General features: G+C 41.1%; 1 protein-coding gene and 1 long non-coding RNA gene across 13 annotated transcripts; both read left to right on the forward strand.

Annotated features, from left to right (window-relative positions):
• The first annotated feature begins 664 nt into the window (after window positions 1–664).
• Window positions 665–95,289, forward strand: ZDHHC20 (zinc finger DHHC-type palmitoyltransferase 20). Of its 12 annotated transcripts, none has more exons than XR_004433829.1 (13): window positions 1,013–1,616; window positions 35,323–35,349; window positions 41,549–41,652; window positions 49,881–50,001; window positions 64,488–64,557; window positions 65,675–65,707; window positions 66,864–66,984; window positions 76,134–76,266; window positions 80,660–80,786; window positions 85,595–85,684; window positions 86,653–86,697; window positions 87,049–87,164; window positions 91,211–95,283. XR_004433829.1 is itself a non-coding variant. In XM_033197067.1 (13 exons), the coding sequence occupies exons 1-12, from the start codon at window positions 1,295–1,297 to the stop codon at window positions 89,627–89,629; spliced, it is 1,299 nt and encodes a 432-aa protein (XP_033052958.1). In that variant the 5' UTR covers window positions 1,013–1,294; the 3' UTR covers window positions 89,630–89,670; window positions 91,211–95,289. The 12 variants fall into 12 exon arrangements, 9 of the variants coding, with proteins under 9 accessions (XP_033052910.1, XP_033052902.1, XP_033052936.1 ...); XM_033197067.1 differs by lacking the exon at window positions 86,653–86,697 and adding an exon at window positions 89,592–89,670 and having other exon boundaries at window positions 87,052–87,164; window positions 91,211–95,289; XM_033197057.1 differs by lacking the exon at window positions 86,653–86,697 and adding an exon at window positions 89,592–89,670.
• A 710-nt stretch (window positions 95,290–95,999) lies between these two features.
• On the forward strand, window positions 96,000–102,116 carry LOC117075137. Its single transcript, XR_004433860.1, has 4 exons — window positions 96,000–96,334; window positions 100,551–100,596; window positions 100,802–101,030; window positions 101,789–102,116. It is a non-coding gene; the product is annotated as an uncharacterized LOC117075137 (long non-coding RNA).
• The last annotated feature ends 21,335 nt before the right edge of the window (window positions 102,117–123,451 follow it).

Here is a 123,451-nt window from a genome sequence, read left to right on the forward strand (position 1 = left end):
GGCGTGGTGGTGGGCCTGTAGTCCCCGGCTACTCTGGAGGCTGAAGCAGGATGACTGCTTTAGCCAGGAGGTCGAGGCTTCAGTGAGCCCAGATGGCGCCACTGCACTCCAGCTTGGGCGACAGAGCAAGAAGACCCTGTTTCAAAAAACAAACACAACAACTCATTCTAACCCAAACTGAAAGCTAGTAGCAGGAACTGGTATTAAGACTGCGATGTGGAATCCCTTCTAATGCGTCCGACCTTGCATTATGAGGACTTCACAGTGATGCTTCTGGGTTCCACATGATTATCGTCATTGCTTAGCAATCTCGAGTTGTAAATACATTCTTTTTTTTTTTTTTTTTTTTTTTTTGAGACGGAGTCTCGCTCTGTCGCCCAGGCTGGAGTGCAGTGACCGGATCTCAGCTCACTGCAAGCTCCGCCTCCCGAGTTTACGCCATTCTCCTGCCTCAGCCTCCCGAGTAGCTGGGACTATAGGCGCCCGCCACCTCGCCCGGCTAATTTTTTTGTATTTTTTAGTAGAGACGGGGTTTCACCAGGTTAGCCAGGATGGTCTCGATCTCCTGACCTTGTGATCCGCCCGTCTCGGCCTCACAAAGTGCTGGGATTACAGGCTTGAGCCACCGCGCCCGGCCGTAAATACATTCTTTAAGTTTCCGTAGCCGTTTGCGGGACAAGGACGGGGCCATTTACATGCTCTTTCCCTCTTGCTACTCAATCTTAAATCCGGGTTACGAAACAAAGTGATGGGCCCTACGCGGCTTCCACCCGAAGTTACAGGTATCGACCATTCCGTCTTCAAGAAACGGAGGGGTTCCGCCAAGACGGACATAAAAATCACAGGAGAAGCCTTCTGACAACGTGCGCTCTTCGCATACTGAGTGGGGAATGGCTTTGTCATGTTTGAAACGGTGCCTCGACTACTCAATGTCCCAGGAACACCCGTGGAGCAAGTTCTGTACAGAGAGGCCCAAGATCCACAAATCAGCTATCAAATCATTTCCATAGTCTCCCTCCCTCCATGAGTCTCGATCCACGAAGGCCATGCCCTGTCCCTCTCATCCGTCAAGGACGTGTTTTCCACCTCTCCTTCCCCGACCTCCCGCGTCCGCCCAGCCGGTCCACATCCAGCCCCGCCACGCCCCGTGGGCGGTCCCGAGCCGCGGCCCCGCCCCCTCCCGGCCTCCCCGGCCGCGGAAGCCCCGCCCCCAACAGCGCGGAGACCCGGGGCGGCCCGCGGCCCGCGGCGGGCAGGCGGGCGGGGACGGACGCGGGGGGAGGGGGGCGACGGGATGTGGGGTGGGGGCGGGACCTGGCCGGGCGCCGGGACGGGAGGAGTCCCGGCGGCGCCTCGGACTTTTGCTCCCACAAGCCCTGCCTCGGAGGCAGGGGAGCTGGACCAGGAGCCGCCCGGAGCGTCCGAGTCGCCGCCGCCGCCGGGGCTCCCGCGCTCCCCAGAACGGTGGGACGCGGGGCTCGGCAGCCGCCCGCGGAACATGGCGCCTTGGACGCTGTGGCGCTGCTGCCAGCGCGTCGTGGGCTGGGTGCCGGTGCTCTTCATCACCTTCGTGGTCGTCTGGTCCTACTACGCGTACGTGGTGGAGCTCTGCGTGTGTGAGTACCGTCCCCGGGGGCTGCGGCGGGGCGCGGGCCGCGGCTCGGGCGCGAGACAGGCCTCTGCGCCCCGTGCCCGCCGCCTCTCTGGAGCCAGCGCCGGACGCCGAGCGTCCGGCCCCGAACGCGCTCGGAAGCGCCGAGGCCGCTGCACCCGCCCTTTGTTCAAGCCTGCGGCGCGGCCTTCGGGCGACCTGGGGCTCCTGAAGCCTTGCGGCGGCTTCCCGGGTGCGGGTCTGGCCCAGGGAGGCCCCGAGAGCTTCCTGGTTCCCGCCGACCCGGGGGGTCCACATCCTTCTGGGAGGGAATGTGCAGAACGGGAGTAGTCCAGCTTCTTAGGAGGTTTAGGTTGTGTTTGTGGCCTTTTTGGCTTTTGTTCATTTTTTTTAAAAAACCAAATCTGTTCCTCCTGGATTGTTTTTGTTCAAACAGCGCGAGAAGAAACGCCTGTTAACCTGTAGAGCCGGCTGCGGCGGGTTGGGGGAAGGGAGGTGTGTCTTTTGGTGGCCTCGGGCTGGAGGCGGGTCAGACCTGGAGGACGATTAAGCTCCCGCTTTTGATTTTTGGTGGTATTTGACTCATTGTAAAGTTCATTTATTTTTACTCTGAATCCAGCCGACTTTTGCAAAAGGTTAAGACAGAAAGGATGGGTGGGAGGAGACATAACCTGATTGTCTTGACTGATTATTAAGGAGGCTTGTATTTCTTATACTCGTGTTTTGGCGTCTTGTTTTCGTTACTTCCATTTCCCTGATTAGTTCTTAGCACAAAATTCTCACCTGAAAAAAGGAGTAGCATTGCAGTATACTTCAGGGATTTAACCTACTGGCTTGAATTGGTTGTCATTAATCAAAACACCGTTTAGGGGTGACTGCTATATTTGTGATATTGGGCAATTTCTCCAAGATTGTTTTGTCTTAAGTCAGTTGTTCTTAGACTTTGAGTATGTGGATATTTTACACTTAAACGAGCCTCACCTAGGTTGTTCTGTGTACATCTGCTGCCTATATCAGTTTTTTATGAAAATCTAGGACCAAATGGTAAGTGATGTTTGTAAACGTAATCGCTTGTTATTCCAGAATGATCTGCTCTTAGTCCTTAGACTGAATCTACCATTTTATGAAGGACTGTTAATAGTGTTCTTTGAATAAAGAACCACATGAGCTAGAAACTAATGTTATGAATGAGAAGAATTTGTACCACCCACTCTTGAAAGTGGCAGAATCAAGACTTCAATTATGTTTGGATTTGTACAGCTTTCAACCAAGTATTTGGTTAAAACCTTAGTTCTATACATGGAAGAGAATGCTTTGGTTCAGAAAATTTAAGGGTAAGTTTTAAAATTAAAACATCCACTCTTAAAATTACTTTGTACCTATAGAACGTTTAATTTTGAAACGACTATCCCTGCAGGTAGGCCCAGAATAAATTAGTTGTGGAATGCATTTCCAAATAATATTAATCTTTTCAATATCATTATTTAGTCTCATCCTTTTGGATACCAGAATGTTTACTAAAAATGATGTTTGAGTCTATTAAAATTACTAGATTTAAATATTTCTGGGAGCTACTTCCAGAAAGTGATAGTGATCATAGGATTCTCATCAACTTATGATGATACCTCCTTTAATCTTATTTACTGTGAAGTGAGCGTTTATTCCAAAAGTTATATCATTCCTATTCCGTCAGAAGATTATTCCTACTCTATTTTAATTCCCATAGTGGTTTTGAAGTAAAGCTGAAGGAGCACTAAAAATGTGCTTTTATGTTGAGATTCCACAGCTTAACCTGTAGATGGTTTTTGTCAAAAATATTAAAAAATGAGATCAAGCGGTGCTGTGGAAAGTCTTAAATTGCTTCTGATTTCTTTCACCACTTCAAATAAAGAAAGAGAAAGGAACATGAATTGAGAAGTGCCATGTGCTAATGGGATAGAGGGGACATTCATTCACCCTCTCCTTTAATTCTTTCAGTAAGTGAGAGCACAGGTGTCTCTACAGGTGGCGGAAGTGAGACTCTGAGGAACAGGTCCTTTTGGTTAGGTCACACAATTGTTGGTTATGGGAATGTGACCCACATCTTTCCGTTCTTTCATATGACTTGAGTGAGCTATGAGGATCACTGGAACCGTAATTTTTTGGGCCATAATGGTGTGGGGGGATAAAGGGGTCGGCATATTTTTGGAGATGACTTAGTTAGGCTTGAGACCCATACTGGAGAGATTATACCCTACAGTTTCATTAAGGTAAAACATTCAACTATGGCCTGATGCTTGGCAGAATCTTAAAATATTTGGTGGTGAAAGGTCTTATGTAGAGGCTGTATTAAGTTCTGAGTTATCTGACTTTAACTAGAGACAATTTGGGAGGTCTGCAGTGTCACTGGAGTATAAAATAGTTGAGCATAAAAGTGTATTTACTCATATTAAAACTATCCTTTAAACTACTTGTATGTATTTGTTTTCATAAGGACTGACCCTCCCACTGAAATATGTATAGATATATTTATAGGAGGACTTAAATGGAGGGAAGTGTGAGTTTTACTTAAAAGTGCTGTTTTAGTAATTTTTATAGGATATTCTATTTATATATATTTTTTTGAGTCGGAGTTTCACTCTTCTTGCCCAGGCTGGAGTGAAGTGGTGTGTCGGATCTTGGCTCACTGCAACCTCTGCCTCCCAGGTCAAGTGATTCTCCTGCTTCAGCCTCCCAAGTAGCTGTGATTACAGACGCCGACCACCACGCCCAGCTAATTTTTTTTGTATTTTTGGTAGAGATGGGGTTTCACCGTGTTGGTCAGGCTGGTCTCGAACTTCTGATCTCAGGCAATCCACACGCCTTGGCCTCTCCAAGTGCTGGGATTACAGGCGTGAGCCACTGCGCTCGGCCTATAGGATGTTCTTAGATTCTGGTATTCTCGATCAAACTAGGAGGAGAAGATCATAATTATATCTTTACATGTATGTATTCATTTAATCTTAATAATGATCCCCATGAGGTTAATTTGTCTACGGTTATAGAGCCAGTAAGTAGTATGGTAAGAATTGGAATTCAAGGGTTTTGGCTCCAAAGCCCATGCTGTTAACCACTATACAATGAATAACTAATCTATTTGGTGTCCAGATGTGGACACTCAGGGCAGATTTCAGTCCTGTATATAGTATATTTATATAAAGTACTTTTCTCCTAAAAGGCAGCAGCAGAAGGTTCCTAAATATCTCAGACAATAAAAATACCTGGCCCACAGTAGGCTGTAAGTTGAACAAATTGTTGATTACCAAGAGGCCCTCATTCCATCTCACCTTCTGTAACTTCCTAATTTTGTAATTAGACACACACACACACCCCCCACTTCACCAGAAGTAATACTGAGGACAAAATTGAGGAAGAGGGTAATGAATGTAAGATGGCCATCTCACAGGAGTGATAAGCTGAGAAGCAAAGATTAATTAGTAATATTGGTGCTTGATTTTATTTTATTTTATTTTTTTTTTTGAGGCGGAGTCTCGCTCTGTCGCCCGGACTGGAGTGCAGTGGCCAGATCTCAGCTCACTGCAAGCTCCGCCTCCTGGGTTTCCGCCATTCTCCTGCCTCAGCCTCCCGAGTAGCTGGGACTACAGGCGCCCGCCACCTCGCCCGGCTAGTTTTTGTATTTTTAGTAGAGACGGGGTTTCACCGTACTAGCCAGGATGGTCTCGATCTCCTGACCTCGTGATCCGCCCGTCTCGGCCTCCCAAAGTGCTGGGATTACAGGCTTGAGCCACCGCGCCCGGCCATTGATTTTAAATTAGGCAGAAATTCTACGATTTTTTTCCCCAGGGTTGATATTTAAAGTATGAGTGGATTGAATAACTTCTTCTCTTTGGTCAGGATGGTTATTTTTGAGGAAAGTGCTATGGTTCCCAACGTTTTATCAGAATATCTTGTTCAGGTCATCTTGAGCTGTTAGTAGATGTGTATCTCTTCTTTGCATGTAGAGAATCTTAGAACTTAGAGAGATTTTAAAGATAATCTCATTCAGTCCCTTTACTTCTGAGGAAAGTATCGTTCAAAAGAGCTGTGTTTGTCCAAGGACAGGTATACCTTTTATATTTTTTCAGACAAATTTGTGGAGCAGACTGTAACCTTTGAATCTGTACCAAATACTTCCTTGTGTCTCCTGCATAACTTCTTCAAATTTAGAGATAGATTAAGATAAATAACTTAAGCACTGTCATTGTACACACTAGCTTGACACAGTTGATTCTGAAGTATTTTATTAATCTTGAAAGAACCCGTTTTCTATTTCATTGATTTTTCTCTTTTCTGTTTTGTTGTTTTCCTGTGTGATCTTTACTGTTTCCTTTCTTTTGCCTTGTGTTTAATATGCTCTTTTTTTCTAGATTAATATGGAAACCAAGGTCATTGATTTGAGCCCTTTTTTAGTTAGTTAGTCCTATAAATTTACCTCCAAATATTGCTTTAGTTTTATTCTATCAATTTTAGTATGTTGTGTTGTCGTCATTCAATTCAAATTATTTTCTTGGGCTGGGCACAGTGGCTCACGTCTGTACTACCAGCACTTTGGGAGGCTTGATGAAACCTTATCTCTCTTTTTGTTTTCTTTTTTTTTTTTGAGACGGAGTCTCATTTTGTTGCCCAAGCTGGAGTGCAGTGTGGTGATCTTGGATCACTGCAACCTCCTCCTCCTGGGTTCAAGCAATTCTCCTGCCTCAGCCTCTTGAGTAGCTGGGATTATAGGCATGTGCCACCATGCCTGGCTAATTTTTGTATTGTTAGTAGAGATGAGGTTTTGCCATGTTGGCCAGGCTGGTCTTGAACTCCTGATCTCAAGTGATCCACCCATCTCGGCCTCCCAAAGTGCTGGGATTACGGTTGTGAGCCACCATGCGTGCAAGAACTCCGTCTCTACAAAAATACAAAAAATTAGTGGGCATGGTGGCTTGTGGCTGAAGTCCAACCTACTCAGGAGGCTGAGATGGGAGGATCCCATGAGCCCAGGAGTTCAAGGCTGCATTGAGCCATGATTGTGCCATTGCACTCCAGCCTGGGTTACAGAGCAAGACCCTTTCCCAAAGAACAAACAGATCCTTTTATTTTGTTTTAAGACAGTTTTGCTCTTTGCCCAGGCTGGAGTGCAATGGCACAATCTTGGCTCACTGCAGCTTCCACCCTTCAGAATTCAAATTATTTTCTAATTTCACTTTTGATTTCCTCTTTGACCCCATGGATTTAGTTCCATTTATTTGGGGGTTTTCCAGATGATCTTTCTGTTGTTGATTTCAAATTTCCTTGTGGTCAGAGAACATACTTTGTATGACTTAAATCCTTTAAAATGTATTCAGGCTTGTTTTATAGCCTAGAATGTGGTCTGTCTGAGTAGTGTTCCATGTGTGCTTACAAAAAATATGTCTGTACTCAGCGATGTATTGTGCTCTTTGTTGCTGGATGGAGTATTCTGTTATGTCATAATGTTCCATAAATGTCAATTAAGGCAAGTTGGTAGTGTTGTTCAAGTCCTCTATGTTCTTGCTTCTCTGTTTGTTCTCCCAGTTATTAAGAGAGGTATAACTATAATTGTGATTTATTTCTCCTTGTAGTTATATCAGTCTTTGCCTCATGTATTTTGCATCTCTGTAATTAGATGCATAAAACATTTAGGATTGTGATGTCCTGTTGACCAATTGGCTCATTGAACATTATGAAATGACTTTTTTATCCCTGGTGATATTGTTTGCTCTAAAATCTGCTTTGGCAGATATTAACATGGGCACTAATCTTTCTTTTGATTATTGTTAGCATGGTGTATCTTTCTCTGTCCTCTTAATGTGTATATGTCTTATATTTAAATTGTGATTCTCGTAAAGAGCATATATTTGGGTCTTTTTAAATCCAACCTGAAAATCTCTGCCTTTTAATGGGGGGTTTTGACCATTTACATTTAATGTGATTATTGATATGGTTAGGCTTAAGTCTATCATTTGCTATTTGTTTTATTTTCTGTCCTCTTCTTTGTTCCATTTTCCTCCTTTGACCTTCTGAATTAATTGATCTTTATAATTTTTTTAATTTTGATTTTTAAAATTGATTCTATTTTATCTCCTTTATTGGCTTATTACTAGTAATTATTTTTGTTATTTTATTGATTGCTTTAGGGCTTATAACATGCATCTTTGAGTTACCACAGTCCACCTTCAAGTTATGTACTGTTTCATATATAATACCTTATAAGAGTGTACTTCTATTCTTCCATCTCAGCCTGTATGCTATTGTTGTGCTTTTTTTTTTTTTTTGAGACAGAGTCTCCCTCTGTTGCCCAGGCTGGAGTGCAGTGGCCGGATCTCAGCTCACTGCAGGCTCCGCCTCCCGGGTTCCCGCCATTCTCCTGCCTCAGCCTCCCGAGTAGCTGGGACTACAGGCGCTGCCACCACACCCGGCTAGTTTTTTGTATTTTTTAGTGGAGACGGGGTTTCACCGTATTAGCCAGGATGGTCTCGATCTCCTGACCTCGTGATCCACCCGTCTCAGCCTCCCAAAGTGCTGGGATTACAGGCATGAGCCACCGCGCCCGGCCTGTTGTGCATTTTATGTTGTAAACCTCACTCTATATTGCTACTGTGTTTAAACAGTTGATTATATTAATAGCTTTTAAAGATTTAGTTTTTAAAAACCCAGAATATATACATTTATTCCTATAGTTACCATTTCTAGTTCTCTTCATTTCTTTTTATAAATCCATCCAGTGTCATTTCCTTCTGCCTGAAGGGCCTCTTTTAACATTTATTGTAATGCAGCTCAGCTTGACTGAATCATTTCAGTTTTTGTATGTCTGTAAGAGTTTTAATTTTGCCTTTGGTTTTTAAAAGACAACTTTATCGAGACCTAGTTTGCATATCATAAAATTCACTAATTTAAGATGTACAATGCAGTTATTTTTAGTAAATTTGCCAAGTTTTGCAGTAATCACAACCATCCATTTTTAGAACATTTCTATCACCACATGAAGATCCCTCATGCCCATTTACAGTTAATGCTTCTTCTCACTCCCAGCCCAAGGCAACCACTAATCCATGCTGTCTCCAATGCCTTTTCTGAATATCTCATACAACTGGAATATAAATTAAAAGTATGCACTTTCTTATATTTCTTTATGTACCTGAATAATCCTGCTTACAAGACTTATAGTATAATTGGGTCGTGTTTGTTCTTGTATCCATTAGAGCCTAGTGTTAGTAGACTTTAAATTAGTATAACTTGAATTGAATTGAATCATAGTCTTGTAAACTCACTTGAATCATGTTTGAATGTTGGGACACACAAACATCCAGAATAATAATACTAATTATAGTTACAAAACATGTGTTTCACAATCTTTAGTGGTAAAGGCTACATGAAATGGTTTATTGGTGCTACATACAGTCTTTGTTTTGGGTTATGACACAGTGATTCTTTGAAATTATGCCAACATGGTTTTAAAAAAACGTGTTTCCGTAAATCTCATTCTCAATGGTTGACATACTTATAGGAAAAGTTAAATGTGAATTAAAAACAAAAAACTTTTGGCCAGGCATGGTGATTCATGCCTATAATTTCAGTACTTTGGGAAGCCCAAGTAGGAGGATCGCTTGAATCCAGGAATTCAAGGGCAGTTTGGGCAACATAGCAATAGCCTTTACAAAAACAAAGTAAAAAATTAGCCAGGCATGGTGGTACCCACCTCTAGTCCCAGCTACTTGGGAGGCTGAAGCAGGAGGATTACTTGAGCCCAGGAGTTCGAGGCTGCTGTGAGCTATGATCACACCACTGCCCTCCAGCCTGAGTGACAGAGTGAGACCCTGTCTCCGAAACAAACACACAAACAAAAAAAACCTTTTTATTAATTTTATCTTTTCACATCTATTTTCGGATGTGAGAGTAGTAATTTTCTAGATAACTTGCCTTTGAAAGGTAGTGGCCAGAAGACCTATTTATTTGAATTCTGCAGTGACCTTAGCCTTCTCTTTTACTTTTATTTTTTTTTTGAAGAAAAAGTTTTTTTTTTCTCGTGACTACTAGTGAGTTAATCTGTCCTGGTATTATTTTCTGTGTTACCAGATAGCAAACTGGTCTGAAAGAGCTCTGTAAATATATATTTTTAAAAACCCTCCTAAACTCAAATGAAAAAAAAGATCTGTTTTATTTCCCCACATAAACTAAACCTTCTTTGGGGCTTCCCTGCTTTCTTGAAAGACAAGAAATGTGGAAGAAAAAGATGATGGACAACCTAGAAACCAAGTCAGACTGTTGAGAAGAACCTTATGCCCTAGTCATGCAAATAAAAGCCTGGCTGCTTCTCTGCCCACTCCCACCTCCCAGCAGAGACGTAGCAGTATGCTGAACTCCAAACTCTAATCTGTTTACTTGACATCTCTGCTTGGAGATCTAATAGTCATTGTAGACAAAACTCTTGATTTTCTTTTTTTTTTTTTCTCACCTGAACCTGCTGCGCCTAATAGCTCAGTAAATGACAGCTGTATCCTTCTACTTCTTGGATTGAAAAGTCGTTCCACATTTGGTTAATTAGCATGTCCTGTCATTAAATGTATAAAATCTAGCTGCTTCTCACCACTACTACTGCAACTGTTATACTCCTTTAAACACCATGATCTACCTCTGCTTAGTGTAAAAAGATTGAAAAAGATGACTATAATAATTTGCACCGGCTGGGTGCAGTGGCTCACGCCTGTAATCCTAGTACTTTGGGAGGCCAAGGTGGGCAGATCACCTGAGGTCAGTGTCACGCACGTCCGTGTGAAGAGACCACCAAACAGGCTTTGTGTGAGCAACACGGCTGTTTATTTCACCTGGGAGCAGGTGGGCTGAGTCCAAAAAGAGTCAGTGAAGGGAGATAAGGGTGGGGCTGCTTTATAGAATTTGGGTAGGTAAAGGAAAATTACAGTCAAACGGGGGTTGTTCTCTGGCGGGCAGGAGTGGGGGTCACAAGGTGCTCAGTGGGGGAGCTTTTTGAGCCAGGATGAGCCAGGAAAAGGAATTTCACAAGATACTATCATCGCTTAAGGCAAGGACTGGCTATTTTCGCTTCTTTTGTGGTGGAATGTCATCAGTTAAGGCGGGGCAGGGCATTTGCAGTTCTTTTGTGATTCTTCAGTTACTTCAGGCCATCTGGGCGTATACGTGCAAGTCACAGGGGATGCGATGGCTTGGCTTGGGCTCAGAGGCTTGACAGTCAGGAGTTCGAGACCAGCTTCACCAACATGGCAAAACCCCATCTCTACTAAAAATACAAAAATTAGCTGGGAGTGGTGGCACACACCTGTAATCCCAGGTACTCAGGAAGCTGAGGCAGGAGAATCGCTTGAACCCGGGAGGCAGAGGTTGTAGTGAGCTGGGATCGTGTCACTGCACTCCAGCCTGGGTGACAGAGTGAGACTCTGTCTCAAAACTAATAATAATAATAATAATAATTTGTACCATCTCCCATCAGGAAATAGTCTGTTTACCACCCATTGAATCTGGGCTGGCCTTGTGCTTGCTTTGGCTGTAGAATGTGGTAGATGTGTGCGTGTGCCCTCTGTACAAGAGTGTGCCCTCTGTACAAAAGTAAGTACTTCCTCTTTTACTGTCTCCTCACCCTGCGTTTTCCCCCTCATAGCACCTATTATTACTTGACATACAGTTATTTTTGTTTCTCTCCAGAGTCTTATATTCATTGCTGTCTTTCCAGAACCTAATTCTTCTGGAACCCAGGCCTCAAGACAGCATACATCTTCTGCCTTAGCTCTTTTGGGACATTCTGGTCATCGTGTAAGGGAGTCCAGTCTAGGCTGCTGAGTGAGAGACCACATGGAGAAGAGGCCCAGCCAAGAGAAGTCAAAACCCCTAATGTGTGAAAAAGACCATTTTAGATTCCCACCCCATTCGAGCTGCCTGATGGCTGCTGTTAGAAAAACATTCCAGCTGATCACAGCCCAAACTGCTGACCCACACAATTGCGAAATAATGAACAGCGGTTGTTTAAAGTAACTAAAGTTTTAGGGTGGTTTGTTAATGCCACATTATCACCTGTATTGTTGTAGTATCCTTGTAAACCTCTCTTCCTCTACTCCAGCCCCACCTTTATTCCATGTGTTCTCCAGGAAGCAGTCAGAATGATCTTTTTCAAATTAATATCAGTTTGTTACTTCTATTTTCAGGACCTTGACTGGCTTCCTCTCTTGTTCAGCAAGATATCTAAAAGCCTTACCATGGCCTTTCAGGCATTATGTACTCATTACTTCATTACTTCTCTGACATAATTTCCTTTCCACTCTTCCTCTAATTTTATCTCTGACTTAAGAAATCTATTTTCTATAGACAGAAGTTTGGGAGGGTGTGTTGTCTGAGGGAGGGAGCTCTCCACATCATCACCATGTGGGATTTTAAGATTAATACCTGACACGATTCCTGTAAGCATATAAGCAACACATTTAGATACTGCTTAGATATGTAGAACATATACTTGAACAGATGGGCATTACACTTAAATAAGTGATATAATAAAAAATAAAGGTGACTCGTTTTATGGAGAATAGATTCCCTTAAATAGAGATGCATAGGTCTTTAAAATAAAAATTTTTTAAAAAGTTTGGTTTTATTATTATTATTATTTTTGAGACGGAGTCTTGCTCTGTCACCCAGGTTGGAGTGCTGTGGCCGGATCTCAGCTCACTGCAAGCTCCGCCTCCCGGGTTCACGCCATTCTCCTGCCTCAGCCTCCCGGGTAGCTGGGACTACAGGCGCCACCACCTCGCCTGGCTAGTTTTTTTTTTTTGTAGTTTTTAGTAGAGACGGGGTTTCACCGTGTTAGCCAGGATGGTCTCGTTCTCCTGAACTCGTGATCCGCCCGTCTCGGCCTCCCAAAGTGCTGGAATTACAGGCTTGAGCCACCGTGCCCGGCAAAAGTTTGGTTTTAAAATATCTCTATTTTGGCTTTCCCAGTGCTTCATTTTACTGACTATTGTGAACTTTGAACCACTCATTGGAATCATAGGAAGAGTTAATTTTTATGGACGTACTAATTGAACAGTATATAAAAACAAACACAAACTTATTAAATGTGAAATCTTCTGGGAAGCTTTTAAAACTAATTGCATGAAGAGGATATCCTCAGCGTCTGAAGGAAATAATACCAAATACACCAAAATATTAACAGTGTATGTTGCTGGGTGTGGGATTATACTGATTTTTTCCTTATGCAATGCATAGGCTCTTAATAGACTTTCATATTTTCTCCTTAGAGGATATTCTTTCCTTATCCCCCAGAGAGCTAATGAATCTGCTAAAAAAAAAAACAAGTCATGATTATTACTCCTCTGCTCAGCACCCTCCGATGGCTTTCCACTTTGCTTAAAATGAAATTCAAAGTTGAAAATACATAAGGCTCTAGATGCTCTGGCCTGTCACTGCTTCTGACCTAATTTCTTCCTTTGCTCATTCTGCTTCAGCCAACAGGCCACCTTTCTTTTCATCTGCCAGGCCACCGGAGGACCCTTGAGCTTCCTGTTCCTTCTGCCTGGAATGCTTTCCTCCCCGATTTCCACATGGCTAGCTCTCACTTTATCTAGATCGCTGTTCAGAGTCACCTATCAGAGAGGCATTCCTGACTACCCTCTGTCAAAGAAGTACTTCGTCTTTTACTGTCTGCTCACCCTGAACTCTCCCCCCCATAGTGCCCATTATTACTTGACATACAGTTATCTTTGTTTCTCTCCAGAGTTGTATATTCACTGCTGTCTTTCCAGAACCTAAAACGGGGTCTGGTATAATATGTTCTCAATAGATATTTGCTGAGTGAGTGAATTGATTGTGTAGCTGCCAGTTCCCATGCTCGTAGAAGAGGGAGAATTGGAATGTTTTCATATAGTAGACAACTTGCAATTATTGATAATTAGTATTATTGGTAATCTTAAAGTTGCCTCTGGATTTCAGGCAGCCTGTTCATTAGGCAGGTGAGGAAACTGTCTTGAATTGTCAGGAGGAAATGTTAATTCTAATAGCTATTATTATTTACTGTATGCCCACTGTGTGTCTGACATGTAGTCTAAGGCACTTCACTTATGTTAGGTCTTTTTAAATTCTAACTCTATGGGAGAGAGATTACTAGCATTGTTTTATGGATTAAAAACAAAGACTCATAGGTTAAAGGTCTCTTTTGAGGCCATACAATTGATACATAAAACCAAAGCTCAAATCCACGTCTGTGTAACTCTATAAGTTTTGTCCTTTTCATTATATATTTGTCCATTAAAATATTTAATAATTTATAAGCTCTATTTGCAGGCCTTTAATTATATTTGTTATAACTAGTCAAATCTTGTGTTTGGGGCATGTAATGCAAATAAAACAAAACCTCTCCCATATATATAAAAATATATAAAACATATATGTAAAACGTGTGTGTGTGTGTGTGTGTGTGTGTATGTATGTGTTTTAAGACAGCGTCTCACTCTGTTGCCCAGGCTGGAGTGCATTTAGCATGACCACGGCTCACTGCAGCCTCAAACTCCCAGACTCAAGCAATCCTCCCACCTTAGCCTCCTGAGTAGCTGGGACTACAGGCACATAACACCATGGCTGCCCAATTCTTGTATTTTTTATAGAGATGATGTCTTGCTGTGTTCCCAGGGCTGGTCTTAAACTCCTAATCTCAAGCAATCCTCCCACCTCAGCCTCCCAGAGTGCTGGGATTGAAGACATGAGCCACTGTGCCCAGCCCTATATTTTTATGCAGATGACGTTTGGCATAACAGTACCTATCAAGAGCAGTTTGGAGGAAAAAGATCATAAAGAGGCAGGGGATGGATATACCTACTAACTTTCACGTGAGGAAGGCTGATTTCCTGGCTCTTTGAATTTATAACTGTTTCAGATCTATCCTTATTTCTTGGGTTTATGGCCCAATACAAATAATTTAATTTAGTAGAACAACAGAAATTTACTAGGTTTATCATATATAATGTATTTTTTGAAAGTACCCTTTATTACTATCATTTTATAAAAGCATATTCTAATATCAAAGTATGGGGCATAATCTGAATGAAGGCTTCAGTGCTTTGAAATTGTTGCAGTTCAGGAAGAATTCTCGCCCTTTTGCTGGGGCATAATCTGAATGAAGGCTTCAGTGCTTTGAAATTGTTGCAGTTTAGGAAGAATTCTCGCCCTTTTGCTCACGTTTCTTGTTTTACTGTGGCCTGGGTCATAGACTTGGGTTTGGGAATCATTTTCTTAGCACACCAGTTTATCTCTCCAACTAGTTTCTACCTTGATCTACATAATAAACAACCCTCCTTGACTTCCAGACAGTCTGTTTAGAGCCTGAAGCCTTAACCTGAAACCAGGGAGGTGAGGTAGTCCTGGTTCTAACAACAAAATTTTACTTATTTATTATTCTTTTGAGAAAGAGTCTCACTCTGTTGCCCAGGCTGGAGTGCAGTGGCGTAATCTCAGCTCCCTGAAACCCCCGCCTCCCAGGTTCAAGCAGTTCTGCCTCAGCCTCCCGAGTAGCTGGGACTACAGGCACACGCACCACACCTGGCTACTTTTTGTGTTTTTAGTAGAGATGGGGTCTCACCAAGTTGGCCAGGCCGACTCCTGACCTCAAGTGGTTCTCCTGCCTTGGCCTCCCAGAGTGCAGAAATTACAGATGTGAGCCACTGCACACAGCCAAAATTATAGAACACAGACTAATCGTAAGATGATGTTATCTGTAACTATATGTGGAAGTTCTAGAAAAATGAGAGTTGGCAGATATTATTTTAAATCCTTCTGAACAATATTGAAGGACCCCAGGAAATAGTAATAATTATCCTTACTGTTCGTGCATTTAATGCGCTAAGTAATTAAGTCGTCTGATATCTTTTGATCTTTACAATAACTCTACAAAGGAGATGCATATTTTTCTTCAATTTATAACTTGAGAAGTTGACTTAGTTCCTCAATTCAGACCTTTTCACATATTCTTCTAAAACCCATACAGATTAGTAAGAGCAAGTAAAATCAACTGTATAACCTGGGCCTATGGCATAACTAGGACATAGAGAATTTTTTAAACTGCAGTTTATATGTGAGTGGGGAAATAGTCATCTAAGAATAGCTAGATGAACTCTGGTGACTGTATCAGAACTAAGAGTCAGGGACTCTGCAGAGGATACCAGGCTCTTTGTTCATCCTCAGATGAGAACCCTATCCCGAGTGGGAAATACTGAAAACAGGTTTGAAATCTGGTAGATCAGAGCATGGCAACTGAGAATGCAAAAGAAAAGGCACTTGGAAAAGTGTTTATGACTTGAAATGACAGCCTTAAAAAAAAAAACACCACTTCTAGGGGAGAAGCTAGCACCTTGGAAGTTGAAAGTGTGCCATGAAGTATTAATGTTTAATAGTAAAGAGAAAGAAGGAAATAGCTGGAAGGACACAGCTGAAACAAGAGTATCAAAGCAGTAGAGGATAAATAAATGCACTATCCATCTAGCAAGTAAACTGTACTTCACTGAAGCAGCAGAAGAAGGCACTAGTAGAAATAAGAAATTAAGCAAGCCCTTTTGCCCCAGAGGGTTTCTTGCTGTGGATGGTCCATAAAAATCAGCGTAACTCAGCATGAACGACGATTAAAAAACAGCATCCATGTAGATTTCTCTGATTCAAAAAATGAGAATCAGTGCTTTTCAGTAGGTGAAAATACATTAAAAGGCAACAAAGAAGAGAACTAATTCAGCATCCAGACATAAATTAAATATAAATAAATATCTGCTGACTAAAAGAAACTCCAAAAGTTTTTTTTTTTTGAGATGGAGTCTTGCTCTGTTGCCTAGGCTGGAGTCCAGTGGTGTGATCTCGGCTCACTGTAACTTTGGCCTCCCAGGTTCAAGCAATTCTTGTGCCTCAGCTTCCCGAGTAACTGGGATTACAAGCTCATACCACCACAGCCAGCTAATTTTGGTATTTTTAGTAGAGACAGGGTTTCACCATGTTGGCCGGGCTGGTCTTGAACTCCTGACCCTAAGTGACCACCTGCCTTGGCCTCCCAAAGTGCTGGGATTACAGGCGACGTCAAAAGCTTTTTTTTTTTTTTTTTTTTTTTTTTTGAGATGGAGTCTGGCTCTGCCGCCCAGGCTGGAGTGCAGTGGCCAGATCTCAGCTCACTGCAAGCTCCACCTCCCGGGTTTACGCCATTCTCCTGCCTCAGCCTCCCGAGTAGCTGGGACTACAGGCGCCGCCACCTCACCCGGCTAGTTTTTTTGTACTTTTTATTTTATTTAATTTATTTATTTATTTATTTTTTGAGACAGAGTCTCGCTCTGTCGCCCAGGCTGGAGTGCAGTGGCCGGATCTCAGCTCACTGCAAGCTCCGCCTCCTGGGTTCACGCCATTCTCCTGCCTCAGCCTCCTGAGTAGCTGGGACTACAGGCACCCGCCACCGCGCCCGGCTAATTTTTTGTATTTTTAGTAGAGACGGGGTTTCACTGTGGTCTTGATCTCCTGACCTTGTGATCCACCCGCCTCGGCCTCCCAAAGTGCTGGGATTACAGGCGTGAGCCAACGCGCCCGTCCTTTTGTATTTTTTAGTAGAGACGGGGTTTCACCATATTAGCCAGGATGGTCTCGATCATCAGACCTCGTGATCCGCCCGTCTCGGCCTCCCAAAGTGCTGGGATTACAGGCTTGAGCCACCGCGCCCGGCAAAAGTTTTTAAAACTCAAATGAGAACAGTCAAAGAGCAGGAAGATTTGAAATAAGAGCTGTTCAAGCTCAGGAAAGAAATGGAAAACAAGGCAATATCAGAAATGAAGATTAAACTACAAGATGCCCAAAGGTGAACAGATATGACTGAAGATACAGTGAAGGTATAAAGGATAGAAATGGAGGCCAGGCGCGGTGGCTCACGCCTGTAATCCCAGCACTTTGGGAGGCCGAGGCGGGCGGATCACAAGGTCAGGAGATCGAGACCACGGTGAAACCTCGTCTCTACTAAAAATACAAAAAAAAATTAGCTGGGCACGGTGGCGGCGCCTGTAGTCCCAGCTACTCAGGAGGCTGAGGCAGGAGAATGGCGGGAACCCGGGAGGCGGAGCTTGCAGTGAGCCGAGATTGTGCCACTGCACTCCAGCCTGGGCGACAGAGTGAGACTCCGTCTCAAAAAAAAAAAAACAAAAAACACTAGAAATGGAAAAAGCTAAGAACCTATACTCAAGATAAAGGGAAAGGTAAAAGGATTGGAGGGAAAAATGATGGATATACAAGATAGGCTAAGATTCATTATAATCCACCATATTAATACATCTTGTAAGAAAAATCATTATTTCCATATATAGCAAAAAGGTATTTGAAAAGTCCAACATATGCATTCTTGATTGATAAACAATAAAATAGGGGTACGTAGCATAAACAACATAAACAAAATTCATGTACACACAAAATGCCTGATAAAATTACACTCTAAAACCAGAAATAATGATGCCTATTATGTCTACTACTTGGTAACATTGTATTGACGGAATTAATTACCACTTTCATTCAAGAGAAAATACTCAGGAGCCTGAGACTTTGGAAAAGGGAAAACTATTTCTGTGCGCAGTTTATCTGATGGTGTATGTTGAAAAGCCAAGAGAATAACAACAGAAAATCTAGACAAAAAGAACTGAGTAAAACGGCAGAATAAGGGCCGGGCGCGGTGGCTCACGCCTGTAATCTCAGTACTTTGGGAGGCCAAGGTGGGCAGATCATGAGGTCAGGAGTTCAAGACCAGCCTGGCCAACATGGTAAAATCCCATCTCTACTACAAATACATAAATTAGCCGAGCATGGTGGCACATGCCTGTAGTCCCAGCTACTTGGGAGGCTGAGAGGCAGGAGAATTGCTTGAACCCAGGAGGCGGAGGTTGCAGTGAGCGAAGACCGCGCCACTGCACTCCAGCCTGGGCAACAGTGAGACTCCATCTCAAAAAAAAAAAAAAAAAAATGGCAGAATAAAAAATTAGCAAACAAGGCCGGGCGCGGTGGCTCAAGCCTGTAATCCCAGCACTTTGGGAGGCCGAGACGGGCGGATCACGAGGTCAGGAGATCGAGACCATCCTGGCTAACACGGTGAAACCCCGTCTCTACTAAAAATACAAAAAACTAGCCGGGCGAGGTGGCGGGCGCCTGTAGTCCCAGCTACTCGGGACGCTGAGGCAGGAGAATGGTGTAAACCCGGGAGGCGGAGCTTGCCGTGAGCTGAAATCTGGCCACTGCACTCCAGCCTGGGCGACAGAGCGAGACTCCGTCTCAAAAAAAAAAAAGAAAAGAAAAGAAGATACAGTGGAAGAGAACTGTCCATATCTGGTAACATTAAAAAGAGAAAATACCTTAGAAAAAAACAAGAAAAATCTCAAACTCACAAGAGGAAAACATTCTTAAAAGACCCAAAATGTGACTTGAACAAATGAAAAGACATTTCATACTTTATAGAACAATTAGACAGAATAATTCAACATTACAAAGATGCCAGTTCTCCCCCAATTAATGTATAAATGAATTCTAATCCCAGTAAACTGTTTTTTTTTTTTTTTTTCCCCTGGTGCTAGACAAATTGACACCAGAGGTCTTGTGGAAAAATAAGAAAGAATAAGCAACCAGGAAATCTCTGAAAAACAAGAGCAATAAGGAGGGGAATCCCCCAGACTGTAAACCAGAAAGCCTTATAATTAAAACTGGGGGGGCAGGAAGTATATGAGAACTTTCTACTTTCTGCCCAATTTTGCTGTGAACTTAAAACTACTCTAAAAAATAGTGTCTCTCTCTCTCTTTTTTTTTTTTTAAACTGTGTGATATGGTGCATGGACAGACGTGTTGACTAATGAAACAGTATATAATGTCCAGAAATAGACTAATAAAGAAATTTAGAATATTGTAAAAATAGCACATCAAATTACAGAAGAAAAGATGGGACAACTGGATACATATTTTGTAAGAGTAAAATTACGTCCATACCTCATGCTGTGTTTTAGTGTAAACTACAAATGGATAAAATCTTTCTTTTGTCATATACATGGGCGCGCACACACACTTTTTGTTTGTTTTTGAGACAGAGTTTTTTTTTTTTTTTGAGGCGGAGTCTTGCTCTGTCGCCCAGGCTGGAGTGCAGTGGCCGGATCTCAGCTCACTGCAAGCTCCGCCTCCCGGATTCCCGCCATTCTCCTGCCTCAGCCTCCCAAGTAGCTGGGACTACAGGCTCCCGCCACCTCGCCCGGCTAGTTTTTTGTATTTTTAGTAGAGACGGGGTTTCACTGTGTTCGCAAGGATGGTCTCCATCTCCTGACCTTGTGATCCGCCCATTGAGACAGAGTTTTGCTCTTGTCACCCAGGCTGGAGTGCAATGGTGTGATCTCAGCTCACTGCAACCTCAGCCTCCTGGATTGAAGTGATCCTCCTGCCTCAGCCTCCTGAGTAGCTGGGACTACAGGTGTGTGCCCCCATACCTGGCGAATTTTTGTAGTTTTAGCAGAGACAGGGTTTCACCAAGTTGGCCAAGCTGGTCTCAAACTCCTGACCTCAGGTGATCCACCCACCTCGGCCTCTCAAAGTGCTGGGATTACAGGCATGAGCCACTGTGCCCGGCGGATCTTATATTTTTAACTTTTTATTTTAAAATAATTTGATTTGTGCCGGGCGCGGTGGCTCAAGCCTGTAATCCCAGCACTGTGGGAGGCCGAGACGGGCGGATCACAAGGTCAGGAGATCGAGACCATCCTGGCTAATACGGTGAAACCCCGTCTCTACTTAAAAATACAAAAAACTAGCCGGGCGACGAGGCGGGCACCTGTAGTCCCAGCTACTCGGGAGGCTGAGGCAGGAGAATGGCGTGAACCCGGGAGGCGGAGCTTGCAGTGAGCTGAGATCCGGCCACTGCACTCCAGCCTGGGTGGAAGAGCGAGACTCCGTCTCAAAAAAAAAAATAAAATAAAATAAAATAAAATAAAATAAAATAATTTGATTTGTGAAAAACAGTACAAACAGTTGTCATATAACCTTCACCCACATTTTCTAAGTGTTGCTATTTGTCATATGTGCTGTCATTCTTTCATTCTCTCTCTGAAATGTATGAGAGTAAGTTGTAGAACTAATGCCCCTTTACCTGTGTTTACCTTTATTTCCTAAGAACAAGAACATTGTCTTTTTTTTTTTTCCTGAGAAACAGTCTTACTCTGTCGCCCAGGCTGGAGTGCTGTAGTGCGTTCTTGGCTCACTAAAACCTCCGCCTCCTGGCTTTGAGCAATTCTCGTGCCTCAGCCTCTGGAGTAGCTGGGATTACAGGCGCATGCCACCACACCTGGATAATTTTTGTATTTTTAGTAGAGATGGGGTTTCGCCATGTTGGCCAGGCTGGTCTTGAACTTGTGACCCCAGGTGATCCACCCACCTCAGCCTCCCATATTGCTGGTATTACAGGCGTGAGCCACTGTGCCTGGGAATTAGAATATTATATAACCAGAGATTTGTTAAAATCAATAAATTAGTATTGATTAAATACTACTCTTTAATCTATTCAAGCTTCATTTGTCCACTCAGTTCCTTGTTCTGCTCCACAGTTCAGTGTAGGATCACACATTGCAGGTGTCATGTCTCTTTAGTGTCCTTATGTTTGGAAGAGTTATTCAGTCTTTGTTTCATAATCATGATTTTTTAAGAGTACAGGTTTGTTTTACTTTGTTCTGTTTTGAGACAGGTCTCACTCTGTTGCAGGGCAGAGTGCAGGCTGGAGTGCGGTGGTGTGATCACGGCTCACTGCAGCCTGGACCTCCTGGGCTCAGGCAGTCCTCCTGCCTCGGCCTCGTTAGTAGCTGAGACCACAGGCATATGCCACCATGCCTGGCTAATATTTGAAATTTTTGTAGAAGCAGGGTCCCACTATGTTGCCCAAACTGGTCTCAAGTTCCTGGGCTCAAGCGATCCTCTTGCCTCAGCCTCCTTACATGTTGGGATTACAGGTGTGAGCCACTGCACTCGGCCAAGGTTTATTTTGTAAATGTTCCTCAGTTTAGCTTTATCTGATCTTTCCTCATGATTAGATTCAGAGAATTGCAGGCATGCCTTGGTGGAAAAATTGCGGGTTTGATGTCATATCACCACAATAAAGCAAATATCAAAACAAAGCAAGTCACACAAGTTTTTGGTTTCCTACTGCATATAAAAGTTATGTTCACCCTGTACTGTAGTCTGTTAAGTGTGCAATAGCATTATGTCTTTAAAAAATACTTTTTGCTCAAAAATGCTAGCAATTAGCAGTCACCTAAGCCTTCAGCAAGTCTTGATCTTTTTGCTGGTGAAAGGTCTTGCCTCGATGATGATGGCTGCTGACTGATCAGGGAGGTCGTTGCTGAAGGCTGGGGTAGCTGTGACAATTTCTTTCTTTCTTTTTTTTTTTTTTTTTTGAGACGGAGTCTCGCTCTGTCACCCAGGCTGGAGTGCTGTGGCCGGATCTCAGCTCACTGCAAGCTCCGCCTCCCGGTTTACGCCATTCTCCTGCCTCAGCCTCCCGAGTAGCTGGGACTACAGGCGCCGCCACCTCGCCCGGCTAGTTTTTTGTAGTTTTTTTTTTTTTTAGTAGAGACGGGGTTTCACCGTGTTAGCCAGGATGGTCTCGATCTCCTGACCTCGTGATCCGCCCGTCTCGGCCTCCCAAAGTACTGGGATTACAGGCTTGAGCCACCGCGCCCGGCCGACAATTTCTTAAAACAAGACGAGATTAAAGTTTGCCACATCTGTTGACTCTCCTTTCACAATATTTTTCTGTAGCATGTGATGCTGTTTGATAGCATTTTACTCATAGTAGAACTTCTTTCAGAAATTGGAGTCAGTCCTCTCAAACCCTGCTGATACTTTATCAACTAAGTTTATGTAATATTCTAAATCGTTTTTGTCATTTCATCAGTGTTCACAGTATCTTCACCAGGTGTAGATGCCATGTCAAAAAAAAAGTTTTCTCTTCCATAAAAAGCAACTCCTCATCTGTTCAAGTTTTATCAGGAGGTTGCAGCAATTCCATCACATCTTCAGGCTCTGTTTCTTATTCTGCTTCTCTTGCTGTTTCCACCACATCTGCAGTCCCTTCCTCCACTGAGGTCTTGCGCTGTTCAGTGTCATCCATGATCTTGGACTGGAATCAGCTTCTTCTATACTCCTGTTGATGTTGATATTTTGACCTCCTCCCGTGAAAAACGAGTGTTCTTAATGGCATCTAGAAATGATGAATGCTTTCCGGAAGGTGATCAATGTACTTTGCCTAGATCCATCAGAAGAATCACTGTGGCATCAATAGCCTTATGAAATGTATTTCTTTTTTTTTTTTGAGATGGAGTCTCACTCTGTTGCCCAGGCTGGAGTGCAGTGGTACGATATCGGCTCACTGCAAGCTCCACCTTCTGGGTTCACACCATTCTCCTGCCTCAGCCTCTCGAGTAGCTGGGACTGCAGGTGCCCACCACCATGCCCGGCTAATTTTTTTTGCATTTTTAGTAGAGACGGGGTTTCACCATGTTAGCCAGGATGGTCTCGATCTCCTGACCTCGTGATCTGCCCGCCTTGGCCTCCCAAAGTGCTGGGATTACAGGCTTGAGCCACCGCGCCCGGCCCACTTCAACTTTCAAGTCTTGTTATTTATTTAAGAAATACATTTCGGGGCAGGGCGCGGTGGCTCAAGCCTGTAATCCCAGCACTTTGGGAGGCCGAGACGGGCGGATCACGAGGTCAGAAGGTCGAGACCATCCTGGCTAACACAGTGAAACCCCGTCTCTACTAAAAAATACAAAAAACTAGCCGGGCGAGGTGGCGGGCGCCTGTAGTCCCAGCTACTTGGGAGGCTGAGGCAGGAGAATGGCGTGAACCCGGGAGGCAGAGCTTGCAGTGAGCTGAGATCCGGCCACTGCACTCCAGCGTGGGCGGCAGAGCAAGACTCCGTCTCAAAAAAAAAAAAAAAGAAAGTTGAAGTGACTCCTTGATCCGTGAGCTGCAGAATAGATGTGTTAGCAGGCATGAAAACAACATGAATCTCCTTGTACATCTCCATTAGAGCCCTTGGGTGACAAGGTGCATTTTCAATGAACAGTAATATTTTGAAAGGAATCTTTTTTTCTGAGCAGTAGGTCTCAACAGTGGGCTTAAAATATTCAATAAAGCGGCTGGGTGCGGTCTGTGGCTGGTTTGATCCTCTGTCTAGAACACTCAAACTTTTTTCGTATCAGCGTTGTTGCACTTTTGTATTCATCTATTCACTGGAGTAGTACTTCTAATTTTCTTCAAGGATTTTTCCTTGGCATTCACAGCTTGGCTAACTTTGTCCCAAAAGGCCTAGCGTTTCACCTGTCTCGGTTTTTAGCATGTCTTTCTCACTCAGCTTAGTCATTTCAGCTGTTGATCTAAAGTGACAGGTGTGTGACTCTTCCTTTCACTTGAACACTTACAGGCCATTGTAGGATTATTAATTGGCTTGATTACAGTATTGTTGAATAGAGAGGCCCAAGGAGAGGGGGAGAGATAGAGGAATGTCTGGTCAATGGAGTGGTAGAAAAACCACTTTTAAGTTTTCCATCTTACATGGATGCAGTTGGTGGTACTCCAAAACAGTTACAATAGTAACCTCACAGATCACTGATCACAGAACACCAGAGCAGATATTATGATAATGAAAAAGGTTGAAATACTGTGAGAATTAACCAAAATGTGACACGGAGACACAAAGTGAGCAGAAAGTGTTGGAAAAATAGCAGAGATAGACTTGCTTAATGCAGGGTTGCCACAACCTTAAATTTGTAAAAAAACACAATGTCGGCAAAGCACAATAAATCAAAGCACCTTATCAGGTGAGATGTGCCTATGTGTTTTCAGCAAGAATATCACAGAAGTAATGCATGTCATTGTAACATTTTGGAGACCGTTAATGTTGATCAACACCTAAGGTTGTGTGTGTTATGTTTCTGCATTCTGTAAAGGTACAGTTTTTCTTTGTAGTTAGTATTCTGTTAGACCACCACATCACACGGATTCCTTTTTGAGGAAGGCCTTGTTGCGTAGTTTTGGTCAGTGCAGTCAGCAGATAGCTTCTAGCACTTTCAGCGTGACTCATATCATCCAAGGTCACACCCTTCCTGGTGCAGCTTGCACACAATGCCTGAGTGAGGTGGGGTGGGACCGCCCACTTCAGAGCTCCCTGCCAGTTGCTGAGGCTGGGCCTACATTGCAGTGAGATTGTTCCCTTAGCCTTATTATACCTCTTCCCCCTTCCTTTCACATATGCTGGTCCCTAGTAAATACATTGCACCCCAAACTCGGTCTCAGCATCTGATTCCAGAGAACCCAACCTGAGTCATTTCTTATTGGGAGATATTTTGAAACCCTGTGAATAATCTGTTTGTCATTACTTTCACTTACTTCTTTTAGCATCTATTGAGACTTCTTGCTTGAAACAGTTATTACTGTGCTGGTTGCCAAACCCTGTTTTTCTAATTCCATGATTTCTTGTACATTTGCTAGTTAGAATTCTACTGTATGGAAGATATTATCCTCCTCCCATTTACTTATGTATTGATTCACTCACACATATCAGCATGCACCAGCACATTCTATTTTGTGAATTATAATCTGACGTTTGTTGTATTTTTCAGTTTGTCCCAGATTTGGCCAGCAGGAGCCCCTTCCATCATGTTTCTGTGTGCTTTCGTGTGTCCTCATTGTATTTTTTAGTACTTCCTTTCTTTCTGGCAATGTATTTCAGCGTTGCTTCTTACTTTTCCAGTCCCTGAAATTGGTCATTTCAACAGGGACCAAGAATGAATGTAAAAAATGGAAACATTCAAGCATTAGAAGAACATATGGGTGGATGATCTTTTTTTTTTTTTTTTTTGAGACGGAGTCTCGCTCTGTGGCCCAGGCTGGAGTGCAGTGGCCGGATCTCAGCTCACTGCAAGCTCCGCCTCCCAGGTTTACGCCATTCTCCTGCCTCAGCCTCCCGAGTAGCTGGGACTACAGGCACCGCCACCTCGCCCAGCTAATTTTTTTTTTGTATTTTTAGTAGAGATGGGGTTTCACCATGTTAGCCAGGATGGTCTCGATCTCCTGACCTCGTGATCCGCCCGTCTCGGCCTCCCAAAGTGCTGGGATTACAGGCTTGAGCCACCGCGCCCGGCCTGGGTGGATGATCTTAAGGCAATGGGAAAGCCTCTAACAATATCTCAGAATCACCAAGCCCAATAGAAAAGACAAACAAACAAACAAAGAAAACAAATAAGCAGATGTTTCACAGGGGAAAAAAATAAAAATGACACATAAAGATACTGACCCTCACTTATAAATGAAAATTACCCTGCCATACCAAAAGTTTGAAAACTTCATTGAGTAGACTGTAGAGAAACAGTCAGTCTCATTCCTTGCTGGTAGAAGTATAAAATGAGACAACCCCATAAAAGTGTTTTTGCAAAAAGCTAAACACATGGTGGAAAGATTTACTTTTGGTTCAGTAATCCCACTATTAGGAATCTACACTGAAGATAAACTTCCACAAATAAACAGCACATGCACAAGGTTATTTATTGCAACATTGTAGTAGCAAAGGATTGGAGACAACACAGATGCCCATCAATAGAAGGCTGATTGTATAACTGGAATATCCACACAATGGAACATTGTGCAATGCTTTAAAAAAGAAAGGAATGTCTCTGTGTGCTAATGGATAGTGATTTCTAGAATTTGTAGGACATTTCACAAGACATCTGGCCTGATCTTTTCAAAAAGTCATCATCATATGGATTTAGGGAAGATGATGAATAATAGTGCATTATTTTTGAGTCACCCCAAATCACTGCATAAAAACAGAACTTGAACAGTATCTGTAGCAAAACTAGTTTGCTAGAGATTGAGAGTGAGGTTCAGACAACCAAATTGACTGCAGAGATACAAATTAAACTCTAATATGAGCATTAAATATTTATTACATTTATTTTCTTGTAGACCCAAGACTAAGACTAAATGAGGAATAATGTTTGTGATGGATACTGTATGCTTTCACAGAGTAGATACAGCACAGCTGCTAGAGAATGGAGAAAGAATATGTGAAAACATTATTCAAACTTTGAAGTAATCATATTACTGGCAGTGTTATTGGTATCATTATCTTGAGATTGTTGGGTAAGCAATATGGGATATTACAGTTCTTCATCCCTTGTGTCCTTGAGAACCAGAATTCTCAATGTAAAAAGGAGATACAAATGTGAGATAGAAGATGTTAAGTAAAAACCCTGTAGACTTTGACTTTAATTGGAAATATCAGTATAAACTTACCAGGTATTTAATCTTCCTTTTAAAATGGCATGCACACACACACAGACACACACACACACTGACACACACACAGACACACACAGACACACAGACAGACACACAGACACACACAGACACACACACACAGACACACACACACAGACACACACACACACACACAAAGGAAAGGAAAACAGACCCTGTTGATTACTAGTCATTTATGTAGAAAATCCCAAAGAATCTGCAAACAAGCTACTAGAACCAAAAAGTGAATGTAGCCAGCATACAAGGTCAATAAACAAAACTAAAACATTTCTAAATAGTATTCTATAGCAATGAGTAATTAAAATTGGAATTTTTAGAAATGCTGTTTATAATAGCATCAAAAACATGAAATATTTTAGGGATAAATCTAACAAAATATGTGCAAGGTTCTATATGTTAGAGAAAATCTAAAATGAAGAGCTACGCCATGGTCATGGGCTGTAAGACAATATTCCAAAGACATTAGTTCTCCCCAAATTGATCTGTAAGTTCAGCCAGTGAAAATCTAGGCATTGGCCAGGCGCCGTGGCTCACGCCTGTAATCCCAGCACTTTGGGAGGCCGAGGCGGGTGGATCACAAGGTCAGGAGATCGAGACCATCTTGGCTAACATGGTGAAACCCCATTTCTACTAAAAAATACAAAAAAATTAGCCAGGCATGGTGGCGGGCGCCTGTAGTCCCAGCTACTCAGGAGGCTAGGCAGGAGAATGGCATGAACCCGGGAGGCAGAGCTTCGCCTCCCGGTAGTGAGGCAGAGGTAGTGAGCCGAGATCGCACCACTGCACACCAGGCTGGGCTACAGAGCGAGACTCCGTCTAAAAAAAAAAAAAAAAAATTGTGGTGTGTGCCTGTAGTCCCAGCTACTTGGGAGGCTGAGGCAGGAAAATGGCATGAACCTGGAAGGTGGAGGTTTTAGTGAACTGAGATCGTGCCACTGCACTCCAGCCTGGGTGACAGAGCAAGACTCTCTCTCAAAAATAAGAAAATAAAATATGAAATAAAATGAGAGCAAGACTGTCTCAAAAATAATAAAAACATGAAATGAAATAAAATGAAAAATATATTACCTAAATATAAAACCTATAAAACTGGCCGGGCGCAGTGGCTCAAGCCTGTAATCCCAGCACTTTGGGAGGCCGAGACGGGCGGATCACAAGGTCAGGAGATCAAGACCATCCTGGCTAACCCGGTGAAACCCCGTCTCTACTAAAAAAAAAAAATAAAAAACTAGCCGGGTGTGGTGGCGGGCGCCTGTAGTCCCAGCTACTCGGGAGGCTGAGGCAGGAGAATGGCGTAAACCCGGCAGGCGGAGCTTGCAGTGAGCTGAGATCCGGCCACTGCACTCCAGCCTGGGCAACAGAGCGAGACTCCGTCTCAAAAAAAAAAAAAAAAAAACCTATAAAACTTCTAGAAGAAAACATATAAGTAACTATGACTTTCATAGGCTGGCAAACATTTCCCAGGCATGAATGATAAAAGAAAAAAATTGATAAATTAAGACTTCATCAAAATTAAGAGTTTGTGCTCTTCAAAAGACACTGTTAAAAATATAAAGAGGCAAGTTATGGACTAGGAGAAAATATGGGCACATACATATCAAGATTTATATCCAGAATATATGAAGAACTCATGACTCAATAAGCAATATACAGTTGAAAGAGGGGCACCATTGAACATATAACTTCACAAAGAAGGGATAGTGATTGTTAATAAACACGTGAAAAGATGCTGTACATCATTAGTTGTTAGGAAAACACAAAAGTACAATGAAGATACCACTGCATATTTTTTGGAACAGCTAAATTTTAAGAACTGTCAGTTCTTTTTTTTTTTTTTTGAGATGGAGTCTTGCTCTGCCGCCCAGGCTGGAGTGCAGTGGCCGGCTCTCAGCTCACTGCAAGCTCCGCCTCCCGGGTTCACGCCATTCTCCTGTCTCAGCCTCCCGAGTAGCTGGGACTACAGGCGCCCGCCTCGTCGCCCGGCTAGTTTTTTGTATTTTTTAGTAGAGATGGGGTTTCACCGTATTAGCCAGGATGGTCTCGATCTCCTGACCTCGTGATCCGCCCGTCTCGGCCTCCCAAAGTGCTGGGATTACAGGCTTGAGCCACCGCGTCCGGCCAAGAACTGTCAGTTCTAAGCATTGGTGAGGACGTGGAGCAGCTGTAACTCTGATCCATTGTAAGTGGAAGTACCAAACATTTTGTGCCAAATACAGCCACTTTGAAAACAGTTTGGGTGTTCCTGGTGAAGTTCAGCACATGTTTTAACATCAGACCCAGCGATCCCATTGTTAGATGTTTACTTAAGTAATAAATATTGATATTGTTTGGCTGTGTTCCCACCCACATCTCATCTTGAATTGTATTCCCATAATTCCCATTGTGTGGGAGGGACGCAGTGGGAGATCATTTGAATCATGGGGCTGGTTTCCTCCGCACTGTTCTCGTGGTAGTGAATGAGTTTCAAAAGATCTGATGGTTTTATCAGGGGCTTCTGCTTTTGCATCCTCATTTTCTCTTGCCTCCACTGTGTAAGAAGTGCCTTTTGCCTCCAGCCATGATTCTGAGACCTCCCCAGCCATGTGGAACTGTGAAGTCCAATGAAACCTTTTTTCTTCCCAGTCTCGGGTATGTCTTTATCAGCAGCGTGAAAATGGACAAATACAAAAATATTATGTCCACCCAAAGATTTGGTGAATACACGAGTAATCATAAAAGACAAAAAGGTGAAATCACTCACGTGTCTATGAACTGATTAATGGATAAAGAAGTTGTCGCACCGCCTTATAACAGAATGCTATTGGGCAGTAGGGCAACAAGCAGGGACTTCCAGTTCTGAGACAAGATGAAATAGAGACTCTTCCTCCTTTTCTTAGTAAGTACGGCTAAAATCCCTGGAAAATGTACAGAAAACAAACCTGAGAAGACTCTGAAAGGTAGCAAGAAGAAGCCAGATCAGCCAGGGACCTTGCGACCTGAGGAATAACGTGGGGTTATGTTCCCTAGATTTATTTTTTCTTCATATATGTGCTAGAGAAGCTGTCAACCTGGAAGCACCAATTAATACAGCCCAAAACAAACCCTAGAAAACCATTTTCATTAGTCAAGCCAGGAAAGGGACAACCTAGTAAGACAGAAAACTTGTAGACAATAACTGCCCTACTCTAGCCAAAAACAAAGACAAACTGTGCTCCATCCCCCACTCTCACCAACAAAGACTGAGTATTGAGCTTAAGACTTCCCCCCCTTGCCACGCTGTAACAAGACACCCGTCCTGTGTCTCTTCCCCAACATTCCTGCTGGGATAGTATCAGAAAAGGTGAGGCGCTGGTCAGGAGCCTAGATTTTCGTTCCCACTGGGCAGTAATGATGTGTGCCTTCCATCCCCCCACCCCAAACAGTAACAAGTTCCCTCTCATGGTGTCCATGGAGGCTATGTGGGAAGCACTAAGGAGGCACCTCTACCCTTCCCAGCCAAGATAAGTCTGCAGAAGCCTAGCGGGGAGCTGGGACTTGTACTCCCACCTGATGGCAACAAGGTGGTGCTCCCACATCTCCCATTGCGTGGAGTCAGAGGAGGCCTGCAAAAACAAATCTAAATAAGATCTAGAGTCTCAAAACATTCAGGGTGCAATTGAAAACCATCCATCCTACCAAGAACCAGGAAAACTAAATGAGAAAAGACAATAGATGCTAAAACCAAAAACACACAGATGTCGGAATTACCTGACAAGGACTTTAATGCAGCTATCTTTAAAATGATTCAATTTGCAATTGAATCATGAAAACATATATTTCTCGACAAAGAAATAGAAGACATAAAGAACCAGATGGAGATTTTTAAACTGAAAATACAATAGCCAAAATTTTGAAAAGTCAACAGCAGAGGCCGGGCGCGGTGGCTCAAGCCTGTAATCCCAGCACTTTGGGAGGCCGAGACGGGGGGATCACGAGGTCAGGAGATCGAGACCATCCTGGCTAACACGGTGAAACCCCGTCTCTAATAAAAAATACAAAAAACTAGCCGGGTGTGGTGGCGGGCGCCTGTAGTCCCAGCTACTCGGGAGGCTGAGACAGGAGAATGGTGGGAACCCGGGAGGCGGAGCTTACAGTGAGCTGAGATCTGGCCACTGCACTCCAGCCTGGGCAAACAGAGCAAGACTCTGTCTCAAAAAAAAAAAAAAAAAAAAAAAGTCAACAGCAGAATGGAGAGGGCAGAGGAAAAAAATGAATGAACTTGAAGATAAAACATTAGAAATTACCCAGTCTGAACAAAAGAGAGAAAATATACTGAAAAATAAAAATGAACAAATCATCAGGGACTTGTGGGACTATTTTTAGAAGGTCTAATATTTGTACCATCAGAGTCCCAGGGGAGAAGAAAGACAATATGGTTGAAAAGATATTCAAAGAAATGATAGCTTAAAATTTTGAACTTGACAAAGGACATACTCAAGAAGAACTCAAGAAGTTCAGCAGACTCTGAACAGGAAAATCCCAAAGAAATCCACTCCAACATACATTATAACCAAATACCTGACAACTAAATATAAAATCTTGAAAACAGTGAGGACACTTTACCTATAGGGGAAAAACAGAGTAACAGCAGATTTGTCATCAGAAACCATGGAATTTAGAAGGAAGTAGTACATATTTAAAGTACTGAGTGGAAAGAACTGTCAACCCAGAATTCTATATCCAGCATGTAACTGGCCATCAAGGTTGAAAGTTCACAGTTGTACTTTCAGACAGCACATCCTCACATTACAAGAATTCAAAGCTAAAACAGGATAAAGGAAATAATAGAGCTTCTTTGTCACATGCTTCTCACTTGTTAAGGAGGCAAAACAAATTTTTCCCAGTGACAGTTTTTCCCTCCCTCAAGATGTACCCATTTGCAAGAACTGGATCCCATAGCCATAGTAGATACATGTATACTGATAAAGTGAGTATCTGACATTTTCAGGCTCAATAAGTGGGAGATAGGCAAGAAGGCAATGAAGTGAAGAACATAGCCAGCCCTCGTGTTCACAAAGAACCATAAATTAATATTGTCTCTAAATGAGAGTGTCATTGACAAGATTGAAATACGACATTTCTTACATTTTAAAAATCATGTATAAACATTAGTATGCCTAATAGGTTTTTGTTGTTGTTGTTGTTGTTTGAGACAGAGTCTAGCTCTTTCACCCAGGCTGGAGTGCATTGGCACGATCTTGGCTCACTGTAACCTCCGCCTCCCAGGTTCAAGCGATTCTCCTGCCTCAGCCTCCCGAGTAGCTGGGACTATAGGCGCATGCCGCTGCACCCAGGTAATTTTTTGTATTTTTAGTAGAGATGGGGTTTCACCATCTAGGCCAGGCTGGTCTTGAATTCCTGACCTCGTGATCTACCCACCTCAGCTTCCCAGTGCTGAGATTACAGGCATGAGCCACCATGCCCAGCCCTAATAGTTTTTGTAAGCTTGGTTTTGTCATCAAAAGAATTTTTATAAAACATATTTTGGGGCTGGGCATGATGGCTCACGCCTGTAATCCCAACACTTCGGGAGTCCAAGGCGGGTGGATCACGAGGTCAGGAGATCAAGACCATTCTGGCCAACATGGCAGAACCCCGTCTCTACTAAAAATACAAAAATTAGCCAGGCGTAGTGGCGTGCACCTGTAATCTCAGCTACTCGGGCGGTTGAGGCAGGAGAATTGCTTGAACCCGGAGGGTGGAGATTGCAGTGAGCCAAGATCATGCCACTTCACTCCAGCCTGGGTGACAGAACAAAACTCTGTCTCAAAAACAAAACAAAACAAAGAAAAAAATATTTTGGGATCCCCATAAAATGGAATAGCCTTGTCTCACTGTGAGAGGTTCTACAGATTGCTGTCCCCAGCCATATCTTTGTCTCTATAGTTAGAGGTGCCGTTAGCAAATATTGAGAGCTTGTTCCATGCTGTACACTGTTTCAGAGGCTGATGAAAAAGTCATGTCCTCTACCTTCAGGAAAAAAACGTAGAAGGAACTATGAACTGTAAACCAGTACAAGTGTCGGGGTGTTATGAAAGGGGAAGTATAAAGTGGTGTGGGAATATATACCGAGATTTATTTAACCCATTCTGTGGTCAGGAAAGTCCTCTGTGAAGAAGCGATTCTAGGCCATTGTTGGTTTTTTTGTTTGTTTGTTTGATTGTTTGTTTGTTTTTTTTTTGCAACAGAGTCTATTTCCGTTGTCCAGGCTGGAGTGCAGTGGTGCCGTCTTGCTCACTGCACCCTCTGCCCCTGGGTTCAGGCGATTCTCCTGCCTTAGCCTCCTGAGTAGGTGGGACTATAGTTGCGTGCCACCACACCTGCCTAATTTTTGCGTTTTTTAGTACAGATGGGGTTTCACCATGTTGGCCAGGCTGGTCTCGAATTCCTGACCTCAAGTGATCCGCCCATCTCAGCCTCCCAAAGTGCTGAGATTACAAGCGTGAGCCACTGTGCCCGGCCTAGCTTTGTTTTTATATGAAGCAATTTTGTTGTTCCCTAAATATCTTAGTGAGAAGCTGGAAGAGACAACCAGTGGAAACCGTTAGCTAGATGTGATTTTAAATTCAGATTCTCTACTTGGAGGAGGGTGATAACAGAGTATATTATCAAGTTTTCATCCTTACCAGTAGTCTGAACAGACTTAGTTCAAATCCCTTCTATATTACATATACTAGCTCTGTGACCTTAGGAAGGTCATTTAATTGTTTTGAGCCTTAGTTTACTTATCTGTAAAATGGAGCTAATGGTAACTTGCAGGGTTGTTAACTATTCTAAGACGTGATTCCACACTTCAAGGAGCATTTAGTCCAGTAAGGTGAGGCAGACATATTGACAAGTAATTGAAAAAGTAAATAGGAAAAAGAAAAATGAGATGGTATGGTAAAGATGGAAGAGTGATCAGTGGTGATATAAAGGAGTGATCTACTCTGCCTTAAGAGGGACTCAGGAAGGCTTTACAAAGGAGCTAGTATTCAAAACGGGCCTTGAAGGATGACTAGACAAGGTACGTGGCACATATGAAACAGCTTGATGCATCTGGGAGACCACAATTTGTTTAGAATAATTAGACCAGAAATATGGGCAAATAACAGAAGAAACTAGAGAGGGCCTGGTGCAGTGGCTCACGCCTGTAATCCCAGCACTTTGGTAGGCTGAAGTGGGCGGGTTCACTTGAAGTCAAGAGTTCGAGACCAGCCTGGCCAACATGGTGAAAACGCATCTCTACTAAAAATACAAAAATTAGCCAGGTGAGGTGGCACGCATCTGTAATCCCAGCTACTCCGGAGGCTGAGGCAGGAGAATCACTTGAACCTGGGAGGTGGAGGTTGCAGTGAGTCGAGATTGCGGCACTGCACTCCAGGCTGGGCGACAGAGCAAGACCCTGTCTCAAAAAAAAAAAAAGAAGAAACTAGAGAGGTAGACAGATTGTAGATTACAGAGGGCTTGTAGTGTTTGCTACCTGCCCTGAAGATTTTGGACTTCATTCTGAAAGCGACTCACAGGTATTGAAGAGTATTCATCAGATTTGCTGGTGGTGGTGATGTGCTACAATGACTATAGGAAGATGCCTTAAGCTGTTGCATTTGAGGAAGGCAGTGGGGAGGGATTGAGGAATAGGTGACGTTATAAACAGACTTAGATAGTAGAACCAACATGACTTGAGGCCATTGGATTATCCAGAAAGAAAGAGTAAATAGCAGTTCCCGGGGTTTCAGCCTTGGTAGACTGAAGTGGTTGTTGGCTTTATTCATCACAAGAGTAATACAAGATGGAAGAAAACGTAAGAGAGGTAGCCACTGAATTACGTTTTTTGTGCGTAGTCTGACTTCTTCAGTATTTGATTATTCAGAGAAAAATAAAACACTAAAAATTAGGGTAAGTTCCTCTACTTTTTTCTTTAGAAAAATGCATTTGTCCTGAGTATTGATTCACAAAGAGGTTGATAAGAGTACATTTCAGACTAATAAATAAGGTATGAGGGTCATAGAGGGACAGTTCTGTTCATTCTGCAGATATCATTAAGGAAAGAGCTAAAGTAAACATTGCAGCCATAACCATGCTGATACACTGAAAATTAATAAAGTTCTGAAAACATCTGGTGTGACTGTAGTGTTAATGATAAAGAATTTGAATTTTAGCATTTTAATGGTTTTGGAGTTTTTTTAGTGCAATTTTGACTTTGTATTAGTGTCTACAATTTATAACTAAATTTTATTTTTTTGAAAATGATATTAAGATGAATATTCAACCTGAAATAAAACTTACATACAAAATGTTTAAAGTATATTTATTCACTGTTTTTTCTTCTATTCTAGTTACTATTTTTGGAAATGAAGAAAATGGTAAGGCACTTTTAGTTTCAATTTAAGTTAAATGCTTAATGATATTTTAATTGGAACAGACTTTTTATTTATTGATGAATGCATGTGTTTTTGTTTTTTAGAAATAAAATCCCTATCTTTAAATTTTAAGTAATTAAAAGAAGATCTAGTAATGGGGTTATTTCCAGACCAAAACATTTCATGTATTCTCATTTTGTGTTATTTATGTAAATTAAAGTAGCCATTATTTTCTACAGCACCTAGTACCCAAACTTCTTTGTGTATTTATATAAATATTTCTGTCTCGTATGTTCTTCAAAACTTTTTATTTGGATTTTTAAAATATGAGTTCTCGCTAGCTAGGTTGAGGAGACAATTTTGCTTTCATGATGTCTGAATTTTATTGATGGTTCTCATTTAGGCATTTGTTAAAATCACACTTTACAATGCACAGATATTTAAGAAAATAACAGGCCGGGCGCGGTGGCTCAAGCCTGTAATCCCAGCACTTTGGGAGGCCGAGACGGGGGGATCACGAGGTCAGGAGATCGAGACCATCCTGGCTAATACGGTGAAACCCCGTCTCTACTAAAAAATACAAAAAACTAGCCGGGCGACGAGGCGGGCGCCTGTAGTCCCAGCTACTCGGGAGGCTGAGACAGGAGAATGGCGTGAACCCGGGAGGCGGAGCTTGCAGTGAGCTGAGAGCCGGCCACTGCACTCCAGCCTGGGCGGCAGAGCAAGACTCCGTCTCAAAAAAAAAAAAAAAAAAAAAAAAGAAAATAACCAGACTGTAAATTTGTAATTGCATTACAAGTTTAAGGAAGCTAAAGTTTTTATAACAACGAAGTAAAAAAGACAGTGCCTAGAGGGAAAAATCATTTCTCAAAATTTCACTGAGATAAAAGCAATTTCATAAGTCTGTTGAGATTAATTTAAACAGAATTTAATTGGACATGCAAAACTCCAGAGGATTTCTAAAATACTTGAACAATTAGAAATTATAACATAGGCCGGCGCGGTGGCTCAAGCCTGTAATCCCAGCACTTTGGGAGGCCGAGACGGGCGGATCACGAGGTCAGGAGATCGAGACCATCCTGGCTAACATGGTGAAACCCCGTCTCTACTAAAAAATACAAAAAATTAGCCGGGCGAGGTGGCGGCGCTGTAGTCCAGCTACTCGGGAGGCTGAGACAGGAGAATGGCGTGAACCCGGGAGGCGGAGCTTGCAGTGAGCTGAGAGCCGGCCACTGCACTCCAGCCTGGGCGGCAGAGCAAGACTCCGTCTCAAAAAAAAAAAAAAAAAAAAGAAAATACCAGACTGTAAATTTGTAATTGCATTACAAGTTTAAGGAAGCTAAAGTTTTTATAACAACGAAGTAAAAAAGACAGTGCCTAGAGGGAAAAATCATTTCTCAAAATTTCACTGAGATAAAAGCAATTTCATAAGTCTGTTGAGATTAAATTTAAACAGAATTTAATTGGACATGCAAAACTCCAGAGGATTTCTAAAATACTTGAACAATTAGAAATTATTAACATAGGCCGGGCGCGGTGGCTCAAGCCTGTAATCCCAGCACTTTGGGAGGCCGAGACGGGCGGATCACGAGGTCAGGAGATCGAGACCATCCTGGCTAACATGGTGAAACCCCGTCTCTACTAAAAAATACAAAAAAATTAGCCGGGCGAGGTGGCGGCGCCTGTAGTCCCAGCTACTCGGGAGGCTGAGGCAGGAGAATGGCGTGAACCCGGGAGGCGGAGCTTGCAGTGAGCTGAGATCGGGCCACTGCACTCCAGCCTGGGCGGCAGAGCCAGACTCCATCTCAAAAAAAAAAAAAAAAAAAAAAGAAATTATTAATATATAGTAATTCCTCTTACGGAGATAATTAGGCATTAAGTATATAAATCTTAATTACCTTTAAATTTAATTTCTCAGTAACAGATTAAACGCAGACTCAATCTTGGTTGGCTTATTTTCTTTCTTTAAATCAAAAATGTTTCCTGTATGTTGGAAGCACAGATACAGAAAGCAAAGAATTTCAGAAGTTCTTATAAAAGAACTTTTAACTTATATCATTATTTCTTGGGACTATTTTTACCATGTCTCTCAAAGAGTCTTTTTTTTTTTTTTTTTTTTTGAGATGGAGTCTCGCTCTGTTGCCCAGGCTGGAGTGCAGTGGTGATCTCGGCTCACTGTGAGCTCCGCCTCCCGGGTTTACGCCATTCTCCTGCCTCAGCCTCTCGAGTAGCTGGGACTACAGGTGCCCGCCACCATGCCCAGCTAATTTTTTGTGTTTTTTTTTTTTTTTTAAGTAGAGACGGGGTTTTACTGTGTTAGTCAGGATGGTCTCAATCTCCTGACCTCGTGATCTGCCCGCCTCAGTCTCCCATGGTGCTGGGATTACAGGCATGAGCCACATTGCCTGGCCAAAGAATCTTTCAATACAATCTTTTGTTGTTGCTGTTAGCTTGTTTGTTTTTAAATTCAGGTACAGATGATTTTTGAACTTTTGAACACAGAGTTTGGTATATAGGTTTCAGGTTTTTCTTTCAACTTTGATTTAATTTTCTCGGTTAACTATGATTTTACTTCCTCTATTGTAACCAGTGGTTTAATAGCAGGTATATGTAACCAGAAGTTTGCCTATTGATAATCACATTCATTTGAATTTAGTGAAAAGCATTGTTTTCTGTTATTCTTTACTCATTATAATTTAATAATACCATATTTTAAGTACTTACTATATTCTAGGTCTTGTGTTAAGAGCTTTATTTTATCTATTTTTTAACAGAATATATTTTTAAGCAAAAGCATTTTGTTTTGTTTTCATGAAGAAAAATATTCTGAAATTATATTAAATGTTTTTAAAACTATGAAGAGTATATTGTTTTTACATTTAAAGTATCTCAAAGTTACCATCTATCTCAAAGTTACACAATAGTGTATAGATGAGGAACAACAAGCTTGATTTAATATGGAGTCTAGGCAAAAATATTTATAAAGGAAGTAAGCAAAGTGAAGATAACGTTGCAGGGTTGTTAAATGGTCTCAGTGTTACCGTAACAGTAGGAAACTAAGTTCTTGCACACTTTTCCAAAGGAAAAACAAATGAAGCAATTATATATAATATGTAAAAATATGTATATATAATATGTATTTTTTCTTCTTCTTTTTTTTTTTTTGAGATGGAGTCTTGCTCTGTCGCTCAGGCTAGAGTGCAGTGGCGCGATCTCAGCTCACTACAACCTTTGCCTCCCAGGTTTGGGCGATCCTCCCACCTCAGCCTACCACGTAGCTGAGATTACAAGTGTGCACCACCGGCCGGGCGCGGTGGCTCAAGCCTGTAATCCCAGCACTTTGGGAGGCCGAGACGGGCGGATCACGAGGTCAGGAGATCGAGACCATCCTGGCTAACACGGTGAAACCCCGTTTCCACTAAAAAAATACAAAAAGAAAACTAGCCAGGCGAGGTGGCGGTGCCTGTAGTCCCAGCTACTCGGGAGACTGAGGCAGGAGAATGGGGTGAACCCGGGAGGCGGAGCTTGCAGTGAGCTGAGATCCGGCCGCTGCACTCCAGCCTGGGCCACAGAGCGAGACTCCGTCTCAAAAAAAAACAAAAAAACAAAACCAAAAACAAGTGTGCACCACCACGCCCAGCTAATTTTTTGTATTAGTAGAGATGGGGTTCTACCATGTTGGCCAGGCTGGTCTTGAACTCCTGACCTCTAGTGATCTGCCACCCCAGCCTCCCAAAGTGCTGGAAATACAGGCGCGAGCCACAGCACCTGGCCAAAGCAATGATATTGAGTCCATTGGGTGCACCGTGGGGTTCAAACTGAAGGGAACTGACAGGATAGAGAAAGCAGATTTTGAAAAACCAGTTTTTAATGCGCATGACAAAGCAAAAGGAGCACATTTGAAAATAGAAGGAAGTTAGGGTTACAGTTTTATCTTGGCATCAGATACTTGCTTAGAAGTAGAATATGACCATTAAGATGATGGTTTGAAACGTGGAGGAAACTAATTTTAGCTAGGACATAGTGAAAAGAACCTTGGATTTTCGTCAAACAGATATGGGTTTGAATTCTGGCTTCATCATTTAATAACTAAGTGACGTTGGACAAAGTATTAAATTCTCTGAGCCTCACGGCTTACATCCGTAAACTGGAATGACAGCTTAGAAGACTTACTGCGAGGGTTAGAAATAAGGCATGGATTATAGTGCCTTCTAGTTGGCTTTTGGTACATAGGAGCGGTGATTTGAGTACCTATAGTCGGTCATGGTGACTGAGTAGTCCCACGGTTTTCCTAGGATGCATTGGTAATGAGGTTGGAATTATTTCTTAGGAATTCCACAGCCAAGAGGGAAAAGAAACTATGAGCAGCATATTTTACATCAGCCACTGAGATGGACTGGAAGCCAGGAGGCCAATTGGCTCTTGCAGCAATCCAAAGAACATAGGCAACAATTTATGAACTATGCACCGGCAGTGAAAATAATGACAATTTTTGAAATTATTGAAAACTAATGAAGATAATAATAATGAGTTCACTTGGAGAGAAATTTTAGGAGCTGGAATTAGTCATATTTGCGCTGATAAGCTGTGAGATACAAGGAGTCATTTCAGGCCTGGGTTTCTGCGCTGGTCAGCTGTGTGACTGGAGTTTCTGTTCTCTGAGATCAGGCATGAACCCAATACAATTTCAAAAGAAAAGGTTGGGTTGCAACAGGGTTGTCAAATTATTATTATTATTATATTTGAAAAGAACAAGCACTTTTTAAACCAGAAACATAAGGGAAAATAAACCTCAGACCAGAGGAAGGAGAGTACTTCAAACTGAATACGTGTTAGCTTTTACAAAAGCTTCATTATGTTCTCTCTTTTTTTTTTTTTCAGTGCAGAACAGTGAATACTTTATCACTTCTTAAAATGGAGAAACACTGACATAGGGAATGCACAAAAAGGACCAAATTTTGGAGAAAATAATTAAAATGCCTGGATAAGCCTAATAGTAATAATATTAATAGTCAGTATTTTTTGAGGATTTATTGTGTGCCAGGCATTCTTCTAAGTGTTTTGCGTGTATTAGCTCATCAGTATTAAGCAGCTAGCTTTACTGAAATAAGTAATTGAAATCTAAGCAAATTATTTGGAGAGTGCAGTATGAAGAAGTAATGAATTCTGAAAATAACAGAAAAGACCTTTGTGGAAGGAGTAGCATGTTATCTGAACTTTAAAAATGAGTAGAATTTCAGACTTGTCTATATTTGTTGTCTTCAGTGGGTTTATGGTGCTGCATTACAAACTGAAAAAGAGTTTAAGCATCTGGTAGATCTTGCTTCTTAAAGAAATCGGTACTAATTCTTTCAAATATGTAGAATACAACAAAAAGCTTAAAATTATATCAGTGACAATATTTGGAGCTAGAGATGTTGGAATGTTACATTAATCTACTTGGGAAACAGTTATGTTAGATATTCAAAATGGCCAAAACTTTTTCTTGTTATCCTGTATTGAACGGGAATGAAATTTAGGGTACTTTTCCTGAACAATACAGGGAATGAGTTATTCAGATGTATTCATCATTTATGGTGATGGTAACTTATTTTATTTACTTTCAGTTGACAGTTCCTTGGATTTAATGTTCATAGTCATAGATTCTGTTTTAAATAATTTTAAGTCATTTAAGATGAACTTTTGGAGAACTTGAAATATAGTGAGTGAAGAAAGTGTTTTAGCTTAAATCTTCAGCAATTTAATATAATCAAATTTCATCTTCAATCTCATCTTATAGACCAGACTGATAATCCTTAAATATCGGAGCAGAATATTTCTTCATATCTAGGAATGTTTCCTCCTTATAAACCAGACTGATAATCCTTAAATATCGGAGCAGAATATTTCTTCATATCTAGGAATGTTTCCTCCTTATAAACCAGACTGATAATCCTTAAATATCGGAACAGAATATTTCTTCATATCTAGGAATGTTTCCTCCTTATAAACCAGACTGATAATCCTTAAATATCGGAGCAGAATATTTCTTCATATCTAGGAATGTTTCCTCATGCGAGTCAAGTTTTTATATTTGATGTTTCAGTACATTTTAATTTGTTTATTGGATTCGGCCTCCTGACCCAATTATTGTGTTTTAATGTAATGCCTTTTGCTGTTTTCACCTGGATTCAATGAACTGTTATTTGTTTTTATTTACCAGGAAAGACCGTTGTTTACCTTGTGGCTTTCCATCTGTTCTTTGTTATGTTTGTATGGTCCTATTGGATGACAATTTTCACATCTCCCGCTTCCCCCTCCAAAGAGGTAAATTTAATGTTGGTAAATTACCAAATGTTTTAACTGATTATGGATTTTTTTTCCCTTGTGTTACCTTTGTTAAAACTTTACATAATGCATGTGTTCTGTTTCCATTCATAAAACTGCTTGGTTGCTCTGTACTGTGAATGTGAGTCATCAGCCTGTTCTCAGATACAGTCCACTGACATAGCATAGTAAAAGTTCAGCAGTATAGAAATGCTTACTACTTTTCTGCCATGCTATGTTTTCTTAAAGACATACTTTATATTACTGAAATAAAAAGTCTTAAGGAATGGAATTGAGTTAGGAAAGTAGAGTTTATTTTTAGAAACTCTTAACATTTATATTTTCTCAGGCGTGAACAGATATGCTGCAATTAAAGTTTTGTGATGGAAACAAATTGTCTAGGCTATTGCTTGCTGCACTTTAACATGACTAGTGTTTCTTCTAATTGGAGGTTCCATTTGGAAAAGAATACAGGTAAACATTTATGTGGAGTAGGTTTTATGACCAGTATGTCTCTCTTACCTTGCCGTAGCTAACTGAATTCTTCCTTCACTGAAAATTTCATATAGCAAGGTGGCTAAGAATATATTCTCTAGAGTTAGAGTTGTCTGAGTTTGATCTTTTGCTCTAACAATTTAATCTCTCCAAGCTGCAGTTTTCTTATAAAAAAATGGAGCTAACAATTGTGCCTGTCTCCGTAGGATGTTTGTAAAGATTGTGAGATTTATTCAGTTAAAACATGCATTTATTTATCTATCTATCTATCTATTTATTTATTTATTTATTGAGATGGAGTTTCGCTCTTGTCACCCAGGCTGCAGTACAATGGCATGATCTTGGCTCACTGCAGCCTCCGCCTCCCAGGTTCAAGCGATTCTCCTGCCTCAGCCTCCTGAGTAGCTGGGATTACAGGCACGCACCACCATGCCTGGCTAATTTTTGTGTTTTTATAGAGACGGATTTCCCCATGTTGGTCAGGCCGGTCTTGAACTCCTGGCCTCAGGTGATCCACCCGCTTCAGCCTCCCAAAGTGCTGGGATTACAGGCGTGAGCCACCACGCCCGGCGTGAGCTTTTAAAATAGTAGTTTACCTGCCACATTGTTAGGACTCACATATTAGATGATGATGATAATGTAATCGTTTCCCTTTGTTTTAAATTTATCAAAATCATTAAAAATTATGGACCATATGTTTAAAAATAGAATCAACTTCTATTTAACTTTGCAGTGAAGAACATATATACAAAAAGTACGCATACGCGTACACACCTGTGCAACTACTACCCAATTCAAAAAACAGAACATTACCAGAACCCCATCAACCCCCGATGCTTCTTTTCAGTCATCCACTTCATAAGAAGCCACTCTCTTGCCTTCTAACAGCATAGATTAGTTTTGCCTGTCTTTTGTACTAAATATAAATGGAGTTTTGTAGTAGTGTGTGTATGGTGTGTATGTGTATAGTCATAGTCATGTGTGTATGTGGCTTCTTTCATTAACATTGTATTTGTAAGATTCATCTGTGTTACGTATAGTTGCAGATCATTCATTCTAATTATTGTTTAGTATTCAGTTGTATGTAACACAGTTTATTTACTCCGTCTACTGTTAATGAGCATGTGGGTAGCCTCCAGCTTCGAGCTGTTACGAGTAGGGCTGCTGCAAACGTTCTAGTGCATGTCTCTTGGATAATATATATGTAGTTATTTTGGGTAGATGCCTAGGAGTAGAACTAGTAAATATACATTTAACATTAGCAAGTAATGCCATGTAGTCTTTTGCCTGATTTTTCTGTTAGATGCTTTTGTTTTAAAAGGTAAAGTAAACCATAAGTCAGACTTCAGTGTTGCTTCACATATATTCATCAGGCATTTGTTACTAATTAGTCAACCCTTAAAGTTATGTTACAAACTATCATCCATTTCTTAATCTTGAAATTGAAAAGGTCTTAATTTTGTTTAATCAATTACTAGTAGTGATGACTATTGAAAACATCGCATGTGTAAAAAGCAAATAATTCTCAATACAGGAAATAAGAAATAGAATAAGAAAAATAATTGGTAGTACTTTTGAGAAGCAGTATAATGTAGAGGTTAAAAATGCAGGCCAGGCGTGGTGGCTCATGCCTGTAATCCAGCACTGTGGAAGGCCGAGGCAGGCAGGTGGATCGCTTTAGCCCAGGACTTTGACAACAGCCTTGGCAATGTAGCAAACACCATCTCTACAAAAAATAAAAAAGTTAGCTGGGCATGGTGGTGCGCACCTGTAGTCCCAGCTACTCGGAGACCGAGGTGGGAGGATCACTGAGCCCAGGGAGGTTGAGCCTGCAGTGAGCCGTGATCATGCCACTGCACTCCAGCCAAGGCAGCAGAGTGAGACCCTGTCTTAGACAGCAACAACAACAATACCACACAGACTCTGGACTAAAACTGCTCAGGTTCAGCTTGTACCTCTGCAACATACTATCTGTGTTAGCTGTGTGACTTTGGAGACTTTCCTTAGTTGATCCCTCCTCTGTAAAGTGAGGGTGATATTAGTACCCACCTCATAGGATAGCTATAAGATTTGAGCAAATTGGGCCGGGCGCGGTGGCTCAAGCCTGTAATCCCAGCACTTTGGGAGGCCGAGACGGGCGGATCACGAGGTCAGGAGATCGAGACCATCCTGGCTAACACGGTGAAACCCCGTCTCTACTAAAAAATACAAAAAAATTAGCCGGGCGAGGTGGCGGGCGCCTGTAGTCCCAGCTACTCGGGAGGCTGAGGCAGGAGAATGGCGTGAACCCGGGAGGCGGAGCTTGCAGTGAGCTGAGATCCGGCCACTGCACTCCAGCCTGGGCGGCAGAGCCAGACTCCGTCTCAAAAAAAAAAAAAAAAGATTTGAGCAAATTGATAATCTATGTAATTAATAATAGATACTATATGGAGTTAATTGTATATATAAAGAGCTCAGAAGAATGATTAGCACCTAATAAGTACCATCAAAATGTTATTATTATTATTTTTTTGGTGGTGGTTCTAGCATATTGCATCCATTTAGCATTCAGCCCAGAGCTTAGGCCTTCACATCACCTTCTCCTTCATTCTCCTCTACTCCTGTAAGGTCATCTGTCTGCCCAAGCCTGTATCCAGTGACCTTGCTGTGGCACGCTTCATTTGCCCTGTCAGAGAACTTATCATCTGGTATTGTAATTGCCTATTTACTAATATGCATCACAGGGCCGGGCGCAGTGGCTCAAGCCTGTAATCCCAGCACTTTGGGAGGCCGAGACGGGCGGATCACGAGTTCAGGAGATCAAGACCATCCTGGCTAACACAGTGAAACCCCGTCTCTACTAAAAAATACAAAAAAAAAAAAAAAAACTAGCCGGGCGAGGTGGCGGGCGCCTGTAGTCCCAGCTACTCGGGAGGCTGAGGCAGGAGAATGGCGTGAACCCGGGAGGCGGAGCTTGCAGTGAGCTGAGATCCGGCCACTGCACTCCAGCCTGGGCGGCAGAGCAAGACTCCGTCTCAAAAAAAAAAAAAAAAAAACTAATATGCCTCACATTATTAAATTTTAAATTTTGTGAGGGCAGGGATATTTACATTGCATTCTTCACTGTATCCCTTCCCACACTCTCTGGCACATAGTGGATTTTCAATAATTATTAAATGAACTAATTATTAAATCTTCATGGGCCAGCTAAGCTAAGCTCTACGGACAACTAAGAACAGGAATTTAAGATTCTCTTTGCTGCCGGGTGCAGTGACTCACGCCTGTAATCCCAGCACTTTGGGAGGCCGAGATGGGTGGATCACAAGGTCAGGAGATCGAGACCATCCTGGCTAACACGGTGAAACCCCGTCTCTACTAAAAATACAAAAAATTAGCCTGGCGCGGTGGCGGCGCCTGTAGTCCCAGCCACTCGGGAGGCTGAGCCAGGAGAATGGCCTGAACCCAGGAGGCGGAGCTTGCAGTGAGCTGAGATCCGGCCACTGCACTCCAGCCTGGGCGACAGAGCGAGACTCCGTCTCAAAAAAAAAAAAAAAAGATTCTCTTTGCCACTGAGCTTCCAGTGTGCTGACTGAGGTGGGCCTATATAAGCAATTACAGAGCTGTGAGTTTAGTGCTGATGTCATACCAAACTCACAGCTTTTATTAGGAGGATTCAGTCAGCTCAGAGGTTAGAACAGTGCTTGGAGATCCAGGTCTAGGGGAATAGATTGGGTCTAAAACGCAAAAACTAGGGCCAGACGTGGTGGCTTATGCCTATAATCCCAGCACTTTGGGAGGCAGAGGCAGGTTAATCACCTGAGGTCAGGAGTTTGAGACCCGCCTGACCAACATGGTGAAACCCCATCACTACTAAAAATACAGAATTAGCCGAGTATGGTGGTGCATGCCTGTAATCCCAGCTGTTTAGGAGGCTGAGGCAGGAGAATTGCTTGAACCTGGGAGGCAGAGGATGCAGTAAGCCAAGATCACGCTGTTGCATTCCAACCTGGGCAACAAGAGTGGAACTCTGTCTCAATAATCATCATCATCATCGTCATCATTATCGTCAAAAACTATAAATCTTTAAGGAAGTTAAGTTATAAATATGGGTGAGGTGTCTTTTTTTCATTGTTTCAATCAAGTACTTCTTGACCACCCACCAGATATCAGACTGTGCTAGGCTTAAAGGTAGAGACAAACAGTAAACAAATAAAATAATTATAAATTGTGATAAATTTAGAAAAATAATATGGTAATAGCGTATAACAAAGTAAAAAATACTTTAGGGGAGGAAGAGCTACTTTTAGATAGTATAGTCAAATAAATCTCTGAGGAAGTGGCGTTTAAGCTGAGGCCTTTGTAAGTATCCCTTCCACTAAGCTTTTTGAAGGGAAAATCTTTGTTGTTTATTCCTGTATCCCCAGTAGTTAGAATCAGACCTTGTGTATAACAGGCAGATTGATAAAGACTTAAATGAAGAAATGGTGAGGAAGAGGCAGCATGTGAATAGCTGATAAGCATCTCCCATCACCAAGTGTCATCTTTTCTAAAAAGAAAATACGGTCCCATCCCTTCCCTGACTATAATCCTACAGAGTTTGTCAGTTAGCTGTAAGATAAAGCTCATGTTCATTTGCATGGTACACCAAATCGCTTCATGAACTAAAATCTTACTGATTTAATCTTCATTGCTTCTTCATGGAACTCCATAACCAAGCAGTGTGTTAAGCTGAATATACTGTACTATTTTCACATCCTTGTGCTTTCTGTATTCTGTTCCCTTTGCCAAGATTTTCTTTTCTTTTCTGTCTTCCTGAAAGATTCCTGTTTATCTTTCAGAACTTAGGTACACTGCCTTCAAGGAACTTTCATTGATAACTCCCACTACCTCCCAAGGGAGCTTTTATCATCCCTTGTAATATATGTATAATGTTGTACTTTATGCTGATTCGTATTTTGTAATTCTTTGTTTATATGGCTCTCTTACTAGACTATAGAAATACACTTTTTGAAGGAAAGGGTTGTTTTTATTCATCTTTGGATCTCTGATATCCGGGACAACACCTCACTCTTAATTGGCATTTAATATATATTTAAATAGAACTGTCTGAACACTGAATTTAAGACAATAATAGCATTTCATAGTTTGAATTCTGTTCACTAGTTTTGAATGAGAAGACAAACTTCTAGAACTAATTCAAAATTACAGTCTGTTTGAATTTTTGTTTTGTTCCATTCCTCATCTAAAATTCTGATGCCTCTTGAAATTTCCATTTGGTTTAAGCTTTTCATAATTTTATAACACTCATTTTTTTTTTTTTTTTTAGACAGAGTCTCACCCTGTCACCAGGCTGGAGTATAGTGGTGTGATCTCACTGCAACCTCCACCTCCCAGATTCAGACAATTCTCCTGCCTCAGCCTCCCGAGTAGCTGGCACTACAGGCGCATGCCACCACACCCAGCTAATTTTTCTATTTTTTTAGTAGAGACAGGGTTTCACCATGTTGGCCAGGCTGGTCTGGAATTCCTGACCTCGTGATCCACCTGCTTCGGCCTCCCAGAGTGCTAGGATTATAGGCATGAGCCACCCGCCTGGCCCATAACCTTCATTCTTAAGGATAAGTGATGATGTTGAGTAGCAATAGAGAGGCCTGAGGATGGTATGCTACTGCAGACTAGGAATAGAACAGCCCAGAGAAATCTGTTGAAATTTTATAGGAAATCTGTAAAATTTGATCAGAACACCTTCTATTCAAATATATTTAGCATGTTACCGTGTGATTTTTATACTCTACTATGAATATGTAAGAGACACATCATGTCAGGAAAGAACTTTCTAACAAGTTAAAATTCTCTTAAAGAGAACATGCCATCTTGCAAAATAGAAAAATATTTCTCTGAAAGTATTCAAGAGGGACCCAATGTGTCAGAAATGTCTGAAGACCCCTCTTGTGATGGAACATTAGATAAGGGACCGCCATTGTCTTTAAGACTTTTTCATCTTTAAGGTTATGTGAGTCTTTCCTGACTTCTAACTGTCCTGTTCATCTGTTCATGTTGCTTCTTGTCCCCCATAAGTAATTTGGGGGTTTCTTGTCCCATCACAATTTGATTGTGGAAGCTGAGCGAGGTAATCTAAATAGACTCTTACATTTCCTAAAGTATGATGTTTTAGTCAGGTTAGAGTAACAATCTATAAAAAGCAAAAACACTTATTTTAACATTGTAATATAGAGGAAAATGTACCAGAACGGAAAACAGAATACCTGTATTTTACTATTGGCTCTGCCAGTAGTTCTGCAATCTTAGAAAATTGCCTAAGTCTCTTAGAATCACAATTTCCTCAATTCAGAGCTCTCTCTACTATGCCACGCTGTTGCCTTGTTTATAGCAGAATACTGTGTTGTTAAGCTAATACCATTAGCAATGATGGGGCAGCAAGAGGAGGAGACATTTTGGTATTTGAGTTAGCAACTAGACCAAATACTCCTTAAACATGAAAAGTCAGGATTCCTTAGGGCTTTTTAAGCAGAACCCTACAAGTAAATAAAAATTGAGGAATTGTATTATTAAAATATAAAACACAATGAGGAACAAATCTCAAGCCATTCTTAGTTGTTTTTTTTTTTTTTAAATCTATGAAGTAAAGACTGATAGAAACCTACAGTTCCTGGTAACATGAAATTGAGGCATAAAACTTAGGATCCTTGAGATGTTAGGATGACATATGAAAAGAACAATTAAAAAGTACTCTGAAGGGAAAATGCTATTAAGAGAAATGAACCAGAGGCTGGTCACACATGGGAACAGACACTAAGAAGTGAAAACAAGAAACAGCTCCAGGCCCGGCGCGGTGGCTCACGCCTGTAATCCCAGCACTTTGGGAGGCCGAGGTGGGCGGATCATGAGGTCAGGAGATGTCAGCCAGACCATCCTGGCTAACACCCTGAAACCCTGTCTCTACCAAAAACACACAAAAAAATTAGCCAGGCTTGGTGGCGGGCGCCTATAGTCCCAGCTACTCGGGAGGCTGAGGCAGGAGAATGACATGAACCCGGGAAGCAGAGCTTGCAGTGAGCCGAGATCGCGCCACTGCACTCCAGCCTGGGCGACAGAGGGAGACTCCGTCTCAAAAAAATATATAATAAAAAAACACAGCTCTATAAAGGACGCTCTCCTTGAAAAGGCCACTATGCTTGCCTTGACAATCTGTCATAATTCTGGTGAAAGTAGTCCTATTGGTTAGCTTTTTAAAAGCTAAAAATGTTTTTTGTTTGTTTTTTTTTTAAATGACTCATTGCCCTTCTTGAGACATTTGGCTAGAAATTAGTGGGACCCCATGATTGTGATTTAGCCTTTCACCCAAAGCAAGTAAATCTTTGGACATTCTTCCAAAAATTAAAAATCTCTTGACAGTAACTTTTAAACAACTAAAATTTTTACTAATGGAGACTATATATTAAGCCTTTCTTGTGTAGAAATTTAATTTTATTTGTGAAAAACAAAGATGGAAAAATATTTAGTTCATGTTCTTTGCCATCTGGTGTGGAGGGCAAATATTTTCTGTGCCAAAAGGTATGTAGTTTTGTTAAAATGTCCTGATTTATCTACTTAGCAGTTAAGTTTGAAGACAAGTTTTGTTTTCATAAAATAGTTTTTGGTTTTCTTTTTCTGTTCCAGATAAAACTTTTTCTGAACATGATAATTAATATCATGGGATTTAAAAAACTTAATAGTCCTCTTTTCTTTTATAGTTCTACTTGTCCAATTCTGAAAAGGAACGTTATGAAAAAGAATTCAGCCAAGAAAGACAACAAGAAATTTTGAGAAGAGCAGCAAGAGCTTTACCTATCTATACCACATCAGCTTCAAAAAGTAAGAGAAAGAATAAGCGTTCCTTTTCTAATGATTTTAAAAATATGCTTATTCCTGCCAGGATATATTTGCATGGTTTGACTATTAAATGGATACTGTGATTGCCATAAATAATATCTGTAGCAACAAGACTTTCCTGTTTTCTTGTTGTGGCATTTCAGATGCAGAAATAGATAAATAGATAAAAACATCAATATAAATTGTTTAAGGGGCTCACTTTAATACAAATCTCTTCTGTACTTGTTTTTTCCCCCAACTCAACTTTCATGGCTAAAAATTTTAATTATTATTCTTAGTAAACTGTCATTTGGAAGTCTGAATTTGAGTATTGTGTGTCATCACTGAGTAATAAAAAAAAATCTAATAGTGTGCTAAGAATGGGGAACAGTAAAAGACACAAATAGGAAGAAAGTTGTTCAGATGCATAAGGCTAATATTCTGAGAGCCGGGCTGTGAACTTGGGTTTGTCTAGTTCCAAAGCCCTCGGTGTTTCCTGTGTACTGATGCCTCCACTGAGATCCATGACCGTAACAGCAGCTTCCTGTTCTAGGTTGTAATCTTATGACAGGGAAGAGTCTATGCGTGGCGGTCATTTAAATACAGGGAATTGTTTTATTTTGTTTATTTTTTTAATTTTGTTTTTTGTTTTTTAGGAAATTGTTTTATGTATTATATACCTCATTAATTGGTTTAAACACTGGGTAATGATTGCAGCTTAACAGTTATTCTGTTTACATGTGCGAACTCATTTAGACCTCACAACAACCTTATGAGGTGTAGACTATAGTTTCCATTTTATGGATGAGGAAACTAAAACCCAGTGAGGCTAAGTAACTTGTTCCAAGTCATACAGCTAGTATAAAAAACAACAGGAGTTTAAGTCCAGGTGCTCTGCCTCTTCAACCCACTAAGTTTCTAAACTCCAATGGGAAATTACCTTTGTGTAGCTGTGTACAAACTGTGACTCAAGAAAATTTAAAGTGTCTACAAGATTTTAGGAGGGGATATTCGACTGACTGTCCTTTTTGCATAACTAATATAGTATAGAATGAAAACGTGGATTACAGATCAAACCCTAGCTTTTCCCTTACTAATACAGTGCAAGTCACTTAAACTTTCTAAGCACTAACTTTCTCGTTTTAAGGTAAGGATAATAATATTTACATGGCTGAGTTAGTGGAAGTATTAAAAGAGACAATAAAAGAGACTAAGTGAAGTACTTAGTATATAGCTTTTTGCATAGAATAATAAATTTCCAATAATTTTTTCTTTTTTCTTTTTTTTCGGAAATGGAGTCTCACTCTGTTGCCCAGGCTTGAGGGCAATGGTGCAATCTCAGCTCACTGCAGCTTCCACCCCCAGGGTTCAAGTGATCTCCTGCCTCAGCCTCCTGAGTAGCTGGTATTACAGGCACATGCCACCACACTTGGCTAACTTTTGTATTTTTGTATTTTTAGTAGAGATGGGTTGGCCAGGCTGGTCTCGAATTCCTAGCCTCAAGTGATCCGCCCGCTTTGGCCTCCCAAAGTGCTGGGATTACAGGCGTGAGCCACCATGCCTGGCCTATTATTTTATTCCATTTGCCTTTGATTATAGGTCTTTTAGGTGGTCTATATCCAGGGCCTCACTTCCTTCCAGTGAATTCCAGGCAGCGGGCTTTCATTCTCCCTACCAGGATCAGTGGCGTTTTGTCATTCTGTCTTCTTGAAACGCTTTCCTCTTTGTGTTTTTCTGTAGTTTTATACTTCTGTGTTTGTATCCTTGTATGATTGTTCTTCTTCATCCCACATTTGTTGTTTTCTCCTATGTCTTAACTCCACAATGGTGCCTTACCCCATTATTTCTGTACTGTCCTTTCAACTGTTACTTTTAGCCTTGGAATTCTAATACCATAATATTGTGATCGTTTGCTTATTGTGCTGCATAATTTGTTTTCTTTAATAGTTTTCAGGAATCAGTTACCTTCTTAATAGAAATTACAGCAGATTGAAGGATATTAACATACTCGCACTCACCTACATTCCAAATGCTTTCTTGTGTGCCAGGCACAGGGGTAGATTTGCAGCTGCATACAGGGATTGCATGTTTACAGAGTGGGCTGCGATCTAGCTGAACCCTGGGATGCAGCGCCCTTCCTGTTATGTCAGAGGAGGGAGCTGCAGACCTCTGCCCGGAGCATCCAGTCATCACCATCAAGCCTTCATCATTCACGTTGGCATGTGCCCTTCAATTCAGCATTTCTCGCTCTCACTAGAGCTCCCCTCGTGTATTTGCAGCTTCCAAAGGATAGCTGTATTTGAATGGCCTCTTATCCAAAGCTTTAAGCTCCTACAATACTGGATTCATCATTTAAAACCTAAACTCTTGGGGGAGGAGCCAAAAGTCTGCCTCGTTCACTTTTATATTCCCTGCATCTAATGTGTCACCTGGTAGAAACTCTTAAATATTTGTCAGTGAAAAACACTACTCTCACCCAGACTCAGCTCTATTTCTATACTTGGCACCGTCATTTTTCTAGCCACCCTAGCAACTCAGGTTTCCTTTGATTGCTCCTTTTGAGTTCAGTCTGCTCAGTCATCAAGCCTCCTCTTCCTACAAGGTGTGTTTGGTTTAATCCCATCTCAGAGCCTAGGTAATTTCACAGCCTTTGCAATGTCAGAATGTTGAGTGGAGAAGGGCAGGGGAAAGAGAAAAGAAGATATTCATTCCTGATGTTACCACTTGCTTAGCCATTCAACCTTCGACAGATGACTGTCTAACCTTTGGGTGTCTTTGATCTGTAAAATGGAGAGATTGAACTAGGAAATCTCTAAGGTCCTTTATAGCGCTACTTTTTCAACATTACGTGGTTTTACCTCCCTAGTGTCTAACCCAGGCAAGGTGTTATAGAAGGCCCTCAATAAAACATAACGGCCGGGCGCGGTGGCTCAAGCCTGTAATCCCAGCACTTTGGGAGGCCGAGACGGGCGGATCACGAGGTCAGGAGATCGAGACCATCCTGGCTAACACAGTGAAAGCCCGTCTCTACTAAAAATACAAAAAAAACTAGCCGGGCGAGGTGGCGGGCGCCTGTAGTCCCAGCTACTCGGGAGGCTGAGGCAGGAGAATGGCGTGAACCCGGGAGGCGGAGCTTGCAGTGAGCTGAGATCCGGCCACTGTACTCCCGCCTGGGCCACAGAGCGAGACTCCGTCTCAAAAAAAAAAAAAAAACACAACATACTCGGTCAGTCAGGGCAAGATGGCCAAATAGGAACAGCTCCAGTCTGCAGCTCCCAGTGAGACCAACGCAGAAGGCAGGTGATTTCTGCATTTCCAACTGAGGTACCTGGTTCATCTCATTGGGACTGGTTAGACAGTGGGTGAAGCCCACAGAGGGCAAGCAGAAGCAGGGTGGGGCGTCGCCGTACGCAGGAAGCACAAGGGGTCAGGGAACTCCCTCCACTAGCTGAGGGAAGCCATGAGGGACTGTGCTGTGAGGGACGGTGCTATTCTGCCCAGATGCTATGCTTTTCCCACGGTCTTCGCAACCCACAGACCAGGAGATTCCCTCGGGTGCCTCCACCACCAGGGCCCTGGGTTTCAAGCACAAAATTGGGTGGCCATTTGGGCAGACACTGAGCTAGCTACAGGAGTTTTTTTCATACCCCAGTGGCACTTGGCATGGAGCAAGACAGAGCTGTTCATTCTCCTGGAAAGGGGGCTGAAGCCAGGGAGCTGAGCGGTGTTGCTCAGCAGATGCCACCTCCACAGACCCCAGTAAGCTAAGATCCACTGGCTTGAAATTCTCGCTGCCAGCACAGCAGTCTGAAGTTGACCTGGGACGCTGGAGCTTGGTGGGAGGAGGGGCTTCTGCCATTACTGAGGCTTGCGTAGGCGGATTTTCCCCCTCACAGTGTAAACAAAGCTGCCAGAAGTTCCAGCTGGGCAGAGCCCACCACAGCTTACTGTAGCCAGACTGCCTCTCTGGATGCCTCCTCTCTGGGCAGGGCATCTCCGAAAGAAAGGCAGCAGCCCCACTCAGGGGCTTATAGATAAAACTCCCGTCTCCCTGGGACAGAGCACCTGGGAGAAGAGGCAGCTGTGGGCACAGCTTCAGCAGACTTAAACCTTCCTGTCTGCTGGCTCTGAAGAGAGCAGCGGATTTCCCAGCACAGCACTGGAGCTCTGCTAAGGGACAGACTGCCTCAAGTGGGTCGCTGACCCCCATGCCTCCTGACTGGGAGACACCTCATACAGGAGAGCTGCAGCTGACATCTGGCAGATGCCCCTCTGGAGGAAGCTTCCAGAGGAAGGAGCAGGCAGCAGTCTTTGCTGCTCTGCAGCCTCCACTGGTAATACCCAGGCAAACAGAGTCTGGAGTAGACTTCCAGCGAACTTCAGAAGACCTACAGAAGAGGGGCCTGACTGTTAGAAGGAAAACTAACAAACAGAAAGCAGTAGCATCAACATCAACAAAAAGGATGACCACAAAAAAACCCCATCCGAAAGTCACCAACATGAAAGACCAAAGGTAGATAAATCCACGAAGATGAGGAAAAACCAGCGCAAAAAGGCTGAAAATTCGAAAACCAGAATGCCTCTCCTCCTCTAAAGGGTCACAACTCCTCGCCAGAAAGGGAACAAAACTGGACCGAGAATGAGTTTGACAAATTGACAGTAGTAGGCTTCAGAAGGTGGATAATAAATTCCGCTGAGCTAAAGGAGCATGTTCTAACCAAATGCAAGGAAGCTAAGAACCTTGATATAAGCATACAGGAACTGCTAACTAGAATAACCAGTTTAGAGAAGAACATTTGGCCTGATGGAGCTGAAAAACACAGCATGAGAACTTTGTGAAGCATACACAAGTATCAATAGCTGGATCGATCAAGCAGAAGAAAGGATATCAGTGATTGAAGATCAACTTAATGAAATAAAGCATGAAGACGAGATTAGAGAAAAAAGAATGAAAAGGAATGAACAAAACCTCCAAGAAATATAGGACTATGTGAAAAGTCCAAACCTATGTTTGATTGGTGTACCTCAAAGTGACAGGGAGAATGGAACTAAGTTGGAAAACACACTTCAGGATATTATCCAGGACAACTTCCCCAACCTAGCAAAACAGGCCAACATTCAAATTCAGGAAATAAAGAGAATACCGCAAAGATACTCCTCAAGAAGAGCAATTCCAAGATACATAATCATCAGATTCCCCAAGGTTGAAATGAAGGAAAAAATGGTAAGGGCGGCCAGAGAGAAAGATTGGGTTACCCACAAAGGGAAGCCCATCAGACTAACACCAGATCTCTCTGCAGAAATCCTACCAGCCAGAAGAGAGTGGGGGCCAATATTCAACATTCTTAAAGCAAAGAATTTTCAACCCAGAATTTCATATCCAGCCAAACCAAGCTTCATAAGTGAAGGAGAAATAAAACCCTTTACAGACAAGCAAATGCTGAGGGATTTTGTCACCACCAGGCCTGCCTTACAAGAGCTCCTGAAGGAAGCACTATATATGGAAAGGAAAATCTGGTACCTGCCACTGCAAAAATGTACCAAAATGTAAAGACCATCGATACTACAAAGAATCTACAACAGCTAATGGGCAAAATAACCAGCTAGCATTATAATGACAGGATCAGATTCACACATAACAATATTAACCTTAAATGTAAATGGCTAAATGCCTCAATTAAAAGACACAGACTGGCAAATTGGACAAAGAGTCAAAACCCATCAGTGTGCTGTATTCAGGAGACCCATCTCACGTGCAAAGACACACACAGGCTCAAAATAAAGGGATGAAGGAAGATTTACCAAGCAAATGGAAACTAAAAAAGCATGAGTTGCAATCCTAGTCTCTGATAAAACACTTTAAACCAACAAAGATCAAAAAAGACAAAGAAGGGCAGTACATAACGGTGAAGCGATCAGTGCAACAAGAGGAGCTAACTATCTTAACTGTATATGCACCTGGTATTCATAAAGCAAGTTCTTAGAGAGGTACAAAGAGACTTAGACTCCCGCACAATAATAATGGGAGACTTTTAACACCCCACTGTCAATATTAGATCAATGAATGAGACAGAAAAATAACAAGGATGTTCAGGACTTGAACACAGCTCTGGACCAAGGGGAGCTAATAGACATCTACAGAACTCTCCACCCCAGATCAACAGAATCTACATTCCTTTCAGCACCACATAGCACTTATTCTAAAATTGACCACATAATTGGAAGTAAAACGCTCCTCAGCAAATGTAAAAGAACATAAATCGTAACAGTCTTTCAGTGCAATCAAATTAGAACTCGGGATTAAGAAATTCAGTCAAAACCACACAACTGCATGGAAACTGAACAACCTGCTCCTGAATGACTACTGGGTAAATAACAAAAGGCATAAATAAGTAAGTTCTTTGAAACCAATGAGAACGAAGACACAATGTACCAGAATCTCTGGGACACAGCTCAAGCAGTGTTTAGAGGGAAATTTATATTACTAAATGCCCACAGGAGAAAGTGGGAAAGGTCTAAAATTGACACCCTAGCACCACATTTAAAAGAACTAGAGAAGGAAGAGCAAACAAATTCAAAAACCAGCAGAAGACAAGAAATAACTAAGAGCAGAACTGAAGGAGATAGAGAAACAAAAAACCCTTCAAAAAATCTGTGAATCCAGGAGCTGTTTTTTTGTTTTTTAAAGATTAACAAAATAGACCACTAGCCAGACTAATAAAGAATAAAAAAGAAGAATCAAATAGACACAATAAAAAATGATAAAGGGGATTCACCACTGATCCCGCAGAAATACAAACTACCATCAGAGAATACCGCTAGATCAATGTGGTCAATAAACACCTCTACACAGATAAACTAGAAAATCTAGAAGAAATGGATAAATTCCCGGACACATACACCTTCCTAAAACTAAACCAGGAAGAAGTCGAATCCCTGAATTGACCAATAAGAAGTTCTGAACTTGAGGCGGTAATTAATAGCCTACCAACCAAAAAAAGCCCAGGACCAGATGGATTCACAGCCAAATTCTACCAGAGGTACAAAGAGGAGCTGGTACTGTTCCTTCTGAAACTATAAACGGGGACTCTTCCCTAACTCATTTTATGAGGCCAACATCATCATGATACCAAAACCTGGCAGAGACGTGGCAAAAAAAGAAAATTTCAGGCCAATATCCCTGATGAACATCAATGTGAAAATCCTCAATAAAATACTGGTAAACTGAATCCAGCAGCACATTAAAAAGCGTATCCACTGTGATCAAGTGGGCTTCATCCCTGGGATGCAAGGCTGGTTCAACATACACAAATGAATAAATGTAATCCATCACATAGAACCGATGACAAAAACCACATAATTATCTCAATAGATGTAGAAAAGGCCTTCAATAAAATTCAACACCCCTTCATGCTAGAAACACTCAATAAGCTAGGTATTGATGGAACGCATCTCAAAATAATAAGAGCTATTTATGACAGACCCACAGCCAGTATCATACTGAATGGGCAGAAGCTGGAAGCATTCCCTTTGAAAACTGTCACAAAACAAGGATGCCCTCTCTCACCACTCTTATTCAAAATAGTATTGGAAGTTCTGGCCAGGGCAGTAAGGCAAGAGAAAGAAATAAAGGGTATTCAAATAGGAAGAGAGGAAGTCAAATTATCTGTGCAGATGACACGATTGTATATTTAGAAAACCCCATCATCCCAGCCCCAAAACTCCTTAAGCTGATAAGCAACTTTAGCAAAGTCTCAGGATACAAAACCAATATGCAAAAATCACAAGCATTCCTGTACAGCAATAATAGACAGAGAGCCAAATCATGAGTGAACTCCCAGTCACAATTGCTACAAAGATAATAAAATACCTAGGAATACAGCTTACAAAGGATGTGAAGGAGCTCTTCAAGGAGAGCTACAAACCACTGCTCAAGGAAATAAAAGAGGACACAAACAAATGGAGGAACGTTCCATGCTCCTGGTTAGGAAGAATCAATATCGTGAAAATGGCCATACTGCCCAAAGTAACTTATAGATTCAGTGCTGTCCCCATCAAGCTACCGTTGACTTTCTTCACAGAATTAGAAAAAACTACTTTAAATTTCATATGGAACCAAAAAAAGAGCCTGTATAGCCAAGACAGTCCTAAGCAAAAAGAACAAAGATGGAGGCATCACGTTACCTGACTTCAAACTATACTACAAGGCTACAGTAAAGAAAACAGCATGGTACTTGGGCCAAAACAGATATATAGACCAATGGAACAGAACAGAGGCCTCAGAAATAACACCACACATCTACAACCATCTGGTCTTTGACAAACCTGACAAAAACAATGGGGAAAGGATTCCCTATTTAATAAATTGTGTTGAGAAAACTGGCTAGCCGCATGCAGAAAACTGAAACTGGATCCATTCCTTACACCTTATACAAAAATTAACTCAAGTTGGATTAAAGATTTAAATGTAAGACCTAAAACCATAAAAACCCTAGAAGAAAATCTAGGTAACACTATGCAGGATACATGCATGGGCAAAGACTTAATGACTAAAACACCAAAAGCACTTGCAACAAAAGCCAAAATTGACAATTGGCATCTAATTAAACTAAAGAGCCTCTGCACAGCAAAAGAAGCTGTCGTCATTAGAGTGAACAGGCAACCTACAGAATGGGAGAAAATTTTTGCAATCTATCCCTCTGACAAAGGGCTACTCTCCATGATCTACAAGGAACTTACATTTCCAAGAAAAAAAAAAAGTCATTAAAATGTGGGCGAAGGATATGAACAGACACTTTTCAAAAGAAGACGTTTATGCGACCAACAAACATATTTTAAAAAGCTCATCATCACTGGTCATTAGAGAAATGCAAATCAAAAGCACAATGAGATACCATCTCATGCCAGTTAGAATGGTGATTATTAAAAAGTCAGGAAACAAACCAGGCGCGGTGGCTCACACCTATAATCCCAGCACTTTGGGAAGCCGAGGCAGGTGGATCACGAGGTCAGGAGTTAGAGAGCAGCCTGACCAGCATGGTGAAACCCTGTCTCTACTTAAACAAAAAAAAAAAAAAAGAAAAAATTAGCTGGACCTGGTGGTGGGCGCTTGTAATCCCAGCTACTCAAGAGGCTGAGGCAGGAGAATTGCTTGAACCCAGGAGAAGGAGGTTGCAGTGAGCCAAGATCGCCCACTGCACTCCAGCCTGGGCGACAGAGAAATAGGAACACTTTTACACTCTTGGTGGGAGTGTAAATTAGCTCAACAATTGTGGAAGACAGTGCAGCAATTCCTCAGGGATCTAGAACCAGAAATACCGTTTGACCCAGCAATCCCATTACTGGGTATATACCCAAAGGATTATAAATCATTCTATAAAGACACATGCACATGTATGTTTATTGCAGCTCTGTTCACAATAGCAAAGACTTGGAACCAACCCAAATGCCCATCAATGATAGGCTGGATAAAGAAAATGTGGCACATCTACACCATGGAATACTATGCAGCCATAAAAAAGAATGAGTTCATGTCCTTTGCAGGGATGTGGATGAAGCTGGAACCCGTCATTTTCGGCAAACTAACACAGGAGCAGAAAACCAAACACCACATGTTCTCATTTATAAGTGGGAGTTGAACAATGAGATCATGTGGGCACAGGGAGGGGAACATCACACAGTGGGGTCTGTCGTGGCGTGGAGGGGAAGAGGAGGGAGAGCACTGGGAGAAATACCTAATGTAGATGACGGGTTGATGGGGCAGCAAACCCCCATGGCACATGTATACCTGTGTAACAAACCTGGATGTTCTACACATCTATTTCAGAACATAAAGTATAATAATAATTAAAAAAAAAAACAGTAAAAAAGCACAAATAACAGAAACCCAGTTGAAAAACTTAACTAGAGTCAATTAGATGTGCAGGAGTAGTATAAGAAGAATCAAGTCCGGGAGTGATCAGGAAATGAGTCTTTAAACGGTGTTTGAAAAAGAGAACATGTCCCAGGGCCCAAAAGTCAGAAGGGCCCCACCAGCCAGGCACGTTGCCTAGATGCTGTAAGTAGGTGTAGCCAAGGGCAGCCAGGAGTATTTGATATATGGCCACAGGGATCTATAGCTGCCAGGGGGAAATGACTGGTCAAGTGTTGGGCTTTCAGTTAAGATCTAATTTAATTTCCTTTCCCTCATTCTGCAGTCATCAGAATGCACAGCCTTAACCGCTTGGTCCTTAGTGGTGTTCCATTTTAGATTGGATGTTTTCACTGCCTCATAGAGTCCATTTCCAATGTTTTGGCTGAAAGAGCTTTGTGCATTTGCATGCTCTGAGTTCATATCCTGCTGGTGCACCCAAGCGTTATGGAAACTGGAACTTAACTTAGCTCTTCCGATAGAGAGATGAGGGATTCACCTTTTAAAATTTGTAGCATTTATCTTTTTTTTTTTTTTTTTTTGAGATGGAGTCTTGCTCTGTCGCCCAGGCTGGAGTGCAGTGGCCAGATCTCAGCTCACTGCAAGCTCCGCCTCCCGGGTTTACGCCATTCTCTCGCCTCAGCCTCCCGAGTAGCTGGGACTACAGGCGCCCGCCATCTCGCCCGGCTAATTTTTTGTATATTTTAGTAGAGACGGGGTTTCACCGTGTTAGCCAGGATGGTCTCGATCTCCTGACCTTGTGATCCGCCCGTCTCAGCCTCCCAAAGTGCTGGGATTACAGGCTTGAGCCACCGCGCCCGGCCGCATTTATCTTTTTATACAAGGTTTTCATTTACAGTTGAATAGGTCTTCATGTTTTTCCATCATTAGACAAATACTAAAATGGACTAAATAATTTTAAGCAATAGTGGAGGAGAGAGGGTACAGATTTCCTTCTTAGAGAATGTCAAAGAATATGCTCCCAGTAGTGGAAAAGGAAAATTCTCAGTCTAGTGGCTAAGCACCTCCTACACATTTCTCATCAATCAGAAAACAGGTGCACTAAAGGCACCCTGAGAACTCATATTGTAATTTCAACACACCCAGAATCAAGGGCCCAGATGCCAGCAGCAGCAGCAAACAGGTGTTTCCTCCCTGTTGGTTCAGACAGGTGAGTGAGGCAGAACTTGGCACGTGATGCGGTGTCTTGTGACTTGTGTCTTTTCCCTAATGTGCTAGAGGGAAAAAAATAGCTAAGCTTTCTAAAACGGTAGCTCTCTATTTTTAAATGAATTTGAAAAGTTGATTAAATTATGTATTTTATTGCCTCTGTATCATATTACATGAATATTTTAAAGGCTTAAATAAATGAAAATTATTTTTGTTAAAAAACATTTAAGAAGTAGATATTTGTGTAAATTCCCTTTGTTCTAAGGAAATTCTTATTTACATTATACAAGTAATACATGCCTATTATTTAAAAAAAAATTTTTAGGGGCACCAAAAAAGAGACTGAGTCTACACACCTCATCCGTGACACCACTCATCAGATGCTATCACCTTTTCTTGTGTATCCTAGCAGAAATGTTTTATATATAACAGGGTATTGTAGAACTATATACAGTTGACAATCAAATAGCTAAATATTAACTAATATAAATTTGGCTACCTAGATACAACTTTCTATGAGCTATAGCTTCTAACATTGCTTCAAAATATACTCTGTCTCCCTGTTATATGTATTAATTGACATCTGAAAATGGATGCATTTTATTGGGATAGGGTATATAGTTATAACATGAAAATATATATTCTTTTCCCTTTGGAGATGGGAACTCTTTGTATATACTAACTATTGTATGAATTGCTTTTTTTTTTTTCTGAGATGGAGTCTTACTGTGTTGCCCAGGCTGGAGTGCCCTGGCACGATCTCAGCTCACTGCAAGCTCCGCCTCCCGGGTTCACGCCATTCTCCTGCCTCAGCCTCCCGAGTAGCTGGGACTACAGGTGCCCGCCACCACACCTGGCTCATTTTTTGTATTTTTTTAGTAGAGATGGGGTTTCACTGTGTTAGCCAGGATGATCTCGATCTCCTGACCTCGTGATCCGCCCGCCTCGGCCTCCCAAAGTGCTGGGATTACAGGCGGGAGCCACCGCGCCCGGCCTGAATTGCTTTTTTCCATATAACGTCCTTGTAATTTTCCATATTAGGGCTGTCAAAAAACAAAATTTCAATAAATTGAGTTTGAAAGATCTAATTGCCTTTTATTAATGATTTATGCACTAGGCCTCATGCAGTCTACAAAATAGAAAAGAGCTCCAATGAGCTGGACAGGGGAAGTCAGCTTTAGAAAAGGGCTGAAGAAAGTGGAAACAAAGAACAGAAAGCAGATTGGTTATTTCCAACTTGCTCTCCTCGTAGGGGCATAAGCAAAATTTTGTTTTAATGGGATTTGACTGTCATCTCTCTCCAGATTTCTCAGAAGCTCAGCTCTTACAAGTAAACAACTTAGGTTTCAGGTTGTGAAGTGGAGCCTTAGCGTGAATGATTCCATTTTGGGCCTGCTGACCCCTCCCCTCCCCTCCCCTCCCCTCCCCTCCCCTCCCCTCCCCTCCCCTCCCCTCCCTCTTCTATTTGTTTAGAGGCACGGTCTCACTGTTGCCCAGGCTGTAGTGCAGTGGCGCCATCTTGGCTCATTGCAGCCTCCGCCTTCTGGGTTCAAGTTATTCTCCTGTCTCCGCCAGCTGAGTAGCTGAGATTACAGGCATGCATCACCACGCCTGGCTAATTTTTGTATTTTAGTAGAGACAGGGTTTCACCATGTTGGCCAGGCTGGTCTCAAACTTCTAAGCTCAAGTGATCTGCCTGCCTCAGCATCCCAAAGTGCTGGGATTACAGACATGAGCCACTATCACTATGCTTGGCCTGCTGTCTTTTCTTTAACAAGATATAAATGTTTTGTTTTGTTTGAGATGGAGTCTCGCTCTGTCACCCAGGCTGGAGTGCAGTAGCACGATCTTGGCTCACTGCAACCGCTGCCTCCCAGGTTCAAGTGATTCTTCTGCCTCAGCCTCTGGAGTAGCTGGGACTAAAGGCATGCGCCACCACACCTGGCTAATTTTTGTATTTTTAGTAGAGATGGGCTTTCACCATACTGGCCAGGCTGGTCTTGATCTCCTGATCTCGTGATCCACCCTCCTTGGCCCTGCAAAGTGCTGGGATTACAGGTGTTAGCCACCGCGCCTAGTCATAAATGTATTTTGTATGGAAAATTTTTGTTAAAGTCTGCATAGTGTTTCACTGGATATACCGTAAGATGGCTAACTATTTTTATAATTCAAATTATTCCTAGTGTTTTAGTAAAAACAATGCTGTAATGAACATCACTCTTCTTCACTCATCTTTGAACAAGCCGAGCATACTCACACCTCAGGGGCCGTTCTCTGATTAGAATCCTCATTCTCCCACCAGGCACAGTGGCTCAAGCCTGTAATCCCAGCACTTTGGGAGGCCGAGGTGGGTGAATCACCTGAGGTCAGGAGTTCGAGACCAGCCTGACCAATATGGTGAAACCCCGTCTGTACTAAAAATACAAAAATTATGTGGGCATGGTGGTGCACACCTGTTGTCCCAGCTACTCGGGAGGCTGAGGCAGGAGAATTGCTTGAACCCAGGATGCGATGTTGCGGTGAGCCGAGATTGTGCAACTGCACTCCAGCCTGGGCGGCGGAGCAACACTCCGTCCGCTCCCCCCCCCGCCAAAAAAGGCAACCTCTTTCTCCCTGATAGACTTGTCTCACTAACTTGCTGCTTTCAATTTCATTTTTCTCATATCTTTCTAAAATTACAATTCCCCAATGTTTCTTTCCTTGCTGTCTATACTATCACTGTCTAATACATTGTTTATTTTGTTAACTTGTTTGTTATTACTCCCCATTGCTTCCTGTACAATTAAAGGTCCATGAAGGCATGGACAATATCTGGCATCTAGCAGGTGTTCCATACTCTTTAAATGAACATATGTATTGGGCAACAATAGTATATATTAGGATCCAGTGGAAAACATTTCAGAATTTTTATTCAAAAATGCATTCCCAATTTTATTGTTTATCTAGGGTATGGATGGCAGATAAAAGGTGTTGTTTTTTTTTTTCTTAATAAAGCTATTTCAGAATTTCAAAAACAATGCCACAGGATGCCTTAAAAGTCTACATTTTGATATTGCTATAGGCATTGTGGTATAATGGAAAGAAACGCTAGACTTGGGACTGACTAAGTCTTGAGTTCTGGTCTAGTTCTGCTGCTCACCCTGGTGTTTGACCTTGTATGAGTCATTTATTTGCTTTGTATCTACTTTTCATCTAAAAATTGCTGAGCAAACTACATTCTGATGTTCTCTTTTATCTCTTGACATTTTGATTTGAGAAGCTCTCTAGTATAATACATTTTGGTATTGTTTTAAAATTATTAGTTATCAATTACCCAGAGTTGTTTATTTTTTTTAAAAAGCAAGTTTTAATGTCAAATTAGTTAAGTTTGTACATCCTTTGACATCTTCCTTTTACTTCTTTCATGTAGCGATCAGATATTGTGAAAAATGTCAGCTGATTAAACCTGATCGGGCACATCACTGCTCAGCATGTGACTCGTAAGTGTTACCCACACATATGCTTACTATCTAGCACTGGAAATGAGTGATGGGAGAGTGCAAGGGGAAGGAACATTTTATATGCTTTACACTGGACAAGAACACTTCATTCTCTCCCATTATTTGCTGTGCATACAGGGCAGACAAAAAATTGGTAAAAGCTGAAATATACTCACAAGTTATCTTTGATAACAGTTCCTATACCAGTGAATAGAATTTTCTCGAACTTTATGCTGTCTGTGCTTGTGCTTAATACAAGTCTTTGTGCACATGCAAGGGGATAATATGTTGAGGGAAAGATCACTAGTTTGGGAATCTCACTAATCCGTGACTGTTAGTAACACAGTTACTTAACTTTCTAACTATTAGATTACTCATTTTGTTATATTATTTAAGATGACCTGCGGTCTAACTTCATATAAATATAGAACACATATTCTAGTAGGGAGGCAAATGTGGGGTTTGGTTGTTTTTTTTCCTTATTACCAAAAAAAGTAGTGCTTATGCATGGGGTAAAATCTTATAGAATATGTGGAAAAATAACCATCTCCAAGCCCATCAGTGTTAATATTTTGGCTTATTTTCTTCTAAACTTTTGTTTTTATGACCTGCATATGTTTAAAATAACATGTGGGCCATCTGTATTGCATTTTATCTCCTTCAGCTAATTTGTTAGCTGGCTCTATCTTACGTACCAAGTACTGTGCACAAGATCTGAATTTTGTTTTTTTCGGAACAGGGTCTTACTATGTCAGCCAGGCTGGTCTTAAACTCCTGACCTCAAATGATCCTACCGCCTCCACTTTCCAAAGTGCTGGAATTAATTACACACATGAGCCACCGTGCCCAGCCCAGATCTAAGTATTACAGTATCATTTGATGTGGTCTAAGGCAGCTGAATATGTTGAGCTGAATTCCCAGTATAAAAACCATGACTTTTTACCTATGAACATTTTTGTGGAAGCATCAGAAATTATCTCTAACCTAGTTTCTGGGTTGATTCTCTTAAGATGTAGTTGTAAAGAGAAAATTTTAAGTCAAGTAAAAGAAAGTTATGAGAAGTTAGAATTAGAAGAATTTTTCTGCATGGATTTTCTTACGCTTGTTTGTTTCCTAGATGTATTCTTAAGATGGATCATCACTGTCCTTGGTATGTATAAAAACACAGAAGAAATTGCATTGGTGGTGGGAAAGAGAATTTAGAGTAACTTCAGTGTTCCTAAATTTTGAAGGCCAGCTTACTCATAGATGTTAAGATTGATCTCTTTACATATATGCATATATTTGTATGTACACAATTATATTAAATGGTTTCTATTAAAAATATCTGCTGACATTAACCCAAATAACAGTGTGTTAAGAATTAACATTAAAATTCCACATTCTTATAGAATTTATTAAATACATACCTTCACAATTAAGACATCACTCTCAACTTCCCAGATGACCCATTTCTAGGTAATAATGATTAAGTTTTCTGATTTGTCTTTTTTTTTGTTTCTTTGTTGTATTTTATTTTATTTTTGAAACAGGGTCTCTGGTTGCCCAGGCGGGAGTACAGTGGCATGATCTTAGCTCACTGCAGCCTCGACCTTCTGGGCTCAGGTGATTCTTCCACCTCAGTCTCTCAAGCAGCTGGGACTGCAAGCATGCACCACCACGCCTGGCTAATTTTTTATATTTTTAATAGAGATGGGGTTTCGCCATATTGCCCAGGCTGGTCTTACACTTTTGGACTCAAGTAATCCACCCGCCTTGGCCTCCCAGAGTGCTAGGATTACAGGCATGAGCCACTGCACTCGGCCCAATTTATTTTTTTAAAATTATTACGTTTTAATTGTTTTAAAAAACATCTGAGAGGTCAGGAGTTCAAGACCAGTCTGGGCAACATGGTGAAACCCCATCTCTATTAAAAATACAAAAATTAGCTGGGTGTTGTGGTGGGCACCTGTAGTGCCAGCTACTTGGGAGGCTGAGGCAGGAGAGTCGCTTGAACTTGGGAGGCAGAGGTTGCAGTGAGCTGAGATCACGTCACTGCACTCCAACCTGGGCAACAGAGCGAGACTCCCATAAGGTGTACCATCTTAACCATTTCTTAGGGTACAGTTCAGTAGTGTTAAGTATGTTTAAAGTATTGTGCAATTAATCTCCAGAACTTTTTCATCCTGCAAAACTGAAATTTTTTTCTCATTAAAGAGCTCCCCTTCCCCACACCACACCAGCCCCTGGCAACCTCCATCCTACTTTCTATTTCTGTGAATTTGATTTGTCTTACTTTTATAATGTGGCTTTCTTTATTTTTCCAGGGTGAATAACTGTGTGGGATTTTCTAATTACAAATTCTTCCTGCTGTTTTTATTGTATTCCCTATTATATTGCCTTTTCGTGGCTGCAACAGTTTTAGAGTACTTCATAAAATTTTGGACGGTAAGTCTTTTTTTCTATCTTGAAACATGTATTTAAGACTTTAAGATACTATCTTTCTAATAAATTACTTCATTTTTTGTGACAAGTAGATATATTTTAATTTTACAAGTTAGAGTTTTATAAATGACTCAGAGGACAGATAGGGCTACAATTTACTTTCATAGGGACATGTTTATTTGTAAATAAATGTATATTAAGCAGGATATAGTGAGCCTCTTTTAGTGATCCAAATTATTTTCACCCACATTATAACAAAAACATACTCATTTTAGGGAGGTAAATTGCTTTTCTTTGAGTCGGTGAGACTTATTGCAATTTTTATAGTAATAAAATCTATAAAGGCAGGAAGCAGTTTAGTGATTGCCTCAGCCCCAGGCAGCCACTAAACTGCTTCCTGTCTTTACAGATTTTACAGCATTTCTTAAAATGGCAAATGAATGAAAACAGTTAAAGGTCTTTTCAGCTGAGGTCTCCTTAAACTATGATACATCTATACAAAGGAATGCAGTGCAGCTTAAGAAAGAATAAGGAAGCTCTTTATAACAAATGATGTGAAGTGATCTTTGAGATCTATTGTTAACGTGAAAAAAACAAGGCATGGAAGAATGCATATACTATGCTGCCATTTCTACAGCAAAATAACATGTATATATTTATATATGTCTTATCTGGAAGAATGCGGTAAAAATTTCTTAACAGTGGTTGCCTCTGGGGAGGGCACTTAGAAGGGAGACTTGCTTTTTACAGTTATCCTTTGGATTTTGTGTAACATGGACAAATAGTAATGTATCCAAAACAGATAAATATAGCTTTAAAATTTTTTTAGTATGGAAGTATATCTTTTTTGGGGAAAAACTACCAAAAACATTGAAAGTAACTGCCTCTTGGAAGTGGGAGAACTGCTGTTTTTCATTAATAGTTTTTTAGCATTATTTTAATTTTCTCTGTGCATGTACCATTTTTTTTTAATTTAGAAATTATTTTATTGTCTCATTTTTTATTTTTATTTTATTTTATTTTATTTTTATTTGAGATGGAGTCTTGCTTGGTCACCCAGGCTGGAATGCAGTGGCGGGATCTCATCTTACTATACCTTTTGCCTTCCGGGTTCCAGCAATTCTCCTGCGTCAGCCTCCCCAGTAGCTGGGATTACAGGTGCCCCGCCACAATGCCCGGCTGATTTTTGTATTTTTTTTTTTTTGAGACGGAGTCTCGCTCTGTCGCCCAGGCTGGAGTGCAGTGGCCGGATCTCAGCTCACGGCAAGCTCCGCCTCCCGGGTTCAAGCCATTCTCCTGCCTCAGTCTCCCGAGTAGCTGGGACTACAGGCGCCCGCCACCTTGCCCAGCTAGTTTTTTGTATTTTTTTAGTAGAGACGGGGTTTCACCATGTTAGCCAGGATGGTCTCGATCTCCTGACCTCGTGATTTGCCCGCCTCGGCCTCCCAAAGTGCTGGGATTACAGGCTTGAGCCACCGCGCCCGGCCTGATTTTTGTATTTTAAGTAGAGACAGGATTTCACCATTTCGGCCAGGCTGGTCTCGAGCTCCTGACTTCAAGTGATTTGCCTGCCTCAGCCACCCAAAGTGCTGGGATTTCAAGTGTGAGCCACTGTGCCTGGCCGAAATAATTTCAAAATAAATGAAAATTTTCGCCTTCATTTGAACTCTTCTCTTTAAGTTTCAAGATAATATTCATTCCTTTTTCTTGCCCCTTCAGCCCTTTAAATATAGGTTCATTCCTGGGCTGTCTCACTCTTGGTTCTTTCTACTGTTTTTCTGGGCTATTGCATGTACCCGTGGCATTCACAGTTGCTGTTCCTAGCCCTAGCGCTCACATGGGCTGAGCCCAATCCCCTGCTCCCAGTTGCTATTTATTGAACCAGCAGACATGAGGAAGACACCATAAAAATCAGCACTTCTCAAACCAATCTCATTTTTTTTTCACTGTTCTTTGTATGTTTATCTGATTGGGAACAAAATCTTTACAAATCTATCAGTTTCCAAGCTAGAAAAATTAATAGCATCTTGGAATTATTGTTATTCCCTTATGAAACTGAGGTATAGAATCAGGGTGGTATAGGGAAGAAAAATGAGCTTTCTTTACATGTAAATGCCATGTATGCATTTATTTGCCAGAATCTAAGCTCCATGAGAGCACAAATATTTATTTATTTTGTTTGTTTATGTTTCTTCATCACCCAGTAGTTGTTCAGTAAATATTTGCTGAGTGAATAGCCTGAATCAAGATACTTAAACTTTAGACTCTTTGTTCTTTCGTTTTTAAAATGGAGGTAATAACTTATAGGATTTATATAAAGATTTAAATAAATAGTGTAAATACATGGCAAGCAGTCAGTAGATGTTTGTTTTGTTTTTTCCAACTCTGTGCCTCAATCATTCCTATTCCTAATATCACAGGCATAGTTTAGACCCTCCATCTCCTAGTTTCCTGTCTTTATTCTCTCCTTTCTTAAGTACAATCCCTGCCAATTTATGAGCAGAGGAAATTTTTTTTTTTTGTGCATATTCTTAAGAGGATACGCTTGCTAGCCACTGACATGTCTTTTGTGAAATTTCTATTGTGTTCACTGCCCATTTCTAGTAGGTTTTTATATTTACACATGAAGGAGTTTGTCTTATGTTAAAGATACTCATCTTTTTTGTTGTTGTTTTGTTTTTTGAGATAGGGTCCCACTCTGTCTCCCAAGCTGGAGTGCAGTGGTACCATCACGGCTAATTGCAGGTTCAATCTCCCAGGCTCAAGCAATCCTCCTGCCTCAAGCCCCCGAGTAGCTGGGACCATGGGCAGGCACCACCATGCCTGGCTAATTTTTGTATTTTTTGTAGAGACAGGGTTTCGCCATGTTGACCAGGTTGGTCTTGAACTCCTGACCTCAGGTGATCCACCCACCTTGGCCTCCTAAGGTACTGGGATAATAGGTGTGAGCCACCACGCCTGGCCCACGTTTTCTGTTTATGTCTTATATTCCTGCTTTCTTTTGTTTTTGTCACATCAAAGTTTTACATTTTTAAAGCAGTTCTTTTTATATATGATACCTGTCTGTTGTCTATTCCATATAAATTTATACAGATATTGTCCTATTTTTTCCTCTGGCACTTTTGTTGTTTTGTTTTTTTCAGACAGAGTCTCACTCTGTCACCCAGGCTGGAGTTCAGTGGCACAATCTCAGCTCACTGCAACCTTCACCTCCCTGATTGAAGCGATTTTCCTGCCTTTACCTCCTGAGTAGCCGGGACTACAGGCATACACCACTATGCCCGGCTAATTTTTGTATTTTTAGTAGAGACAGGGTTTCGCCATGTTGACCAGGTTGGTCTTGAACTCCTGACCTCAGGTGATCTGTCTGCCTCGGTCTCCCAAAATGCTGGGATTACAGGCACGCCACCACGCCCAGCCCAAATGAGGATATCTTACATTGAACATAGCAATCACCATAAAAGAAAAGATTATAAATTGGGCTTCATTAAAATAAAGAACTTTTTATAAAAAGGTGACTTTTGGAGTGAAAAAGCAAGCTACTGACTGGGAGAAGATATTTACAATGCATGTAATCTCACAAAGGACTCCTATCCAGAATATGTGAGACACTCCTAAAAGATAATCCTTTTTCTGTCATGGATTGCAAATGCTTTTTCCACGTTTTCTGGTTTTTGTTTTTTGTTTTTTGTTTTTTGTTTTTTTCAGACAGAGTCTCACTCTGTCACCCAGGCTGGAGTTCAGTGGCACAATCTCAGCTCACTGCAACCTTCACCTCCCTGATTGAAGCGATTTTCCTGCCTTTACCTCCTGAGTAGCCGGGACTACAGGCATACACCACTATGCCCGGCTAATTTTTGTATTTTTAGTAGAGACAGGGTTTCGCCATGTTGACCAGGTTGGTCTTGAACTCCTGACCTCAGGTGATCCACCCACCTTGGCCTCCTAAGGTACTGGGATAATAGGTGTGAGCCACCACGCCTGGCCCACGTTTTCTGTTTATGTCTTATATTCCTGCTTTCTTTTGTTTTTGTCACATCAAAGTTTTACATTTTTAAAGCAGTTCTTTTTATATATGATACCTGTCTGTTGTCTATTCCATATAAATTTATACAGATATTGTCCTATTTTTTCCTCTGGCACTTTTGTTGTTTTTGTTTTTACCTTTAAATCTCTGATTTTGGAGGAGGGATTATTGTGGTTAAAAAGTACTTTTACATCTACTCTTTCTAAAAAGCTTATGAAGGTGTTTTAGAATGTAGGTTTTGTTATTATTCAGGTATGGTGAGGCCAATAGATCAGGAGGCAATTGCCACTGAAAAGACAGTTTGTTACAGTGCCAAGAGAAAGCGGCCCCAGGACAGGAAGCACCATGTGGGATCCAGAGCCTTTATTGTGGTTCCTGGGGGGAAGGCAGGGTAAGCCGATGTTGGATTGGCTGGCTCCAGGAATTGCAGAGGACTCAGGTGTCTGGGCTATCTCTAGTTGTCTTATACCTGGTCCTGGGACAACGAAGGCAGAGGACTGCTGACTTCTGGAATGTAAAAGGCAGAAGAGGTGGTTCTCAGTGGGATCTGGATTGTTTAGTTTGTGTGTGAAAGATGTGCTCCTGCGTGAGTGGTTTGCTGTCTCTTAAGAACTGGCTAGCCCGGGGAGGGGCAGTTTCTCCCCAGTTAGTGAGGCCCCAGATGCCAGAGCATCAGGAATATAGAAAATAAGAAAATAGGGTTGGGTGTGGTGGCTTATGCCTGTAATCCCAGCACTTTGGGAGGCCAAAGTGGGCAGATCTCGAGGTCAGGAGATTGAGACCATCCCAGCCAACAATGGTGAAACCCCATCTCTACTAAAAATATGAAATGAGCCAGGCGTGGTGGCACACACCTGTAGTCCCAGCTACTCAGGAGGCTGAGGCAGGAGAAGTGCTTGAACCAGGGAGGTGGAGGTTGCAGTGATCCAAGATCACAGATCACACCACTGCACTCCAGCCTGGCAACAGAGGAAGACTCTGTCTCAAAATAAAAGAAAAGAAGCAAATATGGTTGATATAGAAGGGTGCCATTATTATTTCAGTTTTCAGAGTTGGAAACAAATTCGAGAAATTATGCAACTACCTAAGGTCACATACTTAACATAGGAAGAATTTAGGCCGGGTGCGGTGGCTCACGCCAGTAAACCCAGCACTTTGGGAGGCCGAGGCGGGCGGATCATGAAGTCAGGAGACTGAGTACCATCCTGGCTAACACGGTGAAACCCCGTCTCTACTAAAAAATACAAAAAATTAGCCAGGCGAGGTGGCGGCGCCTGTAGTCCCAGCTACTCGGGAGGCTGAGGCAGGAGAATGGTGTGAACCCGGGAGGCGGAGCTTGCAGTGAGCTGAGATTGCGCCACTGCTCTCCAGCCTGGGCGACAGATGGAGATTCAGTCTCAAAAGAACAAAAAAAAAAGTAGGAAGAATTTAAACTAAAATCTGGCTGTTCCGGCATCCAGCTACCACTATAACTTGCTACTCATAGTTGGGAAGAATATAATTAAAGCCCTGAGTCATCAAGCACAATTCTATTTCTAGGAGATACCTACTACGTTTTAGAAGGATTTAAACATCATTAGATGTTTAAAGTTTGGGTACTTAAAACCAGGGGATGCTAGCACTTACAATGCCTTTGCACGTATTAGAAGAGAACACCCCTGACTGTATAGTGTCAGCCTCATGAATTTTGGCTTTTGATTTCCCCCTCAGCTGGTCACCTTTGTTCAGTTCACAACATACTAATCATACCCCTTATTTAAACAGATTCAGTGCCAGATAGATGAAATCTTAATTACTTAATTTCACATTTCTCCATCAGAAAATTTCACATTTCTCCATCAGAAAATTCAGCAATGTTTGTATGCAATGATTTATTAAAGAATGAATAACTTTTTTAGATGCTGAGTAATAAAAGACTAGTAAACATAAATCTACCTTTTTCTTCATTCAGAAACTATATATTTAGTACCTACTGTATGGCAGGTAGTACTCTAGAGACTTGTAGTAGATCTCTGAAAAAATGGGCAGAGTTCTGTCCTTGCAGAGCTTGCTTTTGAGAAGGAGGGGGACAAGTAATAAATAATGAGCAGGGTGAAAGATTGAAGTATTGGGCGGTGGCGTGATAGGGCAGGTGGCAGTATTGAAGAGCGCAGTCGGGGAGACCTCATTTAGAAGGGAATTGATGGATATCTGAGGTAAGAGCATTCAGGCCCAGAGAACATGGTACATGTCCCTGTCATGTTTCAGTAACACAAGAAGGCTACCGTGGCTGGGGTAGAATGAGCGGAAAGGAGGCTGGAAGGAATGGACCAAGAGGGGCCAAAATGTCAGAGGGCCTTGGAGAGTGTTGAGATGACCGTGGCTTTTACTAGCAGCCTGGTGGGGACATGATCTGACTTGTGCAAGGCTCACTCTGATTGCTGAGCTGAGAATAGATGGGAGAGGGCAAGTGCCAGTACACAGGCTCACATGGTAGAGGCTGTTGTAGCATCCCGGCCGGAATAAGGTAGAAGCAGTGAAGGTGGTATGAAGTCATCAGATCTAGTTTTTGGAAGCTACTAGTCAGAAGTTAGTTTGTTTTCAATATTGGCTAAAGACATTTTATTTTATTCTTCCCCAGACACAAATCTTTGTTTTAAAACCTCACTGGAAAAGTGTGTATTTAAAGGATACTTGAAACGTGTCTGCAGGCGCAGCACAGGTGACTCACACTTGGAGTCCAGCACTTTGGGAGGCCAAGGTGGGAGGATCACTTAAGACCAGGAGTTCAAGACTAGCCCTAGCTCTGGTGCCTTAGTGAGACTTTGTATCTTTTTTTTTCTTCTGTGACTCGCTGTGTCACCCAGGCTGGAGTGCAGCAGTGGGATCTCAGCTCACTGCAACCTCCACCCCAGGGTTAAGTGATTCTCCTGCCTCAGCCTCCCAAGTAGCTGGGATTACAGGCGTGCACCACCATGCCCGGCTAATTTTTGCATTTTTAGTGGAGACGGGGTTTCACTGTGTTGGCCAGGCTCTTGACCTCAGGTGGTCTGCCCACCTCAGCCTCCCAAAGTACTGGGATTACAGTTGTGAACCTCTGCGCCCAGCCAAGACCTTGTATCTTTTATTTTTTATTATTTATTTATTTATTTATTTATTTTTTGAGACGGAGTCTCACTCTGTCGCCCAGGCTGGAGTGCAGTGGCCGGATCTCAGCTCACTGCAAGCTCCACCTCCGGGTTTACGCCATTCTCCTGCCTCAGCCTCCCGAGTAGCGGGGACTACAGGCGCCCGCCACCTCACCCGGCTAGCTTTTTGTATTTTTTAGTAGAGACGGGGTTTCACCGTGTTAGCCAGGATGGTCTCGAACTCCTGACCTCATGATCTGCCCGTCTCGGCCTCCCAAAGTGCTGGGATTACAGGCTTGAGCCACCGCGCCCGGCCCTTTTTTTTAAAAAAAAAAAAAAAAAAAGAAAATGTGCTCGAAGAGCTACATGTTCTTGTCTATTTTCTTTTTTGTATTTCTTGAGAAAATGTTGTAGATGGCCATTAGAAAGCAACATCTTAGTGTTCCTTCAACGGGATTTATAAAACTAGTGTTTAGGATAATTTTGCATAAAAGTTGGTTTCTTAATGTATTATCTCTATTTGCACAAGATTTGCCACAGGAAATCTACAGAGAGTTGTCCAAAGGTAAAATACATCATTACCATGACATTCTCATGATATCTTTTGTGACATTTATAGTGAATATGTTTAACAAAAATTCACTTCACAAGATGGTCAGATGGAAGACTCACTTGATATGCTTGAAACGTTTGAAGCATATGTTGGTTACTCTGGAAGAAAAGAGAAAAAGATCAATGTCAAAATAACCTAATGCTAATAGCCTTCTTTTAGTCTGTAATACTTTTTAAATCAAGCAGAGCAGAACAGCTTCGTGTTCTGGTGGAGTAGGTGCTTTGCCTATATGGTTTATTTTAAGAGCTAACATTTAAAGGCCTCCTCCTTCTATTAAAGATATGAATTTCTTCTAGGCTCTAGTTTGCATCTGTTAAAATGTATATAGCCATAAGAAGGGATACCAGAGAAGCTGTTTTCGTTTTTTTTTTTTTTTTTTTTCAGACGGAGTCTGGCTCTGTCGCCCAGGCTGGAGTGCAGTGGCCGGATCTCAGCTTACTGCAAGCTCCGCCTCCTGGGCTTACGCCATTCTCCTGCCTCAGCCTCCCGAGTAGCTGGGACTACAGGCGCCTGCCACCTCGCCCGGCTAGTTTTTTGTATTTTTTAGTAGAGATGGGGTTTCACCGTGTTAGCCAGGATGGTCTCGATCTCCTGACCTCGTGATCCGCCCGTCTCGGCCTCCCAAAGTGCTGGGATTACAGGCTTGAGCCACCGCGCCCAGCCAGAAGCTGTTTTCATTCATTAATACCTTGTGGTAAATTTATTTATCAAAATTGCTGACTATGCACAAAGGCTCTATAGACATACAGATGAAAAAAGTAGGAATTGAAGCAGCTGAAGGCATGGGCACCTTTCAGTGGTGGTCCGAAAATAGAGATTAGAGAAGTTCAAAAATATTTCACAATTAGTTTTTAGTTAGCAGCAAATCTAAATAAAATAGTCAAATATTTTAGTATAGATACAGGGAGCTTATATATGTTGGATGTCGGAGAAAGCTTGAATATATACGTAAAGTACAAAAGAAAACGTGTTGGGTAGAAGAGTTGATCTTTTCACTTTATTACTGAAAGTATTGCTTTTTTTTTGTTTGTTTTTAAATGAGACAGGGTCTCACTGTGTTGCCCAGGATGGCCTAGAACTCCTAGGCTCAGGTGACCCTCCTGTCTCAGTCTCCCCAATAGTTGGGATTACAGGTATGTACCACCATGCCAAGCTAAAATTTAAAAAAATTTTAAGAGCAGTATTTTAAATAACTCTTGCTGAACTCCTAGGTAAGCAAGTTGCTTTTTGATAATACCAATTCTTTGCTTTTGCAGTTGTTGCATTGGGATATATTAAGTAATTTATTATTTTTCAAATATGGCAAGTATTTTGATATATTCAACGATCTTTAGGCAGAACTAACTTATAAGTTATATTTTAGAGGTTGACTGTCCTCAAAATTAACTTCTTTTTTCCTCCTCAGAATGAACTGACAGATACACGCGCAAAATTCCACGTGCTTTTTCTTTTCTTTGTGTCTGCAATGTTCTTCATCAGCGTCCTCTCACTCTTCAGCTACCACTGCTGGCTAGTTGGAAAAAATAGGACAACAATAGGTAAGCAGGTTAAAATAAATTATAATTGCTTAGGACAGTGACCATAAATAAATATGAACTCTAGAGAAGGACAGGGTCAGATGATGGAGAAGTATAAGACAATTCTGAATCTGGAATTGGTGGCATGTGCCTACTAATCCCAGCTACTCAGGAGACAGAGGCGGGAGAAGCCCTGGAGCCCTGGAGGACAGCCTAGATAACATAGGGAGACCCAGTCTCTAAAAAATAAAAATAATAAAATAATTCTGTAGTAAAATTAATTTTGACTGGATGGGAGCAATGGTTTTATAATAAAGTTCATTATTTTGGAGAAGGTTGAGGAAATGAGATTGACTTTTTAACATTTTCAGTAATGTGTTATATATAAAAGTGGAGAACTATTTTATAAATTTTAATAAATAAAAACTTTCCTGCATTTATACAGTGTCATTTCAAAAATTAATCTGTGAGAGGTCGGGCACAGTGGCTCATACCTGTAATCCCAGCACTTTGGGAGGCCAAGGTGGGTGGATTGCTTGAGTCCAGGAGCTCGAGACCAGCCTGGGCGACATGGAGAAACCCTGTCTCTGCTAATAATACAAAAAAAAACTAGCAGCAGTCAGGCAAAATTGCACCATTGCATTCCAGCCTGGGCAATGAGAGTAAGACCCTGTCTCAAAAAAAATTAATCTATGAGAGATACACAGTAGATTTACATGCTTTAAGGAAGTTTGTTCTCTTTTTTTTTTTTTTTTTTTTTTTTTTTTTTGAGACGGAGTCTCGCTCTGTTGCCCGGGCTGGAGTGCAGTGGCCGGATCTCAGCTCATCGCAACTCCGCCTCCCGGGTTTACGCCATTCTCCTGCCTCAGCCTCCCGAGTAGCTGGGACTACAGGCGCCAGCCACCTCGCCCGGCTAGCTTTTTTTGTATTTTTTAGTAGAGACGGGGTTTCACCGTGTTAGCCAGGATGGTCTCGAACTCCTGACCTCGTGATCCGCCCGTCTCGGCCTCCCAAAGTGCTGGGATTACAGGCTTGAGCCACCGCGCCCGGCCTGGAAGTTTGTTCTCAAACAAGAAAACCCTTACATCCTCAATTACAGCTTATCTTTTAGCTAAAACATAACAATGTATGTCATGTATATTCTTTTTTTTTTTTTTTTTCTTTTTTTGAGATAGAGTCTCACTCTGTTGCCCTGGCTAGAGTGCAGTCGTGCCATCACAGCTCACTGCAACCTTGACCTCCTGGACTTAAGCAGTGCTCCCACCTCAGCCTCCCAAGTAGCTGGGTCTACAGGTGTGTGCTGCCACACCCGGCTAATTTATTTATTTCTATGGAGATGGGGTCTTGCTCTGTTGCCCAGGTTGGTCTCAAACTCCTGGGCTCGAGTGGTCCTCCCACTTAAGCCTCCCAGAATGCTAGGATTACAGATGCAAGTCACCCTGCCCAGCCCATATATATTCTTTACTTTTTCCCCACAGTTAAACACATTTAACTGGCGTATGTTCCATGACTGAAGCGAAGGAGTAGTGCTTTTGATATGCCTCATTATGTCCATCTTTGTGTCAGTTGTCAGTGAGACGTATGTATTGTATCACTAGTATTAGCATTTATTTCTCTTTTTGTTTGATCATTTTAAAAGATGAACATGTAGGGGGAAAAGTAAGGTATTCAAGTAATTGGACAGACATTCCCCAAACAACAGTGGTGGCATTGCTCACTGAACGGTTGACATGTGAGAAGCCCTGCTATGCTGTGATTGAAATACTCATGTATCTGCTAACATACCAAGACACAGAATAAGGATTTTTATGGTAATGTTTTGTAAAAAGTTAAAATCCACCTGCAATCTAGAGCCATATATCTGCCAGATAAGTTGGAGGGAAGCAGTTTTTAATTATAGAAAGAATAAAGGATTTGGGGTGAGACATGTAGATGCTTTAGTATTGGATCATTTTAATGTTGTGTTATTGAGCTGTGTTGTAAGTTATGGTGGGCTTCCAGTGTGAGAATTTGTTCCTTCTCTTCCAGTTCCGTCATGCCTTCATCCCTTTTCCATGTAAACAGAATTTCTTATCCCTATTAACTACTCTTTTTTTGGTCATCTTTATAGAATATTCTGCCATCTCTCTACCTTTAATTGAAAATGACAGAAAGGCAGCCTACAGGCAAAGTCCAGCCCTTACGTTCTCCTCAGCCAATAAGATCTGTGTGAGCGATTTCACAAAGAAGACCAGATTTCTTCTGTTCAAAACTGATGAATCTAGTGGTAGTAGGCCTGTTTTCCCACTCGGCATCAGTGAAATGGAGCTAAGCAGGGGTGGACTGCCCAAGATAGGGCATGGATTTAGATAGGGTGTGGACACTGTCATTTGCCGCAGGTCTTGCCAGTCGTGCCTTTTCTGTTTCCTGCCCAGCCCCCGCAGGTATGTGAGAGACTGGCATTTCTAGGGAACCTGCTGTTGTCTTGAACAATCTTTTTCAAACTTTTTTTTTTGCCAGTGGCCGCAGTAAGAAATGTGGCATTTCGTATCGTGACTTAGAACTTGCACAAATATTTATAAAATTATATAAATAAAATAAGCAAAAGTTTCACAAAACCTCTTTAATCTCTACTATATGCAGTGTATTCTGATATTTTCTTCTCTAGTTTCTTAAAAGGAAATGTGGGTTGCAAGTCACTCAGTTGATATTGTGGTCTATTAAGGTGTTTTAACCCACACTTTGAAAAAACATTGCTTAGCACACCACTTTTTTACAGCTTCATCTCCCACAGCCCTGGTCTTCAGCTAGTTCTCCACTGCTACATTCAGATGTTTGTTCTTGGATCTTCTGAGGGTGTCTTACTCTGCTGCATCACCTCTGTCTTCTTCATAACTGTCACCTGCTCACCTTGAGATCGTTTACCCTCATTTAGTGAGTTCCTGCATTTAAGCTAATTTCATGATCGCAAACAGGCAAGCTAGTACCTTTGCTTCTGAGCTTTTTTATTGCTTAGAACTGAAGAGCCTCTGAAAATGAAATTTTAAACTTGAATATGTTATTCTCTGTTTACTGTATTCTAATGTACTTCCTGAGTCTTCTATTCTCCAACAGTTTTCTCGTAAGTTTTTCTTTCCCTTCTGGTTTTCTCACCCATGTCCATTCTAGATCCTATGATAAATGACTTTAACAGGTCTTAACAAAGACAGCTCCTTACATCTTTGGTGCCTAGACTTTCTCCCATCATTCCTTTGCTAATTCATGGCTCTGGTTACCCAGCTATCCTCTTTATCCCTGTGCACAGTGGGTCTGTTGAAAGCTGTCGAAGGATGTCTTCATAAGGTTTGCTATAGCTACAGATTGAAGATGTTAGGCCTCAGTGAGGACCTTAGGTCTGTTTGGCCGTAATGTGACATGTTTCTGGTCAGGTCCCTCACCTACTACCCAAGACGGTTATTCCAGATTTTCATAATTCTCCCACTCTCCTTACCTATTTTATGAGTCCCTAGTAGAAAAATTAGGAGTCACAAGTAAACTCGCATCTTCACATCTTTATAGCCTCATACAAACATTTCTTCTTTCACACCTATCACTCTCACCTGTCTCTAACTTCTGAGGAAGAAAGATGCCTTTTCTGGTATTCAAGGTGAATCTTTACAACTTTTCTAGACTCCTTCCCATCTCCTCTAGGATTCCTTCTTCAGTGTGTAGTTTACTTGTTTGTATCGGCAATGCCTCCCAGTGCCCTGGGTTCTCATCCTTAGCTTATAAAACACACTGAGGTGCATTCTATTTTTAGATTAAACATTGTTTGTGAAGCCTGTATCTTTCTCCAGACCTCACTCTACATCACTTAACAACCAAGCTTGAAATAATGGTCTGGTCACCCTCAGCTTGCTCACCTTTCCCTACAAGCACCCCCAAAGCACATACATGCCCCCCATCGAGACAAAATTAGCTTCCTTCACCTCTGTGCTCCCAGTACAACCTGGCTATGTTAGCACTTACTACATTGTAATTTTGCTAGACTCTAGGTTCTTCAATAGGAATTTTATGTGATTTATCTTTGAATCCCAAATATCTGGTACGAAGCTATCAGGAGCATAGTAGGAAATTCATTAATAATGAGTGAAGTTGCAGGAGTTAGAGTATCTTGTAGAAAAAAAAGCCAAGAGATGCTGGAGCACACAATACTAGATTTTCAGTAATATTTGATAATTATTTTGACATGTTACTTTATAAGGTTGATGAAATATTAAATGTGTTATTTTTCCCAAGTTTCAGAAATTTATCTTTTAATTGCTACCAATATGTTATTTATTTTAAATTATATTTATAATTTTTTAATGTCAAAGATATAAACAAGAAAATGGTACTTCCCTTGTATACTTTTTAAATAGATTAATTAGTTTATATATGTATGTATATTTAACAGAATCATTCCGCGCACCCACATTTTCCTACGGGCCTGATGGAAATGGTTTCTCTCTTGGATACAGTAAAAATTGGAGGCAAGTCTTTGGTGATGAAAAGAAGTATTGGCTACTTCCAATATTTTCAAGGTAATTTATAAAATGTGGGTCTCAGGGATTATGGCATCTGTGGTGGTCTTTTTCTGGTTAAATGTCTTCAGATTTAGAGAATATAATATATAATGATATTCTTATAGACTTTGAGAATGAAAACTCAAAATTTTTTATACATAAAATATTTTTCATTTTTTAATTAGATAAGGTTAAGGAGAGTTTATATATTTGAATGGAAAGTAGAAGAAAAAGATGATTCGCTATGAAAATAAGATTTTTTTCTTCAAAATGCAAATAAGTTTGCATTAATGCAAATAAGTTTGAAATAAAGAATTATAAAAATGTATGGTTATTAGCCACAACTTCAAAGATCCTATCACAGAAATGAATTATGTATTCTGTTGTGTCCTAAATCAAAGAAGACCAACGACGTATTGCAATTTTACCCCAAATGTAAATGAGAGTGTATTCTTGAGATGATTGATAGTTTCCATTTCTTTCCCATTTCCATCCATTTTACGCCAGCTCTGTATCAAAGTCATCATAAAGAAGGAAAAAATATTTGAAGATTGAGTGACATATTTGTAAGAGTTACGGGTTTTTTTTCCCGAGATTAACTGAATTGCCTTTTTCTGGTCTGAAAATGACTTATTTGCTTTCATTTTTTAAAGACATTTTTGCTTGGTATAAAATTCTAGATGTTGGCCAGGCACAGTGGGTCATGTCTGTAATGCCAACACTTTGGGAGGCTGAGGCAGGTGAATAGCTTGGGGCCAGGAGTTCAAGACCAGCCTGGCCAACATGGCGAAACCCGGTCTCTACTAAAAATACAACAATTAGCTGGGTATGGTGGCACACACCTGTAGTCCCAGCTACTCAGGAGGCTGAGGCACAAGAATCGCTTGAACCTGGGAGACAGAGGTTACAGTGAGCTAAGATGACACCACCACATTGCAGCCTAGGCAACAGAGCAAGCTCTGTCTCAAAAACAAAACAAAACAAAAAATTGTAGATGTTGCTAAATGTTATGTTTCTGGGTTGCATTTTTCTAATGAGAAATTGTGATAACTCTTATTTTTGTTAGTCTATATATAATGTTTTTTTCTATGCTCCTTTTAAGACTCACTACTTCATGCAATTTGATTATGACATATCTTGATCTAGTTTTCTAGTTTCTTGTGCTTGGGTTTAGTTGAACTTTTTGGATCTGGTTTTAGAGCTTTAATCAAATTCGAAAAATATTGTTAACCATTATTTCTTTTGTCATCTCCTTCCCCTGTTGCTGTGGGGACTCCAGTTACACGTGTTGTCAGTCACAGCCCTCCCACAGCTCACTGATGCACTGTTCATTTTTTGTCTTTTTTCTGTGTTTAATTTTGTATAGATCCTATTGCTGTATCTTCAAGTTCATTGGTCTCTTTTGTATACTTTATCCATTCTCATGTATTCAAGATTTTCCCCCTCCCATTGGTTGGAACACAGATTACTTGTTTTGAAGTTATTTCCTCTAAACAGAAATTTTGAAGTTATTTTCTGTAAACAGCGAATTATAAGTTGATAGGATTTTGTTGTTATTTTTTGTTTTCCTTCCTTTAAAGATGTTCCATTATCTTCCGGTCTGCATTGTTTCTAATGAAAAGTCAGCCTGACTTTCATTTCTTTATTTCATTGTTTGTAAATACTATCCTTTCCCCTCCTGTAGCTACTTTTAAGATTTCATCCTTATCTGCTGGGCGCGGTGGCTCATGCCTGTAATCTCAGCACTTTGGGAGGCTGAGGCGGGCGGATCACAAGGTCAGGAGATCGAGACCATCCTGAAACCCTGTCTCTACTAAAAATACAAAAAATTAGCCGGGCATAGTGGCAGGAGCCTGTAGTCCCAGCTACTTGGGAGGCTGAGGAAGGAGAATGGTGTGAACCCGGGAGGCGGAGCTTGCAGTGAGCTAAGACCGCGCCACTGCGCTCCAGCCTGGACGACAGAGTGAGACTCTGTCTCAAAAGAAAAAAAGATTTTATCCTTGTCATTGGTTTTAAGCAGTTTGATGAGTTCCTTGGTGTTTATCCTCCTTGGGGTTCATTAGGCTTCTTGGATCTGTAAGTTTATAGTTTTCATCAGATTTGAATGATTTTCATCAATTATGTCTTTATTTTTTTCTGCCTATTCCCCTCTTTTCACTTCCTCCCTGACCAGCTTTTCTGGTACTCTCATGTATACATATGTTAAATTGCTTGATAGTGACCCACAGGTCATTGCTATTTTGTCCTTCTCTGCCATCTTCTTTTCTCTGTTTGCTACATTTTGGTTAATTTCTACTGCTAATATCCATAAGTTCACTGATCTCTTCTATAATGTCTAGCCTGCTGGTAAGCTTTTCCATTGAATCTTTCACGTAAGATTTTAAAAATATCTATCTATCTATTTATTTATTTATTTGGAGACGGAGTCTTGCTCTGTCGCCCAGGCTGGAGTGCAGTGGCACGATCTAGGCTCACTGCAACCTGTGCCTCCTGGGTTCAAGCAATTCTCGTGCCTCAGCCTCCAAAGAAGCTAGGATTACAGGTGCGTGCCACCACACCTGGCTAAGTTTTGTATTTTTAGTAGAGATAGGGTTTCACCATGTTGGCCAGACTGGTCTGAAACTCCTGACCTCAAGCAATCCACCCACCTCATCCTCCCAAAGTGCTGGTATTACAGGCATGAACCACTGTGCCTGGCTCAGATGTATTTTTCAGCTCTAGAAGTTCAGTTTGGTTTTTTTAATGTCTTACATTTATCTTTTCATTATATCTATTTTTCCTTTTAATTCACAGGTACATTTATAATCATTTTTAAAAAGTCTTGTTTGCTAATTTTCACTGAAATTGCTAAGTTTCTGATTTTTTCTATTAACTTTTTTTTCTTAGCTATAGATCACATCTGTGCTGCTTTTCATGTACAGTAATTTTTGATTGGGTGGTGGACATTTTGAATGCTACTTTGCTGCCTGTCTAGATTGGCCTCCCGAAGGGCTAGGATTAGAGGCATTACTACTGCGCTTGGCCTGAGGCTTGTTTTAAGCTTTATTACGTTGAGTCCGAGTAGTACTTTCTCTAGAGCTAGTTTAGCACTCCAATAAATATGGAGTTTTTACCAAATCCATGTGTTCAGTGAGATCGCTCCAGTCAAGCTGGGCAAATGTGAATGCTTCCCAGTGCTGTGAAAGCTCTGTGAATTATTCATCATTCATTATTCCCACTTCTTTTCCTGGATTCACAAGTGCAGCTTAGTATTTATCAGAAGACTCAGGTACACCACAGTGCAGATTTCTATAGCCATTTCTCTGCATATCTTGCTCTCTCACAACTCTGTCCCATAGATTTAAGCCACCTCAGCCCCTCTTTTTTTAGACAGAGTCTCACTCTCTCTCAAAGTGAGACAGGCTGAGTGCCCAGGCTGGCGTACAGTGGTGCAATCTTGGCTCACTGCAACCTCCGCCTCCCGGGGTCTAGTGATTCTCATGCCTCAGCCTCACTGGTAGCTGGGATTACAGGCACGTGCCACCACACCCAGCTAATTTTTGTATTTTTAGTAGAGATGGCATTTCACCATGTTGGCCCGGATGGTCTTGAACTCCTGACCTCATGATCCGCCTGCCTCAGCCTCCCAAAGTGCTGGGATTACAGATGTGAGCCACTGCACCTGGCCCCCCTCAGCCTCAAAACTCCCACCTCTGTCATCTCAATTCAGTGAAACTACCTTGTTCTGCTTGTTTCCCACCCCCATAGTGCCAGGGTCCTGGCAGAAAGCTGTGCCTTGCTTGGTTTTGTTTTCTTTTTTTCTGAGACTACAGTTCTCTGCTGCCTGTTTTCAAAAAAAAATAATTTTGTACTGTTCAGTTTCTGACTATGTACAGTTTACCAGCTATTCCATCTTGGCAAGAAGTAAAAGTCCCTGTAGTATACAATTTTGATGTGTTTAGATAATATGAAAATAAGGCATAAGTGTGCTCTTTTTAGACCATAAGCTTCTTGAAGGCAGAAAGTTTCTTCTCTTTTGTTGACTATTTCCTATATCCATAGTGCTTAAAATAGTACCTAGAACATCATAGGCATTCAGTAAATATTTGTTTAATGAATATTGTTGAATAAACAAATACGTGGAACTTACATCATGAATTTCAGTTTGAGCCTGAGTGATCTCATAAATGATTACGATAAGCAGGTCAGTTACTCAAATACTTGAATGCCTATGCTTGGGGTGCTATGCTAGGCATCAGCATCTTAGTAGGCACAGAAGACACTGTTTCTCAGTGTATGTAAATTACAAAAGGAAAGGCCTTGTGTCTGCAATGGCGGTATCAGTCTGTTCTCACACTGCTAGTAAAGGCATACCGGACACTGGGTAATTTATAAAGGAAAGACGTTTAGTTGACTCACATATGGCTGGGGAGGCCTCACAATCATAGTGGAAGGCAAGGAGAAGCAAAGTCACATTTTACATGGTGGCAGACACAAGAGTATGTGCCAGGGGAGCTCCCGTTTATAAAACCATCTGCTCTCGTGAGACTTGCCCATTATCACAAGAACAGCACAGGAAAAACCCGCCCCATGATTCAGGCACCTCCCACGGGGTCCCGCCCCTGACACGTGGGAATGACGGGAGCCACAGTTCAAGATGAGATGTGGGTGAGGACACAGCCACGCCATATCAAGGTAATAACCCCTAAAGTAGAAATCTTAGGAATTACTTCCTTATATGACAAGTTATGATAATTTATGCCGTGTCTCTGAAAAATGGGTGTTAAATTTGACCATTTTGATTTAATTTAACATTATTTAAATTATTACTGTTTTTCATTATGCAGCTTGGGTGATGGTTGCAGTTTTCCAACTCGCCTTGTGGGGATGGATCCAGAACAAGCGTCTGTTACAAACCAGAATGAGTATGCCAGAAGGTGTGCTTCTTGTCCTTACGCTTTTCCACATTCATCATAAAGCAAACCGTATACATGTGTTGTGTGTGCATCTTATGAGTAAATACAGTAGTGATTTAGTAAATCAGCATAGTTAGGGAAAGAGAAATTTAAATTTTTTTAACTGTGGGTTAATAAAGGTATATGTGCTAATAACCATAATTTTTTATTATCTAAACCAGAACACTTAAGAGTAGGAAAGCATATGCTTGTTTATTAATAGTTAAACCAGGATAATCGCATAAAGCTGGAAATGTCTGGGCAAGCTGGGAAGCAACTAAGACCTTTCAAGATTTGATTAGGTTGGTTTATGTCAGTTATGTTTTTTCAAATAAATTAGTCATTATACTAATCACCATTTTATTTTGACAAACAAATTTTAATATACTATCAAAATAATGAGAATTCAAAACTACAATTTTTTTTCGTTAATTCATCTTAGAGGAAATTTTCCCATAATATTTGCGTGGCAAGTAAACTTTCATACATTCAGTGTAACAGTTCATTTTAAATGAAATTTTAAAAAAGCTAGAGATACTTCTGTCCAAGTAAAACATTCCTAATTTATTCATTACAGAAATAAGTTGTAGGAGAAGAGGAATGTTAAGTTCTAAACTAGCATATTAATATTGGAAGAACCGTAAGTCTTAGAATGTAGCTTAGACCTTTGAGCTCTAACATTTGTTAGGGTTCTGGCCAAGTCACTTAAATTGTGAGCCTCAGTTTCCACCTCTATGAAATTGGGATACTGATACTCAAGACCGAAGGTTATTTGGAATGCTGAGATAGTGTATATAAGGGCCTGGCATCGTGTCTGGCCCATAATAGGGAACCAACAAATATTAGTTTCCTTTTCCTCTTCCTTTCCTGCCTCCATTCCCTCCCTCCCTGGATCTTTTAGCTAGAAAAATAAGTCTACGCTAAATCACTGAATCATTTTTTCCCCTTAGATCTAAACTGCAGAGGTAGAAAGCAGAAAACTTGGGAAATGACAGGTAATTGTTTTGTACTGGCCACAGACATAGATCCCCACCTGTCCTTGCACTGCCTATGGCTCCCGATTAACATATTAAGAACAGTTCAGACTGGCCTCTGAAGCTTTTTAGATTTTGACTAATTGTTTTCATTGGCAGCATTGGAATACAGATTCTTGGGTCTAGACAGCCATTTAATGGGGGGTTGTGGGCATATTTTTATTTTGAAGATAGTTTTTTCAGAGTACTAAGATCTCATGAGTTGCCCTCACATATTTAGGAGAAGGAATACTAATTTGCTGCATATTAATTTATTAAGTATCCATCGTTGAGCATTAAGCTATTTATTAAGTTGTTTGCTCTTCTTTTCAGTAGTGGCTCAAATCAGCCTTTTCCTATCAAACCACTTAGTGAATCAAAAAACCGTTTGTTGGACAGTGAATCTCAGTGGCTGGAGAATGGAGCTGAAGAAGGCATCGTCAAATCAGGTAATCGTTCTCATTCGAAACACTGCTCAAATCAGGTAATAGTTCTCATTTGAAACACTGCTTTGGTTCAGATGAAAAGCATCAGATACAATACATGTGGAAAACTCAAAATAATGTAACATTTTAAAAATACTAAAATATGTGAAACTTTTAAATATATGCTGTGCGTGGTGGCTCATGCTTATAATCCCAGCACTTTGGGAGGCCGAGGCAGGCAGATCACGAGGTCAGGAGAACAAGACCATCCTGGCTAACACGATGAAACCCCGTTTCTACTACAAATATAAAAGATTAGCCGGGCGTTGTGGCAGGTGCCTGTAGTCTCAGCTACTTGGGAGGCTGAGGCAGGAGAATGGCGTGAACCCGGGAGGCGGAGCTTGCAGTGAGCGGAGATCGCGCCACTCACTCCAGCCTGGGCGACAGAGCAAGACTCCGCCTCAAATAAATAAATAAGTAAATAAGTAAAATATGTAGGGTGTTTGTGGTTCTTAGTAGCTTCTATGAGGAAGGGATAGAGCGAGGAGAGTATAGTGGCTCATGTTTTTTTCTGTGCAACTGCAGGTTTTTGTTAACCCAGCCACATACTTCTCCACACAGATGTGGAAAGTTCTTTTGGCATTGGCTGTTCTGAATAAGCAACATTATTCTTTTTTTTTTTTTTTTTTTTTGAGATGGAATCTCGCTTTGTCACCAGGCTTGAGTGCAGTGGCATGATCTCTGCTCACTGCAACCTCCACCTCCCGGGTTCAAGTGATTCCCCTGCCTTAGCCTCCCAGGTAGCTGGGACTACAGGCGCCTGCCACTGCACCCGCTAATTTTTTTTGTATTTTAGTAGAGATGGGGTTTCACCGTGTTAGCCAGGATGGTCTTGATCTCCTGCCCTCAGGATCTACCCGCCTCAGCCTCCCTCAGTGCTGGGATTATAGACATGAGCCACCGCGTCTGGCCAGCAATGTTATTCTTTAGGGTCCCAGCTTTTGCTTAGTTGACAATAATTCTTGAAAAGCATTACATTCTTTGCTTCCTTAGTTTAAAAAGAGCACGCTGGCCAGGTGCGGTGACTCACGCCTGTAATCCCAGCACTTTGGGAGGCCAAGGTGGGCAGATCACACGGTCAAGAGTTGGAGATCAGCCTGGCCAACATGGTGAAACCCCATCTCTACTAAGAATACAAAAATTAGCCGGGTGTGGTCGCTCGTGCCTGTAATCCCAGCTACTCGGGAGGCCGAGGCAGGAGAATTGCTTGAACCTAGGAGGTGGAGGTTGCAGTGAGCCGAGATGGCACACCTGCACTCCAGCCTGGGCGACAGAGTGAGACTCTGTCTCGCGGAAGAAAGAAAAAAAAGAGCACACTGAATATATTTTAACCTTTTTTAGGTGACTCTTAATCGTTTATGAATTGAGGATTTAGGTATGGAATAGTCAGCAAAATTGAAGTGAGAATTTTCATCAGACCTGGGTTTAAAATATTGTCTGGCTACTTAACTAGCATTACAGCCTAAAACACATCTGAGGTAATTTTTAATGATAATAGTAATAACACTGTGATTATCTCCTTGCAGTATAGATAGAAAAGTGGTTTTGGGTCAGGCACAGTGGCCCACACCTGTAATCCCAGCACTTTAGGAGGCTGAGGCAGGAGAATCACTTGAGCTCAGGAGTTGGAGACCAGCCTGGGCCACGCAGCCTATCTCTACCAAAAACTTTGGGAAAAAATTTTTCTAGGCCTGATGGCATGTGCCTGTAGTCCCAGCTACTCGGGAGGCTAAGGCAAGAGGGTTGCTTGAGCCTGGGAGATTGAAGCTACAATGAGCTATGATCATGCCACTGCACTTCAGCCTGGATGACAGAGCAAGACCCTGTCTCAAAAAAAAAAAAAAAGGAAAAAGAAAAACGATTCCAGACATTTAGCTCCATTTGTACTAACTGTAGCAAATACCCTAAATACCCTTTAAAACACTGTTAGAATTTCTGAGGTTTTTTTGTTGTCTTGACTTTTAGCAGCATTTAAAACATTCTCTTAAATTAGTATCTTTAGGATCTTCATTAGGATCATTACACCTTTTGTATAAGGTCAAGGAAAAATCCCGAAGTTTAAGGCCAGCCTAGGCAATACTGTTGAGGCCCATCTCTAAAAAATAAAGATCTAGGGAAAGGTTCATTTTACAAACTTCTTAATTATTGCTGTTTAACATCTTTAAAGCCAGTGGGTATTTCTACAAGGATAAACATAAAATCAAACTTTTTGACTCCTAATGTTAGCTCTTTACTTACTTCTGGGTTCTATAAGAAGACAAATAGTTGATACCATAAGCCTATTTTATATTTACAGAATAGTCATTTTTGCTGTAATCAATTTTACCATTTAGCCAGAAACTTAATACTTCTTTTTTTTTGTCATTGTCATACATAATTATGTGCTTACAGGGACAAATAACCATGTAACAGTGGCAATAGAAAATTGAGTACCACTTGTTCATAACTAACCATTTTGAATAAGAGCAAGGTAAGACAGTGTAAAGGTAATCCTTGAATAAATGCAGCTTATTTTCATGTTTCATAATCTTTAAACAATTTGCAGTTATTTTTTTTAGCCCTTTTAATTGTATCCGCCAAATTAGGCAGTACAGGAAAGACTGGAGTGTAACATCTGCCAAAATCTCATTTTCTTTATTCCTTATAGCACAATCTTAGTAACTATTTGTTGGTAAATTAATGAAGAAAGTAATAAAAATAGTTTAGGACTGGTATGTGGACCACTGGCCTTTTCAGTAAACAGTACCCCATTAATTAAAGAAAAAAAGGTGGCCGGGCAAGGTGGCTCACACCTCTAATTCCAGCACTTTGGGAGGTCAAGGTGGGAGGATCACTTAAGCCCAGGAGGGAGAGACCAGCCTGGGTGAGACACTTATATTAGTATAGCAAGACCTCATCTCTACAAAAAATAAAAAATTAGCCAGGTTTGTGTTGATGTGCACATGCAGTCCCAGCTACTTGGGAGGCCGAAGTGGGAGGATCACTTGAGCCCAGAAGGTCGAGGCTGCAGTGAGCCAAGATGGCACCACTGCACTCCAGCCTGGATAACAGAGCAAGGTCCTGTCTCAAAAAAAAGAAAAAAAAAACGACTTTTGTCCACTATTGAGGAAATTCAACCCAGAGAAAAATGACCAAAATTAAAGATTCTCAAAAAGAATTAAGAGGTTTATTTATGTTATATGGTTTGTAAAAGACACAGCAAGAGAAGATTGCTAAGTAGTAAATTACCACAAACATGGAGCTTAACACATTTATCATCCTGTTCCTGTATAACAGAGTTTGGTTTTTCTGAAGGCGTCTTATCTGGAGTGTCAGCTAGAGGAGCATCTGTTTCCTCACTTGTGGGCTTGTCCTCAGCAGTTAGGCCCTGGCAGGGGACCTTGAGCCTGCGTGCAGGGATGCAGCCAGAGCCTAAGACCCAGGACAGAGTCAGATCACAGGCACTCGGGGTGGAGGTCACGTTGGGCAGAGTGGCTGCAGACAGAAGAGGAGCTGTATGACCCACATATGGTGATCGTAAGCCAGGTCCATGTCACCAAGAGCTGGAGCTGTGGAGTAACGCTTGGTGTCCAGACAAGCCCTCCGGCCGAGGTCTACGTTTCTTCTTAGTGTGGGCGGAATAATTGCTGATGCTTGTGGTGGTTGAGGATCTTCAGCTGCAGTTCTGTTAACAGTTGCTGTGGGAAGTTTTCTGCATCTTGCACCAGTCTTAGGACAGGTGTAGGTGGGCCAGATGTCTTCTCAAACGCTGTCCAAGTTGGCAGTCTGGGAGTCCCGTAGGATTCTCCCTTTTAAGATACTCTTTTGATTGCTTCAGGGGAAGAAAGTAATACCCCTCATGTACTGCTACAACAATCTCCATTATTATAATGTTAGTAGCGTTAAGGACTTACTTATATTCCATCTTGTTATATTAGTAGCTTTGTACCTTAGCCCACAGAACCATCTAGTAAATACTTTCAGAAATAAAAAAATCAAGTTTTAACCAACACTTTGTTTCTTTTTTGTAGGTGTATGAAAACATTATAGACTGATATTTTCAGTTTTCATTTGCAAGAAAATGATCAATGGAATGAAATAATTGAAGTATAACAGAAGATATATTTTTAAAAAGAAAGCCTTTGTGCAGTTCCTGGGATCCACAGACGCACTACTCCAGAGCAGAACGATGCCTTAATCTTCAGTGTCCATTTGTGCAGCATTGACTTAGAGCTACAAAAGTGACTTAATATTATTCTGGAAATAATACTTACCTGTTATGAGATGCTATAATATGAGCTGTCATCACATTTTAACATGCGTATGTATTTTTTGATACCTGAATTACATTATTAGAATTAGTATCCATATACATTTTCACTCTAAAAACACAAGCTTAAAAACTTGAAAGTAAAGTACATCTCGGACGAATGGTGGCTGAAAGTGAATAATATTCCAATTGCTGTTGCTTGTACTGTATAAGGAAAATGCTTTTTTAAATTGGGTATTTGCTAATTTATAATTGCTATTTTATACTTTTCAACATTTTTAATAACTTTTATTGTTGGCTATAACAGAAGGATTCAGATATCTAAATATCATTTAGAACATAGAACACATTGGTCTAATTCATCGAAAGCTTAGTTGTAAGCATTAATACAACCATGTAGTGGAACAAGTGCCCAAGGCTTAAAGGGAACTTGGCAGGATAAGAACTATTTTGGGTTCTCTCTGCTATTTTATAACTTTTGTTGTTGAACTTTCAGGGGTATGTACATGGGCAGAGAAACACAAAGGTACATGTGCTGGAGAAATACTGGACACAGTAGGAAGAAGTATAAGTGTCCAGAAGAAAAGCTAAGAGGAATATTGTAATCTGTTAAAGAATAGTTTGAGGTTTACCAGTAGTTAGAATAAAGCATGCTATTGACTTGACTTTCAAATTTCAGGGTAGGTAATGACTAAAAATTACTTTGAAACTTTTTTACAGTAATACTGTAACAGCTTAAACAGTGACTTAAAATGCAATTCAAACTAGGCAAAAAAACTTTAGAATAAGTTTTCCTCCTGGCTCTCAGTTGGAAAGTCTAACCTGAGTGGTCATTTTACATTCCCAGTCTCTGAGAAGTGGATTCTACTCTTAGATGCACAGTCTCAAGTCTGACTTTCTAACAGCAACCCCTTTCTGCCTAGAAACATTTCTCCCTTTTCCTTTTAAATCTAATCTAAGCGACAGGAGTTGTTGCATTAACTCCAAAGAAAAGTACAGAATAAACGATGTCGAAATGTTACTCCTCATTTACACCTTTTAGTCAGACACACGCACACCCCCCAAAATAATCGATTGCTTCCAGTTGGTGGGTGGAGATGAATCTCAGCAGCATCTGTGAGTACTGCAGGTTGGAGTTTCCTGTCTGTAAAATGGGACTGCAGGGGAGGGGTGTTGTGAATGAGTTGGACTGGATGACTTCTAACATTCTGCGATGCCTAATTTTGCAAAATCACTTTTCATTCACCAAGTAAATTTTTTTCTTCTTTTTTCCAGGCAGTCTTGCTCTGTCTCTCAGGTGGGAGTGCAGTGGTGGGATCTTGGCTCGCTGCAACCTCCACCTCCCGGGTTCAATAGAGTCTCCTGCCTCAGCTTCTCAAGTAGCTGGGATCACAGGCTCACGCCACCAGGCCCAGCTAATTTTTACATTTTTAGAAGAGACAAGGTCTTACCATGTTGACCAGACTGGTCACGAACTCCTGACCTCAAATAATCCACCCGCCTCAGCTTCCCAAAGTCCTGGGATTATAGGCGTGAGCCACCACTCACGGCCCCAGTCAATTTTTTGGAGTACCTTCTATATGCTCAACAATACACTAGGAATAGCTCTATCATTTCCTAGTACAGCATAAATTTTATGGTTGCTACTGTAGGTTTATAATTTGGTCTAATTTCCATCAGCCATACCAATATTAGGTTTTAAAAGGAGGCAACTTTTTTTCTCTTTGAACCAAAGGAATGAGTTAGCTTTGAAAACAGTTTGAAATACTGTAGTATGGATTCTTCTACCTTTGTTTCAACTCCTTAGTCTTAATAATCTCGATTCTAGCAAACTGGAATGAGAGTTAGAGATATCAATTATTGCTGGGCATGGTGGCTCATGCCTATAATCCCAGCACTTTGGGAGGCCGAGGCTGGCGGATCACCTGAGGTCAGGGGTTCAAGATTAGCCTGGTCAAAATGGCAAAACCCTCTCTCTACTAAAAATTAAAAAAAAAACCCAAAAACTGTCCAGGCATGGTGGCACACTCCTGTATTCCCAGCTACTTGGGAGGTAGAGGCAAGAGAATCACTTGAACCCAGGAGGCAGAGGTTGCAGTGAGCCTGGAGTCTGGTGCACTCCAGTCTGGGTGACAAGAGTGAAACTCCATCTCAAAAATATATATATATCAACTACCAACTAAAAACGTAACTTCCCAGTTTGGCAGTTTGCATATTATAAGGAGATAAATGTTTAAACATACTTGACTACTTTCAGAAATGTTCTCCTGGTACTTTTTGTGAGTATTTCTACATTCAGATCAAAAGATTTGCATGTACCTGGCTAACGCCAAGGAAACTTTATTTTCTTCTTCACTATTATGCACTTTCATGGTAGTATAGTCTTTCTCAGTTCTTTTAATTTTTGTTATTTAACATCTTTAATATAATAGCACAGCAAACATCTTTTCAGAAATTTTCAGTTAAAGCCTTTGAATTATTTATCTTTGGTTTAATTTACAGCCAGCATTTTGCCACATTCTAAATAATATTTAGCTGAACTGATTCATACGTATTAATGACCATTCTAGCAAAGGCCTACAAGTGGTGTGGGAATCAGGGAAAGGCTGCCTCTTTGGTATTTCAACTGGTATTGATTATCGTTATCAACTATTTGGGGAGAAAAAATCAAAATGAAGCCCTGCCAAATTTTATAAGTACTATCTTTGGTCCTTCAAACACTTGAACATTTGTGATGACACCTTAAGAAAAATGAAGTTCAGGGCTTACCATTGCCATTAAAAACAAATTAGGAGACGTGGTTTACCTGGGAACAAATTTACTTAAATATTCAGTACCTGAAACCATGCCAAACCAAAGAGCAGCTGCAGTAAATTAGTTATTTTAAATGAACAAGTTTACAAAGTTTATTTTCATCTATACGTAAGGATGATTTTTTAAAAACTTTTTACATATTAGTGGTTATGATCCAATGTGTCATGAGTGAATTTAACTGTAAGGTGATTTAAATCAAATATGCAATGTTTACTTGAATTGTATTTCTATTAGCAGATTTTGACTATGTTTACAGGACTGTTTAAATTAAGGATTATCAGGCATGTGAGATCTCCTTTCAGTTATCTTTAAAACATGTATATTAAGGGCTTAGAGTTAGGATCTACATATTCTGGGCATTGAATAGGCAGTAACTTACAAATAAGTTTTGCTTACCTTTTGTTCTAGGGACTAGCACTGCTATCAATGGAAAGTATTTTTAATCTGTTATTAAGAAAGTCATATTTTTGCATTTCAGCCAAAATAAAGACCATCTCTGATAATCTGTTGGAAACAGATAATACATGTCTGAAATCCATATGTTTCATATGATCTAAACTGTATTTTCCGATTTAAATTAAAATGTAATATAGATTCAGAAAGGTTCATATTTTTCTAATGACTTCATTCTATATTATTTTGTTAGGTTGCATAAAGAAGCAAGGAATTGCACTTGTATTAAAAGATGAAGAAAGCTATTAGGTATATTTGTACATGACTGCAAATGAGTCTATGCCTGTTTAAAAGAAAAGATGGACACTATTTTAAAGTGAGCTTTAATATGCTTTTATATAAACAGATTTGAAGTACAGTTTAGTTTGGTTGTGTTTACCTAACAAGTACCATAAGCCGTGTATTTGTTCTTATTTGTATAATCCTAGCCTGTGACTTAATGTTGACGCTTTGCTTTGTCTTTTGGCTGGCCTAACCTACATTGACATGTACGCAGAACATTTTACAACTTTTTTTTTTCAAAAGTCATAATGAATTACTTTATTAATAAACAAATAAAGTCTTGTATTTGAAGTGTTTTCTTTGTTATAAAGTGGTATTTACCAAATGAGAGAATAACCATTATTTTTATCAACTTGAAAATCTGGTAAAATAGTGCTTAGAGAAAGAGATTAGCTAATAGTTTAGGGAAACCACCTTTAAGATAGGTATTATTTTAGTGCAACAAAATTGTAGTTTACTTAGGTTTATTCAAAACCTAAAGAGTTTAGCGGCTTTTTACTGAACATAATTTAATTTCAGAAGTCATTTAGGACCTTGAGGACCTTCAGATCACTGTAAGTTGTTGAATTGTGATTGTTAAAATGCTGAATAATTAATAGATTTCATTATGTAGAATTCTTTTAAGGCATCTGTGTTCCAGTGCTCTTTCAAAGAGGCCAAGTTTGTTATTGAAGCCATTTAAAGATTTCGTGTAGCTATATTTATAAAAATTGAAGTATCTCCATGAGAAAGGAAAGATCTTGAAGACAGGTAAAAATATCAAATTGCAGGCTGGGTGCAGTGGCTCACCCCTGTAATTCCAGCACTTTGGGAGGCCAAGGTGGGTGGATCACTTGACGTTAGGAGTTTGAGACCAGCCTGGCCAATATGGTGAAACCCTGTCTCTACTAAAAATATAAAAATTAGCCGGATATGGTGGTGGGTGCCTGTGATCCCAGCTACTTGGGAAGCTGAGGCAGAAAAATCACTTGAACCCAGGAGACAGAGGTTGCAGTGACCCACGATCATGCCACTGCACTCCGGCCTGGGTAACAGAGCAAGCCTCTGTCTCCAAAAAAAAAAAAAGTCAAATTGCCGAAATCTACAATCTGCATATAATACGATCCCACTTACGAGTTTTACAGTGTCCATGCTGTGTACCTGTGTGTTCAAACTCAGCCTGTCAATCGAGTATTAATTACACTGTTGTAATGTTCTCATAGCCACCTCCTGTTGCTACTGCAGTGAGCTCCAGTGTTGCGGTTATCCACTTAAAACGCCAGGCGACGCCCATCGTCTCCACAGGAGGACTTCGTCTTGCTGGGAAATCATGTTTCACAGTGAAAGTGATCTCATGGTACTCATGTAGTTTTCTTTTTAATATGATTTGTATGAGGCATAGTAGGTATATATTTATAAAATACATGAGATATTTTGGTAGAGGCATACAATCAATGCATAATAATTACATCAGGGTAAATGTATTCATCACCTCAAACATCATTTCTTTGAGTTACAAAGCTTACAATCATACTGTTTTATTTTTAAATGTACACTAAATTATTGTTGACTGTAGACACCCTGTTGTGCTATCAAGTAGTAGATCTTATCTAACTATATATTTTTTTTACCCATTAACCATCATCACCTACCCCCAACCCCCACTACCCTTCCCAGCCACTGGTAACCTTCAGTCAATTCTCTGTGTTCATGACTTTCATTGTTTTAATTTTTCGCTCCCACAAATGAGTGAGAAGTCTTTCTGTGCCTGGCTGATTTCCCTTGACATAATGACCTCTAGTTCCTTCATTGTTGTTGCAAATGCAGTATCTCATTCTTTTCTATGGTTGAAGAGTGCTCCATTGTGTGTATGTATGTGCGTGTGTGTGTGTGTGTGTATATATATAATCTTCTTTTTTTTTTTTTGAGACGGAGTCTCGCTCTGCCGCCCAGGCTGGAGTGCTGTGGCCAGATCTCAGCTCACTGCAAGCTCCGCCTCCCGGGTTCACGCCATTCTCCTGCCTCAGCCTCCCAAGTAGCTGGGACTACAGGCGCCGCCACCTCGCCCGGCTAATTTTTTTGTATTTTTTAGTAGAGACGGGGTTTCACCGTGTTCGCCAGGATGGTCTCGATCTCCTGACCTCGTGATCCGCCCGTCTCGGCCTCCCAAAGTGCTGGGATTACAGGCTTGAGCCACTGCGCCTGGCCTATATATAATCTTCTTTATCTATTTGCCTGATGGTCACATAAATCTTGGCTATTGTGAATAGTGCTGCAGTAAACTTGGAAGTACCAATTACCTCTTGCACATACTGATTTCCATTCTTCTGGATAAATACCCAAATGCTCTCTTTAACATCTTCCCACACTGGATCCATCATATAATTGTGCATAACAGCAGCTGGAACTGACAGATATGTAGAAATAATGCTGCTTTTCTCAAACTGCTGAGCCACCTCTTCATAATACTTGGCTATGGCATCTGCCTCTCCTGATGGGGTACAGGAGCAAAGACTGGTAAAGGGGGATTGCTGGATCATACGGCAGTGTTTTTAGGTTTCTGAGGAAGCTCCACGCTGTTCTCCATAGCGGTTGTACTAATCTACACTCCCAACAACAGCGTATGAGGGTTCCCTCTTCTCTGTGTCCTTGCCAGCATTTGTTGTTGCTTGTCTTTTGTATCAAAGCCCTTTCTAGTGGGGTGAGATGTTATCTCATTGTAGTTTTGATTTGCATTTCCTTGACGATCAATGATGTTGAGCACCTTTCTATATACCTGTTTCCCATTTCTTCCTTTGAGAAAGGTCTATTGACATATTTTGCCCATTTTATTTTATTTTTGAGACTGAGTCTTGCTCTGTCACCCAGGCTGGAGTGCTGTGGCCGGATCTCAGCTCACTGCAAGCTCCGCCTCCCGGGTTCATGCCATTCTCCTGCCTCAGCCTCCCGGGTAGCTGGGACTACAGGCGCCGCCATGTCGCCCGGCTAGTTTTTTGTAGTTTTTAGTAGAGACGAGGTTTCACCGTGTTAGCCAGGATGGTCTCGATCTCCTGACCTCGTGATCCGCCCGCTTCGGCCTCCCAAAGTGCTGGGATTACAGGCTTGAGCCACCGCGCCCGGCCTTTTTGCCCATTTTAAAATCAGATTATTAGATTTTTTTTCCCTATTGAGTGGTTTGATCTCCTTATATATTCTGGTTATTAATCTCTTGTCAGATGGATAGTTTGCAAATATTTTCTCCCATTCTGTGGGTTATCTCCTGACTTTGTTGGTTGTCTCCTTTGCTGTGTAGAAGCTTTTGAGTTTGACGTGATCCTCTTTGTCTATTTTTGCTCTGGTTGCATGTGCTTCACGGGTGTTACTCAAGAAATCTTTGCTCAGACCAATGTTCTGAAGTTTCCCAAATGTTCTCTTTCAGTAGATTCATAGTTCGACATCTCAGAATTAGGTCTTTAATGCATTTGATTTTTGTGTGTGATGAGAGACAGGGGTCTAGTTTCATTCTTCTAAACATGGATATCCAATTTTCACAGCCCCATTAATTGAAAACACTGTCTTGTCACCAATGTATGTTCTTGGTATTTTTGTTGAAGTGACTTCCCTGTAGATGTATGAATTTATTTCTGGCCTCTCTATTCTGTTGTACTGGTCCATGTGTCTTTTTTTATGCCAGTTACCATGCTGCTTTGGTTACCCATAGCTCTGTAGTATAATTTTAAGTGAGATTATGTAATTCCTTCAGTTTTGTTCTGCTCAGAATGACTTTGGCTGTTCTGGGTGTTTGTGATTCCATCAGAACATTTTAGGATTATTATTTCTATTCCTGTGAAGATATCATTGGTATGTTGATAGGGACTTCATTGACTGTGGATTGCTTTGGGTAGGATGGACATTTTAACAATATGGATTCTTGCAATCCTTGAAAATGGAATTTCAATTTTGTCTCCTATTCCATTTCTTGAATCGATGTTTTATAGTTCTCACTATAGAGGTCCTTCACTTCTTAGGTGAAATGTATTCCTGCATATCTTATTTTGTTTGAGCTATTGTAGATGACAATAGTTTCTGATTTCTTTTTCAGATTGTTCAACGTTGGTATATACAAAGGTTACTGATTTTTTATGTTTCTTTTTTTATCCTGCAACTTTACTGAATTCGTTTATCAGTTCTTAGGGGGAGTGTTTAGGTTTTCCAAATATAAAATTATGTCATCTTCAAACATGGGTAATTTTACTTTTTCCTTTCCAAATAGATCCCCTTTGCTTCCTTCTCTTGTCTGAATGCTCTAGCTAGGACTTCTTGTATTTTTCATCATGTTTAGTTTAATAGTGTAAATCATAGAACCCAAAGAAAGTACCACTAGCGATGCATAAAGTGCTTCCAAGAAGCAGAGAAATAACATTATAAGAAAAAGCTGATTTGCTTGATATGTACCACAGTTTGAGATCTGTATCTTTGCCTGCATTTTCAGACAGATGATTCATCTCAGAAACACATGAAGTAAACTTACGGTATTGATAAATTCAGTGCAGTACTGTAAATATACTTTATCTTCCTTATAATTTTCTTAACATTTCCTTTTCTCTAGCTTACTTTTGTAAGGGTAACAGTAAGCACTCTATCATGAAAAGTATTTGATTTTTAATCTAAGTAAAATGTATGTATTATGAAAGTATTTGTGACTGGGGTATAACGAACTAATAAAATCTATTACACATAGGAAATATTTAGAAGAGCTTTTGTAAGAAAAGAAAATAATAACATTAGTAGTTTCTTAGTTCAAGTCATGTAAAACTGTACATTTTACGTAGCGTTAATGAAAGATAAGATTCCTCCAATAAAGGCTTCTCCCTTTATCTGATGCTGAGTTATTCTACAAGGCCTGTCTGATGATGCTACTGTCATTTACTAATTTTATAAAGCCTATCTATGTGGTTTTTGTCACAGAAGCGGTATGGAAAACTGTCTCTCAAACTATTCCTATACCTGTTAGGAAAATATGTCTTTATACCTAAAATCTGTGGAGGTATTGGATATCATATCATTATCACCACAAAGTATCTACTATTTCAGTATACCAATATTAATTGTATTTTTGTCAGATTAATCCAAACCGCATAACACATATATGTTCTCTATTATCTAAACTTAAAATAAGGAATTTTATTTATGGGGTTTTTTTTTATTTAAGCAATTCTCAAGTTCGATCTAGCCTCTGAAAATTTTTTTTTTTTTTTTGAGGCAGAGTCTTGCTCTGTCGCCCAGGCTGGAGTGCAGTGGCTGGAACTCAGCTCACTGCAAGCTCCGCCTCCCGGGTTCCCGCCATTCTCCTGCCTCAGCCTCCGGAGTAGCTGGGTCTACAGGCGCCTGTCACCTCCCCGGCTAGTTTTTTGTATTTTTTAGTAGAGACGGGGTTTCACCGTGTTAGCCACGATGGTCTCGATCTCCTGACCTCGTGATCTGCCCGTCTCAGCCTCCCAAAATTTTTATATGAAAGATTTAATAAATATCATTCTCAAAATAATGTCTCTTGTTTAACTTAAACATTATAAATAATATTTTACATATTACAGATGCAGCAGGAGTTGCAAGACAGTACAACTACAGAGATACAAAAAGGTATGTTACCAATGTTTATGAATTAAATTAAATTCATTGATTTCTGAAATAAATTATAAATAGTAAATGGCATCCCTTTCTATTGTTTGGTTTATAGATAATGTTAAATATTTTTTCATACATACCACTAATGAAAGATGTGAAAGCATTAACATTTATAATGAAAAGTATACTTAACCCGTCGTTAATTCATCATGTTCCGTAGCTTCAGAGAAATCTCAAGAAGTCTGTGTATCTTTTTTCCTCTGGCTCTACATTTTCTTCACTTCTGCTATCCCTATGGACCTGCCAGCCAGCACACTGAAACTGTTCTCAGAAAACAAAGGAATCGTCGACTTCCCGGGTTTATGGTGGTGATTTAAGGCCAAGAGACAGACTCCAGGCTCATCTAGTAACACTCAGGCCACTCCAGTTCAAAGGCAGCCACATGACAGGTGACATTTTAAATCTCCAGTCATTTACTTTGTCATTGGTTTACTTTTGGCCCCAAGAAAGGTTCCAGATTCCTAGCATGGAGTAAAAATGCCCAAATCAGTTTGGCTCCTGTCAAGTTATTCAGCCTCATCTCTCATCACTTGCCATCCTCTGCCCCTTCGCTCTAGCATCTCGCCACAGTCGGCTACGCAGAACACAGGGACCTTTCTCAGCTCCAGCTCTCTGTATGTGTTCTTCCCTCCATCAGAAAAATAAACTAATCTCTAAGAATAGATTCAGGTCTTCTAATTTTTTATTGTCTCCTATCTTGCTCGTTCTTTTATCTCCCTTTTATACTGTTCAAATTTTTCACTTCCCACCATATTTCTTTTCATATGAGTTCTGAAATTTACTATTACTTTCTCCAACTTCTTTTTAAGCTTCTGAAATTTTTCATGTTTCTTCTGCGTTGTTTTCATAGATAATGACTCTTGGTGAAGAATTTGATTTTAGAAAAGTGAGCAGCATGGTGGTTTTAAAATACATCTACTAATTGGTTGACATATTTCTCCCTTGAATTTCCCTCTGTTGAATATGAGCTGGCCTTAGTAACTAGCTTCTGGTGAATATAATATAATGGAATTATATTATATATAGAAGGCATAGATATAATTATAATATATATAATATATATATTATGTATGGAAGTGCAGTGTCATTTCTGAAGATTAGGCTAGAAAATGTAATTCAGCTTCCCGCTTTCTTTCTTTCTCTATAGAAACTTGTCCTTAGAATACAGCCACCATATATCCTGAGGAAGCTCAAGCCACGTGGCGAATCCTTATGTAGCTGTTCCAGCTGACAGTCCCAGCTAAAGTCTCAGCCAAAAGCCAGCTTCAGTTGCCACAAATGTGAGTAAAAAAGCCCTTAGATAATTCTAGTCCTCAGCTTCAAGTGACCTTAGCTATTGCTAATGCCCACAAGAGAGAGGAGGAAAGATCTATAATTGACACCCTAACATCACAATTAAAAGAACTGGAGAAGCAAGAGCAAACACATTCAAAAGCTAGGAGAAGGCAAGAAATAACTAAGATCAGAGCAGAACTGAAGGAGATTGAGACACAAAAAACCCTCCAAAAAATCAATGAATCCAGGAGCTGGTTTTTTGAAAACCTCAACAAAATTGATAGATTGCTAGCGAGACTAATAAGAAAAGAGAGAAGAATCAAATAGACGCAATAAAAAATGATAAAGGGGATATCACCACGGACCCCACAGAAATACAAACTACCATCGGAGAATACTATAAACACCTCTATGCAAATAAACTAGAAAACCTAGAAGAAATGGATAATTTCCTGGACACTTACACTCTCCCAAGACTAAACCGGGAAGAAGTTGAATCCCTGAATAGACCAATAGCAGGCTCTGAAATTGAGGCAATAATTAATACCCTACCAACCAAAAAAAGTCCAGGACCAGACGGATTCACAGCTGAATTCTACCAGAGGTACAAGAAAGAGTTGGTACCATTCCTTCTGAAACTTCCAATCAATAGAAAAAGAGGGAATCCTCCCTAACTCATTTTATGAGGCCAACAGCATCCTGATACCAAAGCCTAACAGAGATACAACAAAAAAAGAATTTTAGATCAATATCCCTGATGAACATCGATGCAAAATCTTCAATAAATTACTGGCAAACTGAATCCAGCAGCACATCAAAAAGCTTATCCACCATGATCAAGTGGGCTTCATCCCTGGGATGCAAGGCTGGTTCAACATATGCAAATCAGCAAATGTAATCCATCATATAAACAGAACCAAAGACAAAAACCACATGATTATCTCAATAGATGCAGAAAAGGCCTTCAACAAAATTCAACAGCCCTTCATGCTACAAAGTCTCAATAAATTTGGTATTGATGGAATGTATCTCAAAACAATAAGAGCTATTTATGACAAACCCACAGCCAATATCATACTGAATGGGCAAAAACTGGAAGCATTCCCTTTGAAAACTGGCACAAGACAGGGATGCCCTCTCTCACGACTCCTGTTCAGCATAGTGTTGGAAGTTCTGGCCACAGCAATCAGGCAAGAGAAAGAAATCAAGGGTATTCAGTTAGGAAAAGAAGAAGTCAAATTGTCCCTGTTTGCAGATGACATGATTGTATATTTAGAAAACCCCATTGTCTCAGCCCAGAATCTCCTTAAGCTGATAAGCAACTTCAGCAAAGTCTCAGGATACAAAATTAATGTGCAAAAATCACAAGCATTCTTATACACCAGTAACAGACAAACAGAGAGCCAAATCATGAATGAACTCCCATTCATAATAGCTTCAAAGAGAATAAAATACCTAGGAATCCAACTTACAAGGGATGTAAAGGACCTCTTCAAGGAGAACTACAACCCACTGCTCAGTGAAATAAAAGAGGACACAAACAAATGGAAGAACATACCATACTCATGGACAGGAAGAATCAATATTGTGCAATCATTAAGAAGTCAGGAAACAATAGATGTTGGAGAGGATGTGGAGAAATAGGAACACTTTTACACTGTTGGTGGGATTGTAAACTAGTTCAACCATTATGGAAAACAGTATGGCGATTCCTCAAGGATCTAGAACTAGATGTACCATATGACCCAGCCATCCCACTACTGGGTATATACCCAAAGGATTATAAATTACTCTACTACAAAGACACATGCACACGTATGTTTATTGCAGCACTATTCACAATAGCAAAGACTTGGAATCAACCCAAATGTCCATCTGTGACAGACTGGATTAAGAAAATGTGGCACATATACACCATGGAATACTATGCAGCCATCAAAAAGGATGAGTTTGCATCCTTTGTAGGGACATGGATGCAGCTGGAAACCATCATTCTTAGCAAACTATCACAAGAAGAGAAAACCAAACACCGCATGTTCTCACTCATAGGTGGGAACTGAACAATGAGATCACTTGGACTCGGGAAGGGGAACATCACACACTGGGGCCTATCAGGGGGAGGGGGGAGGAGGGAGGGATTGCATTGGGGAGTTATACATGATATAAACATTATGCACATGTACCCTAGAACTTAAAGTATAATAAAAAAATAAAGAAAGAAAGAAAGAAAATGGCCATACTGCCCAAAGTAATTAATAGATTTAATGCCATCCCCATTAAGCTACCAATGACTTTCTTCAGACAATTGGAAAAAACTGCTTTAAAGTTCATATGGAACCAAAAAAGACCCTGCATTGCCAAGACAATCCTAAGCCAAAAGAACAAAGCAGGAGGCATCACGCTACCTGACTTCAAACTATACTACAAGGCTACAGTAACCAAAATAGCATGGTACTGGTACCAAAACAGAGATACAGACCAATGGAACAGAATAGAGCCCTCAGAAATAATACCACACATCTACAGCCATGTGATCTTTGACAAATCTGGCAAAAACAAGAAATGGGGAAAGGATTCCCTATTTAATAAATGGTGCTGGGAAAACTGGCTAGCCATAAGTAGAAAGCTGAAACTGGATCCTTTCCTTACTCCTTGTATGAAAATTAATTCAAGATGGATTAGAGACTTAAATGTGAGACCTAAAACCATAAAAACCTAGAAGAAAACCTAAGTAATACCATTCAGGACATAGGCATGGGCAAGGACTTCATGTCTAAAACACCAAAAGCAACAGCAACAAAAGCCAAAATTGACAAATGGGATCTAATTAAACTAAAGAGCTTCTGCACAGCAAAAGAAACTACCATCAGAATGAACAGGCAACCTACAGAATGGGAGAAAATTTTATGCAATCTACTCATCTGACAAAGGGCTAATATCCAGAACCTATAAAGAACTCAATCAAATTTACAAGAAGAAAACAACCCCATCAAAAGGTGGGCAAAAGATATGAACAGACACTTCTCAAAAGAAGACATTCATACAGCCAACAGACACATGAAAAAATGCTCATCATCACTCACCATCAGAGAAATGCAAATCAAAACCACAATGAGATACCATCTCACACCAGTTACAATGGCAATCATTAAAAAATCAGGAAACAACAGGTGCTGGAGAAGATGTGGAGAAATAGGAACACTTTTACACTGTTGGTGGGACTGTAAACTAAGTTCAACCATTGTGGAAAACAGCGTGGCGATTCCTCAAGGATCTAGAACTAGAAATACCATTTGACCCAGCCATCCCATTACTGGGGATATACCCAAAGGATTATAAGTCATGCTGCTATAAAGACACATGCACACGTATGTTTATTGCGGCACTATTCACAATAGCAAAGACTTGGAATCAACCCAAATGTCCATCAATGACAGACTGGATTAAGAAAATGTGGCACATATACACCATGGAATACTATGCAGCCATAAAAAAGGATGAGTTCGTGTCCTTTGTAGGGACATGGATGCGGCTGGAAACCTTCGTTCTCAGCAAACTATCGCAAGAAGAGAAAACCAAATACCACATGTTCTCACTCACAGGTGGGAATTGAACAATGAGATCACTTGGACACAGGAAGGGGAGCATCACACACTGGGTCCTATTGTGGGGAGGGGGAGGGGGGAGGGATAGCATTAGGAGATATACCTAATGTAAATAACGAGTTAATGGATGCAGCACACCAACATGGCACATGTATACATATGTAACAAACCTGCATGTTGTGCACATGTACCCTAGAACTTATAGCATAATAATAATAATAATAAGATGTACAAGAAAAAATTTGTGAAATTCTGTTTTGCCTAAAATCCATTTAATGTTAAAATTTTAATTATACACTGTACAAATTTCAGGTTTTGTACAGAGAATGTTGAAATTCCTCATGTCAAGATTTTGAAGTTGCAAAATATAACACCTTGGAGAAAGTAAGAATCTGATTTCTAGTTAGCAAAAAAAAAAAAAGACAAAAACCTGTTTGAATGTCTTCTGAGTGTTTTTTCTTATTCGATCATTTTCTCATTGTTTTGAAAAATTATGCATATTCTGAATATCATACACTCCTTAAAATATGAGTTGATTTTATTTGTATGTTTATTTAATTATTTTTGTGGAGACAAAATCTCACTATGTTGCTAGTCTCAAACTCCTGGGCTTAAGCCATCCTCCCTCCTTAGCCTCTGAAAGTGCTAGGATTACAGGCGTGAGCCACTGTGCTCGGATTTGATTTTTAACAGTCAAGAAAATGTTTATGTTTAGAATTTAATGTTTAAATTTTTAGTATTTATATTATAGAAGTAATGCATGCTCATAGCAAAAATTTTAAATAGTACAAAACATCAATATGATGTTAAAAATAAAAGTCCTTTTCCCTGTTATTAACAGTTTCTTGTATTTGGAAAGGGAAGGTTTGATGCTAAGTATTTACACTATGTTGCATTTCCATTCCTTTTGCATTAGAAAGAAAAACAAAATCCTTTTTTTTTTTCTTTTTCACAAAATCATGCAAATGAAAATCAATGCTAGTGTCTGGTGTGGTGTCACTCGCCTGTAGTCCCAGCTAATTAGGGGGCTGAGGCAGGTGGATCTCTTGAGCCCAGGAGTTTGAGGCCACCCTGGACAACATGGCAAGACCTTTGTCTCTAAAATATATGTATAGATATAAATCGACACTAGTCTTCAAAGTGTTGTTCCATTTGTATTTTGAGATATGTTAATAAAATGTAACTTGAAAATAACATTTCCCTCTTTGATAAAGAAAATATGAAAAATGGTATGGTGTAAACATATACAGATCTGTTTATGGGATGGTAAAAATACAGGAGGGAAACATACCAAAATGTTAATAGTGATTGTATTGCTGTCATAGGATTTTAGGAGATTTTAATTTCCTTCTTGATACTTTTCTGTATTTGCTAAATTGTATCTCTAAATGAACATATTTTATAATTATAATCAACATTTTCAAATGGCACATGTAGTTTGATGTTTCCCGAGTGCAGCTTCTGAAAGCACATCCTATTTCCCAGGTGGGAATGGAAGGAGGCCAGGAAGCTGTGGTGGTGGAGCTGCAGTGTTTCCGGGACTCCAGGGACTGTCCTTTCCTGATATCCTCACACTTCCTCCTGGGCCTTGGCATGCAGGTAATGCTGTTTATATTGATTCCTATATGTTTGTTCATAACTCGTTTCAATGAACCAGCCCGCCTCCCAACCTTTTTCTTCTTACCTGGTGTCTTAGCTCAGGCTGCTGTTAATAAATGCAACAGGCTGGGGAGCTTAAACAACAAACATTTATTTCTCACAGTGCTACAGGCTGGAAGTCCAAGGTCAAAGTGCAGCAGGATTGATTTCTTCTGAGGTGAGGCCTCTCTCTTTGGCTTACAGACAGCTGCCTTCTTGCTGTGTCCTCACATAGTCTTCCACCTGTGGGCCTCTGTGTCCTCATCTCTTTACATGAGGATAGCAGTCATGTTGGGTCAGGGCCCACCCCTGTGACCTCACTTAATTAATCAGTTACCTCTTTAAAGGCTCTGTCTCCAAACGCAGTCCCATTGTTGAGGTCCTGGGAGTTAGGACTCCGGGATATGCATTTTGTAGGGGTACAGTTCCGCCATAACACCTGGTAAGTCATTTTGCGAAGGGGAAATGTGTTCTCTTTTGGAGTGTGGGAGGGGAGGACCTCACCCCCTGAGTAGATCAGCACAGGGTCCCACTAGAAGGGAATGTTTACTGGGTGCAGGGTGTATGGCATTTCTGTTCTTGTTCCACATCACTTCTGGGATATTTTCCTGATCTTTACATCTCTGAAAGCATTCCACTGATACAGTTCATTTAGCACCTGCTATGTACCAAGCAATCGAGTAGGGCTGACACTCAAAGATAAAAATAGCTTCACACCCTGGCCCTCAGAAATCACTGCCTAGAAAGAAATAACACTCATCGTTACAATCCACTGTGACAGTTCCAGTCCTGAATATATATATGAGGTATTGAGGGCTCCAGGTCACAGAGCCCTGGGAACAACAAGGGAGGCCCGGCAGAGGCCATGACCTTTGCCCTAGGTCAGTATCAGGTCAAGAGCACAGTCCAATCTAAAGCAATCATGAAACACAAATAAATTTAGAATTAATGCCTGAAGTTCAAATAAAATGCTGCAACACCCACCAGCATGCCTTCTCAAGTAGACATTCAGAGTTACAGATCTATCTTTTTTTTTCTTTTTTCCTGAGACAGAGTCTAGCTCTGTTGCCCATGCTGGAGTGCAGTGGTGCGATCTCAGCTCACTGCAACCTCTACCTCCCAGGTTGAAGCGATTCTCGTGCCTCAGCCTCCCAAATAGCTGGGATTACAGGCACGTGCCACCACGCCCAGCTGATTTTTGTGTTGTTAGTAGAGACAGGGTTTCACCATATTGGCCAGGCTGTTCTCAAACTCCTGACCTCACAATCTGCCTGCCTTGGCCTCCCGAAGTGCTGGGATTACAGGCGTGAGCCACCGAGCCGGGCCCAGATTTTACTTTCATGTGTAATCTAATTCCTTTGGTTTGACTTTTGACCCTCCCCTAGGTGTCCGCTGAGATCTATACTAGTTAAAGAGTCCCCTGACATGGAAGGTAGAATCCGGAGGGCAATACGCTTTCTCCAGGAAGACAGGAAGAGCCACGTCAAGCCTCAGGAGTGGCAGCTGCAGTTCCGCCCTCCAGGGCTACCTGAGCAAGCCTGTGGCCCGCCACCCCACCCACTACGTACAAAAGCAGCCACACAACTAAAGTGGGCTTCTTCCTAGGGAAAGATCCTGCTGCTGTGAAGAGTCAGATTTTCATTTCATTTCACTAATCATGATTTCTTTCTATTGCTTTTTTCTAGTTATAAAACTCATGTTCTTTGCTAAAAGTTTAGAAAATATCTAAAAATATGAAGACAATTAAAAATCACTCAGAATCTCACCACCCAGAGACAACCCAGAGATAATGTAACCACTGTTAACGTTTGGGTGTAGAACATAACCCAGCCTGCATCACCTGGATGCTGCTCACCCCGGGGGGTGCTGGTAAGCCAGCTCCGTGAAGGAAAAGCCCCGGTCTGGAATATTTGCTGAGTTCTGGGAAGCAAATACTCCCAGCATAGCTAATATCAAGGTATTGACCTGAGGCCACTGGACATGGGGTTGGGAAGATGTGCCCTTCCTCCCACCACAGCTGCCCTCAGCCATACCCCAGTCTCCCCCGACAACTGCCCCATCTTAGCTACCCACTCAGAGCCAGTGTGGGGTCTCTCTCTCCCTCATCACCACATACCCGTGTTCTGTCAATTCTGCCTTCAAAGTGTCCTTCATCCTTTGGCTCACTTCCATTCACTCTGCCGCCATCTTTAATCCAGATCACGTTATCCCATCTACAACGTCCTTCCAGATGTTCTCCTCCACTCCTGCCCCATCCAACCCATAACAACCAGTGAGGGCTTCGAATAGACATTTTATGGCACCACATTCCAACACGTCACCTCCCAAGAGAGGCCTTTCTTGACAGCCCTCTCTCCAAACCTGGTTGGTTTCCTAAACAGCACTTAAAAATAAGGTCTTTGCTAACTTTTCTTCCTTTTTTCTTTTTTTGAGATGGAGTCCTGCTCTGTCGCCAGGCTGGAGTGCAATGGCGCGATGTTGGCTCACTGTAACCTCCGCCTCCCGGCTTCAAGCAATTTTCCTGCCCCAGCCTCCTGAGTAGCTGGGACTACAGGTGTGCACCACAACGCCCCACTAATTTTTTTCTTTTTAGTAGAGATGGGGTTTCACCATGTTGCCCAGGCTGGTCTCAAACTTCTGGGCTCAAGTGATCCAGCCGCCTTGGCCTCCCGAAGTGCTGGGATTACAGGCCTGAGCCCCCGTGCCCGGCCAGAAGTTGAGTTCTTTTTTTTCCAGAGACATGGTGTTGCCTTGTTGCCCAGAGCAAGAACTATATATTCCATATATTATTATATATTTGACAAAATTGGGATCATACTATATATAAAGTTTTGTAATCTACTTCTAAATTTTACATTTTACTGTATGCTTTACTACATATCCTCATTTTTTTTAATGAATCTGATTTTAATACGTGCATAATGCTCCCAAGATATGTTGTGTTGTGACTCATTGAATCGGTTTCCTGATAATGGACATTTGGACTCTTCTGAGATTTCTTCTGCTATAATGACTTTTTGTTTTGTTTCCAATTATGTAATCTAAAGGCTTTTCTTCTAATTTTTATAGTAAGAGCCCAGTGGATATCTTGCAGATATTTAGAGTTGGCAGAGTGATCGAAACCACAGAGTTTTTGAGCAAACTTGGCAATGTGAGGCCCTTGTTGCATGGTTCTTCTGTACGAAATATCGTAGGAGTCTTGTGTGGGTAAGAGTAGCCATCTTTACTTTTCAAAAATTTCAGCCTCACAGATGTGAAGCGTTTTACTTTTTTTTCTACTTTTTTCTATATTACATGGGTCTTTTCAGTTAAAATCGGCTAGCTTACTGCATTCTGGAGAGAATTGCACAGTTTATAATGAAGTGTGTGATGTAAATTACATATTTATGGCTGGGCATGGGGGGTCACATCTGTAATCCTAGCACTTTGGGAGGCTGAGGCAAAAGGATCACTTGAGGCCAGGGGTTCAAGACCAGCCTGGACAACCAGCAAGACCTCATCTCTATTTTGAAAAATTATGTATTTATCATTTAAAAATGTAGTACGTAGATATGAATTGCTTCTTGCAGACTGCATCATAAGAAGAAAAGTGATTCTATATTCATGACTCTTCCGTGTGTATCAATCTAGGGATAGCCCTATATTTAAAGAGTCCAGAAATTAGAGTGCGCACCAGACAACATGAGCTGTTTATTTGAAACATAACTCTAAGATTCTGTTTGCTTTGAATTACTACTTAATATTAGGGCTGAAACAAGTCACAGGAGCAGGAGAAAATATTATTAAATGTAGATCTGTTAATTAAGTACTTAGAAGAAACTTAGAAAGAAACATACAAGACCCACCTGGGGAAAAAAAAGAAAACAAAAACCCATTAAACTGCTACTGAGGGACCCAAAAGACAACTTGTGTTAATCAGAAGGATGCCAGTTTTTCTTGGATTAATCTATAGATTTAGTGCTATCATGATAAAATTACCAATAAGGTTTTTTTTAAAGAAGCGAAAAGCTGATTCTACAACACATATTTTTTTAAATTTTGAAATTATGAGAATAATTCTGGAAAAGAAGCATAATGAGGGTGACATTAATATTAAACACAAATGAACTAAAGAACACAAGATTTAGGATATGATACAAGTAGATCTTATCTCTGTGGAAGAAAGACAAGTTCTTCAATACTATCTATAGAGGTAAATGCGTAACCACAAGGAAAAAATATAAAGTTGGACCCTTACCTCATTTCTCATACTTAAGCTCCAGATAGAGCAAATATTTAAATATTTAAAATCAAACCAAAAGTATACTAAATGAAAAATGGGAGAATCTTTTAAAAATAATCCTTAAGTAGGGATGAGCTTTCTAAGTAGGACTAAAACCCAAAAGCTATTTTACAAAATTCATTCAATCTCCTAATATGAAATTCAAACAATAGATGTTTATATAATAAAAGGCAGGGGCCGGGTGCAGTGGCTCACACCTGTAATCCCAGCACTTTGGGAGGCCAAGACAGGCGGATATCACAAGGTCAGGAGATCGAGACCATTCTGGCTAACACGGTGAAACTCCGTCTCTACTAAAAATACAAAAAAAAAAAAAAAAAAAGTAGCTGGGCGAGGTGGTGGGCACCTATAGTCCCAGCTACTTGGGAGGCTGAGTAGGGAGAATAGTGTGAAACTGGGAGGCGGAGCTTGCAGTGAGCCAAGATCGCACCACTGCACTCCAGCCTGGATGACAGAGTGAGACTCCGTCTAAAAAAAAAAAAAAAAAAGGCAGAAGTCTCCCTTTACTTGTGTTCCCAGAAACAACCATGGCTTCACCCTGATTGCAGAGTTCTCTGAATGTCAGAAGTTCAGTAGGAACCTGCCAAAGTTCTGAGCGGGGGAGAGAGGCAGGCAGCGTTGGGCTTACACCTTATCCTGCCCTTCTCTTTTCAGAGGGTTGCTTTTACCCAAAGCAGTGGAAGATGGTGGTGTGCGAAGAACAGACGTCAGAAACCTTGGAAGTGGGATTTCAGTGATTTGTTCAGGTATGTTCGATCCTTAATCACAGACTCGTTTCTGAGGACTTGCTGTGTGTTTTCTTCTGTCTTTCCTTGGTGAGGGAGTTTCTCAACCAAAACACAGATTTATCTATTACATATGACCTCAATATGCCTGGAATACTATTTCATCTTTAGCATCCTTGATAATATTTAAATCTGCCCTTGGGCCAGACATGGTGGCTCACTCCTGTAATCCCAGCACTTTGGGAGGCCAAGGCAGGAGGATTGCTTGCTTCCAGGAGTTCAAGACCAGCCTTGAAACATAGCAAGACCCTGTCTCTACAAAATAAATTAAAAATTAGCCGAGTGTGGTAGTGTGTGACTACTCAGGAAGCTGAGGTGGGGGGACTGCTTGAGCTCAGGAGGTCGAGGCTGCAGGGAGTTGTGACTGTGCCACTGCACTCCAGCCTGGGTGATAAAGTGAGACCCTGTCTAAAAAAAAGGAAAATCATAATTTACTATATGTAATTTATACTTCCTTTTTTTTTTTTTTTGAGATGGAGTCTTGCTCTGTCGCCCGGGCTGGAGTGCAGTGGCTGGATCTCAGCTCAATGCAAGCTCCGCCTCCCGGGTTCCCGCCATTCTCCTGCCTCAGCCTCCCGAGTAGCTGGGACTACAGGCGCCGCCACCTCGCCCGGCTAGTTTTTTGTATTTTTTAGTAGAGACGGGGTTTCACTGGGTTAGCCAGGATAGTCTTGATCTCCTGACCTCGTGATCCGCCCGTCTCGGCCTCCCAAAGTGCTGGGATTATAGGCTTGAGCCACCGTGCCCGGCCTATACTTCCATTTTTTAAAAGTAGTGCCTTTTCAATAGTTTGCAAAGAAAGATGAGAATTTATTCTGTTTTCTATTTTGTTGGTTTTCTCTTTTTTTGGGTATGTATGTATGTATGTATCTATCTATCTATTTTTTGAGGCAGGGTCTCGTTCTGGCGCCCAGGCTGGAGTGCAGTAGCACAATCTCGGCTCACGGCAAGCTCTGCCTCCCAGGTTGATCACTTGAGCCCAGCAAGATCAAGCCCAGGAGTTTAAGACCAGCAATTCTTGTGCCTCAGCCTTCCGAGTAACTGGGATTACAGGTGCACAGCACCATGCCCAGCTAATTTCTCTATTTTTAGTAGAGATGAGGTTTCGTCATGTTGGTCTCAAACTCCTGGCCTCAAGTGATTTGCTCATATTGGCCTCTGAAAGTTCTGGGATTACAGGAGTGAGCTACTGCACCAGCCTATTTTTTGTATTTTATTTTAAAATAAACCAGTGCCACTTGCCAAGATAATTAATTAAATAAATATCAAAGGAAAACACTTTGAACAGCTAGGAGATGGGACTAAAAGATGAGCATTTGACTTAATAGGCACATCCAAAGAGGCACTTATTCTATTTAGATCATTGCCAATTATTAATATTATAGCTGTGGCCGGGCGCGGTGGCTCAAGCCTGTAATCCCAGCACTTTGGGAGGCCGAGACGGGCGGATCACGAGGTCAGGAGATCAAGACCATCCTGGCTAACATGGTGAAACCCCGTCTCTACTAAAAAAATACAAAAAACTAGTCAGGCGAGGTGGCGGGCGCCTGTAGTCCCAGCTACTCGGGAGGCTGAGGCAGGAGAATGGCATAAACCCGGGAAGCAGAGCGTGCAGTGAGCTGAGATCCGGCCACTGCACTCCAGCCTGGGCGACACAGAGAGACTCCGTCTCAAAAAAAAAAAAAAAAAAAAAAATTATAGCTGTTAGAACAAGTATAAACTTTGAAGTTGCTTTTGAACTGTAATATCACAAAGTATTAAAACAAGATTTTCAAAATTGATCAAGTATATTCCAGCATATTGCTCTTACTACATTACTGATATTGTGCTAACAAAATGGTTTGTTGGCACTTCAGTACATAAGACAATACGATTGTAGGCCAGGCGCAGTGGCTCACGCCTATCATCCCAGCACTTTGGGAGGCTGAGGTGGGCAGATCACGAGGTCAGGAGGTTGAGACAATTCTGGCCAACATGATGAAACCCCGTCTCTACTAAAAATACAAAAATTAGCTTGGCATGTTGGCGTGTGCCTGTAATCCCAGCTACTCAGGAGGCTGAGGCAGGAGAATCACTTGAACCCAGGAGACGGAGGTTGCAGTGAGCTGAGATCGTTCCACTCCAGCCTGGTGACAGAGCGAGACTCCGTCTCAAAAAAAAAAGAAAAAAAATAAATATTTTAAATTTCCTTTTTATTGCATATTTGAAACTTTTTTCTATATTTTCTATTTCAAGATGTATGTAACTGATGCAGGAGCACATTACATGGGGGTGTAGGCACAAGATTTTCTTACTAGTGGAATGGTGAACCAAAAAGTGTAGAGGCCACTGGACTGAAGGAGGCCAGCTGAATTAGCGAAAATATTCAAAGCCAGTTTTGTTGTTTTCAGCAGTTAGTAACTATCAGTAGATAAACATTTACTAGGAAACACTGGTCTTTTAACCACTTTGGGCATGCTTCTTATTTAGTATGTTCATTCTATTATGACATTCAGCGAACATTTATTGAGTGCCTACTGTGTACCAGGGACTAGTAAGCATGTTAAAAGTATAAGCTTTGTTTATTTCCAGCACAAACCCATAGGACCTCATGTTATTCTCATAATAGAGGAAACTGAGATTCCCAGTGTTGAATGAAAGCCACACAGTATCATGTGACCCATATCATGTGATTGCAGAGTCAGGACTCAAACCCAGCTCTTCACCACCACTGACAGATGAGTATGGTCATGAGTGTGGTCACCTCATCAGTCATTTGCACAATGGTGAAAAAAATTGTTCAGAGAAGAGCAAAGTGTTTTTCCATGAGCCAAAGGTTGGCCAAGGTATGCTAATGACGAGGACTGGAGAGAGCGCGTCAGACACTGATAAGGAGCACTGGGCAAGGGCAGTCTCTTGCCCACTGCATGCCTTTTGGCTACAGCCTCCCAGGCCCCGTGCTCCCTCCCCTCCCCCTTGCCACATGGGCAGGAGGCTGACCCTGAGAATGGTGCAACCATCTGCCTGCCCCTGGCCACCTGTCACCAGCACACGAAGGCGCTTGGGCTCAGTTCTGTCTCTGCAGTAGGAGGGTGTTTAGCCACATGAGAGAGTCTCACCTTTGGACATTTTATGTCTTTCAGTCAGTCTGTCAATGATCTAGAACCTATTGTGATAGAATTTAAAAGTTTACTTTTGGCTGGGCAAGACTGCTCATGCTGTAATCTCAGCACTTTGGGTGGCCGAGGCAGGCGGATCACTTGAGGTCAGCAGTTCAAGAGCAGCCTGGCCAACATTGCAAAACCCCATCTCTACTAAAAATACAAAAATCAGCCAGATGTGGTGGCACATGCCTGTCATCCCAGTTACTCGGAAGGCTGAGGCAGGAGAACTGCCCAAACCCATAAGGCAGAGATTGAAGTGAGTGAAGATTGTGCCATTACACTCCAGCCTGGGTGACAGAGCGAGAATTCATCTAAAAAAAAAAAAAAAGAGTTTACCTTTTCCTATTTATGTGCATGCAGGTATTTGGGTACCACATTTATAATTTACAGTTAGTTTGAAAGATAGAAATTGTAACAGTGTGGTTGGGAGCCTAGTATGTAAGCCATTCGCTGGTGGGTATGTTTTGAACATGTATTGGGCCCTTACATGTACGATCTCTGTGATCCCATCATTACTGTTCATTTCTTCCAGCAGAGGAATCACACATTTCTCCCTTTAATTGCCAAATTATCTCCAATTCTGAATTAGTGGAATATAATTTAATATGATTTTACTATGATTAATTCAGAGTCATTCTCTCCCAGGTACTGCTGGGCTAGGATAAAATGAGATCTGAATTACATTAAAATAATTAACTTTTCCAAGAGAAGAGGTGACAGAATGTTTTCAGTGGGTGTGTAATTTAGATAACCTAGATGCAGACAAGCTAAATAAAGCATTTAATCCAGCACAGTCATATTTTAACTTGATCATCAGCAATAGGAGTTTGAAATCCGTTTGCGGCTGCAGGTCCCGCACTAATGAATTCGGTTCCTTGTGCACAGCAGTGTTCGCTGGAGGTGCCTGGAGGTCTGAAGGTGTGCCCTTTTATAGGCAGGAATTCCACCAGGATGGGTATAGAAGGCTTGGGACTGGATACGATTGCCCGAGGAGGGCAGGCAGGAAGGCAGTAAAGAAACGAGCAGGGCCCAAACCAGCAGAGTGTGGCATGCCATGATGAGACTGAACAGATGCAAAACCACAGGTGACTGTAGTTTTGTTCCCTGTTGAAGGAGAGACACTCTATTACAGAAGACCTGGACTTGAGTTCAGTTTCCTTAGCAAAGGACAAAATGGGGAGAGAAGGCAGGGAAGCAGGGAAGAAAAACTCACTCACTATGTGAGCCAAACATCGCATGCGGTTGTACCAACCAACTAAACATGGTAAACGACAAAGAACTATGGTTTTCACTGCTCGCAAACCACTACTGAGATCACCAAGTTTTAATTTTATGTCAAGATTATTTATAGGTGATTCCCCTATTGGGAAAGTCATTTCTGAATCACTTCTTTTCTAAAATAGATCTAGAAAAATTAACAAACTTTATTCCAATAAGAAAGTTTGGGATGTGCTGCTTCAGCCCCTGTCCTAAGGAAATTATCAAGCCTGGAGGGTGGGGTGCTATCAACTGCCTGCCCCCATGTTACCTTCTGGCATCCAGAAGCTTCCCTGTGCCACGTGGAGCCACCAATGTGGGGAGGAGAGCACAAAGAGCAGAGGAGCCACAGAAACCACAGCTGCAGGGAGCAAACACCGTCACACCCCACTGCTGTCCATGCAAACGTATTTACCTAGTTCTTACCATCTCCCTCAGTGTGTTGAATCTATCCTGGGGTTAGACAAGCTCTCAGACTTACCTGCTATGTTTAATAAAAACAATTTTGGCTTTTAATGGTAAAGGAAGAATCAGGGCTATTAAAATACTCAAGAGTGAGAAAGTTGAAAAAAGACGTAGATTGTGTTTGGCCTGTCTTCTCCCCACCGTAAGGGGTTGCCACTCAGCTAGAGGCCTCCTGGTTCGTGTGGGCCAGCCCTCAACACCTCAGTGACCAAACTAAATATAACCCTCACTAGGGCTTCCTGTACTTGGCAAGACCCAGGGGTAGACCTGGGCTACCAAACAAACCCTTTTGTTCTTAGAGCTTGGTACCAAGAGCTCTGGCAGTTTCCTCAAAGAACTGTATTCCGCAGCAGTAGCAGTTTTATTTTCACCTACCTGCAGCCATTCCTACATTGACCTCTGGAAATGTCACATCAGCTGTTCTCGAGACAAAATACCATTTGCTTTTTTTTTTTCTCTCGGCCCCGTCCCTTCGATGTTAAGCGGCGGATGGAGTCGGCGGGATTTGCCTCTGGCTTGCAGCATACCCAGTGGATTGTATCAAATCCAGAATTCAAGTTCTTTCCATGTCTGGAAAACAGGCAGGATTTATCAGAACCTTTATAAATGTTGTGAAAAATGAAGGTGAGTAAACACCTGTTTTTCCAGCATCTAGTATACATCTTCAAATCTGAGATAAGAACTTCTCTGTTTTGATTGTAAAAAGAAAGAACAGTAACACAGAAACTTCGTGTCCCAAATAGAGCACAGACACCTTGTCTATTACTCATAGGAATCCTCCCTTAAATTTGTGTAACATGTAAAGTTTGACAAAGTACTTATACCTCCCTTATCTAATTCAACCTTCATAACCACCCTGGGCAGTACTAATACTATAAACCAGTCTCCAGCCTCAAGGTTGGTGCTCTTGCCACTGCCCAGGTGAAGCTGCAAAGCTGCGGCCACCTCTCCCCATGGTTGCATCTGTGTGGCCGTGTCAGGCCTCAGCTCTGCCCCATCCGCATCCTAAGAGTGAACCAAGCATGGAATTGGGGGGTGTTACCTGAGCATCAGGAGACCTGGTACTTGTCCTTGTTTCTGTTGGTCTCTTTAGGGAAAGCTGGGGATGCGTCCTTCCATGACTTGCTGGTTTTAGCACTCGTCTGGATTTGCCTGTGTAAATATACCTGTGCTCTGCAGCTGCCTGGGTGTCCCCAGAGGAGGGATTGCTGCAGTCTTTGCCCTTTTGTCTTTTAGGAATAATGGCCTTATATTCTGGACTGAAACCTACTATGATTCGAGCATTTCCTGCCAATGGAGCACTCTTTTTGGCCTGCGAGTACAGAAGGAAGTCAATGATGAGCCAGTTGGATGCATACTGAAGTGTCCTGGAGGGCCTGAGCCAAGGACAGGTGTTTGGGGACTACAGTTCATCTCAGGGTTTCTTGGAGTACAAGACCAGCGTGAAGTTATTCTGATTTGGGAATTTTGCTTTTCTGTCTTCCCTTATACCCTACATCTTAAATTGTATGGAAGAACCTCTATTTTGCATCATATCATTTCTGCCCATAATTGTACCGAAATAGAGAAGTTACTGCTCTTTCCCTTGGTAAAATAGAGAGTGGTCAGCAGCCTTCTGTGCCTAATTCAAAAGGCTGAGTATAGCTCTGTCAGGGCCTTTACATAAACCTCTACTTGCACATGCAATTGGACAGTTATGTGTTGAGGGAAATACAGTTCGTTCCATGTTTATTTCAAATATTACCAGAAAAACCCAGAGGTGATCATTTCCTCATGAAGATGCTTATAAATGGTTGTTTAACCCATTCTAGATGTAGGATCTGCTTAATGTGTGTACTATTCTAAGCGGTTGATTTTTTTTTTTTAATTATGGAGTCTCGCTCTCTTGCCCAGGCTGTAGTGCAGTGGTGCAATCTCGGCTCACTGCAACCTCCGCCTCCCGAGTTCAAGCAATTCTCCCGCCTCAGCATCCTGAATAAGTGGGATTACAGGGGTATGCTACCACACCGGGCTAATTTTTGTATTTTTAGTACAGACAGGGTTTCACCATGTTGGTCAGGCTGGCCTCGAACTCCTGACCTCATGATCCACCTGCCTCGGCCTCCCAAAGTGCTGGGATTACAGGCGTGAGCCGCCAAACCCAGCCAAATAAAACATATTTGTAACCAACAAAAATGAAGGACAAAGAAGGGCATTCCTTGTAGGATATCTGATAAAGGGCACAATTCAACCAGAAGACTTAGTCTAAATGTGTGCGCACCCAACACCGGAGCACCCAAATTCATAAAACAATCTTTTCCTGGCCTACGAAAAGATTCAGACACACAATAACAGCAGGAGACTTCAACAACCCACTGACAGCAATTGATAGATCACTGAGGTCGAAAACTAACAAACTCTGTACTTACACTTGACAGTTGACCAATTGAACCTGATAGACATCTACAGAACACTGCCCAACAAACACAGAAGATACATTCTCATGTGCACACAGAACATATTCTAAGGTCAACCACATGCTTGGCCATAAAGCAAAGCCTCAATAAATTAAAAAAGTTTGAAATCATACCAGGCACACACTCTGACCACAGTGTGACAAAAGCAGAAATCAGTATCGAGAAGATCTCTCAAAACTACATAAATACATGGAAATTACATAATTTGCTCCTGCATAACTCCTGGGTGAACATCTGAATTGCACTTAAGGAACTAGAAAAAAACAAGAAACTAACCCCAAAGCTGGCAGAAGAGAAATAACTAAAATTAGAGAAGCACTGAATGAAGTGCTTTTTGGGGTGCTGTTTTATTTTTCTTAAGACTAGATGAAAAAATCCACACAAAAGATCAATGAAACCAATAGTTAGTTTTTTTCAAAAAATAAACAAGATGGATAGCCTGATAGCTAAACAAAGAAAAAAAGAGCCAAATAAGTACAATCATAAATGACAAAGATGACATAACAACCAATCCCACAGAAATACAAAAGATCCTCAGAGAATACTATAAACAACTCTATGCACACAAATTAGATAATCTAGAGGAAATGGATAAATTCCTGGAAACATACAATCTCCCAAGATTGAATTAGAAAGACATTGAAACCTTAAATAGACAAATGTCGAGTTCCAAAATCAAATCATTAATAAAAAATCTACCAACCAGGAAAAGCCCTGGACCAGATGAAGCCAGAGCTGAATTCTACCAGATGTACAAAGAACTGGAACTAGTTCTGTTGAAACTGTTCTGAAGAATTGAGGATGAGGGGCTCCTCCCTAACTCATTCTATGAAACCAGTATCAGCCTAATACCAAAATCTGGCAGAGAAACACACAAAAACAAAACTTCAGGCCAATTACTCTGATTAACATAGACACAAAAATTCTTAACAAAATACTAGGAAACAGAATCCAGCAGCACATCAATAAGTTAATAAACCACAATCAAGAAGGCTTCAGTCCAGGGATGCAAGACTGGTTCAACATATGCAAATCAATAAATGTGATTCACCACATAAACAGAACTAAAAGCAAAAACCATATGATCATCTCAATAGATGCAGAAACAGCTTTTGATAAAATCCAACATCACTTCACGTTAAAAACCTCAACAGACTAGGCATCAAGGGAACATACTTCAAAATAATAAGAGCCATCTATGACAAACCCACAGCCACCAACCTACTGAATGGGCAAAAGCTGGAACCAATCCCCATGAGAAATGGAACAAGACAATGATGCCCACTCTCCCCACTCCTATTCAACAGAGCACTGGAAGTCCTACCTAGAGAACTCAGGCAGGAGAAAGAAAGAATAGGCATCCAAATAGGAAAAGAAGAAGTCAAACTATCTCTCTTTGCTGATGATATGATTCTCTATCCAGAAAACCAAAGACTGCCAAAACGCTACTAGAACTGATAAACAACTTTAGCAAAGTTTCAGGATAAAAAAATCAATGTATAAAAATCAACAGCATTTCTATACACCAATAATGTCCAGGCTGAGGGTTAAATCAAGAACAGAATCCCATTTACAGTAGCAACAAAGAAAATGAAATACCTAGGAATGCAGCTAACAAAGGATGTGAAAGATCTCTACACGAGCTACAAAGCACTGCGGAAGAAATCAGAGATAACATAATTAAATGGAAAAACATTCCATGCTCATGGATTGGAAGAATCAGTATCATTCAAATGGCCATACTGCCCAAAGCAATTGACAGATGCAGTGCTATTTCTATCAAACTACCAATGTCATTCTTCACAGACTTAGAAAAAAGTATTCTAAAATTCATGTGAAACCAAAAGGGGGCCTCCATAGCCAAAGCAAAAGGGCAAAGCCGGAGGCTTCAAACTATAAGTCTATAGTATACAAAACAGCATGGTACTGGCACAAAAGCAGACATATAAACCAATGGAACAGAGTAGAAAACCCAGAATAAAGCCTTACACTTACAACCATCTGATATTGCAAGGCTGACAAAAACAAGCAATGGGGGAAGGACTCCCTATTCCATAAACGGTGTTGGGGTAACTGGCTAGCTATATGCAGAATAATGATACTGGACCCATACCTTTCATCACATACAAAAATTAACTGGAGATAGATGAGAGATTGAAATGTAAGACCTCAAGTGATAAAAATCCTAGAAGAAAACCTCAGAAATATCCTTCTTGACATTGGCCTTGGGAAAGAATTTTTCACTAAGTCCCCAAAAGCAATTGCAATAAAAACAAAGATTGACAAGTGGGACCCAATAAAACTAAAGCACTTTGGCACAGCAAGAGAAACGATCGACAAAGTCAACAGACAGTCTACAGAACAGGAGAGAACATTTGCAAACTATGCATCCAACAAAGGTCTAATGTCCAGATTGTCAGAGAAGTGCAAATCAAAACCACAATGAGGCCGGGCGCGGTGGCTCAAGCCTGTAATCCCAGCACTTTGGGAGGCTGAGACGGGCGGATCACGAGGTCAGGAGATCGAGACCATCCTGGCTAACACGGTGAAACCCCGTCTCTACTAAAAAAAAAAAAAAAAAATACAAAACCACAATGAGATACCCTCTCACACTAGTCAGAATGGCTATTAATAAAAGTCAAAAACAACAGATACTGGCAAGGCTGCAGAGAAAAGGGAATGTTTACACATTGTTGGTGGGAGCGTACATTAGTTCAGCCACTGTGGAAAGCAGTCTGGAGATTTCTCAAAGAACTTAAAACAGAGCTACCATTTGACCCAGTAATCCCATTATTGGATATATACCCAAAGGAAAAAAGACCATTCTACCAAAAGACACACACACTGATATGTTCATTGTTGTGCTATTCACAATAGCAAAGATATGGAATCAACCTAGGTGACCATCAGTGGTGGACTGGATAAAGAAAATGTGGTACATATACACGATGGAATTCTACGCAGCCATAAACATGAGTGAAATCATGTCTTTTGCAGCAACATAGATGGAGCTGGAGGCCATTATCCTAAGCAAATTAATGCAGGAACAGAAAACCAAATACCACATGTTCTCACTTATGAGCTAAACAACAGGTGCTCTTGGACATAAGGATGGGAACAACAGACACTGTGGACTACTAGAAGGGGGTGGAGGGAGAGGGGTGCGGGTTAAAAAACCACCCGTTGGGCGCTACGCTCACTACCAGGGTGCAATATACTGACATAACAAACTTGCACACATACCCCCATATGTAAAATTAAACTTAAAACATTTAAAACATGAGTATCATTCTGATCTAAGTTTCTTGAGTTGTTCAAAGAATCATTCATTTTGTATTCTAAGAAAGCAATACCCAAAGAGGCCTTAAACGAGTTTTCTTTGAATAAGTAAAAGCAGAATAGTGTGATAACTCATAATTTCCAGAAATTGTGGTGGGTCTTGGAGGTCCGGGGAAAAGAAACCTTAATGATAATCTCCTTATTTCAAAAAGTGAAATTCTTAAAATCAAAAAGGGCGTTTCCTTCCTTCCTGTATTTCTAGTACTGAAAAAGACAGATTTTAATCTTCACTGAGCCAGCGAAGTATTGTCCTCCCTATTCACCTAAACCCAGGACATAATCTGCCCTCTGTAGATTACTGCTGTGTGAATTCTGAAGAAATAGTATAACCTATGTTGTGCCTACACATGTTTCTGTCATATGAATGGCAGGGTGTAATATTAACATGAAAGGAATTTGAAAGCATGTTCTATGATCTTTTCCTCAAAGGGGAGCCAAATCAGGGGGAGCAAAGGAAAAAGGCCTTTAGTTAGGCTGCTGCACTGGCAGTTGGAACTTTTTTTGGAATATTTAGAGGAGAAAAAAATCACCCGCAGGGAGGCCGCTCCCCAGCCTAGTGGGGCTC

Source organism: Trachypithecus francoisi, unplaced genomic scaffold (assembly GCF_009764315.1).
Source record: "Trachypithecus francoisi isolate TF-2019V2 unplaced genomic scaffold, Tfra_2.0 Contig01676, whole genome shotgun sequence".
In the NCBI taxonomy this organism is placed as follows: Eukaryota; Metazoa; Chordata; class Mammalia; order Primates; family Cercopithecidae; genus Trachypithecus; species Trachypithecus francoisi.

Coding starts and splice junctions, on each gene's coding strand:
- ZDHHC20 (XM_033197011.1), top strand. CDS start 1,047: ATGCCCTGTCCCTCTCATCCGTCAAGGACGTGTTTTCCACCTCTCCTT. Junction 1,617..35,322: donor CGTGGTGGAGCTCTGCGTGT/GTGAGTACCGTC, acceptor CTTCTATTCTAG/TTACTATTTTTGGAAATGAA. Junction 66,985..76,133: donor ACTTCATAAAATTTTGGACG/GTAAGTCTTTTT, acceptor TTTCCTCCTCAG/AATGAACTGACAGATACACG.